General features: G+C 40.4%; 1 protein-coding gene across 1 annotated transcript; it reads right to left on the bottom strand.

The window, feature by feature from the left end:
- Positions 1 to 8,762: 8,762 nt before the first annotated feature.
- SDC2 (syndecan 2) lies at positions 8,763 to 68,557 on the bottom strand. Its single transcript, XM_063299532.1, has 5 exons — positions 67,974 to 68,557; positions 17,603 to 17,714; positions 13,486 to 13,625; positions 10,705 to 10,843; positions 8,763 to 10,004 (listed from the first exon to the last, which is right to left on the bottom strand). Exons 1-5 carry the CDS (start codon positions 68,031 to 68,033, stop codon positions 9,841 to 9,843), a joined length of 615 nt encoding a protein of 204 aa, XP_063155602.1. The 5' UTR covers positions 68,034 to 68,557; the 3' UTR covers positions 8,763 to 9,840.
- Positions 68,558 to 121,896: the final 53,339 nt, after the last annotated feature.

The raw sequence follows: 121,896 nt of genomic DNA, 5'->3' as shown, positions 1-121,896 counted from the left end.
GCCAGACCACTTGGCACTCTGAGCATGATCAACAGTAATAACTGGTATTTCTGTCTATGCCTGGCCAATGGAATCTCTCTAGCACACAACATAAAACCCTACCCCTGCCTAGATATCTTGACCAGAAGTTCTCATGAGCCAACTGGAGACTTTGTATTTCGACAAACAACTATTTGTTCACATTTTTCCTTGATTTTTTTCCTCTCTAATCCAATATAAAACCCCATTCCCTTCTCCAAATATGGCTTGTTTCTCCAACTCTTTTGCTTTCTCCTCAGTTGTTCTCCAACCACCCTTTAATAGGGGGTCCTCTTTCTTTATTGGGCCAATATATATTCCCCAGGGAAGAAAAAGTTTCTTAATGATTGACCCCTATGGATTTGTGGTATCCACGCATTTTCTTTCTCTCCACCAGCACTTACTGTCCTCTCTTCCTGGAATTGTTTACCTGGGCTGTGGAGCACAGTTGGCTTACTTCTTTGCAGGCACTGCCTGGGCTGTATCCCCCTCCCCTCTACACAATCTTTTGGCTCTGCCTCAGGCTCTCTTGCCTGTCAGATGCCTGCTTCAAGACTTGCCATTCCTGTGTTGCCTTGGAAGTGCCAGTGAGGTTGCTTGCCTATGACTTTGACTTGGAGGCTTTTCTTATTTCCTTTGTGGTCCTTCTCCTTCAACTCCTGCATTGGAGATGCAGGCCAGGTTTCCAGTCCATTTTATGGGACATGCTACATGCCCTCCAATTAAGGAGAAGGTGGGGCTATTTTAAATCTTGTTTCAGGCAGCACTGAAAATCAGGAGGGAAGGAGGAAGGAAAGGAAGGAAGAAATCCATTCCAAGTGGTTGGTTAATCATGCCACAGCCATCTTCCATGAATAATTACTATCAAGTCTAGATAACAAGTGCTTTTCCTATGGTTACTCACTTTCATGTAAAAGAATGGATGGCATTTAACAATATTTATTGGGTTGGTTACTTACATTTGAAAAGAATAAATACATTGTTTTCTAAACCCATAAGATCTGTGGCTTCAGAAAAGGTCTGTACCAAAAATACAATTTGGTAAGTATTTTTGACAATATTATATTCCAGATTAACAACTGAATTATATACCACTTTAGCCAAAAAAAGAGGCATCCCCTAAGAAAGCATACTGAATATATAAAAAGTATAACTGTAGTACAGCAACAACTTAACTGTGTATTGCCCAGTATGCTTGCCATGAATATACCGCTTCCCAAAATTGATTTCTTAACTTCTGAATCCTGGCTTACATTTCTTTACTGCAGCCAATAGCTACTGAAAGACATATCTTACCCAAGTGTGTATCCAACATTCTTTTAATACCATTTAAGCTAGTTGACCATCCTTATCTCTTCTGACACTGGTTTCCATAACTGGCAGAGCAATCATGATTGTGTGATAGATGCAGTCCCAACATATCTGGAGGAAAATTGGCTGGAGAAGCCTGATCTAGCAAATTCCATTAATACAAGGGGAATTCTCATTCCTCTTAGACCCTTAGCATAGGATAGTGCCCAGGACCCTCAATATGAGAGGGGAGATTAGATAAATGGCAGCAGAGCAAGTAGCTTACACAATAAGAAGTGCCATTCTGCTTTGGTAGAATGGACTTTTGGATCCAATCTATATCAAGAATTTTTCAACACAGTTACATTAGAAGTATGTAAGCATTGGAGCAACTGAATATTTTGTATCCTCTCAAGCATTTCTAAAGAATGATTATTTAGATGCTTTCCGATCACACAAAGAATGTATCCTTTCTTCCCATGTAGTATATGGTCAATTTTAAGGAATCTATTGTATTGTAAACCATCAGGGAAATGGGCATCAAACAGGACAAAGAAAGACTGTATTTGGACATAATAATTTTTATCAAATTAATGATATACTTCACAACAGTAGTTAAGGGTTTTGTTTTGTTTTGTTTTGTTTCGGGGGCAGTTGCCAGAATATTATTTCTTGCTGCACTTATCTGAACTGTTTTTTCTGAACTCAGCGTTGCCATGTATTGTACAATTAAGGAATACTTGCTGAACACAATTTTAAAATTGCTCAACTTGTGACAGATCAAAAGTGTAGCATTTCATTAATTTTCAAGTGTTATTCAGTAAAGTTGCATAGCAGAAAAATACCCATTTAACCTCTTGTATGTAACCAAGAAATTAGATGTACCAAATACTGAGATTTTAAAAATTATGAATATTATAATAAAGATTGTATTCAGACAGTCACACTTCAACTGGACTGCTGTAATCACATTAATTACAGTGGATCTACTTGAGCATAACTAACTTTGATTCCATGACACATATCCTAAAAAGTCTGGTCAGTTTTTCAGTTTAGTGCATCATGACAACAAAGATATCAATTTAAATCTCACTCCACCAGTTTTTGAATTAAAAAAGGTGCAGTTAGCTAGAAAACAAAATCATTTATTTAATGTGCAGTTGTAAAGAGATAATGCTACTTAAATCTCTCTTGCTCAGATTATCTGGGCTTCCATACTTCTTTTTTCTATTTTTGACAACTACATTATTCTCTATTTTCACTACCTTTTCCTCCCTTTTCATTCATTTTCTAAATCCCTATAACATACAAGGACTTCTAATGATTAACAAGGACAAGAAAAAATGCACAGTTAAAACATCCATGGTACTCAAATTATAACATCTGTGCTAATAGCCAGCAAATTAAAGTTCAATTAAAATCAATTAGCCAAAATAATAATTGGAGCCATCACAGAAAAAAAACATCAAACACAGATAATGTAAACCCAATTAACCATCAGAAGTTTTCTAGATCCATCTCTGCCTGCCTCCAGGAAGCAATCACTGAGACAGCAAGTCTACTTTCTAAGGGATGGCTATTCCATAAGACTGAGCTGTTACAGAGAAGCAACATCTCCTGGCTTCAGCCTCCTCACTCTGTGAAAATGGGAGACCAACGATAGTTTCTCGCAGGATGTGCCTATTAAATGGACATTTTCTGGCTGGAGAAGGTGGTCCTCTAGGTACCTAAGGGCACCACGCCATATAGGACTTTATAGGTTAAAACTTATTTTGAATTGCACTGCAACCATTGTTTCTGGTAACTAGCAGAGGCTAATTAGCAGACTTCTGCATTTTGATTTAAGTGCAGTTTCCAAGTGGTTCTCAAAGGCAGCCCTATGTAGAGCTCCTTGCTGTACTCAAAGCAAGTAGGGATAAATTACCACAGAAGATCCATGCACTTCAGATAGAGCTGCTACTGGCACATCAGCCAAAGCTAGGCAAAAGTCCTTCTGGCCAGAGACCCCATCTGCCCATCCAGCAGTAGTCACAAATCCAGAATGATCTGCTCCAGATAGAATCTGCTCATCCAAGGCATGTCTATAGAGGGTGCTTGTTGAGCATCCCCACCCCTTGTGAGGTGTGACGAGAGGGCACTTGGGGGCAAGTGTTGTCTGCAGGAGCTGTGGAATGCCTTCCTACCACACAGAAGGACTGCACCTTCACTTAGTATTCAAAAGCAAGGTTTTTTAAATGTACATTTGGGGACAGAAGTGAAAACTGGAGATGCACCCAAGTTGGGATGAATCTGGCTTCTTGGAGTTAAATTATGGCCTTTAATTACTTTAATAGTAATTAGGGTAAAGGTAAAGGTTTCCCTTGACGTAAAGTCCAGTCGTGTCCGACTCTAGGGGGCGGTGCTCATCTCCGTTTCTAAGCCTTGGAGCCGGCGTTGTCCCTAAGGACCCGTCCGTGGTCATGTGGCCGGCATGACTCACGGAACGCCGTTACCTTCCCGCCGAAGCGGTACCAATTAATCTACTCACATTTGCATGTTTTCGAACTGCTTGGTGTGCAGGAGCCGGGACGAGCAACGGGAGCTCACCCCGCCGCGCGGTTTCGAACCGCCGACCTTCCGATCGACAGCTCAGCGGTTTAACCCGCAGCGCCACCGCGTCCCTTATAATTATTATAATAATTATTATTATTATTTGATATGTTTGATAATTCTGGTAATTATCATATGTTTTGCTGAAAAATACTTAGAGTTCTATGCTTGAAGTGGAATAGAAGCAAGAGCAGATGTGGGGGAAGCCCTGATCCAGAGTTTTTGCAGTTATCAGCATCTAGATGGGGAGGAACAGGTTCAGACTCAACCCAAGCATGTCAGGGTGGTTGTTCATTCAGAAGCCCCCTGATTCTGGGATTCTATCATCTGTCACTTCCAGTGGGGTGGTGCTCCCCCATGGGAAGCAGGGCTGTGATCTGTGGGAACTCCTGAGTAATGCTTCTTGTTGGAACAGCAGGTGGAGACCGGAGCCAGTCAGGCTTTTGTCCAGCCTTGATTGGTATGCCAATTTTGGGCAGTGAAGATGGTCACGCATGGCCTTGTTATGTCCTTTAAGGATTATGGTAGTTCAAGACCATACAGAAACTTCACCTGGTGCAAAGTGCAGCACAATGTATAATTGGAAAGTTCTTCTGGCTTCCAAATAGTGATGCAAAAAGCAGCACATCAAGCCCTTCAAAATCCCAGACATCAGACTTCAGACATAACTCAAGAGAGAGTGATTCCAGAGGAAAAAAGCCATTTACCCTAACCCTTCCATGAAATTTAAACCTAACACTAATCTTTAATTTTTTTATCCCTAGCCCTGTCATAACATGAACATAAGATTAACACTAATAATAAAAACACCAAGCAATGAACCCTACCATTACATTTAACTATAGACCACAGGGAAGCCTAACCCTGAACCTTATTTCAATCAAATGTTAATACAACTTTTTTTGTATCCTGGCAGGCAGGATATGTTACCATAACTTGAACGTAAATGTACCAGTAATCATAAAAGCTCACCCAAAGCCAGGGTCTGTGTCACTCGGGGCAAACATGGATTCTGTGCCCATTTTGGCGCCCCCCCAGTGCTCATTTTGGCGTCCCCCAGCGCAGCGCCCGGGGCACATGCCCTGCTTGCCCCCCCGCCAGTTGCGGCCCTGCCCAAAGCTAATCCTTCCATTAAATTTTACTACTAACCTCAGGGAAGCCTGTTCCAAACCCTATTTTCACCCTAGCATCAATAGAAATTTCTAAAAATTACCTTTGCACACAATCCCTATCAAAATATAAAACTAAGACCAACATTAATAATAGCAGCTACTCAAAAGTTAAATGTATATTTAATTGTAGATCCTAACCCTAGCCCTACCTTTAACCTTTTGCCAATACAGATTTTCTAATCTCCAAGTTATCCTAGCTGGTAACCATTCCTGAAAAATGTGCTTAAGACTTCCACTAATTATAAAAAAACTCACTCCAAAGCTAACCTTAACTTTATAGTTAGACTTCAAGGAAGCCTAGCCTAACCCTACCTCCACTCACATGCTAACTGAATGTTTTTAAGCTGAAAATTAAACTGGCAAACAATATCTACATAACATAAATCCAGGTCTACCAGCAAATTCATCCTGAAGCCCACTCTTAAACCAAATTGAATCACAGACCTCAAAGAAGCCTAACTTTATTGTGAATAGAAATTTTCTAACCTAAAACTTACTTGGACAGGCAGTCCCTATATTATGAATGTAAGACTACCTCTAATCATAAAATCTGATCCCAAACTAAGCCAACCTTTATATTAAATCTTAGATCCTAACCCTAAACCATGTCATCTTTTATGCCAATAGAAATTGTTTGCACTGACAGCTAAGCTGTTAACCAATGTCTACATAACTTAAGTATAAGACTATCACTAGTTTGCTTCCGTTCTTCTGCTCAGAAAACATCAACTTCCTTTCTCTATGCAGAGTATGTATAGTTTCTTGCACTCAGAACTAATAACTATTTTTATTTGTTAATATAATTTTATGAAACAGCAACACATGTATTTGGATTTATAATATTATAAACATATATTTATAATACATTAGACAGCCCTTACTTCTTATTGGATTAAGAAGTAGCCCAATTAGGACACATTAAAAGCCATATATAAAAGTTAGAAAGATGTCATAAAATTAGAACTTCATGCATGTGTTACAGCTGGCATACGAAAGCACGATTTTTTTGAATGCTGGGTCAGCATTGAGAGGAAAAGTTTTAAAGACTCTGTGAACTGGTAATAGGCAGTTGATACAATGCCTATTACGCAATGTCACAGACATCTTTACATCGTCGCCTTCCTCCACCTGCAGACACCTACATGCACATTTGCTTTGTTGATTATGCTTTCAGATGCATAATCTGAACAGGACTCTATTCCTGACCACTTTTCATACCGAGTTACCAGTTTTAATGGCCTGGCACCTAAAATACATTTTCTCAGCTTCCTGCCTACCTCAAAATATGCAGTGATTGGCAATACAAATTTAGCTTTGTTGCTTGGCTAATCAAAGGAAGCAGAAAGATTAGCTGTAACAGAATTAAAGTCAGCTTCATCCATCCATCCATCCAATTTATATCACCACCCATCTATCCAAGGAATACTGGGTGGCAAACAAAACAAAAACAGATAACTACATTAAAACAAAACAAAACAAACAAACTAAAACTGCGTTAAGGCTCAATAAAAACACAAAACCACTAGACAAATACACTCATGCCTAATACAGTTTTCAATGGTTTTCATATGCACAATTAAGAAAAAGATTTAATATAGATAAAAAGGTGACTGGAATTGAACAATATAAGACAATCTGAAAATGAATTATGTACAAGTGAACATGTAATTGCAAAAATGTTTAAGCCTCTTTTAAGATTCAAAACTGAAGATGAATAAGTTAAGGACTGCATGCTAAAATGGGCTGTAAACTTTGGTTATAATATATAAACGGATAAATGGAAAAGAATGTAGATAAATGGGCTGAAATTCACATTGTGTTATAATTTAAGCGAGAACTTTTATTAAAAAAAGTATGTATATGACACAAGAGAAACTATCAAAGATGTATAAAGATACTTCAAAACAAAGTTGGAAATGTGAAAAGCATGAAGGGATATTTTACCACACATGGTAGACTTGTGAAAAATCTAAAAAAAAAAAAAATTGTATTCAAATATATATAGTGCTACAAAAAAATTTAAAGGCTAATATTGAGAAAAAAACAGAACTATTTTTATTGGGACTTATGGGCAGTCAGTTAGAAAAAAACTCATGGAAGATTGAAGATTCTTACACCTAAGAATGAACTCTACACTTCCTACTAGATTTGTTCATCCATCCCATCAAACACATTTCTCAAAGTGAAGTGAAAAAATGTGGCTCCCCCATCACACCCAAAATAAAATCCTTAGCCTAAAAGGCAAAAGTGGTTAATCACTGATTTAATGCCCCCTAAATGCTTAATGTATACCGTATCTGACTACAGCTCTTTCAAGCATACTGTATGTGTCTTTTCCTGATGCAATTTCCATGTCCCACCTACTCCTACAAACCTTTCTGGAACAGAATCTGAAATCTGCTGTACAAAATTATTATTTTATAATGAATGTACCAAATCATAAGATGTTCACAAGGGCAGGAGTTGTATTAGTCATGTGCTTCACCCGTTTGTTATATGGCACCACTTGTGATACCAGAACGTTTGAACTGAGAACCAAACTAATGGAGTATGAAACATTCGGAGGGATAAACAGCTTGGGTGTATAAGGACTGATTGAGGGGTTTGACTTGGCTGTGTTTGAACTCTAGATGCACAGGAGCTTCTGATTTTTTTCTTGTGTGCAGAGATCTCTGCTTCTAATTTCCTCTGTTCTGTAGTCTATAAGCCACTGGTGTCAGTGTGCTTGAATAACCCTTTTTCTTCTTGTAAATTGTAACCACAGCATGGGAATATGATTTAATGCAGAATAGCTATTTGCTTACATGAATTGATTAAATGTAGTTTGTTGTCATATCTGTTTGGTTGGCAAGAATGAAGTTGACAAGTTCTCAGTCAGCATCTAATATTTGGGGTCTCTGGCCAAAGGCCATAGATTAGAGAAAACTCATAAGGAGCTGCATAAAAATATTCTCTAAGTGGAAGGGGAGATTTTCAGAGAAGCATCAGTGGGCCAAAACTGGGGTTCTTGACTTATCCTTTTCCCTACAAATTAGTTTTCAAATCCATCTTAGCAACAATGGTGGGATTACTCCATTTGTCTCATTCTCATTCTGATTTTTCCCATTACACTTTTCTTCAGAGAAATAATGGCAAAGACTCCCACCACATTCAGTGTCTATCAAAAGAATTGTGATGGCCAAGCTAGAGCTATTTTGAATCCTCACCATTTACTGATACAGAACAGTGTTTCTCAACCTTGGCAATGTTAAGATGTGTGGACTTCAACTCCCAGAATTCCCCAGCCATCATAGCTGGCTGGGGAATTCTGGGAGTTGAAGTCCACACATCTTAAAGTTGCCACAGTTGAGAAACAGTGATATACAATAATCATGCCCCTTCTCCCTAAGCTATACGTTACTAGTTTCAAGAGCCAAGTAAGGGAAAAAAACTATGTGTAAAGCACAGGGAGAATTGGTACTTTATATTCATATAAATATGAGCTGTACCCAAAATTAGTACTTAAAAAGTTTCTCCAGTGTTAGAAACTCCAGATATGTTTAAATGCTGACAAGACAATACTGATTTTCTACTGCAAAATGTTGCTAACAGTCTACTGAGATCCTTATTTTCACACAAATCCCTTTGTCATATAATAGGTGCTGTTTATAATATTATGCAGGATGATGATAAAAAAAAACCCCAAATAATATATTTCAGTATTAGGCCACATGATTTATTCAGTAGTGTTTATGCTTCCAAATTACAATTTATGTCTATCCATGTAAGACTACAAAAGTTACCATTAGAATTGTCTGTGCTTATAAAATACCAACATTTCTTTGTTTTAATGTTATATATTCATTAACACCAGTCTGCAACAAGTTACATAGAATCATAGGCACTTCAAAGGCTTTAAAAGACATTTACTTTAAATGCTTTTTTTAAAAAAAAGAACAATAAATTCAGATTTGTTTTGAATTCCAACTCGTACCTTCAAATTGCAATTAATAAAATGAAAAACAAGTGGCCACAGAAATTTTGCAGCAACCCTTTGCAATACTGTTAAAGAGTCTTTGGGTTTTTGTAGGCTTGTCAGTAGCTTACTGCAAGATCTCCTATAAAGATTTGTTTTGTAAAGGGAAGTAACTATATAGTTTGCAGTAGTAGTCCAATTTTACACATTAATTTGCTGCTTTAAATTTCAATCAAGATACAGAAACCACTGAGAAACAAACAAGGTGTAAAATGTACTTTCTGACAGTAAAATTTATACAAAATGGAAGTTAAGGTTTACATAGCTGAAAAAATACATTTACACTAAGAGTTACCATTATCTGAATTATATGAACACAAATTGCACCATGACAACTACAAAAAGGCATTTCATTTTAATTTTGGAGAACAGATAAATTAATGAAATAAAAACTAACTTGTGAGAGTCATCAGACATGCTGACAAAATTAAACAACTTTCATTGAACCATCAGATAAAACAATCATTTCCACTTATGCATAAAGTTTTGTAAATGATTCAGTGAACATCAACGGCTATATAAAATCATATGTTGCCACTGCTATTCACAGAATACTGCAATATGTTAAGATTTTATTTTACATTTTTTAAAAGGAATACATGAAAAGTTTTAAATATAATGAGATTTTTTTTTCTTATCATAAAGGTGCCATAAAGGCTCTTTAATGAAAAAAAAGTTCTTCATTATTCTAGGCCAAAAAAAGCTTTATTTAAAAAGTTCAGTGGTCTCTTAAATAGAGACACTACGTTTAGAGTTTTATGCATAAAACTCCTTAGTAGGCGCCTTCTGGTAGGCAGCGCTGGAGGGCTTACGTTCCCCGAGGTCGTAACTCCCTTCATCCTTCTTTCTCATGCGGTACACCAAGAGCAAGATAAGGAAGATTGCAAAAAGAAAGCCAATGATTCCACCAGCAATAACCGCTGTAAAAAAAGAGGAAAAAAGTTCCACTGAATGCCATGAAGTTACTCTTAAACACTGCAAAGTCTATTCTTGAGAGAAAATAGGAATTTAACTTTTCAAATTGCCTTATTATAACAAGAACACGATTGACCATAATAACTTAAAATTAGCACGTCCTTGGATTCAGTAGCTCAGATCATAAAATTAGGGGGCAGGGGGGATGGGACCACTGCATTTTCTGGAAAGAAGAATATTCAATGTTTCTTGACAGCTCAGTGCTAATCATCATTACTTTTAAGTCCTTCCAGGTTCAAAATGATTTAATGATTTACTTCTTGGTGGGTGTGTTTAGAATTGCAGCCTTAGGAGCAACACTAAAAGTGTCTTTGAATCTCATTCTTGAGATTCTCCTTCTCTTGGCTGCAGTCCTGCACAGGTGAAGAATATTTAATTTTTCCCCTAGGCTGTCACTCAAGAAGAATGTCTTGGTGTGCTAATATTTAATCAAGATATAAGGGAAGGTAGCTTCACTCTGAAAAGGGGAAATAAAGAAACAGCCTTTTATTGTTGGCATAATTTACTTGGGCACAAAAGGGAAAAGGGGAATATCTATTTAAGCGGGGAAGGCACATCACAAAACCTACAGCAATGGGTTGCAGAAAGAACAGCAGACATTTTCTGCTTCTTCTAAAACTAGATACATTGATATATGGCCCTTACCTGCCAGAACTTCTGTTCTCTGAAACAGATTCTCTGAGTGTTTTCGAGTGAATACATCAGTATCTTCAATTGGCTCATTCTGAGCATTTCTGTTTTCTGCATCAGGCTTGACTATTTTTTTATCAACCTCTTCAGGTGACTGTGAGAAAAACAAGAGCACCAAATCAATACAGACAAACAAAATACAAAAACATCCACAACATTAATATTCTGGCTTTATATTTCTACGGTACTGTTTCGGGGCTTGCTACTTGCTTGGCACAGGAAAATACATTCCTCTCCTAGAAGCCTCAGCTGCTGCCTCAAAACTGCTCTTGCAATTCAGTTTTTATATAGATTATATAAAATGGTTCAAATATATTACCATACAGTTCAATAACATTTCATCTAGAAATTGGAATGTTGAAATTCATTCAACTGCTGTTAAATTGTTCAACTTTAGATAGAGTTCTCAGGATAGTACTGAGTCAAGGACCACTTGGTTCCTCAGGACACCTGCAATCCCAACTAACTGTGGTCTCATACCTCCACAGATTCACTGGTTAACTGAATTTCTGTTTTATCTGCATGAAGCCACAACTTGTTTGCTTCCTATCATCCATCCCAATACTGTCTCCAGATGTGGTGATCCCAGAAAATTGTTGGAGGGAAGAAAAAGTAGAGCTGCAGAAAATCTGCATATTGATCACACTATGGTTGATTTCTCCCCTTGGCTTCAAGCATGAAGAAGAGGGCAAGAGACAGTATAATGGGCAATGGCTATGAGGCAGAGCAAAAGCTCACATCTTTACCTGCTGAAGAGTTTCCTTCAGAAAGGACTGAAGCTGCTGTAATAGTATGTCCTTCAATCCTACCCCTGCTAAATAACCTAGGATATCATATTTGGTATATCTGAAGGCAGCTTAGAAGTATGGGAGGACTAATCAGTGTGCACTGCTTCTGCTCATTCCCTAGCTTAAGTCATCCTCCAGGGGAACCAAGCTGCTTCTTGTCCCTAGATCAGCCCAGCAACCAGATGTGAATGCACCCATTCTGCATAATCTCAAAAATGAGAGCAACCATTTTTCTGGTTTTCTCATTCAAAACTATACTATGAAATAGTTTTTCAGAATTGAAGGATCCATTTTTTTTTGTATATACAAGGATTAACCCTTACCACTTTAAACCTTCTCTCAAATGTTAATCCCTTCAGAAGTCCAGATGAGTGCAATCCTAGCATGTAGTAAGGATAAAGCTAGGAGTGGGCAACCTGTGTTCCCAAAACATGCAGCTTCTGAATTCCATTTCTGTGACCCTCAGAAACCTCTCTAGCCATGACTGTTGAAAACTGACAGTTTCCTATCATTTTCTAGATGGGAAGCAAAAGACGACTATAGTGCTAGCCTTTAAAAAAGGCACATCGTAGTTTAAAAACGAAGTAACATTTCTGAAACACCTCCCTGCCTCAGTCCCATTCACATACATGATGTAGTCTCACCCACTTTGGAGCTGTAAGTCCACCCTCCCCAAATATCAAGGTCTTGGCTTGAGGTTATCCATTCCTTTAACCCATCCTTGCTTAAAGTAAAAAGCAATGAGCAGAGTAAGGATTAAGTGCCTCTGCTTTCCCACTTAATACTTACTTTTGCCAAGTTACAAGGTTGGAAACCCACATTCTATCTTTTTACCCGCAGGTATGTTGAACTGGCCCATACCGGTATTAAAATAGCCAACCTTGGCTGATCTTGAAAACTTAAGGATGGTCAGACCAAGGTTGTGCCTCGTGGGATGAACAGTGAGGAATTCCAGGAGCATAAGTTAGACTGAGAAGTTAAAAAAAAACAAAAACATCCTGGAAGAAGGCAATGGTAAACAAAACAAAACAAAACAAAACAAATATGTTTCTCTAAAGACACCAGAAATTGAGCTTGACAAAGGAGACTTTCTTTCTTTCTTTCTCAAATTTCTATCACCACCCATCTCTCCCGAAAAGGGGACTCTGGGTGACTTTACTTTTATATTGAACTGGACACTAAAGCATTTTGAAGTGTAGAAGTCAAAGATTCTTAACTAGAACAATCTGGCACTAGGGAAGAATCTGTCCAAACTAATGTGGGATCCCTGTTTCTTCATGGGGAAAAATACTTTTTTGAACAATTCCATATGTTCTTCTATTGCTTCCCATTAAGATCTTTTTTCCTTCCAACTGAGTTTTCAGCAGCACAGGTATAAATAACTGGAACCATCATTGTTTGCTTAATACAGTCCCTTATAAAGGTAATAGGGCTATGCAAATTTTTAGAGTAGGTACATTGCACTATCTGGGTATGCATTCCAAAGCAACTCTTTATATATGGTTACAGCAGCCACATCTTTTTCCAGGCTTGTGTGGCTGCTTCGGAAGCTGCTCCCAGTTATTTCCTCATTGCATGTGCATGCAAAGGCATTTCTCTTCACTGTGAAAGGTGAAAGGTCCCCTGTGCAAGCACCGAGTCACGTCTGACCCTTTGGGGGGGACGCTGCTTTTGCAGCGTTTTCTTGGCAGACTATAGTGGGGCGGTTTGCCCTTGCCTTCCCCAGTTGTCACCTTCCCCAGCAAGCTTCTTCACTAGGGTTTAAAAAAAAAACATGCACACAAAGCAGCTTCTGAAATAATATTAAATAGAATAATCTTTACAACAGATCCACAGATCTGCATTAAATCTAGTAAATCTTAAAGCATACCCACGCGGTATCTCTAAAATTTATTACAGTATTTAAAACAACCAAATCAGCATCTCCTTCTCTTCTTTCTGCACACACCTTTGTTTGTGTAGGTACCTTGCTCTTTGTTTTCAGTGTAGTTCTCTCAGTCCTAGGAGCATCGCTCGTTGGTAGCATCTTTGGAAGCATACTAGTGGTCATCATTATTGTGCTTTCTTCCTCCTCCTCTTCTTCAGCTCCTAGAGAGTATGAAGAAAATAAATGCAAATTTATACATTTGTCTTCTTTTTTATTGTTATACCGTGTGCGCTCCCTTTAAGGCCAGTTACAATGAAGTTCTTAAAGACATCATAGTTTTAAACATTTAAATGTCAAATCTTGTTCTTCCATCCAAGACACTCAGAGATGTATTTTTTTCCCCAGAACAATCGTGTGAGGTGACTTAGGCGAAAAGGTTAGATTCAGATCCATGGCAGAATGAAGATTTCAGTCCACATCCCCCAGCCTCAGCTGAATGTAATGGAAACTATCAGCTACATTACTTTCCTGAACAGAAGAGTTTCATGAGCTTTAAAAAAAAAACAGTCACAAGCAAGTGAACTTAGCAAGTTGTTGTAAGCAATAGGTTCCAACCAATGGGCATGGACACTGAAAGGCCCTGCTTCTTATGCTGATTATTTCTACCCATGATTAGCTTGACAGCCAAGCCTGAATTTCATCTGATGACACAAAAAGGTAGAGATGGGAAAAGGCAGATGACATATAGCAGTAATTTAAGGAGTTATGTTGTTACAAATGGGGCTGCCCTGGTTTGTGAAGAATTTTAGCTAGATGTTAATTTTAGAGAATCCTGGATCATGTACATTTCATTATGTGTTGCAGAAATTTTTTTTAAAAGGCCCTTGCAAGATCAATCTAAGCATCATACAGACCAGATGTGGGGAACCTGTGGGCCTCTGGATATGGCCAAAGATGATAGATGATAGAAAATGTTGTTTAGCAACAACTGGAAAAGTACTGATCCTTCATACCTGATTTAAACCAGCAAACAAAATGCCACATGAAAGCCAGAGTTAAAATCATTTGAATTAAACTTTCTTCTTTCATCAGCTCTGAAGATCACAAGTGAAGCTCTTTTTCTTAAAACTGCTTAAAATGTAATCTTTCTTTTGCTTTTAGTGCTTCTTAAAGCACTGACTTCATTTTGTTGCACAGAGCTATTAGACTTGCGCTTGATTTTCATGCATAATTTTAATAAGATGTGCCATGTTGTTGTAACAAAGAGTTTTGCTGTATGTGATTCTTGTGGTGATGGTGGTAATCTGCTTTGAGCTTTATAAAGAAAAGTAGAGCATGCATTTTTTAAATAATAGAAGCAGAAACATAAGGTCTTGGGTTCTTTTCTATAATTTTCAAAAGAATATAAACTCTAACAGCCACCTTCAAAATGTCACTTTCTAGGCAAATACTTTGATTTTATATAAGGCAGATTTGAACTTCAGTTTCTGAAAACAGCCTCTGTCCAATCAGGGGCTCTCAACATCTATTTATGGTAAAGGAAATTAAGATGAACAGACTATTAGTCAGGTTTAAAGAAATCTCATTGGTTGAACCTATTGTAGCCCCTTGAATTTTGAATCTCAGTATTGTTTTTCTTTCCCTTCTCCTTATCACAACAGTCTTTTGATGTTACACTGTTGTTTCCAATTAGCTTAGAAGACTTGAATTTTTCTCCCCAACATGACAGCTTTCAATATAAAAGAATTTATTTTTATATAGTTGGATTGCTTCCAAAGACAATATTTGTTTTGGATGGACTATCAGTTTTGGGCCGCAAAACCCACAAGACTACTAGATGACAGCAAATAGATAGGGAAAATGTCTAGCTACCATCTAGTGGTTTTCTGGATTTTGGAGCCCAGTTCTGATACAGTAAACCCAATTTCAAGAATACTGTGGTATCTTAAAAAGTAACAAATATATTATTATATAAGCTTTTGTGGCTTTTGATTCATTTCAAGATATGCACAGAAGTGAGGTCCAAAGAGGACTTTTGTTTTTTTTTTAATAAAATAATTTGAATATATGACCCACAAATGTATGCATGCAGGATCATCTGAATGAACAATTTAAGTACATTATCTGGAGGTATACAGGTGCTAGCTGAGCAACAAATTATAAATTTCCAAGTTTATTCTGTGAAATTTATCTAGCAAATAGAACAGATATTATCAGATTATATAGTGATGTTAGGTTAAAAGAAAGTGTAGTTAAATGTTCAGATTTATATAACCAATTTAATTCACATCAATTGGCTTAGTGGTTTGTTGTCTCCTAATTTTCTCTGAGAAGAAAAAAAAAAGGAGATCTATGTTAAGTAAATGGCATGATATTTAGATACAAAATTATCCAATTACTATTTAATCCAGCCCTAATTTATTCAATTAATTCCTCCTCCACCTCCAAATATCACCACTGAAAATCACATTATCTTAATTTCTGGAAAAACAAAGAATCCAATTAATAAGAAGTTCTGAAAAAAATTATGATTGAAGTAACGTACATGGAATTTTAATAATCAGGAGGAAGCAGGAACAGAAAGTTCTATAATATCTATCGCATACTCAGTAGGGTTGTGCATTGCTTTGACTGCAGATTCTGTTCCAAAAGAAGCTTCAGGATGCATGGGACTATGAATGCAGCACCTGTCTGCCACTCAAGCAGGTACAACTTCTTGAAGGATCATATGTCAGCAGCAGAGAAGAGCTGCATGGTTCTGGGAAAAAGATACAGCTACTTTAAAGAGTTGTAGACAAGTGGTTTGTTTGTTGTCCTGCATCCTCAAAGCACCTTTTCAGAATCAAATCTGAAGCAGTGTATAACCCTAATATTAGAATGCCTACTCTCACAAATTATCTCTGCCAAAAATTCAGTCCATCACAATTTCCTTGAAATTTTCAGCTGAAAATTCTAATTGAAATATTTAAACTAGGCAACAATCCCCCATTAAGCTTCCTTGAATTTACTTCTCTAATGGAAGAGACTGGCTCCATAGGGTGACCCTAACATTAGATTCTCCCTTCTGCCTCCATCCGTCTTCTATGATTGCCTTTGTTTAATGTGAGAAAACTTTCAAACACTGAAACTTTTGGAAACCTCAAAAAGGAAATATGGTGGGGCTGGACACTGAGAGTGTAGGACAAAGGTTCCTAAATCCTCCCAACTCTTCTCCAGGCCTCTAAAAGGGGGAGAAGAAATTTAGTGTACTACTGCCACTGGTATAAATTATTTTTCTCCCTTGCTGGGGGGACTGCTGGAAAAGAAATGAGCAGCAGGATGGCTGTATTAGCTGCAAAGCTCTTACTCATGATGCATTTATGATGTGGTATTATCTCAACCCATGAATACAGCTTCTTTACCAAAATCCATTTCATGCCTCCATATAGTTTCATCCAATGTGCTACCAAAATCATTCTTATAAAATAGACTGGATGGTGTTTTTTTTAAGTCTGTGCATCTCATGTAAACAGCATCACTGTTAGGGTGCATAGTACTTAGGATATCAGATTAGAAGAGTGGAGTCAAACCTACCCACAGAAGCTTTTTGGGTGACTTTGAGCCAGTCACTATCTCTCAGTTCAACTTACCTCACAGGACTATTGTTGAGGGAAAACAGATGTAGGAGAGAATACAGGCATGCTACTTTATGCTCCTGGAGAACTGGCAGACTGTACTTCTAATTAATACATACATACATATACAATTCAACTATACCATATTTTCTACAGTCCACGAATTAAGTACATTATGTACGTGTTGACCAAATGTTGCCTCACACATTGCAGTCAGTTAGGAAGATATAAATACCAGCCAAGAAGATACTTAGAGGGAACACAGAAAGTTGTAGGTTACTGAGATGGATTACTTGTCTGTCTATCCACTACCTTCTGGTATGACAGCTCATTCTTCACTCCTCCCTTCAGACTCAAAAGAAAGTTTTGGTTCATTTAGCTCTCCAAAAACTGGCTGCCCTTAACAAGGGTGGCAGGTGAGATGACTGAACTTTGAACAAAGGTCTTTCCTATTGCCTATTATTTCACACACACACACACACACACACACACAAACCTAGCAATGCCAAGGATTGAATTTATTCTATCATGGAGCATGTAATCTAATTCAACAATCTTTTTTTTAAAATAGACTATTGACTTACCAGAGCCTGAACCAGAAATATAATCATCATCATCAAATGGGTAGACTCCCGATGCCTCTTCGATAGAGCTGTTGTCAAGGTATAAGTCTTTATCAGAGGTCAGTTCTGCTCTCTAGAAATGAATACAAAACAAATGCATTAAGTTAGTTCACTGCCACATTACAAAAACAAACAATTTCTAATTCAGTGACACCCTGGTAAATCAATATAAGAATGGAGGTAGCAATTACACAAAAACGTAGAGGCAAATCATTTTAAAATACTAAGTACTTTTAAAATCCGTAGAATGCTGCCATGAGACTATAAAACATACTGAAACAGATTTACCCAACAGTTAGACAAGAGAAATGGAGGATCCATCCACTGACATCTGTGAGCTAAAATGAAATTGTTTAAGTGTAAATTTTGTATTTCTTTGGCTCAAGAGGGCATTAAAAATTACATTAAAAATTAGGAAGATCCCAAATGCCTCCATCTCTCTGGATACCTAGCCATCAGAACCTCCAGGAGAATATTCCCAAGGTTACAAATTGTTAGTTACTGACATGTTCCATGCACCAGAAAAAGGACAGGAGAAGAGATCTCTTTTTCTCCTTTTATCATTGGAACAGGATGATTTGAAAGAGGAAATATGGCAGTTCACATGTAGATGGGTGAAAGCAATACGGACACTCAAGAATCTAGGGTTAAGGTTTCAATTTAGGGCTCTGGAATCAGACCCTATCATGCTCCAGCTATATCAGCACGGGGGCAAGAAGACACTGTTTGTTTCAAGTAAGATCAGGATAAACTAAGCTATTTTCCAGCTGTTCAAGGAAACAGGTGTTTGTCGATCCCAGTTACAGATAACCAGGGTGGATTATCTCTGGCTAATATTTCATCTGCCATTCCAATCATGTGACTAACAAAATAAAAAGGTAAGAGTGTGTGCGCGCGCCCACGCACATATATGAAGCCCACCATTCATTACAACTAATGAAGTCATATGTAAGCTTTCCAAAACAGTTACTCAAGCTCCTAATAAGAATTCTCTTTGAACCATTTTAAAGTGGCAGGGCATTTCCAAGATTGCCAGATGGTAGCCATTATTCTGTCTCTTTGGTAAAAGGTATGAAAAGCTGCTGCTCTTGAATGCAAATAACTGTAACACGCACAGCTGACTTAAGTGAAGTTTATTCAAATTACTTTCAAGTTTAATCTGTAAAACTGCAACAAATATGATTTTAAAAAGCGGAAGTCAAGACAAATATGCTCTCTTACTGTACAATACGGTACATACAGTAATTTCGAAGAAAAAACCCAACCAAATTCAGCAGGATTTACCCCCCAAAATATATAGGGTTCATTCTGAAGCATTTAGCATTAGAGTCTTAAAAAAAAAAAGCCACAGAAACTCTGTTTAGCACACTTAATCAGGGATTGCATTCCCATCCGTTATTATCCCACTTACACTGATATTCTTAGAGTATAATGCTGAAAAATCCTCTGACCTAAATTCTTCACATATTATAAGTCAATGATCTTTGGTGCCCAGTTGAATATTGAATAAACAAGAATAAATCTCAATCTAAATGGATATGCAATAGATTAGTGCCTGCTAAGCACTAAATACAGGTTGTTTCCTTAAATATCTGCTGAATGCAGACTCCACAGCTGGGAGTAGTTACCCTATTACAAGACATCAACGAATTTCAAAATGTATTTTTACTGAAAATATGTTGTGCTAGATGCATATTCAGTGATATTTTCTGACCACAGGTTTCAAGGAGAATAAAATCTATATGATGGCTGTTGTTTCCCTTCCCTGTTCAGCTAATGTATTTAAGTATACAAAAGTACTCTGATCTTCATTTCATAATAACTTAGAGAAGAAATAGGGCAAAGCAGGTATAAAAGTGCTTAAATGTGCCATAAGGGTATTCATGCATCTATATAATAGACTCAAAGCTATTTCCTTCTGGAAAATCTAATTCAATAAAAGATCTAGTGATACAAGAATTCTCAGAATCCTTACTGAGATTACAACTCTCAGGATGCTTTTTAAAAGTGATATGAAACCTTAGAAAATATTGAACCTAAAGTACAGTACATCCTGAAATGACTGCATCTTTTTCCATTCCTGTTCACTTTTGCTGCTGCTTCTTACTTGATGTTTGTATATATTTTTAATTCTAAATTTCTTCTTAAATTAGTTACATGGATAATCCCAGACAATCAGGAAACATGTGACAACTGGAATAAAAATCCATTAGATTTCTCTAGATGGCAATTCATTAACAGCAAATAAAGCTAATCAAGATGAAGAGAGAGCAATGGTTTCTGATCACTTATAATGCCAACTACATACGCAGTGCTGTGATGATGTCAACATCAGACTATAAAATGAGATAATCAAGGATAAATAAGTCAGTTCAAGGTGAGAAAAATGCTTTCTTAGTCAATAAATATAAATAATTAAAGGAGAGGATTTTTAAAAGTAAATTCTAAAAATCAATTATTATTTTTGATTCAGCCCCCAAATTAAAATGTGTACATAAAAAATCCCTATTTTTCCCACAGGGCCTACCATGCAACTCTAAGGAACTTTTGCCAAATAAACATTAAGATTAGGCAATATCTAATTATAGCTAAAAATCAACGTATATAAAACAATGTTTTGCTAAAATATAAACAGTTGTGATAAAATTTCATTTCTAAGAAAGATCTATTCAAAGGTCTGTGTAAATGTACAAATAATGGCACCATAAGCCATATACACTTTTCTGTCAGCGAGTACTTTAGGTTCTTCAGATTCAGGGAACTAATGTTTCATAACGGATGGAGTCTTGGAAGAATTAGCCTCTGGACTCAGTAGATCTTATTATGAACTCTTTCTGCAGTGAGGTTTTCAGTGACCTAGAACATCAACCTGAAAAATTCCACCTCTGAGAACGCTGAATGGTGGTCAAAAATCAAATTAAACTTCACTGCTTCCTTTCCCAAACCTTTTTCCTGAAACTGACTGACTGACTGACTGACTGACTGAGAGGTTGTGTCTTGGGACATTGGATATATCTTTACATGTGTTTTATATGATGCTGAACACCACAGAGTTCTTGTTCAGACTTAGAAACACCTGCACCCTAAGGGATTAAGAGTGATGTCCTTTGCTTAACAACTCTTAGCTGATATCATGGCTCTCATAAACCCTTTGCTGTCTTTACAAGGAAACGAAATAGATATAAATGTACTCCAGAGTCTATCCAGCATTCTGTTTTAGCAAAACAGTGGAAATTAAGAGACTGCATGGATACTTCAACACAGTTATTCTGGACATACTCAGCTCCTTTATTTGTGCGGTTCATTAAAACATGTACATTATTCTAGTCTATTAGCCCAGAGATTGGCAATGATGTGCCAATGAGCCCCAAAGCACCCACAATAATTTATCTATGCTCACTATCTTCCCTCACCGTCTGACCTTTAAATATTTTTAAGGAAAACTGGCATTCTGCAAAGTTCCAACCTCCTGGATAATGTTTATTCACAGTCATACAGTGTTCTTAGAAATGAAAATGATGTTTTCTTTGTTTGAAAGTATGGCCACCTACTTATAAAGGCAAAGGTAAGCTGGGGAATCTCAAGAGATAGTGAGTGGAAAACATAAGCTTTTAAAGTTGCCATGCCCATCCTGGTAGTCAGTTTGTGAATATATAAGCACAAGGCAGCCATTCTATAAAAATATCCTCAAAAATCCCAAATGTTCCTTTCTGTACACAAAAAGGTTGCCCACTGATAGACACTATCATTCCCCATGATGGTTCCGTCCAGGTGTTTGATTCCTAGCATTTCCAGCAACTGCTAACTAAGGAAGATGAATAAAATCCCACAAATCTGGGAGTCACCAGTTTGAAGAAATTGAATTTATTCATTGCTTCAGTAAAAGCTAGAAGGAGTGCAGTATTTGTTAGGAATATAGCCCTCTGCAGTGTGTGTACGAGCATCTATTTGTTTTCATCCAGTAAAAAATATTAAGATGAGTTGATTCCTAATGACTACATAGGAGACGTCCATTAATTTTTCTTGGCAACAACAAAGAGTGGTTTGCCACTGGCTTCTTACAAGAACCGTGTTCTCTATGAGACTATCTGAAAGCTCTAAATACAATATCCAATATCCTCTTTTGAGGGAGGATGGTGATGAAATTTGAAATATAAATAAATAAATAAAGTGGGCCTTTCTGCACTTTCTGTTATTATTTGACATAGTTACTGTAGTTTTATTGACTTATGGTCAAAACCAAGAAACAAGCAAAACAACAGAGATTATATACAGTATGAAAGGAATGCATTGAAAATACAGATCTATTAGTTACCACAGCATTAAACAGCTGATTTGGGTCTCTTGGTCATAATAAACATTATGCTACAATAAACAGCAATCACAACTGTAAATAATTTAGCAGGCCTTCTTGAAATTTCAGATAACCCCTCTAAAATGAGAGTATTCTCCTCTGAGCTACTATACCTACAGCTTAATAAAGGCATTATTGGGTAGGTTCACCAAGCCATATAAAAAGGCAGTGTGAAAGCACACGAGAAACTGGTATTTCCTTCAACAGGCAGGGGCAAATTTGCTCTTGCACAGGAATGTTGTTAAATCTTTGTTTTACTTCCCAGCAGCACAGAGGATAAAGCATTAAACTGAACAAGTGCAAGAACTCTCTTGTGAGTTGGTCAAAGAGATTAGCTGGATACTTGGCATGGGAGAAAGTTCTTCCAAACAGGCTTGCCTGGTTCAGTGAGGAATTGTACCAACATCATAGTGAGTAAACTCCGGGAGACATGGAGGACAGGAAGGCCTGGCGTGCTATGGTCCATGGGGTCATGAAGAGTCGGACACGACTTAACAACTGAACAACAACATAGTGAATACTGTTGTCATGGGCCTTTTGCTTCAGCTGTAACAAAGCTCTCAAGGTTAAGCAAGGTCAAGGGTTGAGCTGGTAAGATATAGAATTTTAGATTTAGATCACTATCTGCCTTCCATGATAACATAAAGTTTTCTGGGGAGCTGCCACTGAAACAAATCTGAGCCAAAATTTCAGGCAGCAAAGTTTCATGTGAATCTCTACAGCATGGGTATCTGCAGGAGCTTGCCACTTTTACCAGCAGCATCTTGCTGTAAGCTCTGCCTTTTGTACATGCATGTGACCTCTTGATGCACACAGAAAAAGGGCATGACTTGCTTCACAATGCTATAATGCTACTTTCATCATTCTGCCCACCCCCACCCCTCTGTGGATTCTGCTGCTGCTTTACAGAAATTAGATCAGTTTCCAATCTCAGCAGCAAATCAGATATATACTAGGGAACTCCCAACAGGGTTCTTAAGAATTTGGACTGTGTAGCTTCAACAGAACATAGATCACAAAAATATCAAATCTGCACACCATATAACAGATGTCTTTGCTCTAGATATTTTTGGTGCAGCTGGGCCATAATCGCTGCAACTGAGTTTGGTATAGTTCAGGATTGCTTTGGAGAATTTATGGGCCTGGATAAAGTGACAGCCTTTTGTTCTTTCCAGATGCTTGAAAAGAAACACCCAGGTATTTAAATACACTAACTGCTGATCTTCCAGGAGAGATGACAGGTGACAGGTCTTTTGGAGAAAGCAACTATTTTGGTTTTATCATAGTTAACAACCAGTCTTTCCTCTCTCCAACAGAGGGCAAAGGCACGAAGACTCAATCTCAGCCCAACTTATGAGAAGAATTACAGCTCTGCCAACAGACAAAAGAACCCAAACAGGTCTATTGATCAGCTCTGGGTGATGAAACTCATGTTTTGTCAAGGCTTGCTTCATAGAATTAATTTAAAGTGGAAAAGGAGAAGAGCCAGGATATGTCCTTGCTTCACCTCTCTGAATGGAGAGTAAGCGTATAAGGTACTCTACTGTACCACACTGAGCCTGGACTGGGTTATTTTCATAATCAGCAGTAAAAGACCGAGTAAGTCAATTTCTCCCGAAGTCTCTCTTTGGGGATCGTATCAAAAGCTGCCTTTAAGCCAATGAAGGCAACGTAGACAACACCCTCAAGGCGATTAATATATTATGAAATACAACAAGAGAGGATTGATTATCCTTCCTTTAATCTGGCTTGCTCCCCTGCACAGAACCCTAATATTATTATCTATGTTTTTATCCTACCCACTCTTCTCTAAAAATTTACCTAGTCCTAACTTTGATCTTCACAGAAGCCGTGTATGTGTGTGCATGTGGGTGTATTAGATTTATAAACATTGGCCCAAGGCCATCTTGGCTGAATAGGGATTTAAACCCAGATCTCCTCAATCCACTCTCACCACTAAACATACCGCTTTGTACTATTCTCAGATTATGTTTAAAGGCTCTTAGTGACCTGTTTCACTGGGAGTTCTATCAGTATTCTCAAAATAACAAACAAAAAGTTCAACCCATCTTGTTTTTCTTGACACACTTCTGTCCTGCACTGGATTTTCCCCCCCTCTGTTCAAGATTAATTGCACAAAGCTTGTATTACAGTGCCTGAAAATACTGAAGGATACTTGCAGAGCCTGCCTTATGTAAATGCAAAACAATACTTGCACATCAGTAGTTGTGCACGCATAAGCACTAGTTTGGGAATCTGGTATATAAACACCAGATCTCAAGATCAAAACTCTTCTCTGTACTATCATATTGCTTGGCTTGTTGTCACGGTTACTATATAATTTGGAGAAAGTAACAGAAACATTATTCACATCTTGTGTATCTGATGAAGGACATGCTCCTAGTGTGGCATAGATATAATAGTGATATAACAAGAGGCTGTAAAGTTTCATTCTAGATTTTTTAAAAAGCCACCATATAAAAAAAAAACTCTGAACTGAAATTACATAAAAATAGCTTTACTGCATATTGGGGGTGGGATGGGGAAGGGTTCTTGAAAGGAAGGTTGTCTATCAAACCAGGCCCGCAACTAGGGTCTGTGTCACTGGGGGCAAACATGGATTCCGCACCCATTTTGGCACCCCCCAGCGCTCATTTTGGCGCCCCCCCAGCACGGCGCCCGAGGCACATGCCCCGGTTGCCTCCCCCAGTTGCAGCCCTGTATCAAACTGTATAAATTGGATCTGAACTGTTGAACATATTTTAACACATTTATTAAACATACACACATCACAGAGAGAGAGACGGAGGGGGGGGACAAAGAATAGAAAAGGGAAAGTTTTTGAAAATGCTTAACTGCTTCCAGACATGTAAGACTATCATCCATCATCCCCAGCAGCAAAACAGTTGGGCCAGCAAATATAATGGGACTATAATATCCATCATCAGCATGGCTGATGGTCTTCAATGGCTGGCTGAAGACCAAAAATGTAGTCACCCAGTGTGTGCGCGATACTGCCATTGTCAGCCCTGCAATTTTCTTCCTATCCCATGTCAGCATTCGAACATAATAAATTTGGTTCCCCTGTCCTTAAACTTCTATAAAATTGAGACTTCTACAACATAGCTGAAGCCTCCCTCTTACAAGTTGGTAGTGACATTTTGACTAATAGTACCTTTGTTGGACACATGAGGATGACCGTCAGTTAACATGAATACTTTATATATCTCATTAGATTTGTTATGGCCACCCAGTCCAGTAGACTCTGGGCGGCTTACAAAATCCAATGCAGGTAGTCCTTGCTTACTGACTGCCTTGTTTAGCGACCATTCAAAGTAACAATGGTTGAAAAAAATAGCTTTGCAACCAATCCTCACATTTATGACCATTGCAGTGTCCCATGGTCATGTGATCGCCATTTGGGCGCTTTGCAACTGGCTTCCAATAAGCAGAATTAATGGAGAACACAGAAGTGAAAATGCAAGTCGCAGTCATGTGACACCTCGCTTAATAACCATGGTGCTTAGTGACAGAGTCACTTGTCCAAATTGTGGTTGGTAAGCAAGGACTACCTGTACATAGCTAAAATGGTTAATGTATGTATGTATGTATGTATGTATGTATGTATGTATGTTTTTAACCATTATATACTGTGTGTGTGTGTGTGTGTGTGTGTAATGTTTTTAACCATTGCCTATTTGCCTAATTGCGTATCTTTATATAGTGAAAAGTGTCTCTCAGAATTTAGATCAGCACAATGTAAATGTAATCCTCTCTCCTCATTTTAAGCACAGAGCCTTAACATATCCAGACAGGAAACAAACTGAATTATGTAACACTTTCAAGGAAATGTTTTGTAATGTTCTTAGGTAAGTAAAGTCCATTACTCAATTCATTCTGGCTGTGCATATTCTCTAATTAACATACCAGCATGAATTGCATTGCTTCTCTCTCTTTCTCTGCCCCCTATTAAAACACTTTGTTTCCTTTTTTTTTTTTTAATTCAACTGTCTACTACGTTGTAATTCTGTGTTAATTTTTTAGGGGACGAAAACCTTCTCTTTTTTTTCCTAGCCAGATTTCAAAAGAAATCTGGTTTTATTTAAAAAATAAAACCAATTGCTCTGCTTCTGGATTTATTTAAAGTCTGGTGCCTTTAGCTGCCACCATATTTAAGCTCATAGTTTTCCCTCTGAAATGGCTGGTGTATGAATATCGCTCTGAAGATATCTGAAAAAGGCACTTCTGAGAAAATCATCTACAATTCAAGACTGGTAAGAGACACTCCAAGTTGAAATCACAAAGAGAATTTGTTCTTCAAACTGTAACAGCAGCAAGGCAGCAAGCTGGCTGTACTGCTGTCTCATCAATGGATTTACCTCAATAAGTCTGCATCTTTTAGTCTTCCTTATTAAAAAAAAAGCCTCAAATCTCTGCTCAAAAGAGTCAAAAACAGCAAAATCTCTGCTGTAGCTGAAAACACACATTTTCCAGGTCTTACTAGAGTCAATGCAACAATGCTCACCCATTTGGGAAACTGTTTGTTAATGACCCAGATTTATTGCCTTGCAGAAGTACAGCTTTTGTACAATAGTGAATGCATCTGCTTTCTCTTATTAACGACTAGGAAGCTCAGGGAGTGGTGCGTGCATTTACACACACACACGTTTCCTTTTCTTTCCCTTTGTTTCCCTCTCCTCCTGGAAGACCTTTCCTGGTATGATTTAAGCAGCCAGATGCAGTGTTTCCCAACCTTAGCAAACTTTAAAGTGTGTGGACTTCAACTCCCAGAACTCCCCAGCCAGCTTTGCAGTCCACACACCTTAAGTTGCTAAGGTTGAGAAATACCAACCAGGGTAACCTTGCTGGCATGCATGCTAATAACTCTTCATCCCTTTTCTTTGGCCCTGCATGCCAGCAATTAAGTGCTGAAATGGCAGGTTTCCCCTTGGAAACCTGTTGACGCTTACACTGCTCCCTCCCTTGAGCCTCATCTAAGCAACAGTAAAACAGTGAGTAATGGGATGTACCAAGAAAGATCTGCAACCCACCCCCACCCTGTTCAAGTCTCACTTTGATTGTTGTTCCTGACAGATGGGGTAAAGCAAAACAAAGGTGCATGCTTGGGGAACCAGAAATAACACGCCCACCTGTCCAGTTAAATACCACACTTGAAGTAAAAGCCACATTTCTAAAGCTTGTAATTGGAGCAGTAACTAGTGTCAGCAATGAATGCCTTGTATGGTTATATAATATAGTAATACTGAAGTAGGCAATTAGACAAATATAATTGGAGAATTTTTATTGATTTTGGAAAAAAAACATTACTATGGACATTACAGAAGCTATACAGTATTGCTACTATGATTTCTCATAGCTTATTAGCTATTTTACTCTTGTAAGAAGTACTGCTTTCAGGATAACTGTAGTCTGCTTTGGGAATGGTTTTCCTCAGGAAAACAGCTATAAATCTAAAAAATGGACCAGTTAAACTTATCAAAAGGCTACAGGAATTTTAATTTCTATGTCATGACCAGATCTGTAATTTTCAGGCCCACTGATAAACGTCCCAAATAAAGTAAATCTATCTTTTGCAATTACGAACCAAAATCATCCTGTACGTTTATTAAATGGACTGATACAGACTTTGTATTACCCCAATGAAGTCAAGGAGATTTTAATGGGTTAAAAAGAAAAGTACAGTTATAGAACAAAATGTAGAACCAATATTATATATTTCCCAAATTTGTGAAATAATTTGCATTAATATTTTTGAGGGGTAATGAAGCCTAGACACCTCCTAAATGATAATATATACCACAATTTTTCCAAGAAATGTATAATGTCTAAAAGGGAAAATATGCTCTGTATAAGAACATGCAGAGATCCTTTCTCATCTCTTATGGTGGGCATCCTTTATCTAGGTGGATGGATTCCATCATCTCCCACAGTTCTTGATTTCCCTTCAATAGTAGTAGTAGTAGTAGTAGTAGTAATAATAATAATAATAATACTTGCATGCCATCTGACTCTTAACAACTCTGGGTGGCCCACAACAAGGAAATTATAATTAAATCAATAAAACATAAAAGATAAAGATAAAATGACATCCAGAGCAATGGGATCTCTCTCTGAAAACTCTCGTGACCATGAGCTATTGTAATAGGGACTAGGCAATCCAGTCTGTCACAGTCTGAGGGACTAGGTTTGATTATTCGTCCAATACGGCCAAAATCCATGAAATAAAAGCGGAATATACTATTTAACTCTGAAGGACCAGGAAGACCAAGAGATGATGATGATGATAGAGACTTCGCATACCAGGCGAACATGCTTCCTCCCATTAGCCAGATCTGAACTGAATGGCCTTCAATATAGGATGGAAGAAAACCTTTCTTCACAATTTTTTTAATTAATTTTTCAACTTTCTTCACAATTTTAATTGCCTGCAGTCTCTTCAGAAGCTTCTGGCTGAGAGAAACAAGGACTTCACTTCCTTTTTAAGGAAAAAGAACCTGATAATCATTGGGTTAACTTGACTAAACTGGCATGGTAGGAGTTCAGAGGCCTGCCTACTTTCTGGTAAAAGTAGGGATGTTAGACTTCCTTCCTAGCAATCTGGACTGGAAACAAACTATAAAACACATCTGGATGGAGAACAACAGGCTTCAACTCAACCCAAGTAAGACCGACTGGCTTTGGGTTTTAGAACCCCTTGGTTCTGGGGACCTTCCATCTTGTTCTGGATGGGATTGCACAGCTCCAGAAAGATCCTATGCACAATATGGGGGTCCTCCTGGACTCATGGCTCCTGCTCAAGGTGGCACCCGTGGCTGGGAGGGCCTTTGCACAGCTTCGTATTGTGCACCAATTGCACCAATTCCTGGGCTCTGCTCACAGTCACTCATGCCCTAGTGACCTCCTGATTGGATTACTGCAATGTACTCTACATGGGGCTGCTTGAAGAGTATTTGGAAGCATCAGCTGGTACACAATGCAGTAGCACAGGCAGTTATGGGTGCTGGTTGCTCAGCAGATGTGACATCTCTGCTCTGTGAGCTGCACTGGCTACTGGTATCCTTCCAAGTGCAATTCAAGGTGCTGATGGTAACCTTTAAAGCTCCTCATGGCTTGGGGTCAGGTTACTTATGGGACCATCTCTCCCCAGTGGTGTCTACCTGTCCTGTTAGATCTGGCAGGAGAGACATGCTCCAGGTCCCATCCACTAGAGAGCTCCATCTAGCAGGACCCAGGAAGTGAGCCTTTTCTGCTGTGATGCCCACCTTCTGGAATATCATCCCTGCTGAGAATAGGCTTGCTTTGACTCTGCTGGTCTTTCACAAGGCATTAAAAACCTGGCTTTGCCATATAGCCTGGGGCCCTGGCAGTACATGTGAGCCCATCTTATGGGTGATTTGAATGTGGGATGTTGTGAATGTTCTTGGCAGCTATTCTGTTTTTGATGTTATTTTTTAAATTGTGGTTGTTTTATCCTGTTTTTATTATGCTTTTAATTGTTAGCCACCCAGAGTCATGTATATGGGATGAGTGGCCATATAAATTTATTAAACAAACAAAATCTCTCAGAGCTCTGATTAGTAGTATTTGTTAGAAGGATGGCCAAGAATTCCAGTGAGTACTACACTTTAAATGAAATGTTTATATATAGGCGAACTATGGCAGCAAAACTCTAGTTCATTTTCTCACTCTTTTTTGGTGCAAAGGGCAGGAAGCTTATCTCCTTTAGGAAGGCAGGACAGTCTGCATGTTGACTGTTTTGACAACTGTAGTGAGATTTCTTATCAGTGTGGGAAATTACTCTCAAGAGTAATTGCTCATGTACTATGTAGGAAACCAACTCCTCCTGAAGATTCAAGAGGTCATTTTTTCTTCTAAGGAAGTGACTTTGGACTGCCTTACTGTCTATCGCTACATGGAACAGTGAAAATACTCTGATCAATACAGTCCAATTAAATGTGGGTAGATAACCCAAGGCAATGCCTTCCAGATGTGTTTGGATGTATGTTTCCCAATCTAGTGCCTTGGGCACATGTTGTGGTCTTTGCTGGGTAGAAATTCAAGGAATTTTTGTCCCAGCATATCTGAAGAGAACAAGCTGGGAAGACTGATGTGACCTATGGGTAAAGTGAAGCCAATCAAGGGTGACTCCTGGTGATTTCACAAACGCATCCAGGTTGTTTTTTTGGCAATAGCTTCTTGTTCTAGAGGAGTGGAAGAAGCCACCGATCATTCTGCATTCTACATCTGAATGATTCTAAATTTCCTGGAAACCACTTGGTGAATTCTTAAAATTGATCCTTATGTACAATTTCTCAAATTCTGTTTTCATATATTATTAAATGAGATATATAGATGTTATCTTTTTAGTATTCAGATCACACAACATTCTGATTCAGAGTTTATTTAGCCACTGAGAATAAGAACCACATCACAGATTCCTCCTTGAGTACAGAAGAAAGCTGTATGTCATAGCAAGATGAAGATACAACCCTTACTTCAACTCTTCTGAGTTGAAATGTATTTAGATGCTACACTGCAAACTACTCAGGAAACTCAATATACTGTATTAGCTTTGCCAAATGATCAGTGGTGAGTAACAATGGCACATTTTTATTCAAACCTAGTCTTCATGAAATATATAGCAAGAATCTATTCTGGATTAACAAACAAAATACAGTCCTTCCAAAGCAGAAAGCTATATTCAACCCCAGTGTGAAAAGCTTGAATATTGAAGCATTGCAATTATAATGTTTATCACAAAAATAAAGAAGTTAGAGTCAGTTGCTAATAAATGTCAATCAAATTCTCTATTCATATTGCTGGCTATAATGAAAAACTGTGTTAGTCTTGCTGTGTTTCTGTAATTCAGACCACCTAAACTGTTTGTGTCTTCTCTCTTCCCTTTTAGATCTAGCTCAGAAGAATGCCAGTAACTCAATTTTGTATTAGGACCTAAAAGCAAAGGACTTATGTACTATGTGTTGAATCCAACAGTGCTTTTATGTTCACAGAAAATGTTTCTGCTTATGCAAGGAAGGGTGCTTAATTTTTGCTATTTCCCCCAAATCCTTCCTCCAAAAGCTGTTCCTAAATGTAGAAGAAAGTATGGAGAATGGAAGGAAGGGTTGCAGCAGGGAAGGAACAGAAATGCTTTCCCCTAGTGCAAAGGGACCATGGGATATAATCACATTTGGCTAATTTCAAGAACAAGAAATGTGCAATAAGCAGGCAATAGTAAACAAAAGCAAATAGGAGTTCAAAACTAAGTGCATATTTCTTTTTTCTCCAAGAGATTAAAGGAGTTTCAAAAACTGCTTTTAGCCAATAATGTGGATAATTTACAATCATGGCATGAGAAACATGTCATGTGAATCCAGCTTGTAAGAAAACCAACAGTACAAATATAGATAGAAGTTTGTTTTTTCTAGTTCTGAATATTGACTTTTAAACAAAAATCGAAAATAACACTACCAGAGATGGCTATGGAAGAAACTCAGTATGTTTAGTCTTGGAAAAAAAGATGCCTGAGGGGTCATAATAGCAACACATTTCAGGCTCTGGAAGGGTTATCACACAGAAGAAAGTCAAACCCTGTACTTTATCATCCCAGAGGGCAAAATACTGGAAGATAGGAAGTTTTTATAATGTTCAGCTGGAACCTAACAAGAACAACAATTTGACATAGAACTAATTATCAAAAAGAACGGTAGGTTCCCCTTCGCTGAGTACGTCAGAGAAGTCTTAATATGGATTCCTATTCTGATTAGGGCACCACTGGATTCAATGCTCTCAAAGGCCTCTTCCAAGACATTATCTGTTTTAGACTTTTTAGATGCCTCTGCAAAAATCTCTGTATCGTTCCCAAAACCATGTGAGATATTTTAAGCAGCAGTTACTGTTGAGAAATACAAGCAGCACTTCTCTCTTGGAAAATAACATACACCATTCTGAAGTGGTTTATAAAGAGGTTTATGAATTCATGGGTGCACTTTTTGTTTTGAGGACATGAATTCTGCACACGCACATACACAGTTAAAACACCATATATCATCACAAAACAGAATTACATTTAAACTCTTTGTAGACCATATATTATGAAATAGAATATCATTTGAGAAAGAAATGAGCGATGTATGGCCAAAATCAAATAAAGGGTTTATTTTAAACAGAAAATAGCCATCTTGAGGGCTAACATTTTTTTCCCTCCTGCAATCCACAAGGAAAATCATTGCTGTCTTTTACATATCCAAGGGCAGTAGGGTAAAGGTTAGGAATATCTTGACGTTCTGCTGGAACCATCTGTCTTCCTGACTTTTGAAGTACCAAAATAGTTACTCCATGATGTCATGTTAACTATGTGTATTAAAGGAAACCTTCCTAGCATCTTTGGAATTTGGACCACTGGAAAATAGTTGTGAAGTGCGCTTTGCAGAAAGAACAGGGATTCACAGGAGAAGCATTGGAAGGGAAACAAAGCATCTGAGACATATCTCACCCCCAGAAATATACTCAGCTCTCTTTGTTCCATCTGATTTTTTTTTCTAATTGCACTTTCGGAAAAACTTCAGCTTTTTCTGATTTTATTCATAAAATGGTGTGTTATAACTGTGCTTGACCAATTTTCTCAACCTGATTAAAATAAACACTGACTCTTTTCATATGTTCTTCCCTTCCTACCCAATATCACTGAAGCATTACTTTACATCCTTCAGCCTCATGCAGCTAGCCCTGTAGCCACCAGATCTAAAATCTTTCCAGGGACTGTACCTGCTTGAAGGTAAAATAATAATAATAATAATAATAATAATAATAAAAAATAATAATAATATGAAGTTTGAATTTGCATCTTCAACATGCAAAACTTAAATTTTCAGCTTTTGATGTAATTGCCTATGTAACAAAACATGCTCACCTTTCATAAGACTGTACAGGGCTGGGAAAACTTATTTGTCAGTCTTAAACTGGGATTAAATTGAGTGTGAGATTAAGAATTCAGATCCTATTCAGGCATTGCTGCTACTTGGTCTTGCTCTTTGTTGACTATATTCTCAACTGCGGCTCATCCAGCTCTCTGAGGAACCATTCCGGAAGATCTCATCAATATTTTGGGAGTGGTGTTTAGATTGGAAAGGGGGCCTGTGATGTAGAAAACTTGGAAGCCAGGTAACAAATTCCTTTGGATTCCACACAACATTGTTTTCTATGTTTGAATGATGGCATATTCTTACAATATGCAGCTAGTAGAATATTTTACCTTGTTAAATTTGAGAAACATCCATACAAAAAATATTATTGCTTGAGTCCCAGCATTTTAGGCCTGAACATTGATTCAGAATGTTTAAATATAAATGCATACACCTTTTTGAAAAAAAACCCTTAATCTTTTCAAAGTAGCAATCACTGTGCAACCATGGATGACTGAAGAAAACTGTCCATTTTCACTGCTAACATAAGTAGAATCTAAAAATACAGGCCCATCAGATTATAGATTTGTGCTTTTGTAATTGACAGTTATATGATAACTAACTTGTCTTCATCTTCAGCAAAGGATCGTTACCTTGTCGTGGTGCTGGAGCTTGAGCACCTCAATGATGCCATGAGCTAAACCGTGAAGGGCCACCCAAGACGGGAAGGTCATGACAGAGAGGTCAGACTAAATGCGATCCCTGGGGAAGGTAATGGCAATCCACCCCACTATTCTTGCCGTGAAAACTAAATGGATCAGTACAACCAGAGATATGTCGGTATACCATCGGAAGATGAGACCCCCAGCTCAGAAGATGAGCAAAATGCTACTGGGGAGGAACAGAGGATGAGTTCAACTAGCCCCAGACGTGATGACGCAGCTAGCTCAAAGCCGAAAGGACGGCTAGCGGCCAACGGTGCTGGTGGTGAACGGCGAATCCGATGTTCTAAGGATCAACACACCATTGGAACCTGGAATGTAAGATCTATGAGCCAGGGCAAATTGGATGTGGTTATGGGTGAGATGTCAAGATTAAAGATAGACATTTTGGGCATCAGTGAACTGAATGGGCCACTTCACATCAAATGACCACCAGATCTACTACTGTGGACAAGAGGACCACAGAAGAAATGGAGTAGCCTTCATAATTAATAGTAAAGTGGCTAAAGCAGTGCTTGGATACAATCCAAAAAACGATAGAATGATCTCAATTTGAATTCAGGGCAAGCCATCTAACATCACAGTGATCCAAATATACGCCCCAACCACAGATGCTGAAGAAGCTGAAGTAGAGCAGTTCTATGAGGATCTGCAGCACCTACTGGACAACACGCCTAAAAGATGTTATTTTCATCACGGGAGACTGGAATGCTAAGGTGGGCAGTCAAATGACTCCTGGAATTACAGGTAAGCATGGCCTGGGAAAACAAAACAAAGCAGGACATAGGCTGATAGAATTTTGCCAAGACAACTCACTCTGCATAACAAACACTCTCTTCCAACAGCCTAAGAGACGGCTTTGTACATGGACTTCACCAGATGGACAACACCGAAATCAGATTGACTACATCCTTTGCAGCCAAAGGTGGCAGACATCTATACAGTTGGTAAAAACAAGACCTGGAGCTGACTGTAGTTCAGATCACGAACTTCTTCTTGCACAATTTAGGATCAGACTAAAGAGCTTAGGAAAGACCCACAGATCAGCTAGATATGAGCTCACTAATATTCCTAAGGAATATGCAGTGGAGGTGAAGAATCGATTTAAGGGACTGGACTTAGTAGATAGGGTCCCAGAAGAACTCTGGACAGAAGTTCGCAACATTGTTCAGGAGGCGGCAACAAAATACATCCCAAAGAAAGAGAAAACCAAGAAGGCAAAGTGGCTGTCTGCTGAGACACTAGAAGTAGCCCAAGAAAGAAGGAAAGCAAAAGGCAACACTGATAGGGGGAGATATGCCCAATTAAATGCAAAATTCCAGAGGTTAGCCAGAAGAGATAAGGAATTATTTTTAAACAAGCAATGCATGGAAGTGGAAGAAGACAATAGAATAGGAAGGACAAGAGACCTCTTCCAGAAAATTAGAAACATCAGAGGTAAATTCCAGGCAAAAATGGGTATGATCAAAAACAAAGATGGCAAGGACCTAACAGAAGAAGAAGAGATCAAGAAAAGGTGGCAAGAATACACGGAAGACCTGTATAGGAAGGATAACAATATCGGGGATAGCTTTGACGGTGTAGTCAGTGAGCTAGAGCCAGACATCCTGAAGAGTGAGGTTGAATGGGCCTTAAGAAGCATTGCTAATAACAAGGCAGCAGGAGATGATGGCATCCCAGCTGAACTGTTCAAAATCTTGTGAGATGATGCTGTCAAGGTAATGCATGCTATATGCCAGCAAACTTGGAAAACACAAGAGTGGCCATCAGATTGGAAAAAATCAACTTACATCCCCATACCAAAAAAGGGAAACACTAAAGAATGTTCAAACTATCAAACAGTGGCACTCATTTCACATGCCAGTAAGGTAATGCTCAAGATCCTGCAAGGTAGACTTCAGCAATTCATGGAGCGAGAATTGCCAGATGCACAAGCTGGGTTTAGAAAAGGCAGAGGAACTAGGGACCAAATTGCCAATATCCGCTGGATAATGGAAAAAGCCAGGGAGTTTCAGAAAAACATCTATTTCTGTTTTATTGACTATTCTAAAGCCTTTGACTGTGTGGACCATAACAAATTGTGGCAAGTTCTTAGTGGTATGGGGATACCAAGTCATCTTGTTTGCCTAATGAAGAATCTGTATAACGACCAAGTAGCAACAGTAAGAACAGACCACGGAACGGACTGGTTTCAGATTGGGAAAGGAGTACGGCAGGGCTGTATACTCTCACCCTACCTATTCAACTTGTATGCAGAACACATCATGCAACATGCTGGGCTTGACGAATCCAAAGCTGGAGTTAAAATCACTGGAAGAAACATTAACAATCTCAGATATGCAGATGATACCACTTGGATGGCTGAAAGCGAAGAGGAACTGAGGAGCCTTATGATGAAGGTGAAAGAAGAAAGTACAAAAGCTGGCTTGCAGCTAAACCTCAAAAAAACCAAGATTATGGCAACCAGCTTGACTGATAACTGTGAAATAGAGGGAGAAAATGTAGAAGCAGTGAAAGACTTTGTATTTCTAGGTGTGAAGATTACTGCAGATGCTGACTGCAGTCAGGAAATCAGAAGACGCTTAATCCTTGGGAGAAGAGCAATGACAAATCTCGATAAAATAGTTAAGAGCAGAGACATCACACTGACAACAAAGGTCCGCATAGTTAAAGCAATGGTGTTCCCCGTAGTAACATATAGCTGTGAGAGCTGGACCATAAGGAAGGCTGAGAGCAGGAAGATCGATGCTTTTGAACTGTGGTGTTGGAGGAAAATTCTGAGAGTGCCTTGGACTGCAAGAAGATCAAACCAGTCCATCCTCCAAGAAATAAAGCCAGACTGCTCACTTGAGGGAATGATATTAAAGGCAAAACTGAAATACTTTGGCCACATAATGAGAAGACAGGACACCCTGGAGAAGATGCTGATGCTAGGGAGAGTGGAAGGCAAAAGGAAGAGGGGCCGACCAAGGGCAAGATGGATGGATGATATTCTAGAGGTGACGGACTCGTCCCTGGGGGAGCTGGGGGTGTTGACGACCGACAGGAAGCTCTGGCGTGGGCTGGTCCATGAAGTCACGAAGAGTCGGAAACAACTAAACGAATAAACAACAACTTGTCTCATATGTAATGCTATAGCTGTCAAGCTATGAAGTTCACCGGTAAAATGATGTAGCGGTTCACTTACTTACCAAATATCACCAAGAAGGAGAAAATACTATTCAATGCAGCACCAATATACCTATACAATTGCAAATTATTTGTTCAATGTACACAACTGTTATGACTAATTCATTTATAGAACATAAAGATGTCCAAGAATATTGGAAGGAGAGGGAGAGAGAGACTGTCTTAGTTAACAATTAGTGTTGGATCACAGCATGGGAAAAGCGGATCTCATCATCCACATCTGGAATCACTTCCCAATCCACCTCTTTTTTATGTTTTTTCTATGGACTGTTGCTATGAGCATTCTCCTTAGGAGCTCTGTTCGAAGCAAATATAGTACTTGCATTGTAGCATGAGCTCCAGGCTCATTCATTCAAGTTCTTTTCAGAAAGTTATTCAGCAAGGAGGCTGTCCAAGACAAATAATAATCTACCAGAAGTTGCAAGGCAGCTATTTACAGGAAATAACATACTTAACACAGTTTCTTTTCAAAAAAATGAAATGGAAATTGTACTACTAAGCAATTAATGATGACAATATTTTTGCCATTATCAATAATATCTAGACTATACTTTCCGATTGCTTTTAGAATAATTTATTATACACATTTAAGATTAAAATATTTCTTCAATTTATTTCCTCTCCATTGTTCCATGAGGAATTTATTTAGTGTCCATGATGGCTTTGCTATCAAAATGTGTGTGTGTGTGTATTTACAGAACATATTTGTGTGCCTATCTCATATAATGACTCTAGGTGATTCACAACGATCCATAAAAACACTGCTAAAAACACTCCTTCACCCCAGGCACCAGACCAAACAGCCTCCCAGTTCAACCCCCATCCTAACCCAATGCTTAGGGGAAGAGCCAGGTCTTCACGGCCTTCCAGAAGGCTAAAAGAGTAAGGATGCCTTGGCTCTCAGCTGGGGGGCTATTCCAGAGGGCTGGGGCAGCCACCAAGGTCCCATCAGGTGGTAACATTTGAAGGAAGGGACCTGGAATGCACCAAAATATTGGGGAAATAATCATTATTTTTATTTAACTTGAATTCCGATCACTTATTTCAATGATCTTGTGTAAAATACAACGATATTGTGTAAAAAGAGCCAGTCTGGTCTAGTGGTTAAGGCATCAGGCTAGAAACCGGGTGACACTGAGTTCTATAGGTAAATCTAAATCCCAACAATTGTTTTTAGGAAAAAATTATGAGCATCCTGTTTCCATTATTTTATGTGTTTGCATACTCCTTAACTAATAATTGCAATAGTATGTATCATCATGCACTTTATGTTTAAAGATCCCTGAATTCTCAGGTGAATCTGAACTCTATATTTTTTTTTTTTGGCAGACGAAAAAGGTATTTCTACCATTTCAACCTCTCAGTGAAGCCTATGCAAAGTTTGTAAAGACAGAATATCAAATGTTAGCCAAATGTAGGGAAGATTAAGGGCTCAGTGTTGTAACTCTAAAAAAATCAGATCACAAAGAAAACAAATCCCCTCCTTTTTAAGCCCTTTATTATGAAATAGCTATTCATAGATTCCTGAAATACCAATAATTCTTTTCATTCACTATTAAGAAACTCTTATAAGCTTAATGAAAGGAAGAAATACTATCCTCAGACAAAGACAAGATGCTTCAAGAAACAGAAGGAATGTCCATTCAGTATTAAGAACCTCCACAGAAACAATTAAGGCAAAAAGTATGGAAAAAGGATATAGATAGAAGCAATCTATGCTTAGGAACTTTTAATGATAGTGAATCAGTTTGCTTAACTGATCAAACATGTGATTTTTTTTAATGCCTGCCTTTATAGAGCAAATGTGTTTAACAAAATATTTTCAAGAAATGAAAAATGTGGGTGGATGTTCCCTTGTTTTACACACAGTTCCCTAGAAATGTTTCCATTCTAACCTTTTTCAAAGGACTTGAAGTTTTCTAAGTATTTCAAAATTCTTCTTTTGTTTCCTATAACATACAAACCCTAACATGTTTTAAACTAATTTCCAGACCAAAGCTAATCAACATACGGTAATGTCTTAATTTTGTACTACAGCTCGTGCTTGGCATGCAGAGTTCCTTTTTGCTGAAAAAAAATGTTTGTGAGGCTCAACCTATGAAAAGACTATTGAAGGGAGTTTTATAATTTTAGCAGAAAATTAGAGGAAATAGATCGTGTAGGCAGAAAAGCCTAGCGCCTATGTCCTGCTAGGAGGAGGTTCAAGAGGAGAAAGATCCTGTGTGTGTGCCCTGGGAACAAATTTCATAAACAAAAATCAGGCAGAGTAAGAGATAAAGAGGGAACATGGAGTTTCTAACCATCTATACCACACTGCCCCTTGTTGCAAGGTATGAGGTGCTGGGAGGCAATGCATCTGAAGTCACATCTTCAACACATTTCAGCATCTTCTAGTACAGTGAGAAAACCCTGAAGAGCCACTGCCAATCACTGGACAGCAGATTCAGGTAGTCATCAACTTATGACAATTCGTTTAGCGACCATTCAAAGATACAACAGCACTGAAAAAAGTGACTTATCATTGTTGCAGCATCCCCATGGTCATGTGATCGTGATCTGGGCTCTTGGCAACCGGCTTGCACTTACAACAGTTGCAGCATCCTGCAGTCATGTGATTGCCATTTGTGACTTTCCCAGCCAGCTTCAAACAATAGCGAAGCCAGCAGAAGGTCACAAGTCATGGTCACGTGTCATGTCTTGCTTAATGACTGCTGGTGATTTGCTTAACTGTCGCAAAAAAAGTTGTAAAATTGCGTGCAGTCACATGATGCCTCACTTAACGACCGTACCACTTAATGGTGAATTTTCCAGTCCCTATTGCGATTGTAAGCCAAGGATTACCTGTAATAAAGAAATGCATGGGCCAATGAACTAACAACCAAACAAACAAAAATCTAGATTCCACAGCAAATTCATGAAAGGTGGAGAAAGACTGGTAGACTAGTAATTCAAAGTGAGATTACAGCAAAATACTGCAGGGTAGAATGCTTGTGTTCAGGCTTCCCACCATCCCAATCCATTCCCCTTTGTTTGTAGGTTCTCCCACCTCTGACTAACAAGGTAGCAATAGGACGGAGAACCCGCACACAAAGGGGAATGGATCACTATCAAGATCACTATTAAATTGGAAGGGATAATATATTGCTGCTCTATGAGGAATATAGCTACCTACAGTATATAACAGGAACAAGGATAAGACTAACAATGCTCAAATATTTTCACTCCAACCAATATGCCCTGGAGTTCAAGAAATACAGATAAATATGCAAGTTCCCTATATCCAAAGTTCGTAAGATTTATTGACTGGAATAACAAATGCCACAAAAGGGCAACTCTAGAGAAATCCAATCTGGGGAGTATGGCGGGGGGGGGGCAGCATTCCAGGAGAAGGCAGTTTCTATTAACCTCCTAAACTAAAGCTAAACTAAGCTAAACTACAACTAAAACTATAAACAGCCAGAGATAACTTTAAAAAAAAATCACCTGATACAATTTTGAAGGAGGAAAAGATATACATCAAAAATTCCACATCTATCTAATGAAGCATTATGTGCTACTACTTGTCATTAGGAAAAAGAGTATCTCAAATCTACAGCCTATATGCAAAAATAAAAACAGTGAGTTCAACTCCAAGGATTACTAGATATGTCATTGCAGTTTATTGCCTTGTACCCAAACCAACAGTGTCTTTCAGATGTGCTCAACTCCCATAATCCTATGAAACATATTCAGAGGGTGCCTCAGAAAGCTGGAAAAGGCTGATCTAAATATACAGACAACTATTATTTTAGAAGAAAGAGAAACAGAGTGTTGGCTATCAAGGAAGGTGACCAGGACTTTGTTCCAGACCTGCATATTTTGATGCACTTTAGATGGCTTTAGATGATAGACCAATTCTTAGAGGATAAAGCTATAAATGTCTTACTAGTCATGAAAGCTCAATGCTGTCTCTAAATTCAGAGACGGTAAGCATCCTCCATAGTGTCTGGGGATATTATTTCATAAGAACTAAAACATCTATTTACTTCAGGGAAACCTTAATGGTCTCCAAGAAATCATCAAAAGAGCAGTAAGTGAAACAAGCACAGTGGCAGCAACAATTTCTGCAACAGACTTTTCCAAGTGGATGCACCTAAAGTGTATAGGGATGCAATTCCATGCTGTCTGGAAATCTGGAAGTTCTCAATAGAACTAGAAGGCAATGGGTTGAAGTACCACTGAACATTTCTCATCAGGTCCCCACAGAATCTTCATAAATCACCAGTGCCATTTACAAGAATTTTAGTATAAATATATTTATTATACATTTGTTTTCACTTTCTATCAGTGGTCTATTGACTATTGGGAAGCAGAAATTCAATAGAAATATTTTAAATGACTTATCCTTGCTTTTTTTCTTGCAGGCTTTTCAAGAGGCACTGCAGAATTCTGAATTAGACAGGCCTCTTGTCTGCAGGATTCAATTCATTCTGGTCTACAGTTTTGTGAGAAAGAGAAGTACGGACAATGTAAAAAAGGGACTCGCACAGAACTGTTTTGGTATTCAATAGCTGATTTGTGCCTTTTCTGTCACTGTTTCTGAGAAACATAACCAACAATTATATCTCCATGATAACAAAACAAAAATCAAACCACAATCAAAAAATCACTCTGACAAGAAAATCTTTTGAAGGAACTAAGTAAGTTCCCAAACTAGGTATCTTTGAGTCAGCAATGATTCAATGTAAATTGTTTGCTTTTATACTATGATTTTCATTATTTCTATTTTAAAGATATATATCAGCAGGGTATTTTTACACACACACACACACACACACACACAAAATAAAAATATCTGTTCTTCTGTCATAAAAAATCAGTGCAACAACTGTCCTTTGTACAATGGTCTTCTCAATTTGCAAAATCTTTGTGAATCAGCTTCCAGAATATTCAATGACCACTTATCTGTGTAAGAATTAGCAGCATCCCACTGTTTACATTGCTTATGCACTTTAACAAACTGAACATAACAAGTAGATGCCACAAATTGCATGCAGCTTAATCAAATATGCATTTATTAGGACTGTCAGTCGTACCTGAGTCCAAATCTTGATAGTGGACCTTTCTATGCAACATCAGCATGGAAAATTAGTACAAACTATTGTTTGCCCTGTTGATTTATGTGTATATTTAATTTAAAACTCAGTTTTCCACTCAACTGAGTACTCAAGGCTACTGACATTGATTAAACTACAAAATACAAGAAAGAAATTTAAAACAAAAAATGAAAATTTGCAGTAAAGCCAGTAAAATGCCTTCCTAACAAATGTTTTGAGATGGGGGCTGTAGCCACCTGCAGGATCCCCAGAAAACAAGTGAAGAATGGATTTGGAACACCAAAGTCACATTGCTCCAAGTTATGAATCAAGTAAAATGTTTTGTACAAGGTGAAAATGTTTAAGAAATGGAAGTCAGAAGGTCCACTGTCATTCTTTAATACAAGATTAAAATGTATTCCCCCTTCTTCTAATATCTTTTAAAATAATGGAACTATTCTGCAAAGTACTTTTTGCACAATTCTAGGTGATAAAAATTAGCCATTGCAATTTATGGTAACTTGCTTAATACCAAGTCATTAGTCCATTTAGCTCAGTATTGTGTGCTAATAGCACTTTGCAAACTGCTGGTAGATGTGTCTCCTCATTGTCCCAAAATGGTTCTTAGTATGTTAGGAAGGAGTGTGCTGGTATCAGCCTGAAATGGCCATAAAAAAAGATGTTGCTTGGATATGTTTGTGGTGTGGTCAGATGTAAAGGGGAAGGTTTTCAGTCTAATAGATTATCTGGTAAGCAACAAGAATGCTTCAAAGCTGATCTGCTATACTACTCCCTCAATATCACTTCTAGAATTACTGGGGAAGAGATAAAAATATGTCATGATATGTCTGCTTTTCTTCTTCAGGCTAAACATTCCCAATGCCTCCATCCCATTATTCCCTTGGTTGCTCTCCTCTGGACATGCTCCAGTTTGTCAGCATTCTTCCTAAAGTAGGAAGTCACCCTAGGTACAATCTGATCAATGCAGATTAAAGAGGAACGATGACTCCACTTGATCCTGACACTGTATCTTCTGTTGCTGTAGCCTAAGATGGCACTTGTTTTTTTGCAGCTGCATCACACTGTTGGTCCATGTTCAGTTTGTGATCCAGCAAGACATCTAGATTACTTCATCTAAGTTGTTGTGGGTCCATATGAAAATAGGAATCCATAGGTTGCTGGTAATTACGTCTCACACTGCAGTGAATGGTGATCGTGGAAAATCTGAGGATGACCTCTGGGAGAAAATTGTGCAAAATTCTGAATGAGTAAGATTTGGGGGGAAAATACGTTAGGTGACATGAATGGAGGGTGTAAACTAGATAAGAGAATACAGAAAAGGTGACTGGACCATTTTGAAATCCAAGAAGAAATGAGACAGTTGACTGATGAACATCTGCTTAGAATACATCTTCCATCCATCCATCCGTCCATCCTATCTATCATCTATCTATGTATCTATCAGAGAGAGAGAGAGGGAGAGATAAGGTAACTGGTTTCAGCACAAGTCTATTCACACATGGCAAAGGACTGAATCTAGAAGTATGACAATCTGTATATGATAAAATGTTAAGAGAATTAGTGAAGGATGAAGTTATAATGAGAAGCTATGAATGTGGTGTAGGCAATTTGTAATGTCAAAAGTGGATCTTTGAAAACAAATGGATTGGAAGAAAATAAGAAGAGAGGAGAATGAAAATAAAACAACTGCAGAAAGAAAAAGTACAAGTCCTATATGCAAACATATTAAAAGACAGATTACATTTGCAATAGAATGAATGCAAAATAGATGTAAGGAAAGAGGATGTAGAATCTGCTTCAAATTGAGTGAATGGAACTAAATTATGTTCCACAGAAAGGTGCAAAGTTATGCTAATGGGAAATATGAAAAGGGATGTTTGGAAGAATGGCAAAGTAAAAAGGCTGTGAATATGAGAGAATGACTGTCTGAAAAAAAAGATGAAAGATATTGTGTGTATTAAAAAAAGACAGTTGCAAAGAATGTAGTCAAAGACAGAAATACCAGTGAAGATTCAAGTTATACACAAATAGTACTAGTAGTAAATTTGTATTACCTTGATAGAATGTTTACTAAAGATGGGGAAATAGATGGAAAACATTTAAGACACACTAAGCTGGTAGAAAAGTAGTGGGTAGTATGTGGTCTACTGCAAGGAATGTTTGTCAAAATAAGCAAAATATATAAAAATGTTTTTAGGAATGTGCTTCTGCTCATTTTATTATGGAAGTGACAGCTGCATATATCAAGAGAAAAATGAAAATAAACTAAAAGCAGGAGGAATGGGCACTTACAAAACACTTACTAAAACAAGAAAAAGATACAGTCAAGAATGAATGGGTGTTAAGTGAATGTGGACTGAACACAAAAATGTATGAAGAAATAATATTGAAATAGTTCAGTCAAGAGGAAGGGGAAGGCTGAAAGTTTTGTGATTGGATAGAGCTGGAGACCCTCAAAAAGAGGATGATAAGGTTAAGCAATAAAGACACTCTATGAAACAGTGTTTAGATAGAAGAGAGGCAAGGATAGTTTGCAAGGATGGAAAGGAATGCAGATGTATTGGTATAAACTAGGTTTAGCAATAATTTCTTCTCTTTTTATTAAACTCATGTATTAACTCCCATTTTTACCTTTTGTTTTGCTTTTGTTTGTTAGATTTATATCCTGCCTTTCCTCCAGGAGGTTAAGCCAATGTACAGAACATTCCTTGTCCTATTCTTGTAACAACAGTCTTGTTAGGTTATTGTTGGGCTGAAGGAGAGTGATGCACACCCAAATCATAGCATGATGGATATGTGTGTGATGTATGTTCAATCAAAATCAGACTTGCAGTAATTTAAGTTTATCTCTAGTTTACATATTTTCTTGCTAAGTAACCAAAATATCATAAATGAAGAACAAACATGCTGATGTAATTGGCAAATAGTAACAGTCATGTATTTTATCCAGTTAGAATTACACAAACATATATGTGTCTTTGTATGTACCCTACACTGGAGCACCTACAGCTTTCAACACTGCCTCCCCAAAATTACAGATTGGAACTGCCTATTCAAATAGGAGTACTGTAGAATCATCGAAGCATGGTGTTCCCAACCCCAAACCCTCACAGGTGGTCCAATAAAGTACCATGGCCAATGGTATGAAAAACTGATGAGAGATCTAATAGGAGTAAGAGAACTGTGCTCCTACCTAACAAATACTGAACAATTATTTTAAACAGTTGTTTATTATTAAATTTGTTTATTCTATGTAACATAGCTTGGTCTTGATATAAGCTTTCGAAAGATCAAGTACCTTTTAGAATCCTTCAATTTTATACTCAGCGTTTTTTGTCACTAGCAAGCTTGCTTCCTCCTTAATTCACTGAGAAGTGTTTCGTTATTTTAACATTTGAAATGATCAAGTATCCCTAAATTTTGACATGTTTCAAATATATTCTTATGTATTTGAAAATCGGAAATTCTTGAATGGAAAATGCAGTAACAGAACCTGGGACCACTGCTGCTGAGCTTGGGGAAAGTGACTCTTCAAGCTGGTAAGGGAAGGTTTAAGTGTTTCTCACTTCTGAATGGTGCCTCCCTCAGAATCACAGAACCATTTCGTGATTATAGTCACAAAAAGAATAATAACAAGGGCAGCTGCGTGCTCTGTATCATGTAGAAGTTTAAACTTTAATGCCTGAACAAAGTAAAAACATAAAATGTGAAAAAGTTCTAGTGGATAATTTGTTGGAAAAAATAACCAAAGGGGAATTATTTGGCTTATTGTAATATTTATTTGATGGTAAGGCCATTTTTATTCTTTTCTTAGCTTTTGCAATTCTTTTTGCCCACCTCACCAAAAATGTCTTTTCCCCTAACACAGATTTGTCTTTCAAATTTTACCCATCCTAAGTAAAACAAACAATTTCTTCCCCCACAAGCCTCACTTTAACTTGCTTAAATTCTCATTTTTCAAGCTTTTATGAGGGAAAAGATAGAATGCAAATTCCTCTTTAAGCAGGCACAGGAAAAAGAGGAGACAAATGCTCTATTGTCTACCTGAAAAAAAGATTCAAAATGATTAATTTAAGAACAAGAAATACAACCCAGTTCTCCACGGATACCTGTCCCCCTTTTGCTATGAAATATGCCCCTTGAACTGTTAATCTGCAAAAAACTGTTATTTTTATGGCTTCTTGAACACAAACCATGTAATAGTTTCTGTGTATATATTTTTTTAATTGTTGGTCTCTTTGATTTTGTTGTTTCTTCCTTTCCACTGAGAAGGAGGTTAACTTCTCCCAGAAGAATTGGATTCCCAGTATGCAAGTACAACAAAGCTTTTGAAAGCAGTAACCTATTGTAGGTAAACAGTATTAATAAGGTTTACACGGTCTTTCTTCTACCCAGCTTCAAGAGCTTGAGATAAACCTTTGCAACCATTACAAAGCTCTTGTGCTGTACTCATTGCCTTAAGGCTGATTTACTGGTAATATCTAAAATAACATCTAAAATACATACTGTTGGGTAAGCGCGTCCTAAGGCAACAGAAATCTTACACAGAGCAGAAGCAGCAGTAAAGCTATAGCATGTTTTGTATTGGAGGTTTTTCATTTTCATTGTGTGCAATCTAATAAATAAATGGAAAAATGCAAACTTTCACCAACTCAGCTTTACCTTTGCCCAAATAAAAGCCATACCTGCAAAGGCCATACAAAAAATCTGTAATAAATATTTGAATGTCAAAATAAAAATGAAAAAGCTGTGGCTCTCCTTCTCTCTCTCTGGAGTTCAAGAGCCCAAGTGGGCACTTAGCATTTTATTGAGGACAGGAAGAGAATAAAATATATTTTGAAATATTCTAGAAGTACAGCTAAACAATTACGGATTTCATCAATCCTGGGAGGAAATGAAATTTCCCTTAGCCCCCTGGGGCCAAGAATACATTTTGTCTTAGGTCTGTATTGCAGCAATATGATTCTTTGTCTATGAACATCCTTCTGTATCCTTCCATCAATCATAGCTCCCTGCCTGTGATCTAGTTGCATAGTTTGGAGAAAAAGTAATAATACTTCAGAAGAAATCCACTATATTGTATCTAAGATACAAAAACTACTGAGGAACTTCCAAATTACATGAGGAAATGACATGGAAAGAAATCCAGGTTTAATGTATTATTTATGTTTGGGGTTCTTAAATAGTGGTTTGTCAAAGTAGGCATAATAGCCTGGTTAGCAAATAATGCTAAGCATGGTAGATGGGTCCTTATTAGGCCAAAAATAACAAATGATACTGAACCTTATGGCAGCTTTCTCAACCTGATTACCTTTAGATGAGTTAAGACTCCAAGTCCCAGAATTCCCCAGCCAAATTCATAATTACAGCTGAAGTTAGGGAAGATTAGCTTAGAGTTACGTATGAAGCAAGTCATTGTGTTTCTAGAGCTACAGTGAGCAACTTGATACTCCCCAGATATTTTGGACTGTACCTCTCATAATCTCTTGTCCCCAATTACGATAGCTAGTCCAAATATCTTGAGGGGATCAAGTTGTCTACTCTGTTTTTAGAGGTATGCTTGAAAAAGTCATTAACTCTATTTACTATATTTATAGATAAGTTTTGAGCTGAAATAGTTCACAACATAGTTCACGATCAGCTATTATGCCTCTGATTCTGGATGGAAATGCATTCATGTAGAAAAACAAAAGCAGCTCTCCAGCCACAAAGCTCAGAATAGACTGGATAGACTATTATAATTCAAAGTTGTACAAATAAAGTGGCACAACCACATAGTAGATGAGGCTTTAACAGCAATTCCACAACTCATAAAACAACAGTAACTCTAGTTTGAAAAGATGGGTTCCAGATCTTTAACGGGCAAGTCCCAGTACCTGTTGAAAAATCCCAATCTCTAAACTTCTCTGAGAAAACAAGGACAGACTAACCTACGTAGTATCTATTTATATTAGTAATGTAGGCTGCATCCTTTGGATAACTATCAGAATTCTTTAAATAGTGTGGGAAAACAATTCAGAAAAAGAGAAGCATAAAAATTAAGAGAGATCCAAAACAGAAAATATAATCCTTAGCGCCTGGAAGAATGTCCCAAAGGTCTTAAGAACTTTGCTTCTTAGTTCAGAAGATAACCTTCAAAATAATTTTTAAAGCTAAATGCATGATACAATTTCCCCTCTCTTCCCAGGCCATGTTTTTATCTACTTCCCTACTTTCTTTACCCTTTTTCTATAAAAACTTGCATGCCAGCCACATTATAGGGAGATTTTACACAGATTTCAGCACTGGGAAACTTAGATTTACTTCCTTTGGGGGGAGGGGGAGGGGGCAGCATCCACCAAGTAATATGCATGTAGATCTCTGTTTATATGGAATGGAAGTTTTTGTCGTTTTTGTGCAGAGTTGATGTCCAAGATCTAGCACCTTTGTGTTAATTTGACACATTTTATTTCAGAATTTTGTTTTGCACCATTCTTCTGAACTTTTTAAGAAAACTTAAATATTGGTGAGACAATCTTGTCATGAATACATTCAGCCTGCCTACTGAAAGCTAACAAAAGACAGATTACTTAAAAGTAAATGTCTTCAGTAGAATTTAAGCAACTTCCTTCCCTCAACCTGGCACCCTTCAGATGTGCTACACTGTCCCCTGGCGGCATGCTTTACACTGAAGTCTGATGCATTTGGCAGGTACCAGGTTGGGAGAAAGATGGTCTTCTGAGTTAATGCATTGTTCAAAGTGCAGAATGTTCATAAGCAAGTTCTCAGACAGCAGCTGCTGAACTGGAGATAATCCAGCAAGAGTTGTGTTATGAAGTCTCTGTTCTCTCTTGCTGAGCAAGACAGTTTGGCAGTTGGCCTAAGCTCGTTGGACCGTATGTTCCAGACACATTATATGCTTCTGACTGATGTGCCTCTGACTCAGCGAAAGCTATGAATTTTGAGGCTTGTTCTACTGCAAGTAGCATATACACAGCACCCTTTTATGGTTTACCAAGGGGAGGGGAGGGGTGGGATGGGGAGGGAAGCTCAATATTATTAGTATGATTATTAGTATCAGTATTGTTAGTATGATGTAAATGTGCCCTGACATGAGATATTTAAAAGACACGCACTACACAGAATGTAAAATAATTAGATGGAAAACATGGAAAAGCTTAGCTTATGCCAGCTTCCCTGACCAGGTGCCCTCCAGATGGAGTGGCCAAATATGAATTAATCCAACACATCTGCAGGACACCAGCCCATAGAAGGTTGACTTATGCTATCTGTAGTAATGCCATACTTCGCAGAACCTTAGATGTTCTCTGTTGTATCTTGAAAACTTCAATTTTTTTTAGAACCACCCGTACTGTAGAACACCCTGAAGATTCTTTCAAAGTTTTAGTTGATAGCTTCTGCTGCAATACTTCCTAATGGGATTCAGCATGGAAGAAGGAGTGTATTCTGCAGCAATTGCAATGACTGTGAATAAACTATTAGACACTAAAATATTGGTTTATCATATAAACATTTATTTATTTATAATTTTTATCCCACTTTTATTATTTTATAAATAACTCAAGGCGGCGAACATACCTAATACTCCTTCCTCCTCCTATTTTCCCCACAACCACCACCCTGTGAGGTGGGTTGGGCTAAGAGAGGGAGACTGGCCCAAGGTCACCCAGCTGGCTTTCATGCCTAAGGCTGGATTAGAACTCTCAGACTCCTGGTTCCTAGGCCGTTGCCTTAACCACTAGACCAAACTGGCTTTCACTTATGCAGCTTGAGTCCACACTTACAGGCCCACAAACATGAGCCATTGCTCTGCCCTATGTAATATATGTATAAATGATTATATATGTACACTGATAAAAGTTTAGCTGAAAGGTGAATTGAATGGATTTATTTTTTCCCCTTCATTAATTAGCCATTGCTCTCTTCATAGGTGCTGGTCTACAATCTTCAGCTCCAGTTAAATACAAAAACATCCCCTATTTCTGGCCTTAACGAAGAAGGAAGAGGAATAGAACACAGACACTTTTTTCTTGCAAAATCCATTACTTACTGGATAACAGTAATACCTCCCATTCTTTGGTATCTCTTACTTTATACTCTCCCCATGTCCACTTGATCCAACATTGCATGCCCTAATGGCTAGGAGCAGGGATAGCTCGTTTAAAATATATAATTCTGCAAATAAGGAGCTGAGGAAAAAATATCTTTCAAATAAATACATTTCTAGAAGTAAAGAGAACTTCTCATAATTTACCCTTAAAATAGGTACCTGCAGAATGGCATACAAATTTACATTCTTGTTATTCAGGTATGGAGCAAATGTTTCAGTTCAGCCTCCATTCACAAAAGCTTCAAACAAACAAATCTTTCATAATAAAGGCTAATTGACAACTGCAGAACACCAAATGAGGGACTGCCACAACTTAATTGTAGGTCAGTTCTCTTAAGCTTCATGCTATATTTAACACTAGCCTAGCGAAGGCTGCCGTTTGCACCAAAGGCTCTACAGCAAAGTTTTGTGTGTTCAAGACATGAAAATTTTACCTCAACTTTCCCAACAAATCAGTAGGAAAAAGCCAGTTTGCACACTTTCTCACAAAAATAGGTCACAACTTCTCTAAATGGCTTCTTTTAAAAACGGTGCTAAGAATATAGATAAAATGATGTTTGGTGGATTCAAAATAGCTACCTAAGAAGTAAGTTTATATATAACTATTACCAGAACAATAGGTGGTGACTAATTTCTTAACCTCTGGACAATGTAATCGCCTCTGTTCCACAAAATAAGTAACTGAGAAGGATCCATTGAAATTTATACAAGCAATAGCATTCTGATTGGGCTTTCAAAGAAAGCAAACACAAAGTATTTCAAGTTCCACAACGAGAGATTTGAAGAAGATGGTAAATGTAGCTTTGAAAAAGAAGACTGGGAATCAGGGAATATAGTGTTCTTCTAAGTGCCCCTTTCCAAAGGAAAACCACAGCCTGTACTCTGTTGTTCCACAAGGCTCTTAAGTCATAGATTCCAGTTGAATAGTAGCAAAAATCTCCTAGGGGTAAGAACAATTCAATAGTGAACCGACTAGTGAGCTCTCATTTTCCAGAACTGCTCAAGGAGAGGCAAGACAGCAATCTGTCAAGATACTTTAATCTGGATTCCTGCACCAAGCAGAGATTTGGACTCAAGAGGTCTAAATGCCTTCTTTAAACTCTAAATAAGCAACACTGCTTTTTATCTCTTTCCTGACAAAGCTGAAGGGGAGGCTGCAGAACTGTTATTCTCCTAGCCAACTATTACCTCAGCAAGTGCTTCATAGGGTGGGGTGGGAGAGAAGATAATAATGGGGATGGGGGCCAATATTTATTTCCAAGTTATTGGAAACAAAATTTATTTCAAGAAGACTGAATGGAAGAGTATGTGCTGACATATATTTGTCTTATTTATTTATACTTTCGTTCAGGAGCCCAAGGGGTCATGAAAAGTATTCTCTCCTCCCCAAAATAACACTCAGGGGTAAATTGGGCTGAGAGAGTGTGTCTGGCCCAGAGTCAGCTAGTGAGCTTCCAAGGCTGGGGATAGACTTGAAGCTGTGTCTTCTCCATGCCAGTCCAACATCTTAACTACTACACCATATTAACAGATCTCTTTACCTTTATAAATCAGCCTTCCTCCAATTTATTCCCTTCCAGATTAACTGAGAGCATAACTCCCAGAACTCCAAGCCAGCTTTGGTGTCTCCAGAGGGACATGTGACTAAACCTGAGTCATGACACAAAGTCTGTGACTTACATACTCACATCAAGCATCAAAGAGCAGCTTTCGCATCATGATGTCACTGCATCCATGTCATCATTTTCACATAATCTTGGTTTCCTGAAGATGCCTATACAAACCATTATGGCCACCTGGGAGCTGAAAAACCAACATTTGGAGGGCACCTTGGCAGAGAAAGCTGTCATACATTAATTACAAAAGTGTGTCACAATTCTAACCTTGCCTATTTCTGAGTGCCCTGTCAAATTAATGATATCAAATTCAAACCTTTGCTTCTCTATGTCTTGTTATTATTTTATTCCTGTTTTGTCTTTGGAAGCTGGTGGATTATTATGCTATTCAAAAATATGCACATTATCTATTTTTCCAGAAATATTTTAATCACCACAAATATCCCTCTGCTGATATTTTTATAGACTTAAGCTTTAGACAGGGGATGCATGAAACTTTATGCAGCAATCCAGACCTAGAGTGTATTCTATACCAAGTACAAAGTACTAAAAGAAAACAGTAATACCAAGCAGTACAAAGAACACTGGTCTGGAATTTTTTATTATTATTTTTGTAAGTTAGGAGCTTTGTTTTAGTCACAACTCAGCCTCTTCTAACACAAGAGGCACATTCAACAGTTAAGCTGAATGTCTATAGTTACTACCTGTGAAGACTATAAAGATACTATGGGACAGGACCGTGTTCAAAGAAAGCCCAGAATCCACCTCCTGTATTTTCAGGCAGATAGACAATCTGCTTTTCAAAAAGACACAATTGACTCTTGGTTGTTTTAAGCCTTCTGATTCTACCCACCGCCCCAGCCTTCTACTTCAAACAATGAATTGGGCAGAATCCCTTGAGCAAAGCACAGGAAAATAAACAGTGTTGCTTAAAATGCTAAGGAACAGCCCTTCCCTACCCAAACTTAGAGAAAAAGCAGGCCTGCCCATGATATCACTTCACCCACTTTGCATCTGTGATCTGTGCCTCATGGCCACATTAATATGCTTTTCTCCAGTCCATAAGGCAGCTCAAAACTATGCTGGTGTACTTTGCTCTGCCCTCATTTCCATCCATCTGGGATCTCTCCTGCTTCACTGTGCTACCTGATACATACTGTTGTTGTTGTTGTTAGTTGCCATCAAGTCATTACGACTCATGGCGACCCTATGTATAACAGAACGAAATGCTGTTCGGCCTTGCGCCATATGCCTGACTGTTCCAACGTTTGCATCCATTGTTGCTGTAACTGTTTCATACTGAGCTCCTGTCAAATTGTGTGTATGCATGGGGGGAGGGGCTGGCTGCCTGGTGGCAGGGAATCCACTCTTTAACATAGTGCAATCACAGGTGTGACAGCTAAAAAGTTGTTTCCCTCCCTGCTTCTCTTGCCCCTCAAGCTAGGAGGGATGGCAAGGAAAGTGGGGAGAGATGGCTGTCTTCTGCCAGTTCTCTGATCCTAAGGATCCATCCGGTGGGATCAGAAAATAAGTGGGTACAAAGGGAGAATCTAGATAGAAAGAATCAAATTCTGCCACTGCCAGGAGCAGAATAGCCCTAGGAAAGGATGCCCAGAAGCCAGAAGGGCACAAAGCAACCAAGAGGAGCTGGACTATATGATCCTTGACCATATTTTCACCACCATAATGTAGGTTGCATTTATGACAAAGCTTGTGTTGGAAGAAGAAAAAAACACTACTTTCAATTTGGATCAGGTAAATATGACTTCAACAGTTTGTTGGGAATGAGACATAGGCACTGCTATGAGGGCATTATCTACAAAAATTGTTACTGGGTTATCTTCCTGCCATAGGTTAGAACAATGTACAGATGAGCTGTAGATCTCCAAAAATGTCAAGTGTTGTCACCAAAGACACCTCAGCCACAAAAGACTGCCCACTCATACATACGTATATGCGTATGTATAAAATTTTATTAAAATTTTTAAGAAAGAAGATAAAAACTAATAGAAACAAATATAGAGTAGGAAAAAGAAAAAAGAAATCAAAGAGCTAAAGGTGTAAAAGAAAAGAAAGAAAAAAGATACGAAGAAGTAGCTTCCAATCTTCTTTACAGCAGTTATAAGTACAATTAAAATCTAAAAGAGGTAAATTTATAATCGTACTTATAACTGCTGTAAAGAAGATCGGAAGCTACTTCTTCGTATCTGTTTTCTTTCTTTGCTTTTACACTTTTAGCTCTTTCTAATTTTTAAATTTTTGATTATAAATTTATACTCTACAGTTACAATGTAACTATTTTTTCCTATAATCTATTCTTTCTAATAGTCAAAACCATAAATCATACGTTCATTTTTTTCTGTTTCATGCAAAAAGTCTATAAGTGGTATCCAGTCAACAATAAATGTAAAGAATTGTCTTTTCTCTAATCATAGAGGTCAGTTTGGCAATTTCAGCAAGTTCCATCATCTTCTCCAACCATTCCTCCATTGTGGGTGGTACCGAATGTTTCCATCTTTGTGCATATAATAATCTTGTTGCAGTTATCATGTATAAAAACAAAGTTCCATTATTTTTTTCCAACTGTGTGTCCATCAGCCCCAAAAGAAAAGCTTCTGGTTTCAACTGTATATGAATCTTTAAAATCCTCTGAATTAGTCTAAGTATTTAATCCAACACTTTCTGACTTTTTTACATGTCCACCAAACATGATAAAATGGCCTTTCCTGTAGTTCACATTTTCAACATAAATTTGAGGTACCTTTATACATTCTAGACAATTTCTCTGGTGACACATACCAACAATAATCATTTTATAAAAATTCTCCTTAAGATTATAACATACTGTAAATTTCAAACCTTTTTTCCCATTGTTCCATCTGTACATTATAACCAAATTTTTAGCCCACTTTATCATACATTCTTTCACTTGTTCTTGTTTCAAATTTCAGTAAAAGTTTATACATTTTAGCAATTACATGTTCATCATTTGTACATAGTTCTATTTCAAACTCAGTCTTACAATGTTCAAAACCATGAATTATTTTATCTATCTTAAACCTTTCCAATAATTTTAAATAACAAAACTATTGACAAGTATATCCCTCTGGCACCAGATCTTCTCCTGATTTTATTTTATATTCCCCTTGACAAAATTTTATTATCTCATGATAAGTTAGCCATTTGTGTTTGCTTATTATTTCTTGTCTATCAAATGCTTCTCGTGCTGAAAGCCACAAAGGTCTTTTCAGGCACAACCTGGGTTTGTATCTATTCCATATTCTCAGTATGGAACATCTAACATAACAATTTTTAAAATCTACATTAACCTTAACTGTGTTGTACCACAAATATCCATGTCACCCAAATCTCAGGTCATGTCCTTCTAACTCCAAAAGCCTTCTATTTCTCATCAGCACCCACTCTTTTATTCAAATCAAACAGCAAGCTGCAAACTACAATTTCAAATCAGGTAAACCCAATCCTCCTCTTTTCTTTGCATCTTGTAACACCTTATTTAACTCATGGTTTTTCCCCCAGCACACAAATTAAGATATATCCTTCTGCCATTGTTTAAATAGTGTATCAGTTGTCAAAACAGGTATTTTCTGAAAAAGAAACAACTTTCTAGGCAAGTCAAGTCATTCATATTAATCTCAGAAATTCTCCCCAATGACAACTGTAGTTTGTCCCATCTTAACGTATCTTTTTAAACTTCAATTCATGTCTTAACATAGCTATTTTGAAATAACATAACCTCATATTTGTCAGACTCCCAAATATTTTACCTTCTTCTCAATCTTAAAACCCGTTGTATTCATCAATTATGTTTGATCTTGTATTTTCATATTTTTGTTAACATTTTCGTCTGTTTATTAATCTTAAAACCTGCTAATGCCCCAAATTCTTTTAATTTGCCCATTAATATTTCAATTCCCTTTAAAGAATCTTCTAAAACCAACACCAAGTCATCTGCAAAAGGTCTTAACTTACAGGTCTCTTTTTAAATCTTTACTCCCACAATCTCTCATCTTGTCTTATGTCTCTATTTGGAATTTCAACAACCAAAATGAACAAAAGAGGAGAATTGGGCAACCCTGTCTCGTTCCTTTTTGTATGATACAATATTCTTGACATTCTACAGTGTTCCCTATATTACTATTTGTAATGCCTTCAAGCCAATGTAACATAGACACCCCCAATTTAGCACCATCCAGATTGCAGAAGGCTACCCTATTATTCAGGTATCATTATGATATACATTCTGAACTTTTCCAGAGAATCTGCTTACAAAGCAAATGCAACACTGATTAGGATGCAATGAAACAGTATTAATATTAGTACACAATAGTATTATATCATTCACACTACTGTACTATATTCTGAAAACTATTTAAATAAATGTGGTAACAATTAAATTAGTCTGCACTCATCAATGCAAATTAAATGACTGATGTGAAAAAAAAAACAAGCAATCTAAACAAATATCTCTGCATATGGGAGAACAGAGCTGTGTAACTGTATCTTCCGTGGGAGAGATGTATAGCTCCCTTCTTGCTAAAACAGCTCCAGTGAGCATCTATTTAATAAACTTGGTACTATGACAAGCACTAAAGCAAAAAAACTGCTTCTACGAGAACTAATTACAGCATATTTGTATTTTTCAGCCTCTCACTGCAGAAAATAATATAGGAATAAAGGTAAAGGTTTCCCTTGACATTAAGTTCAGTTGTGTCCGACTCTAGGGGGCGGTGCTCATCTCTGTTTCAAAGCCGAAGAGCCGGCGTTTGTCCATAGACACTTCCGTGGTCATGTGGCCGGCATGACTACATGGAATGCCGTTACCTGCCCACCGAAGCGGTACCTATTAATCTACTCACATTTGCATGTTTTCAAACTGCTAGGTTGGCAGGAGCTGGGACTAGCAACGGGAGCTCACCCCGTCACGTGGATTCGAACCGTCAACCTTCCAATCGGCAAGCTCAGCAGCTCAGCGGTTTAACCCGCGGCGCCACCGCATCCCCAATATAAGAATACTCTGATGTTTTTTGCAGAAAGAACATCTTGGATGAGACTGCTGAATCTTGTAATACTTAATATGACAATAAGGGTGGTCCAGATGAGAGTCTGCAACAATGCCAGGCTCAGAAAAGATTGCCAATCCCTGGCCTCACATTTTAGCTAACCTTCCAATAATCCTGTAAAACAGATCAGTATTACTGCTGATAGCAGCTTGCCTAAAGCCATCTAGGGACTTACTCTGCTGTACAAAGTAAATCTCTAGTTCGAAGTTTCTTCGCAGCTATCCTTTCTCTTATAGAAGATTTTTTTAATAGTGCCAAGAAGTACAGGGAAGACTCTGTTACATCTATACAGCTGAAAAGCTAACCAAGGATTCCCAGTGCAACAGAATTCAGGACATACTACACAAAAGACATTTAAGAAGTGATGCAGATACTACAAGTAGGGTGACTAAGACAAAAGCTCCTACTTAATGTCTTCATTGATTCTGAGGCTCAGGTTTTCAAGTAAACATGCACAGAATTGGGCTGTCACTCAGCCAGAATCCCTGTACTTCCACTTAGCTGGAGGTGGATCCAGTTGCAGATCAGGCTGCAAAATACGCAAGCTAGAATATAAACATAAAGCTAATGCCAAACTCAGTAAATATTTTAAAAAATCACAAGTAAGGGTTCGACATCTCTTTAGTCTCCAGCATGATTCATGCCATTTCTTTATTTTAGACTGGCATTTCAGGCCTATGAGGCTTGAAATGCCAAGCCTCATAGCTAAGAAATAATCAGAGGCTAGGCTAAAGAAATAATGTGCAAACCCATGAAAAACTAAAAGCATGCGGAATATAAAAATTTCACTGAGCTAATAAAAAGAACAGTACTGTTAGTTCAAAGTTCTACCCAGGGGTGGCAATTCTGTCTCCATGAATTGAAACACCATATAACATAGATGCTTTAAAACAAATACAAATATTTTTTTCATATCCCTATTTTTATCCTTTCATTCATTCGGAATAAACCAAATGAATGGTTTATGGGAACCTTCAAATTGGTAGAATATCCTGACAGCATTAAGTGCTTGTCAGCTGTCATGGTTGCTTTTTTATCCAAATGCAATACCTAAGTAGGTTGGGGCCAATATGACAGAAGTAAATAAACGACATCCCAGCCATAACAGGATTATCCGTAGGCCTATGACGCAACTTTTGACCCACCAGACCAACATAGCATCTCAGCTACTTAATGTAATTGGATTGATATTTGACAAACTTCTATTTTAAATGTCAAGCAGGCATCAAAATAGGATGAGGTACACATGTTCATGGCTAGTGGGCTGTGATCAACGAGTATAATTGAGCTTATTGGTGTCAGCTCAGCTGCCATGATCGGAAAACTGCCTGAGGCAACAATGCAAGCTACCTGGAAATAGAAGTGTCACAACTTTAGTTCTGCTCAGTCCACAGATACGTGATGAGAGCTTCATCTCAAAGTGTAATTTTTCTTAATGTTTGCTTTAAATCAGTGGAAATGTTACTAGTTACAAAATAATAAACTTCACTAAGTTATCATAATGTAAAAAAATGTATAGACTTTCATCAAGGTCTAAAGAGGACTTATGAACATAGTTCTTCAGATGAATTTTACACAATATATATTTTGTTTACATAATCAAATCTTGGTTTTGCCCAGGTATCAGCTCAGATACAAAAACAGCTTATTACTACATGAAACTGAGCAGACTCCCCATGTTGTTGTCACACAAAGGATGGAATTGAAGTAGATAGATTCAAGGAGCCTCACCATACCCAAGGCACATTTGTGAAAATGAGCCCTCCATACATTTTATTCTGACAGTAAAAATTATTTAGGATCCTGAGTATGGGTCAAACCCAACATGGCATTAGTCATGTAGTTTGGTCCTGCATAGTTGCTTTTGCTTTATTAAATAGCTAGCAGAGGAGTGAGGACAACGTTGCTTAAAGAGGAACATTAACTCTTGTCTTTCCACTGTGTTCATCAGAATTCCAATCCTGAACAAATTATTTGTAAAAAAAAATGGAGGTATGCAGAAGCAAACCACATGACGAACACAACAGAGAGTTCAACTATTGCTGAAATAACTTTCTACTGAAACTATTACAAGTTAATCAGAACCTCATTTCAATTAAAACAGGTGAGTCCTCACCTATTTTAATGGGAACAAGGTTCTGATTAAGTATGGAATCTTCTATCTGTTTATTCTGGCCAGTCTTACCGAGTTCAGCATTGAGTAGCCTTAATGGTAACTTGGTGAAATTGGGATAATTATCTATGGAAAATTAGAGCCAGTTTGGTCTAGTGGGTCTGTGAGATCTAGTCCCGCCTTAGGCATGAAAGCCGCTGGGTGACCTTGGGCCAGTCACTCTCTTCTCAGCCCAACTCATCTCACAGGGTTGTTGTTCTGGGGAAAATAGGAGGAGGAAGGAGTATTAGGTATGTTTGCCACCTTGAGTTATTTATAAAAATAATAAACACAGGATATCTATCTATCTATCTATCTATTTATAAGCTTTATAAATGTTTTGTTCTTTTTAGGACATTTATGGGTAATACGAATGCATATAGTTTTTTACGCATCTCTTAATAGCTCACACCAAGCATACTAAGAACTGGACAAAAATAATTCTCATTGCTTATTGGAAATAGTTCCCTGAAGGTTTAACTCTCTGCATATGATTTTCCCTTAAGAAAATGCTTGGCAGTTAAAGATTGTTATATTATTTTTATACTGTTCCTCAACTAATAAAGAACTGAAAACAACAAAGCAGCTACTATTATTACATACTAAAAGATAAATCTGTTTTTGCTCAAGAGGACTGCAAATTATGCTTTACTGTGAACAAGAATGATGTTGTCTTTGGAAAACTGTTGATATATGGGAGGTCTTAGAATAAATTATTGGGGTAGCAGATCACCAAGCCCTCACTTGCCTTGTGAGCAGACACTAAGGACAACTAAATAAAATACTGTTCAAAGAACAGCCTGAAGTCACCCTCCAGTCCTAGTTACTTCAGGAAACAAGTCACAGAACTTTATGTGTTGAACTGAACCCAAATTGCTCACTCAGCTGAGAGACAAACATTAAAAATGGGGTCTTTATTACTTTTAGACAAGTAGTGTCTCATGGGGGACTAGATGCAATCTCTCCATCTTCAAAGAACAACACAGTTTAAAAGAAATGGTAACATCCAATAAGATGACAAGAGTGCTTTTCAACAGCAGGACAAGTCCCCTTTTATGTCGGCCCTGGATCACAATAACATAAATATTTGCCATAAGTACAACATTGGAAATGGTGATTGAAAAGTTAACTGAAGGGTAATTTAAGGATTGTTTGAGGATAACTGAATAACTCAAAATTGATTATGCTGTACACAATTATCCAAATAATACCAGCACAGGATTTTTCTTATGGTAAACTCTAATAAAGAAATAGAAAAATGCAAGGAATCCTATTTATCTATGCTATTTATTTATATGTTTATATTCACTCCTTCCTTCTTTTGGAGCAAATAATTATTCAAATTGACTGCCATTAATTTCCTGGTCTTCTCCATGGCTTGCTGCCAGTATACAAATTAACTTACAATCACAGTAATAATCATAATTATTATAGGTGACACGATCTCATTAATCCTTCTAAAGACCACCAAAGTATCTCCTCTTAATTAGGAAGGAGAATCAGAGTTGAAATTGGCCTGATTCAAACCCCTGGTTGAGGTTGGAAATGCAGGAGAGCTAAAGCATTCTTGTAGCATTCTGTTCAAAACAGGAGGCTTGTAAATCTTGCCATACAGAATGGCCCTGTTCAGATATGGTACTCCATATCCCAGAATACCCCATATCTTTACTTACTCATACAATATTTGATACTTCACTTCCCCCTTTAAATGAGTTGCTCAAAGCAGTTAGCAAAACAAAACAGCAAGCACACGATAAAATAGTAATTCTTTTTTTAAATTAGGTCCCCCTCCCTGCAAAATAGCTTGAGAGGACTACTGGAAGAAGCAGAGTTAATGACAAATAGAGTTAGCCTCTCTAGAATCAAACATTCATTTAATTATAAAGTTCTTCAGATGGTGGCAGAACACAGATACCAAAGAAAATATCTGGATGAAAGTTTCCATATGTGGGACAGTTTCACAAGAAGTCCTCTTGTGATTTCTATTTATGTTGCCTGAGAAGGCAAGGGTATGTATTTCTCTCCCAAACACTAGCTCTAATGAGCCATAATAGTTGGCCATCATTTCCTGGTCAATGACCATTGTCGGCCTTCATTAGGCCTCTAACCTCCACATTTTTGTCTCTAAAAATTCTTAATATTTATGCAGATCTCAGGACTGCTCCAAGCCTTCCTAATATCTCAATCATGGGTTTGGCCAGTGCCATTTTGGCCGCATGTAAATGGCATTCTGTGAGTTCACTTATTAGGATATGAAATGAATTTCATCTGGCCTTTTGAAACATTTCAGCCGAACTTAATAGGACTTTTCAAAGCTTCTATCTGTTTGACAAATTTAAGCAAAAATACAGTGAATCTCTCAGATTGATTTTGAGCAAAATGTGCAGCATTAAACAAAATCTATGAATGAAATCCACAAAAGATTTATGCAGCAAGAGTGGAGACAGGGCCAACCCAAACCATCGTGCTGCTCCTCCCCACCAATCCACAAAAACAACCCAGCCAGAGTGATAGCTGAAATTTACTTCAAAAGTGGCTATAGGAGATGCTGATACAGATAACAAGAACACTCATAGCTCAGCCCTCCAGCACCCCAGTATAGGCTACCTAAGGCCCCTGCCTCACTTTGTCTATGGTGCTCTCTGAGCTTGGTTGTTTGCTTGCTGACATTTCATTACCCAACTAGGTAACGTTAGTTGGGTAACATTAACCTAGTTGGGTAATGAAACATCTGCAAGCAAACAACCAAGCTCAGAGAGAACCAAGGATTCCATAGTTCAACCATAAACTATATATATTCTCTTCTATTGGAATCACTTTATCTAGTACTAGGGCCACCCATAGGTAGGGTCAGAGGTTCTCCATGGATCTCTCTCCTTCCTTCCAGAGAGGCAATTATCTGGCCTTAAAAAAAACACCACCACCTATTAATGGGCAATGAAAATTTTTGACAAATCTAACTGCAGTTTAAAATCCAGAGAATTTTCAGAGGATTTACATCTGGGAAGGGAAGGGTCACATTTCTAATCATAAACTGCAATAAATTAAATTTGCACCCATAAAAATTAATTTTACTAGGTTAATAAGCATCCCAATCTTTATTAGATTAACTCCCATAATTCCTTAGCTGTTGACCGATTATGGGTATTGACTTCAACACATGAAAGATTCTGGGTTTGGCAGTCTATCATAGACCATAGGTTAGCATGCTACAGATTAAAAAGCTTACAGAAAAGTAGGATGCATTGCTCACATTTTTAGATGCCTATTAACAACTATCTCAGCCCACCTCCATTTATTGTGGACATCACCTTCAGAGCAGTGTTTCTCAACCTCAGCAACTTTAAGATGTGTGGACTTCAACGCCAAGAATTCCCCAGCCAGCATGCCAGGAAACACTGCTGTGAAGGCACTTGGTTTCCCATGTATAGGAACTGTCAAACCACATTAACAACTGGCCAGACAAGACAGCAGGGAGAACAGGAATCTTATATCAGTCCTTGATTAAATGTCAACATAGCTGGGGATACTGGAAGTAGATGTCCCAGCATAGCTGGTAGGCACCAGGTTGGGAAAGGCTGGGCTCTGTCATCACAGTGTATAGCTGTGGCTGATGAAATCATATCCTCATAATTGCCTGCAGGAACAATTCTGCAGCTGGAGCAAACAATCTGGTGGCAACGTGGATGTTTTCAAGACATCCAAATATAGTTGAAGGAGAGGATGCCAAGTACTGTACCACAGTTCTGCCACCACAATTGATGGCTTTCTGTATTTACTGTAATCCTGATACAATTTTCTTTGCAACACATGCTCCCTCATTTAACACACCACAACGTCTGTAATTCCTCATTTCTCTTGTAACTGCAGCCAAAAAAACAACTCTCCTTCTGTTTCGCTTTGTTAAAAACAACAACTGTGGACTAGAACTTACCTTTCCAAAAAAAAAAAAGGGGGGGACAAAATAAGTCAGAAAGGAATAACTAGATTTGGAAAAGTACAACTTTTTGTTTAATATATCAAAGAATTAAATGTGTTTATACATTTGAAAATAAGAATCGATACCACAGCTATAGCATTACTGAGTCAAGACTATATGCTTCCAGCGATCCACAGAAAATCTATGAAATTGTGCAGCAATTGCGAGTGATAAAGTAAAAATTGTACAGAATTGTGAGGGTTTTTTTCCCTTTAGTTCAGAAAGACCCTGAGAAAGCTGGGCAGAAATGTAGTCAGTAAAACACTCCTACTGGCGTTAATTTGAACCACAGTCCCCAATGACTTCACTGAGACTTCAAAGCAAACATACGTAAATACAGCATGTGATTCAGCATTATCTGTATGGGTGCTGGCCTCGTGTCTTGAGCAGTAACCAGCTTGCTGGTTCAGGGTGATGCAACTTGCAGTTAGGCTCATCTGGAAGGACCAGATGGAGGAATTTCCTTTTGTTTGCCAAGAACAGTGCCCTTAGTTCCCAAAGGGCATTTCCACTCTTTAATTCTTCAGAAGCAGTTTGAATACAACCAGATTTCACCTTGAAACTTTGAGAGCAATGCTGTAGCAGCTGAAATTTGGGGCAAGGGGAGGAGCCAGGAGGTAGAGTTAAATTCCTACCAGTGGGAGAATGGAGTGCCTACATGTTCTTTCTGAGCTAAAATGCCTCAAGCAAAAGGACCATCTTTGTTGCAACTTCAGTTATACCACACCTGAACCCACAGTACACGTCTCATCATTGATATTGTGAGACTGGACTACCTTGAAACTGATTTTGAAACAGCACAAACTTCCAGGCAGAAGGGCCAAAATCCTCAGGAAGTTAAGAGGGTTGCTCCAGTATATTCTAATTTCCCCCTGACTCATATATTCCTTTGCCCTTCTTTCAGTTAAGCTTAGCAAGGACCAGGCTACAGGTCAACTTTCTTGACTCATCCTAAACATTTGAATGAACATCAATTTACGTTTAATGATGACAATATGGGTCAAACCCATAATTTTCAAATGCTTAACTTTTGTGGGTTTTACCATGATGGAGATCTATACAGTCCTAACCCACAATATTGTTCCATTCAAACAAAAATTAGCTCTATCAAGTCAGCCATCTAGAACTTAATGCAATATACACACACCCACACACACCTTTCCCATTTATATGGCTCTCTGATGGACACTGGGTACCAGTTAGCCAAGCTCCTAAAACTTTCCAATTATTGCAGTGTGCTATAAGTCGAGTTACCTTTGAAAATGATTCCTAATTCCAGTTTGATCATCTTAGAGCTACTGACTTTTTTACTGGAATGGATCAAATAATCATAGGCCAGTGCTTTAGCAGATATACTGGCAACCAGTCTGTTTCTGGGACAAATCTGAATTTCACCACATCTTATTGGGGAGGTGGATCTAAAGGTAGTTTTCTACTATGTTTACCTTCCAGACACCAGGTCATTGTCTGAAGAACTTTTGTCAGTATTCCTTGATTTACAATTAATTTCACGAATGAAATTAAATGGGGAGCTATCAGACAAAAGGTTTTCTCAGCTGCATGGCTACTTATGGAGCATGGTCTCCCACAAAACTCACCTGGAACACTGACTACTATTAGTTCAACATCAGGCAATTTCAATCCAATCCAATGTATCTGCTACCTACTCTTCTGTTTCTATCCACATCTATTATTTTAAAAAAGCTTAGTTTTTAATTGTTCCATTCAAACAAAAAGTAGCTCTATCAAGTCAGCCATCTAGAACCTAATGCAATACACACACACACACACACACACCTTTGATCATGCAAAATCATGTTGATCAGTCTTTCTATTACATCAATAAAGACCCAGTTCATAAGCAGAATGCATATCTCTCAGCCCAACTTACCTCACAGGGTTGCTGTTGTGGGGAAAATAGGAGGAGGAAGGAGTATTAGGTATGTTTGCTGCCTTGAGTTATTTATAAAAATAATAAAGGCGGGATAAAAATTAAATAAATAAATAAATAAATATTATCAATCCTACACTGTAAATCTGGGTTGGTTCTGTCTTTCCATCATAAAAGAATAATCTTTTTTTGCTATGCTTCATGTTCAATAGATCCACAATTCTATATATAATGATGATTCCAATTTGGGACATATAATTCAAAATCACATTCACATCTCTAAACTAGATTACTCCGCACAAAATGTATAGATATTAATTCAAAACAGCAGGTATGGATGTATTTTACACTCCCAGCATAATGAAATTGACAACCAACCTTTCTAAGATATTGCAAATGCTCAATTTACCACAATCAAGATGGAAAGCATTCTAATATATTTTACTTATTTATTTATTAAACTGCTTGAACTACCCAGTAGCTGAAGCTCTCTGGGCAGTTTACAATGCAGTAAAACACAGTTTAGTCTAGTGGTTAAGGCACTGGGCTAGAAACCAGGAGACCGAGAGTTCTAATCCCGCCCTAGGCACAAAAGCCGGCTGGGTGACCCTGGCCCAGTCCCTCTTTCTCAGCCCAACCACCTCACAGGGTGTTGTTGTGGGGAAAATAGAAGGAGGAAGGAGTATTTGGTATGTTCGCCACCTTGAGTTATTTATAAAAATACAAACAATAAGGGCGGGATAGAAAAAATAAAGTAAAAAATAAATAAAAATATAATCTGAGTAAAAAAATACAATACAATACAAAATAAAAACACCATATACACTAAGCAGCAGCATGGCAGTCCTTCAAAACCTAAGAATTATAATACAATTAAAAGCAAATTTAAAAGCCTGGAAAGTAGAAAGGTTTTCACTTGGTAATAAAATGATGCTAATGTAGGTGCCAGTTGAGCCTCTCTGGGGAGAGAGTTCCATAAATGGGGCATTACCAAAGAAAAAGTTCTCCCCTTGGAGCGGCCCACCTCACTTCCTTTGATGAAGGGACTTGGAGAGGGCCCAAGCAGCTGATCTTATAGTCCAGATAGGTACACATGGGAGAAGGCGCTCCTTCAGGTAACCTGGTTCTAGGCCAAGAAACATATATGCAGCCCAGTATTAAGTTTACTCAGAAATATATATCTGAGGTAAGCAGATATACATATTACTTCTGTGCAAGCACAATTAATTATCCACACATTTTATCCAACTCCCAGTCACCACAAGACTTGTGTTATATAAAATATTTAAAGATCAGGCTACCAATTATAGAAACTCATTACAACAAACTGAATATCTAAAACCAGGTTGGTGAAATAAAATTGAAGGACATATCTGACTATAAACAAGTAATTTTAACATGTAAAAAAAAAATTGTCTGCAATGTTCAATCAAGATTTTAAGCTATGCAGAGGAATACCCCTACTCATTTCTTTGTATGAGGGGCATACCAGCAATTGAACTACGTAAGAACAGAGAAGGTAAAATTAAGGCCACTTCAAAACACAGAGAAGGAAAAGTCTGAAGTATTCTCAGATTTCAGTAAGGCTTTCACTCTTGCTATTCAGCAGTGATGCCTGCATTACAAATAGGGAATCACAAATGCAAGCATTCTTCTTCAGAGAGTGAAATCCTGTATCTACCACAAATTTCTCAGCCTCAACATAAGGCGAACTACATCTAACCCTGAACAAGGGGAAAAGAAGTGCTAGAAAAATAATGCAACAGTATTTTGATTATTCCACAAATATACTGGAATAAACCACAAGACATATTCAAGATCTGTAGCTGAACAAGGATACAAGCATTTTAACCAGCAGAGATCATCAGGAATTTCATCTATCAAAGAGACTTTCTCCAGCAAATTCAACACAGAAGAATTTGCACTGGGTTCGGATTTTTTAAGCTACAACTTTATCCATCCCTGCCAGGGAATAAACCTCACAAACTCCAGAGAATGTACTTTTGAAGAGACATGCAGAACAGTCGCCCTGTTCCTCTCTGGTGTCTTAACCATCAAAAAGGCCATGCTTTTTTCTAACACACACACTGGGTATGCACAAGATGAAACCTAGTGGTTTTTGGAATGAGCCAACTGCAAATGAAACCCTAATTATTTTAAAAATATTATTTCCTCAATATCAGGCATCATGATCCAGCATTCTCATAAGTCCTACTTTACAGGAAGAGGGGCAGTATGATTATTCATCTTCTTTATTTTTTCTCCCCAGAAAAAAACAACTAAACGCACCTCTCCCCAACATAATCCAAATTTCCATTCGGATCTACCAAACCAATTCAGTGATCCAGGCTGGATTTGCAAACACATCCAAGACCATCACATTCAGGATCTCCATGGTATCATGTTCTCCTAGAGTCCTCCATTGAAATCGACAGACTGAAGCAATGAAAGGGAGGTTTGAATGATAAATGCACTAGAGAGTTTATTGGAGTGCTAAAGGAACTACTCTAACACACTGGCCCCCACTCCCCTTTTCAAAAAATTGTGGTTTTTATGGCGCTCTCTTTCAGAGCTTTTGCATCTCATCATTTTCGGACAGTTTTTTGTTTAAATAAAAACGTACCCCAAGAGTTATAAATTGTCTTTAGAAAGAACTAAGGCCCCTCCACTGGCCCCCAATCCCAAGAGGAAAAGACATATTTTACCCCGTCAAATAAAAATATAATGGCTCTCTCCCGTTCCCCTCCCCCGCTTCACATACCATTAAGCAGAGCCGAAACCCCCCACGCCCCTCCTGTTTAAAAAGTTTTGATCTTTGCAAATGACCTTAGCAAACTTCTGCGCAGCAGATGTGGGAACAGCGGGGGCGTCTCATCCTTCCTCCCGCTCCGGATTGATCCCAGCCCCTCCGCCCCTCTTTTTCCAATCCGAGGCCAAAGCTAGTTTCCGAACCACGAAACGGGATTTCAGGGCTTTTTAAAAAAATGTATTCCCTCCCCCTCCTTCTCCCAATGCGCCCAAGGATCGAGCTAACTTGCCCGTAAGGGCAGAACCGCGAAGGCAGGAAAAGTTCCCCAGGAGTTAGGGCAGGAAAGGGAGGCTGATGTCTGCAACCGCTGGCCGACTGCGGAGGGGCATCGTCGGGATTCAGACGAGCACACCCCGCAACTGCCTCCTGCCCTCCTCCCCAAACCAGATTAAAGCAACCTCTTACTGTCTCGCCCGAGACGCAGGCCGATAAGGCGAAGGCAAGCACCATCCACACGTTCCACATTATTCCTGTGTTGCAGCTCTCGCTGCGGCCCGCAACGAAAGGAGAGGTGAGAGAGGCGCCCGCAGATCCCCAAAGGAGCGACCTGCCACCCGGGCAGCTCTGACTACGATCCGGCCGGAGCGACGGCCTCGCTGGCTCCCCCCGCTCTCCTGCCTCCTCCCGGCTCCTTCGCCCGCCGCTCCTCACTCGTCGGCGCGCTTCAGGGCGGAGTTGGCCGGCTGGCGGGGAACGAGGGGGTGGATGGGTGGGTGGGCTGCCGTGAGCGCGGCTGCCGCCCGCCGGTCCGCGGGCTCGCGAGCTCGCCTGCCTCGCTCGCCTCTCGAACCTGCCGCTCCGCTGCGGAGCTCCCGCGCTGGTCTGGGCGCTGCGGGCGCGAAAACAAAGTTTGGAGTCGGGGCAGCGGCGGAGCAGCGCGCGCGCGCCCGCCCGCCGGGGTGTTTTCCTCTCTCTCGCACGAGGATGGGGAGGAAAAGCCGAGCCGCTCCTCAGCCGCTTTCACTTCGCCTGGCCTCGGTTTTCTTTCGCCGCCCGCGGGAAGCGACTCCTAGTTAAAGCCTGGCGAAATTCCTGCAGGATTACAACACAGATTGGCAGGTCCTTCAGCCACTGGGAAGCAGGGCGGGCGCTCGCCGCGGCAGCCCGGGCTCCGTTCGGCCTCTTGCGAAGCCCGGCTAATCCCTCCCCGGGACCGCTGCCCACCTCTCCGCCTCTCCTTCGCCTCCTGTCTGGTCGCCCGGCCTCCCTCCTGCTCCCTCCCGCGCGTGCTCCGCGGCCACCTTGGACGCCCCGGGAAAGCTCTCCGCCGGCTCCTCGGAGCGAGCGGGATCGCGCTGCCCGCTTGGCTACAGCGACGCTCTCCCTACAGCAGCACCGGCGCAGGCGGAAAGGGCAGAGTTAGGGAAAGAGAGGCAGAAGCAGCGCCAGATACTTGCAGAGATCCAAGTTAAGGTTGCCGTTTGCTGGTGGTTGCTAATGAAGGGGCATCTACTGAAGAAGCATGCTTGTTTGCTTGGACTAGTTAGATGCCCCGTGCAGCGGCACCTACATGATCGAGGCTGCCCTAGGGGCCATACATTTCCTGGAAAGAACACTTCCTCCTGTTTCCAGAGTCCATGTAGTCTGAGTGTCCACGAATCGTCTCCTCTGTGTGCGTGTGCGCGCGCACGCATCTTTGAATCAGTGTTGACTCCTGGCGACTTCCTGGACAAGTCCCTGCAGTTTCCTTGGCAAGATTTCCAAAGTGGTTTGCCATTGCCTCCTTCCTAGGGCTGAGAGAGAATGACTGGTCCAAAGTCACCCAGCTGGCTTCGTGCCTCAGGCAAGACTAGAGCTCATGGTCTCCCGGTTTCTGGCCTGGTGTTCTAACCACTACACCAAATAGTAATGACCCCATTCTCTGACCAAAGGCTTTCTCCTCTGGGTATCCAAGGACCACTCCTTCTGGTGGCTAAGGAACTGCTCGACCACCACCGCAAATGTTATTCTGAGCGTACTCTCTTTGTTCTTGTGGTATTTCCACCCTTGGCTACCAACCAAGGTGATGCTGTGACATCCTCTCTCGGTGCCTGGGGGCTGTAGGGGTCTGGATGGGGAGCAACAGGCTTCAGCTGAACCCTGGTAAGATGAAGTGGCTGTGGGTTAATGGCCCTTCCGTATCGCGGATTTTGTCATCTTTGGACTTGGATGGGGTTGCACTGCCCCAGACAGACCCGGTGCGTAACTAGGGGGTCCTCCTGGACTCACGGCTCCTGCTTGAAGAGCAGGTAGCAGCTGTGGCCAGAAAGGCCTTAGCACAGCTTCGTGTTGTGCACCAGTTATGCCCTTTCCTGGATCGTGAAGCCCTTCAAACGGTCACTCACGCCCTTGTTATCTCCCATATTGACTACTGCAACGCGCTCTATATGGGGCTACCCTTGAAGAGTATCCGGAAGCTTCAGCTGGTCCAGAATACAGCTGCACGGGCTATTTGTGGCACCCCCAGAAGGGCACATATAACACCTTTTGTGCACAAGCTGCATTGGGTACCCATTTGCTTCCAGGTCCAATTCAAGGTGTTGGTTATCACCTTTAAAGCCCTACATGACATGGGCCCAGGTTACCTGAGGGACCGCCTCTTCCCCGTTACATCAACCCGTCCCACCTGATCATGCAGAGAGGGCATGCTGCAGATTCCGTTGGTAAGAGAATTCCATCTGGCAGGGTCCAGGAGGCAGGCCTTCTCTGCAGTAGCTCCCACCCTCTGGAACATCTTGCCCCTGGAGGGGAGGTTAGCCCCATCGCTCCTGGCCTTCCAGAGGAACTTGAAGACCTGGCTCTGCCACCTGGCCTGGGGTGGGGAGGGGAATAGTTATGCCGGGGTTTGGCTAGTGCCCTAAAGTGCCCCTCCCATGCAAGAATCGAATTAGATCACAACCATCTGGTCTTTATTTATATTTATCTGTTATTAGTAATTGTTTTTATATGGTGCACTTTTATATATTGTAATTTTATTGTATATTTATTGTTTTATTGATTATCTTGTTGTAAACTGCACAGAGTCTCTCTGGTGAGAGGAGATGGGCGGTGACAAATTTGATAAATAAATAAATAAACAAACAAACCATGATGGGTTAAGTGTCTAAGGCAGAATACCTCTCAGTATCAGGTGCTGGGGCAAAAAATGAGCTGGCCATGCTATTGTCCTCATTTCCTATTGAGTACATTGGATCCACAATGCCTATTGTGTACCCAATGTACTCAGTATTATGCCCATTGTGTACATTAAACTGGGGCATCTTTTTCACTTGTTACAACAGGCACTTATATTCTTAATAATTTCCCCAGAAAGTTGGTCAGATACCAGAGGAAGTCATTATTGTGCAATCGCCCTATTTATTGATCTAATTTCACAGAAGGGACATGGAATCCAGGACAAAGCCTTTCACTGGAAACCTCTTATTTTGTCTTTTTTTCTACAAGAAAACCAAGTATTGCCATACTCTACTGTTTTATCATTACGTGAATGGCATTTTTTTCTGGGCTGAGCTCTTCCTTCCTTCCTTTCTTTTCTGAGTGAAAAGTGAGACATCAGCTACAGTATATTAAATTAAACACTGACGGAGAGAGCAAACATTACGGACACCCTGAATCTAAGCACAACAAATTGATCAGAAATATTTATCTAGAACAATAAATCAGAGTTTCTGCCTATTAGGTCCCCGTGGTATTGTACTGTAAAAAAAATCCAAAAATGTATGATGATTTTAAATAAATGTTGTCATTACACAACCCAAGGAAGAAGCCCTACACCATTTAAATTTAGAAAGTGATGACAGTACAGAAGTAACAGCCCAACTGTACACAAATGTCTTTACCTACTGAATGTGGAACTAGGAAGGAACCAATCTTGCAAGGGTAGGAGTTCCATAAATGGGAAATATATTTAAGGTTATTATCACAAGATCTGTAATAGCAAAAAAAAAAAAGGGAAATTGTTAATTAATTAATTAAATGTATTTTCTATCCCACCTTTATTATTTTTATAAATAACTCAAGGCGGCGAACATACCTAATACTCCTTCCTCCTCCTATTTTCCCCACAACAACAACCCTGTGAGGTGAGTTGGGCTGAGAGAGAGGAACTGGCCATGGTCACCCAGCCGGCTTTCGTGCCTAAGGAGGGACTAGAACTCACGGTCTCACAGTTTCTAGCCCGTTGCTTTAAGGGCTAGACCAAACTAGCGCTGATAGTTAATGATGGTTAATGGTTAATGGTCAGACTGGTTAATGACATTGGAACAAAGAAAGGGCTGAAATTGCAACATTACAAGTAAAGTTTCAGCATAGTTAAAGCTGTATATCAAAAAGTTATTCTAATTATTCCCTTCTTAATGGAATAGTTTGGTGCGTTTAGCCACTACCATTTTTCACTTCCCAAATTTTGTCACTGCCACCTCTTGTGCCCTTTTAGTCAGAATCCTACGAAATACTTTCTCAAATACATTTGGCTAACTAATTCCCTTGTAGTTTTTGCATATATTCTTACTACCTTTCCCTTTGTGTTGAGGAACAATAACAATCTTCCAGTCATCAAGTACAGGTAGTTTTCACACAGACATTAAAGAAATCACAGAGTCACTCATTAAGTAAACCATATTATTTTAACATTTCGCTAGTTAACCACTTGCACTTGCAGCCTCATCGCTTCTCACAGCATTTATGACTTCCTTTTCTTTTTCTTTTGGTTGCACTAACAATTGTAACATTCATTTTAAGTCCAGTCTCTGGCACAACAATATTATTCCCATACAAATCTATATATATTGCTTCTAGCATTTTCCCACTTTGTTTCATCCCAAAACAATTATTTTTATTTCTAATTTCGCTCACCTGAACCTCCTTATTTAGCCATCTTTATCCAATTAGGTTCAAAAACAGTTTTGCATTTCCATTAACATTACTCTGCATTTTCTCTGGCTCTTTTAATTTTACCCATTCCTTGTTGTCTTTGACTTCATTCTTTGCAACTGTCTTTTTCTCTACATACACATGATTCAATATCTTTATCTCATCCTCATTTGCAACAACAGCCATTCTCTTACATGCATTTTTTCATCACCCACAGACTTTTCCACTTCATCATTCCTCCAAGTATCCTTTTTGCATGCTTCCTAGTAGTGTAATTTCACAACACTTCTATGGCATTCTTTATCAAAATACTTCTCAATATGTATGAAACAGCTTCCACATCCTGTTTTCTTAAGTCTACTTTCCACTCATCCTCTTGAGAGATCTTCTGATACATTTAATATAGGACTCATACCTTCTCTTCCTGCAACTGCTTTACTTTCATTCTTGTTTGTTTCACTTCTTTCCTATTCTTTCATGCCCATTTTGCCAAGATCCACTATTTACACTACCAGAAGATTATCTGATCCACATTCAGAACTTCTCATCACTATTGTATCTTTCACAGAATCAATATTTCATTCTTTCATCATAAGCCATCAAATCAACCATATTTTCAGATTCGTTATTTTGCCATACCGACACAATTGGGAAAAACATTCCAAATAATATGCATGTTCTACTAGTCCATCTATTATTTAATGGTCCTAGACCATTTCTCTTATAATAGAGTAGTTCACTTATTTTTTAGCTGTTTCCTACCTATTTTGGTACTAATGCTTTGAAGATCGCTCAAGATCTATTTGGTTTGGCAGTGTTTTATTGTTTCTTTCAAGATAGTTGTTATAGTGTTTACATTGCCTATTCATGTAATGATTGCCCTAGCCCAAATACTCAGACTCACAAGAGGCTGCTATATGAAATCTGATTTATTAAGGAACTAAAGGCAAATACAGAGAAAGCTGAGAATGAGCAAAAGCGCGCCAAATACAAACTTAAACCCTTGGTGCAAACGTATCCCGCCTCCCTCGTAACAGCCCCGCCCGGCACAGGTGCTAGCAATCGTCAGAGTTGCTAGCCTGGGAAAGTAACCTTGAGCGCAGTAGATAATGGAAATACATTCCAGAGCAAAGCCAAAAGATAAGTACTCCCATCCTCCCGAGAAAGATGAAACACGCATCCTGCTAATGACATGCGAAACGTTACGATGTATCAAAGACATTGAAACGGCGAACATGACAATTCAGCTCTTGTGGCAAGGATGAGTAGCCCGTGGGCTTCCAGGTGTTGTTGAAGTACAATTCATTACAGCTACCACCAGCATGGTCACCTCTGCTTATGACTTCTGCTAGTCATCTTGACAAGGCAAGTTATATGTGTGTCCTTATCTATGTCCCACTGAATTATTTATGGTTGACTTCCAGCAATAATGATAGAGTTTTTGTCTTCTCTTGGAGGTACAGGTTAAGTATATTTTTAAATAGTAGAATTATTAATATGTTACAGATTTAAAAATAGCTGAAATTCAGACTGCTGATTTTGATAATCCCTATACTTGCCATGGGTCCACTCATATTTGCTTGAGAGAAAGACTCACTGAACTCAGCAGATTTCTGTCCATGGGAATATATTTAAAACTGATCAGAAAAGCAACCAAGGAGATTTTGTTTTCAACCCATGTACAAGCTTTGAGGTTTCTTGGTCAGCAGCATCTAGAGAACCATAAAGAGCAGATCTCAATGCCTTGCAACAGCAGTAACACCCACAGTACAGAAATATTTGGCACTAGTCAACATTTGTTGTTAGAAACCATCAATGGTTATCTTTTCTCTGGAAATGGAAGAGAGATAGAACTGGAACCACATGAAAAGCATTAAGAAGTTATTAGTCCTCCTTCATAACTTCTGCAAAAAATCTCAACAAAAAGCAAAGAACAAAGTAGAGGATTAATCGATTGATTGATTTTTAGCATTTGGGGAAATCATTATCTGAAAGCCAGAAATTCAATTTCCTGATGTGTATGTATGTATGTACATGCACACATGCATGTATTAGTAAAATGGAATTACAAACACGCATTTCAAAAAATGATTAAACAGCTCAAAATTATTGGGACAGATACTTGTAACTAATTGATTGATTACATGCCATCAAGTTGTTTTCAACTCCTAGCAACAGTTTTTAAATTGCAATAGTTATTGCTTATAAAAACTCCCTTAAAAAATATTTATTCAGTTTATATAGGTGCCCACCCAACATGCTCCATAACTCCTCTCCTCTCCTCTTCTCTTGTTTCCTCTCCTCTCCGTAAGCATTTAAAATTGAATTAGTAGTTGTAGAAAGGAAATATTAACTTCACAGGACAAACATATCATGACATTTTTTGAATAGTAGCTCCCTAGATTTATTTTGCTCCGGGCAAGTTGGAATTAGAATACAATTAACTAATTGGTGATCCTGGAAAATGAAAGAAGTATGGTTTTAAGTGAATATCTATATTACAGATTGGCTCAGAAAGTATTTGTGGTGTTGGGGTGCTTTGATTCTTTTTCTGTATTGAGCAGATTTACATGTGGTGCTGCATCATGGATCTTGTGCCAAGGCATTGACGCTCTAGGAATGCATCTCTTTCTAGAGATGAGGTGCAACTGGAGTGCAAAGAAAGGATGTAACAGATCCAACAAGCCAGGCAACCCACATGCTCTTCATGTTGAATAGGACAAGTTCATGTGTTGTACAATAGCAAAATCTGCCCTGGTAGAATTTATTTATATCCAGTGATTGACTCTGAGAAAAACAAACATGTTTATACCCTACTTCATCCAAAATGCTGTCAGGACAGCTTACAATTTAAACAATACAAGTACAGAAAAACAACAAAATACCAATAAAGTAACAGATATAGGACTCTTCAACAAGGTTGTTGCAAGGCATTGAGATCTGCTCTTTATGGTTCTCTAGATGCTGCTGACCAAGAAACCTCAAAGCTTGTACATGGGTTGAAAACAAAATCTCCAAGGTTAAAAGGCATTGATGAACGAGTGATGGCCCTACAGCTAAAAAACCTGTATATTGTACAATAACTCTTAACAAAACTGGTCAGCCCTGCACTTTCCACACTTAAATGATACATTCATAGTAAAGCTTTTGTAGCTGTACACTTCAGACTTCTTGGGCACACAACTATGAAACAGTGTGGTATGTTTACTTAACCTTGGGCTGTGGTAATAAGCCTCATGCGGCGCAGAGTGGTAGGTGGCAGTATTACAACTGAAACTCTCCCCACGACCCAAGTTTGATCCTAGCAGAGGCTGGATTCTTGGTTAGCTGGCTCAGGCCGACTCAGCCTTCCATCCTCCCGAGGTCGGTAAAATGAGCACCCAGCTTGCTGGGGAAGGTGACGATTGGGGAAGGCAATGGCAAACCATCTCACTATAGTCTGCCAAGAAAACGTCACGAAATCGGCGTCCCCCCAAAGGATCAGACATGACTCGGTGCTTGCACTAGGGACCTTTCACTTTCACAGGGCTGTGCTAAGCACTCTGGTGCCCTCTGATGATACACTTTCAAATACCCACTACTGTCAAGGTCCCTGTTCCAATGTTCCTGGAAAACATCGTAACATGTTCCCATGCCATGCCGGTGCTGACACGGGTTGCTGTTCAGGAGGGGGCTGCTCCTGCTCCTTGTACCAGGCTGTGATGCGAGGAAGGAAGAATGCATGTTTGGGTTATCTTGACTGGTCAAGGACATTTCCCACAGACCGGCAGGAACCGTTAGGGGCACCTGCAGAGAATGGAATTGTACTGACTCTGGGGGGAGGGACTGGACACTGCTTGGGTTTTTACTGAGAGAAATCCCATGCTTTTACTATTCTCAGCTTTGCTTGTGATCCTGCATACTATTCATTATTAAATCTGATATCCATGAAAGCCTTGTGTGAGTCTGATAGTGATTTTGAATAGGCAATCATTACACTGCTAAGGATCCTTATCTGATTCCTACAGCTGTTCTGAAACCATCAGAACTTTCTTCCAATGAAACTATAATAGGCCCAGCTTCCCTTGTCTTCCATTTCTAACAGGGCTACAGTAATTGTCAGGAAGATACTGGTAGCTATACAACCTGAGCAGACCATAGTGTAGACAACATTTTTGGTCACAGCTGCTAGCTTGGCTGATCTCAAAAAAATTAAGGAGGGTCAGACCTGATTAGTACTTAGATGGAAAATGGCCAGGAAAGGCTGTAGATTGCATTAGTGTGTGTGTGTTTGTGTTTTAGCATCCTGAAAGACAGCAATGGCAAACCATTTCCGTGTTGTTGCCAAGAAGACTACAGGGATGTATCCATGTAATCAGCAGGAGTCAAGCATAACTCAAACAAGGCTTTCCCTTTTTTCAGGCAATATTTTTGGTGCCAAGGCTTGGATTGCTTGATAGAGATGGGAATGTTCTTACATATGTAAATACATCACTTCATCCCCTTCCTTTCCAATGATCTTGAGCACAGCTATTGGGAGGGAGAAGCAATAAGATTTCATTCGTCCTTCCAGCAGCCTTGCTTGAAGGTTGCTTATTCTGTACTGTGGATAATCAGTAATTTTGAGTAGGTTCACTGAGAGACAGGGAGAAGCCTAGGTCTGCTTCCAGTACAGTGATTTTGAAAGGGTAATTGAGAAAGAATTCTTTCCTACTAGCTAATTGATCTGCTTGAGAAGCTATACACTTGATAATTGGAAAAAAAGAGGAGGGGTTCCCTACAGGTTAATGTTCACAACCAAAATGCAGCCTTGAGACCATAGATTGCCCATGTGTACTTCAAAGACCCTCATAGGTTGAAACCCATGCTCTGCCCTTTGCAAAATGGAGGCACTCTAATACTTTTCCCCAAGGGAACAGATTGATACTTAATTCTGGCTTAGGATAGACGGAGTCCACCACTGTCTTAACTCCATAGCATGCCCAATGCCATTATCTGTAGAATATTACTGGTCAGCTTCAACAAACCTTCCATTATAGCTGAAGCACGCAACCAAGTCCCCACAGCTCCTCCCAGATGCTATCAAATTGTAATTTTTAATACGACTGACAAGGAATAAACTTAATACTCGAAATTAAGGTAATTGTACTATTTAGTTTTCATTCTGGACCTGTATTCTTTTCGGAGTGCAGCCCCAGGCACAATCAGCTGTGGCCTTTGACTCAAAATGCCTACCTAGAAAAATCTCACCCAACATACTGTATGTTGACGGCGTACTTTTTACGCTTCCCCTTTTTTCTTTTCCTTTTTCCTTTTCCATACTCCAATCTATATAAGCTTCATTTGTATCTCAATAAAAATGTTAGATTTACTGAGTGAGTGGGCATCCTTTTTCCATATTTTAGCCCAATACCATTTTTAGTAGAATCCATCCATTCAGAACATGACCTCTGTCAACTAGAGACCACTAGTCTCTTTCAAGCTTTTTGGCTTTTTATTTTTGTATCCCTGTGCACTGTATCTGTCTCCTCAGTATGCATATCTGTATAAATAAACACGTCAGCAAGGGCGCTTTATGCATTTTTATTATTCTCAGATTGTGTTTTCTGTAAGTAATCAAAAATGTGGAGGCATGGCTCAGAGCTCACACTGTCTTCACTGGTTTGAAATGTAGCATTGTCTCTTATTGTTCAGTTCAGTTCATTTCCTTTCTTTTTTTTTACATGTACGCATGCAGTAAATTTGCCTACTGTTACAGGATGAAACTCATATGCTGAAGAAGGGGTCTCAGATGACACTTTTTTGAGATAAGAGGCAGCTGCTGCTCCCATCTAGTTATTAAAAAGAGTAGAACTATCAATGGGATGATAGATGGTGGTGGTAGTGATGATGATGATGATGATGAAGATAGGTAAATTAGACAGATTGGTATTAAAGTGGTGTGTTCTGCAGAGGAAACTATTCTGTACTTAGGAAGTCAGAGGAAATGAAAGTGGTGGCCACAGTGACTGAAGTCCCATCCCTTTTTAACATACAGGTAGTCCTTGACTAATGACCATTAGTTTAGCGGCCGTTCGTTACAATGGCACTGAAAAAAGTGACTTATGACTGGTCCACACCCTTACAACCATCACAGCATCCCTGCGGTCACTTGATCAAAATACAGGCACTTGGCAACTGGCTCGCCCTTAGAATGGTTGCAGCGTTCTGAGCTCATGTGATCGCCATTTGTAACCTTTCCAGCCAGCTTCTGACAAGCAAAGTTTAATGGGGGAAGCCAGATTTGCTTAATGACTGTGGTGATTTGCTTATCGACCGCAGTGATTCACTTAATGACCATGGCAAAAAAGGTCGTAAAATCAGGCGTGACTCACTTAAGAACTGCCTTGCTTAGCAATGGAAGTTTGAGTCCCAATTGTGGTTGTAAGTGGAGGACTACCTGTATGTTGCAGATATCACCTGGATGTAAAACACTGCAGAGTTGGCTGGGTTCTCAGGCTGCACCCGCCATTTCAACACTGTTCGCCCTCCCCCTGCTGACACCCATGCTGATTTTCATATTTGTTTTGGAAGTCAGATAAAACGATAGTCCACTATTCTTTGCTGTGTGAATTTTTTGTAATGCTCATTGGACTGTTCCCTTGTATGATGAGCAAAACTGGAAGAATCCTTATTAAAGTGACTTTGTGGGGCAATAAATAACTTAGGAAGGTACATTCAATTTAAAAAAATATTGTGAAATGATGGAGGATCTTAGTGATTTTATGATGGTGACTGGCTTCAGTGAAGCAATGATTGGTGTGTCAGCAATGATAGAGATAAGTATGCAAATATATCCATGGAGATGACTTGTGTCAGCTTCCTGTCTTAAGTTAAGAATGGAATGGAAGATATTTGGACCTAATAAAATTTGAAGGGGCTATATATAAAATGAAAAGAAGAGATGAATTGGAAAATGAAGGACATCCATGCCAATGGTTTTTGTATTTTCAATTAAAGGAACAATTTAAAATTGATGTCCAAAGTTACAAATTCACAAAAGATTTAACCTGGTGGGATAATTTAGTTTATGCCAACAATGACCACATGATTTCCAAGATATATAAAATGTTATTACAAATAAGAATGGCAAATGTACAAATTAAACAATGTATGATTAAATGGGAGAGAAATCTTGGACATCACATTGACTATGATGTTTGGGAAAGAATGTGGACCAAAGGGCTCAAAATTTACTTTAAATTATAATTTAAAAGAATTTTTTTACAAAATGATGTACATGTGGTACATTACTCCAGACAAAATATCCAAAATGTTTCAGAATACTTCAAATGTCTGCTGGAAGTGTAAAAAAGAAACAGGAACATTTTATCATATGTGGTGGACTTGTAAGAAGGGAAAAAAATTTTGGACATCTATACACAATATAATTTGTAAAATGTTGACTAAAGAAATTAATAGAACACCGGAACTCTACTTATTGGGCATCATGGACAAGGATTTGGAACATGAACATGGAAAACTTTTTACGATATTTGATCACCGCAGCTAGAATTACATATGCATCAAAGTGGAAGGAAGAACTGACCACCTCAGTGGAAGAATGGACATTTAAATCCCTGGATCTGGCGCAGATGGCAAAACTTATGGACCAGCTAAATGATAAAAATGTGGAAGATTTTCAAAATGACTGGATCCCCCTCTTCAACTATGTAGAATCGACCCAAAAATTAACGTAAATGTGTAAAACGTATGAATATAATACAAGATGTAAATATTATGTATTTGACTTATATAATCTCAATAGAACTGTAGAATTATTGTAACCAAATTAGTGAATTGTGAAAAGGAATTATTTAGTTAGGGTACAATATTGTATTACTTAGGGAGTTGGAAATCCATTTCCTTTCTTTTAAACCTCTTCTTCTCTTTCTTCTTTCTCCTTTCCTTTTTTCTTTCTCTTGTTTTTGCATTTTATGTTTATTGTTGATTTGTCATTTTATGTTTGTATTATTTGTGTAAATAATTTAATAAAGACTATTTTAAATAAATAAATAAATAAATAGAAAAAAGAATGGAACTTTTTGTTTGGATTGCGCAATTGGTGACAGTCCATGTTGTTTTCCTGGGAAAAACAGCACAGAAGTGGTTGCTGTTGCCTTCTTCCAGGAGATTTTTTCAGCTTCCTAGACTGGATAAGTACTAACCTGCTTAGCAATTCCAGGATAAGCCAAGGTCATCTAGGTGCTACCCTTTGGTATGAACTTAAGACAGGACAGTGTAAATGCATGAAGATTTCTGCTATTGTAAGGATAACCAGCATGTTTGGGTTTTTTCCTTTTTGGGGCCTTCAAATCAGTCTGGACTCCTGGCAACTGCCTCAACTAGTCCCTGAGTTTTCTTGGCAAGATTTTTCAGAAGTGGATGCCATTGCCTTCTTTCTAGGGCTGAGAGAGAGTGACTGGCCCCAAATCACCCAGCTGGCTTTGTGCCTAAGGCAAGAGTAGAGCTCACAGTCTCTTGATTTTTTTGTCCTAGGGCCTTTAACCACTACACCACACAGGCTGTCAGTGTAGGCCAGTATTGTCATCTCCATATCAAACATGCTTGCAGAGTGAAAGGGGAACTCTGTATTGAACTGCAACTTGCATAATGCCAGACAATACCCCCAAAGTTAAAAATGAATTACTGACTGCTTTGTGTTAACACTAGTATTAATGCCATATATATTGTACACTTGGTGATGATTGATACATATGTCTATAGTCACTTATTTAAGTCCAAGAGCCATAATAACCTTCCATTTTACTCAAACAGGACTCAAAAGGAAATAAAGCGGGGACGGGGATCTCTGGCTCTTGATCTGGATGTGGCCTGCAAAACATCTGGCACATCAAGGCTCAATGTTTTCCCCAATCTTCTAAAGGCAAGCCCTCCTCATAGGTACAGAAAAGGTGTTCTTTCCCCATGCGGGAGAAGCCTCATGTTCAGAATGCAGTGGATATAGATTTCTCCCCATCATTCTCCTGCATGAAATGACTTTCTCAATTTCTCCTTCTGTACAGAGGAATGTGTGTGAAAAATGGGGATTCTTCCCCCAAATCTGAACTTCCTTATTTCATCCAGCCCCTGGAGATAGACTTGGGACAATTTGGCCCATGGCCAAGATTCAGCTTCCTACATCTGATGTAAAGAAACAGTAACCTGAATACCTCCCTCAAAATGACTTTGAAATCAATTTTAGAATAATAAATTATCACATGGCATAGTTTAAGTTATTTGACAACTTACTTAGCCTGTACGTGACTCTAATAGGAGCAAACCACATCAACAAAGACCTACTGATGTGGTGACACAAAAGACAGCCGTCTGTATACCAGATTTGATGCCTGAGTTGGAAGCTGCCTAACTTTGGGTGCATCCAATATGGATTAATGCAAGGATGAAAGCTTTTTAAAATTACGTTCTTGATACGACTTACGATTTAACTGCCCAGAATTTCTGGCAGTTGGGTGGTGTACACATCAAACAAACAAACAAACAAACAAACAAATAAATAAATAGTATACCTAATCTTTTCTTTTCTATAGGCAGATAACTGTTGTGGCTAACACGGTTTTTTAAAAAATCTAAAAAGTTTAAAAGACAAAATAAATAGTAAAATTATTTAACAATTAAAAGCCTGGAAAAAGACTAAGAGAATAGGTCCAAACACAACTCGTTGGGAGCCATGTGTCAGGCTCTGCCTGCTGCCCAGTAAAAACACAGACGCTAGTGTAGGCTTAGGTTCTGGATTTATTTGAGTAACAGTATGTGTGCCCTTTAAGAAAGCTGAGAGTGAGTGGAGCGCGCTGGAACGGGATTTAAATAGCCTGCGCCGGTCAGCGCTCCACCCCTCCTTACTCCGGGTGTGCCCTCGAGCCCCGCCGGTTCCGTCGTCGGTAGGTGAGGGGTCGTGGAGCCCCTCCTGTGCTCCAGGCGTTTCCTCAATTGCTTCCCTGGCCAGTGATGGTTCATTGCCGGACGATCAGGTTCGTAATCTCTTTGACAGCTCGGGCATGCCTCTTGGTCTGGTCTTGTCAATTGCTTTCTTTGCAACATTGTATCTTTCTCTTCCGTGCCACCGGCTAGAGTTGATACTTTGTTGCCAGCACCTGTTGCTCTCTTTTGTTACCTAGTTGCCTTTTCCCTTAATCTGCCAGGGACCCATTTCCCTGCATTGTCATGCGAGCCATTGCGATGTCACAAGCATCGCAACGGTGATCATGACATGCTGCCCCCCTTTGAGAAGGTTAAGCCGCGGGTTTGGAGGGATAGGCGGTATGGAAGGTGCGGATCAGGTCTGGAGCCTGGATGTCGCGGGCAGCGACCCACTCAGGGTGTGGGAAGTGTTTCCATTTGATTAAGTATTGGAGGGAGCCCCGTAGCTTGCGGGAGTCAAGTACCTCCTTTACTTCGAAGTGTTGCTGCCCGTCTATCATCACTGGTGGGGGGGGGCATGCGTGGGTGCCACCGGGAGGGGTCACTTGCCGGCTTGAGTAAGCTGCAGTGGAACACCGGGTGCAGTCTCTTTAAATTATGGGGCAGGTCCAAGCGCACCGTGACTGGGTTCACGATCTGTGTCACCTGGAATGGCCCAATAAACTTGGGGGCCAGTTTTTTGGACAGTTGCGGTGATTTTATGAATCTGGTGGATAGGTAGACCATGTCCCCCACCCGAAACATTGGTTGTTGGCGCTGGTGTTTGTCCGCTTGTATTTTGTAGGCGGTTTGTGCCTCTTTAAGCGTGTCTTTGATGATCGGCCAGGAATCTGCAAGTTTTGTACCCCACTCACAGGCGGCTACTGCTGGGGACAGGGGTTGGGGTAACTCAGGGATGGGAATGAACTCCCGACCCGGCACCACCCCAAAGGGGGTTTGTCCCATGCTTTGATATATCGCATTATTGTATGCGACCTCTGCAAATGGGAGTAAGTCCACCCAATCGTCCTGGTGGTAATTGATATAGGAGCGGAGGAATTGTTCCAGTGTGGCATTAAGGATCTCCGTAGATCCGTCCGTCTGGGGATGCCAGGAGGTTGACAGGGCTTGCTGGGTACCTATCAGTTTTTAAAAAAGCCCGCCAGAACCTCGAGGTAAATTGTGTGCCCCTATCGGTCACCAAGCGGGAGGGGCAGCCATGTAGGCGGTACACGTGGACTAGGAACAGTTTTGCCAGCTGTTGTGCTGATGGGATCGAGGCGCAGGGGATGAAGTGGGCTTGTTTTGAGAAGTAGTCTTTTACTACCCATATGACCGTTTTCTTTTGGCTAGGCGGTAAGTCCACAATGAAATCCATTGAGATTTCATCCCACGGGTGGGAGGGTTCAGCCATGGGTTGCAGCAGCCCCTGGGGTTTGCCAGCCGGCCGCTTGGCCATTGCGCACACTGGGCAGGACGCCACATACTGCTTGATGTCCTTCCTCAGCGAGGGCCACCAAAACTGCCTCCGAGTTAGATGTAGGGTTTTCAAGAACCCAAAGTGACCAGCCTGTTTGCTGTCGTGCGATCTGTTGAGGATCGCCTGTCGTTGAGAGTCAGGTACGTATAACCTTCCCTCTGCCCATGCGAGGTCCTGGTCCATGGCGACCTTGTTGGGGTTGGCGAGGAGCCAGGGGTCTGATTTTAACGCCGTTGCAAAATCGGACCGTAACCCACCTGGCATTTGCAGTTGCCTGCGTCTAGGGGTGGGTTGCGCCGGGGTTGCTCATGAGGGGGGGCCAGGCTGTCCCCGAGCGCACCCCCAGGTGACCGCCGCCAGACCCAGCTGGGAATCAGAGAGCACCATCCCCACGATGTCGGAAATAGGCTCCGCATCCTGTGGCCGTCGGGAGAGTGCATCTGCCAGGAAATTCTTTTTCCCTGGGATGAACTTCAACTGGAAGTTGAACCGGCTGAAGAACTGAGCCCGGCAGATTTGTTTGGGGCTGAGGCGTCGGGGCGTGCGGAGTGCCTCGAGGTTGCGGTGGTCTGTCCAGACCTCAAACGGGCAGGTTGCCCCTTCCAACAGGTGGCGCCAAGCTTCCAGTGCTGCTTTAACTGCAAAGGCTTCCTTTTCCCACACGTGCCAGCGCCTCTCTGTCTCTGAAAATTTTCTGGAGAGATAGGCGCATGGCTTCAGGATTCCAGCGGAATCCTTTTGCAGCAGGATGGCCCCTATGGAGAAGTCGGAAGCGTCCACCTGCACTACAAAAGGCCGTTCGGGGTCCGGGTGGGATAGAATTGGCTCCGCTGTAAAAAGCGCTTTTAACCTGTCAAATGCGGTTTGACAGGCAGGAGTCCAATTAAGCGCGGCCCCTGGGTTTTCGACCTTGCGCGTCTCCCCGATGCCTTTGGTTTTCAGTAAATCGGTTAAGGGCAGGGCAATTTCCGCGAACCCCCTCGCGAAGGACCTATAGAAGTTTGCGAACCCAAGGAAGCTTTGAAGCTGGCGCCTGGTGTGTGGGCACTCCCAGCTCAAAACTGCCTGAAACTTCGCTGGGTCAATCTCTATGCCCTTGTCAGAGATTCTGTAGCCTAAGTAGTCCAAGCGCGACTTGTGGAACTCGCACTTGGACAGCTTGGCGTAAAGTTTAGCTTTCCGGAGTTTAGTGAGGACTTGCCTCACTAACCTCTCGTGTTCCCTCTGCCTCCTCGTGTAGATGAGGACATCATCCAGGTATACTAGTACGCCCTTGAACAGATGTTCACGCAGTACCTCATTGATGAGTTGCATGAAGACCCCCGGGGCCCCCGCCAGACCGAAAGGCAGTACCTTGTATTGGAAGGAGCCCAAGGGGCAGTTGAACACCGTTTTCCACTCGTCCCCCTCCCTGATGCGGATTCTGTAATACGCCTCGCGGAGGTCGAGTTTGGAAAACACCCTTCCCTTTGACAAGTGTGCCAGCATGTCCTTTACGAGGGGTAGGGGGTATTTGTTGGATAGGGAAGCGGAATTTAATCCGCGGTAATCAGTGCATAGTCTCAGGGTGCCGTCCTTCTTTTCACGAAATAGGATGGGTGCTCCAACCGACGAGTTCGCTGGTTCTATAAAGCCCCTGGAGAGGTTTTTGTCCAAGAATTCCCGCAGCGCCGCTAATTCTCTCTGGGTCATGGGGTAGATCTTGGGCTTGGGTAATGGGACGTCTGGGAGCAGTTCAATTGTGCAGTCCGTCTTGCGGTGGGGGGGTAATTGGTCCGCCTCCTCTTCTCTGAAGAGATCTGCAAAGTCCACGTATTGCTCCGGCAGTCCTTCTGGGGGGGGGGGTCGTGGGTTTGGTCGACGGCCTCTGCCCTCCCCACCGTCAGAGCAGATGATTTGTCCGGCGTCAGTGCCTGGTAGACCCCATCTTTGAACGTGATGGAGCGTGTCCTCCAATCTATGTGTGGATTGTGGTGTGCTAGCCAGGGGATCCCCAGCACTACTATGGGTTTCCCTACCTGGATTACCACAAAGTCTATGGATTCCTTGTGGGTGCCCATTGTCACATGTGAGAGAACGTCATCTCCTAGATGCCAAATAGATGAGTCTCAGACCGTAGTCTTCTGCAGATCTTATGGATGAGGGGAGTAATAGGAGAGACAGTCAACTGTTTGGGGCTTTAAAAGTAAATACCACACTTCAACTTTGATTAGTAAGTATTTGTTTAGTAAATTTGACAAATAAATAAGTAGTTGGTAATCAGCTCAGATCTTTCACTATAAGCATCCTGTATATTCTGTATTTTAGCAGCCTAACTATTTTTGCACTAACTCTGTACTCTGGACACTTTTCCAAATAGCCCCATATATAGCAGATTACAATAGAGAAGACTGGATATAATGAAAACATGGATATTTGCCATTAACCTTGATGAGCTCAGGAAGGGTTTCAGCTGACCTACTAGGTATAATTGTGTGAAGTTGTGTGAAATTTCTCCTCACTACAACTGATCAAGGAACATTCCAAGACTACAAACCCTCTCTTTCAGGAGAAATGCAACCCTGCTCAAAACAGATTGAGCTTTAAACCTCTAGTCCCTCTTCCAGGCCATTATTGAACTTAGGCAATGGTTCATTGGAAGTGGATGGATGATAAGGAGTAATAGATCTGGATTTCATCTGCATACCAGTGACACTCTATCCAAAACCCCATATAACCCACTTCTGCAGTTTCATGAAGATGATGAACAGCATGGGGAATAAATGAAACTATAAGAGGTACCATAGGTCTTTGGCTCAGGTGTCAAGACAATAATCCCCCAGCACCACCTTCTGGATGTAATCAACAGGAAAGACTCAAATTGTAATGGTATGTGGCAAAGACCTTGGGAGATGGGGTGAAGAGATGCTCCCTAGGGAACAGTCATATAAGAGAGGGCATAGCCTGCAGCAGGAAGGTGGGTGGAGCAAGAGGCTCAGAAGTGACCCTCCCTAGCTTCTTGGACTGTAAAGGAGACAGTGGAAGATTCGTATTTTCAGACTTGCAAGATTCTGTTAATATAGCCTTAAAATAAAGTAGAATTAGCATGTCTAGTGGTGTTTCCTGTCTGGTCTACCTGGGAAGGCTGACACAAGCCTTTGTAAAAAGAGTGCCCCTAAGCCCCAATTGTGCTAGATAGTCTAGGAGGATACTAGACTATCCTATGGTTAATATGAAAGCTATTAAGTAGTCCAGAAAAGCCAGCAAGGCACACGCCCTTCCAAACCAGTTTCCAGCACAGGACATCTACCAAGGAAACTAAAATAATGTCTGTACCATAGAGAATCCTGGTTGATTGAACTGGGTACAGGTCATCAATATCCAGATACATCTGGAACTGAGACCATTTTTGTCTTTGTACAAATGCCAAATTTAGCACTCTGATTCCACATGCTAAAGCTGCTGCATAAGCTGGTCTACAACGCTCTGAAGTTTATTCAGTTTAGTGTTGTTTGTAATAAATTGTGCTAACAATTCCACTTGCAGTTGTGCAAGCTCTAGCAAAACAATGCCAACTCTTAATTTCTTCTAAAAGTTAAATCAATATAATTCCTAGCTGTTATTTGCCAAATAATAATGAAGGAATTGTATATGCAGTCTATTTTATCTGCATATATTTTAAGAGATCCATTTCATGATGATCATGAGACAGGAATAACAGTATTTTGAGATTCAAAGTTTCTAAGTGAACAAGGTAGAGTACCTGAAATCATATTTAGTTCCATCATTTAATCATTCTTATTCCATTCACTCTGCTGTAGGCCCCTTGTTTAACTCTCTTCACCAAATTCCAATAATTATTTATTTTCATCACATGCACTTTGTCTGTTTTAATCTTAATCATGCCTTGCTCTTTTTGGCTACATTTTTTGCAAATACTTCGTTTTCTCTGTGGACAATATATTTTCGGGGGAGATGGGCGGTGATGGAAATTTGAAATATAAAATAGATATTTATTTCATTCCTGAGTGTGTATTATCAGGAATACATCAGTATATTGCACATAGGTCCTGGTTGGTGGAACGTGGGTTACAGTAGGCTGGCTTGCAAGATAGTTTCTAGATTAAAGAGCCTAACCTGCATAAAATAGTGTTCGCATGTTTGGGGTAAAATGGGACTGCGACTGTGTTTGTGGCATGCTGGTACGAATGCCAAAAATGACCTGTACCAGCTTTACCATGAATATTAAATCCAAGGCAATGAAAAACAGTAATAAAAATTCACTTAAAAGATAGCTACAAATGCTTATGAAATTTGGCATTAGCTGTAATTGAACAGGGAGGGAAGTTCACAGCCAAGGCACCTGTATTGAGAGTGTCCTCTTTCAGCTTGTCAGAAGATACTTTCTTCATAAATTTGACACCATCAGGAGAACATCCCCATCACACTTCACTGAAGAGGCTGGTACCTAAAGGAGAAAGCCATCTATCATGTGTCTAGGTCCTAAATTACATAGGGCTGGATATGAATGTAAGCACCTTGTATTGGCTTGGTACAAAATGGAAGTCTGTATGATTCAACAAGTAGTGGGACGAACTGCTTTCTTCACCAAGTTAGCCAAAATGTGACTTTTGGTAGTGAAGTACTAATAAATTGAGAGAATCCTCAAAGTGTTCCAGGTCTGGCTTGATTACTTCTGCAACCTTGAAAATATACTAAGAGAAGGAAGAAAAGTAAAACAACTGCCAAGAAAATGATGAATCAGCTTGAGCAAAATTCCATCACGGGGTCTCAGCCAATCAGCATTAGGTTTATTCTGGTATTCTATTAACATTCTGAATCTGCAGCAGTAATGAAGCATGTTCCTGTTACGTGTTTCTTAATATGCGCCAGCTGGTCATCATCCAGTGGCAAAACAGAAAGGCTGTGCAAACTCACAGGGTCACAAGGACTTTGATCATAGCAGGACTTTGCAGTTGTGGAAGGAAATGGAAATATCGATGCGGGGGGGGGGGGAAGCAGGACGTGGGGGTGGGTGGGAAAGGAAAATAATCCTCTCTGGAAGTAGAAAAGAAGTACCTTATTAAAACAAGTACCTTATTAAAACACGAGAGAAGACATGGATATACTTCTCCCTGTTTTGTTTTTTATTATGATAAGCATGTCCTAAACTAGGAGTTGCCAGGCTGGGTGACGAGGAAAGCCAATGTGTCTCAGTGAACGAAAAAACTTGTACTGATGAACAAGAAAACTTGACTACTTCATCTATTCATGCTAGTAAGGAAAATCAGAATAGAAGGGAAGAGCTGAAGCCCTTAAAATAAAGACAAGGGCGAGGACTTCAACATCCTGTCATGCTATCAGGTCATGTTAAAGTAGCAGGACTAATCCAATAAAAGTCACAACAGAAAAAGTTAAAAAGGACAAAGGACTCCACACTATTCAGAGCACTGAACTGGCAGTTAAAGGCCCCAAATGAGTTGACAATTAAAAAATAGGTCTAGCAGTTCCTAAGGGGAAAGATAATGATACACCAGTTAGGTCCTCTGGATCACTGATAATCCAGTTAAAAATTCTAGAACTTCTGCCCTATGCAGATATGTATCCAGTGATGTTTGCATTGATTCAGAGAAACATTTAACACCTATAATGTATGGTTCATAGACTATTGTGAGCTCTATTTAGCTTCAACTCAAATCTAATTTGCAATGGTGTTTGTAGTGACTGGGCATATATGAAAAACTTATTAGTAAGAAATGACTCACCATACTGAAAACTGGGAAAGCTATGCCTTCTGAAAAGAGGGGAATAAAAAAAAAGTTGCATTTCAGTTTGGAGAGACATATCCATTTAGAGAGGAGCTGAACCTGGTGTAGCACCCATGTTGTTAATTCCTCTTTTTTGATATACCAATAACAACAAAAGCATCACAGACATGTAATTAGAAGGGCAGGGTTTTGTCTGTCTGGTTTTGATTTTCTGCAATCAGAGGCTCGACTTTATTTTAAAAAATCAGTGGCCAAGGATTCCAGAGGGCATAGAAGTGACATGGTGATATAATCAGAGCAGGAAGTTGTGAAATATGGGGGTTCATTTTCTATCAAGTCAGATATAGTTTCAGCATTTAGGGAAAGTTTTGAGAGATGGTAGAGCCTCACTTGATTTGTTTTCCTCCATAAAAGCAGCAGAAAATTGCCATTTGCTTCTGAATTTTGTCAGTGCACACTTGGTAAGCACAGCAGGTTGCAAAAACAGGGATCAGGAGCTGTATGCCTAATTTCAAAAGTTCTATGTAAGTAACTAGTTCGGACCTTGGTGGCCAGAACAACCTCAGTATACCACTAGGCAGAGAAGAAGGGGGCAGGGGAGAGAGAGAGAATGAGAAGAATTGATTCCACCCATGGACCGAGCACTAGCTTTGGCTTCATAGACAGATAACTGTGTTGGTGGTCAGTTCCACCAGCCTTCCCAACCTTGGCCTTTTCCAGATATATTGGATTATATCCCACTTTATCACAAGCCAGTGTGACCAGATATAACTCTGTAGTGCACTGGATGGGAGAAAAATGGGTTACCTTGGGAGTACCTATTTGTGTATTCAAGATCCAAGTGCCATTTCAGGCGTGCTTTAACTATTGAATAGCCAGTTCTCTCGAAGTGCCATTTAAAGTCAGGACCAGAATGACCATTCACTCTTTGCTGCTCAAAGGCCAGATTTCAGATCAGCCATCTACAATTGCCACAGCTAACTGTGGCAAGATCTAAGATGCAAGGATCTTTCTGCCCTGAAACACTGACATTTCCAAGCTCATGTGAAGAAATACAAATGTTAAAGCTATTGATTTTGGCTCAGGGGATGGAAAACATAGCAGGACAGAAGCTTCGGGATGACTCGGAGAGCACTGGCAGCTGTGCTTTCTGATTCAAGAGTGTTACCCTCAGAAAACAGCTTTCTGGAAAGTAGTGGAAATATTGCTTTTGTTTGTTTGTTTGTTTGCTTGCTTGCTTTAAATCCAAGCCTCAGTTCTGCTGAAAAGGGAAATGTCTGAATGAGAGCAACAGCTCTAAAAATCTGAGAAGCAAACAGAAACGCTTCATCATAAGAGTGCCTTCTTCAGCAGATGCTGCCTGGTCCTTTATTTAAGCAAGATAAAAGGCAGGAGAAGAGGATAGAGTAGATTCTAGGGAGAAGACTATTTCTTATTTATTTAATTTATGTACTTAATGTATTTCTGTATCGCATTCAAACCAGTGCACAGAAGAAACGATAAGGAAAAAAAAATCTATCATTAAAAAAATTAACATTGCAATATAATCAATTAAAACCATTCAATAAAATCTCCTCCCATTCATGCATTATGCTCCTGGGTGAAAAGGTGAATTTAACATCTAAAATAACACTTCCTCTATCGGTTATTTTATTTAATTTATTTATGCAGTTTAACCAAAATCAGACTTAAAATCAGCTTCATAAAATACAGTGGGCACAAAACCATACAAACATGGATTGCAATAAGAATACAGCCCAATTTTTCCTTATGAATCATGGATGGAGAACAGAAGGCAGCTGCATCTTCTGGCCAGTTCCCAGATATTTGGGCAGAGAGTGCATACGTTGGCAAATGAATGTCTGCATACATGAGCAGCAGACTATGAACCAGTGCTCTATGCAATCAGAATATATCCCTCCATATCCACCATCCGTTTCCCTTCCAGTGCAAGTAATGATATGCAAAGTGGAGAAAAGAATTAAGAAATAGTAGGAGAAATTAAAGGCATGATATATGGAAAGGAAAAATACAGCTATATCTGGTTTACACCAACACCATTCACTGTAACAGTGCATATGTTTTCATTCTTGTAAACTCTCCTTGCTTCCCCCACATCCATACCCCTCTTCGTACATTGCCTTTTCGTTAAACTTGCCTCTTTCTTTTTGAGGGTTTCATCAACTTCATCCAGCCATGACTTGCTCAGACTTCCCCTTCCTCTCAACTCATTCACTCTGCTTTCATATTTTTGTTTTGCATTTGTCCTCTTTTAGGAGTGAAACACCTTAATGTATTTCTTCCATACTAGTCCCTTACCAATAAGACATTATGGTAAGTGCATAATGGTAAGTGCATAAGTGCAACCAATGCCTAATTTTATCCCAATCATGCTCACACACTTATATGCTAGAATCTCTAATATACAGACTATGCTGGAAACCAACATATTGCTACCTGCATTTCACCAGCTCAGAGATACATGCAGTATACTGACACAGGCAATGCATGCCATAGGATACTTGAGCAATTTGAGATCTCAGGCTCATAGAGCACAATGTTGAATTTAGGGCCAGGATATGTTGTTCCACTTTGCCTTCCATGAGTTTGATCCCCACCTGAAAAACACTTGTGAATAAGGTTGATATTTTACTTGCACCCAGGAATACAGGTAAGGCATATTAAGTTCTCAGATAACATTTTTTCTGGAAAGATTTATGTTTGAGACTTGAAGATCTACTACCAGATAAAACAGATGTTACTGAGCTAAATGAATCAACAGTTTGATGTAGTTTAAATCAAGTTCTTAACCCTCCAAATTTGAAAGCAAATTTGTAGATGGCTGATTCAGTCATAGTTATGAATATGAGCTGTAATTCACTGTTAAAAACAAACCAGGATCAAAAAAGCGATAATGGCCAATGTGTCAGAGCCAACAACCACACAAATGGAAGGAAGGTCTTGTTCTCCAGCAAGATCTGAATGCAAACAGGAAGCCTTTTATAGTCCTTCTTCTCTTGCAAATCTGAGGGTGCTGCTGGAATTTATCTCAAGCTGTGATGCAGCTGCACAGAGAATCAAAGGGTTAACACTAATTCTGGTAGTGCTTCCTATATACTGTTCTTGATTTGCTTTACAAAGATATACATCTTCCTTCAGTGTAGAAAAATATCAGGGCAATTCACAAGACAAAAACAGCAAAATCATAAAAATACAATATAGCATATTATTTTGTGAAGGGGCCTAATAAAATATTATCTCAGTAACTTTGGAACATCCAGTTCAGTAAAACACAACATAATAAAAGCAGTGATAAAACATTAAGACATTCTACATTTACTTTATTTATGATTTAATAATATTCCTTAGAGAAATTCCTTCTATTGCTTTGATTCATGATTGACTATGGGGTAGATAAATTTAAGGCAAATCTTTTAATCCCTTGGAGTCACAAAAGATCAATTCCTGAAGTCCTAGAGATGGCACAGAAGAAAAGAAGACTCATAAAAACCATCAAATCATATGCTCAGACCCAACTCTGTATAGAGGACCCTGCTATGAGGAACAGTACAGAGGGTTGGGGGGAAACAGGGGACAAGAAGAAGACACTTGGAGTAGCAATATGCATAACTGGACTGACCTAAATTATGAAGAATTTGCAGAAGTGGCACAGAGGTGGGCCCAATGGAGATTCATGGTTGTCAACCTCCTGGAAGGAGAAGACACTTGAACTGAATGGAGACAAATCCAATGAAAATTTCTCCTCTCCCATAACTCTGGTTACAAATAGGGTGGAAATTTTGAGAAGTCATTTGTACATCATTCGATGCACTTTACAGTACCTCCTATTCAAATTTATATGGTTCTTGGCCTTTCCAGTTCACTGAAGTTGCCTTTATTTCTGTTACTACTGTATGGTGGTCCTATGTATCACTTCATTATTTCTAAAATGCTGAGTCCTGTTGTATACTTGTAGCTTATTCATTCATGGTTGATATTTGGCTGTAGAACTACTAAATCAATGCTATCTTGACTGTCTGTAGCACTAAGCAGCATACCCTCTTTTGCTTCTGAACAACAGGAACCAGAAGGCTGTAAGAAATAATACATGTCTTCTACCATCTGTTGCTACAACAAAAGAGTTACCTGCTGTAAATGTGGATTCAGGAAACAACTTCCTACCATACATTCACTGATTAATTTTGTATATTTTGCATTAAAAAGCAGAGGGAGTAGTAGGAAAAAGGCCACTCAAGGATAAGGAGGTAGATTATTTTCTTTTTAACTAAACGCAATATAAATCATACTTGACTTGGTCACATAGCATTTAAGGTTTCTAAGGATAGTTCAGCTGACATTGGAAGAAGAGACTTGCTCATGCCAGATGATCATTATTAGATAGCAAATGACAATATATTTTCCATGAAAATTTGGATGTCCAGCTTGTGTGATATTTGTACTTTGCTGGAATGTTATTTTCATTCACACAAATGACAAAGGATAGTTTTGGAGAGATTCCTAGTTGAGCCAAAACCTGTGATGCGTACATGTATTTTCCTGGCATTCTCCCAACCCTTTTCAAATATAAAGTACACGATGAACATCTGGTTCATACTATTAAAACCTTAATTAAAACTGAATTTCTTTTCCAGAATAACACCATCTGTCACAGCTCAATCTCGTGCTTTCTAAACAGAACTGTTTCTTCCCTCATCCCCCTATCCCACACAACAATTTTCTAATGGTTACTATCTGCAGAATATCTTTTCTTGAAGAGCAAAACAACAAGATCAGCTCTTGCTGATTTACTTTTTGCTTGTTTCAAGGGGTTATTTGTTTTGATTTAGGAAAACTTAACTTTAGTAATAATTATTGAATTCTGTTAGCAAATCCTTAGGCTATTATGAATAGATTTTCATTTTTCATTATGACTGGGGATTAAGAGTTAAGATACATTGGTGCTTATCCTTTTAAAGACCAATGTTTGCATGTGTCTCTGTGTGTATAGTCTGCAGGCTTTTAAAAAGAGATATAAGGGATTTTATAAGTCTGCGTGCCTTGAAAAAGAGATCCATGAGCTTACTCAAAACAACTTACTAAAATGAAAAGATTTCCATCTCCAATAGTAACAAGTCAACTAAGAGCATCTTTTCTTGATTAAGTTATACAAAGGCAAAATATTGCTCAATCGGTCAGCTTTTCTTTTGTGATTGTGTTGTCACCAAAGCAGTGAAAACATAGTTGGGATTTGGAGCAAATACTCCTAAGTAACAACTTGCAGCTCTGGATAAAGCTGTGTACCTTTGTTGTTTTGTTGGTTTGTCCTTTAATTGATCCATCCAGCCTGAGAGAGTTAAGATGAGCATTGCAGGGTAGATGAGGTATATGATAACCTGGACTTCTCTTTATGTGCCACATATTTTTAGTTATTTTTTGCTTCTTCCCAATTTCACTTTTTATATTGTTAAGAGTTACTTATATTATAGTTTCACCCACTAAAAATTCTCAAATGTTCTCCCACAGTGAACCGTAACCTTGACCATTCCTAAGCTCCTGCATAAAGCCTGGTGGAGCCTTTGAGCCAACAGAAGTTGCACATTCCTGCTACAAAGTGACAGGGCATCAAACACCAGATGATGTTAAGATCAGCTTGGAGGTAAGATCAGCTAAGATCAGCTAAGATCAGCTTGGAGGTGCCTTGCTAGCCATTCATTAAGATCAGCTTGGAGGTGCTAAGGTGCTAAGATCAGCTTGGAGGTGCCTTGCTAGCCATTTATTAAGGACACAAATGCCCTGCCTGAGGCGTTCTTCCTCTCACTGCTAAGAACAGCTAACTTCTGAGTTATCTGGACTGAAGTGGAAAGTGTTTTCCACCTTCCCCCCAAACTGGAGCAGCTATTGCATGATGTATGATCCTTTGGCAGGGGCTGGGATCTGCCCTCTGCCCACTGGTCCCTTTCTCCATCACTGTACCTGCTTTCCTTCCCACTGGACCCTGGACAGAGCAGCCCCAGGAAGGAAGGAGGAGCAGAAAAATCACCACAAGATCATCCCCCTATCATTTTGTGTAGCACTGCAATGTGTGGGGGAAAAGAGGAGAGGAGTCAGATGGAACCCTCCCTCCCTCCCTCCCTCTCTCTCTCTCTCTCTCTCTCTCTCTCTCGCACACACACACACACACACACCACTAGGAGAAAGGGAATGCAGGAAAGAGGAGGAAGAGAAAGAGGGAAGGAGGCATCGTCAGCAGCAACCTTGGCACTTCCATCCTTTCCACGGTGTCTGCTCACAGCTGCCATTGCTGCCAACCCATTATGTTAGTTATCTACCTACTTCTCTTTTGCTACCTATCAGCAGGTGGTCAGGTGATCAGGGAGGCGAGAGTCTCCCTTCCAGACTTCCTGCATGCCACATTGGCAGGTTGTGGGGAGGCAATACAGGGCATCAGGTGAGACAGGGGATCTGGGAGGGAAAACTAACCCTTCCTAGATCACCTGCACAGCATGCTAGCAGGTGAGTTGGTAGTTACACAGGACAGAGTGTCCCAGTAGGACAGGAGGATCTTCTGCATTACTGGGGTACACACAGACGCACACACACCCAGCACTTTGCCCATAGGACAGGTTGGTAGAGGCCGCAGCACTGCAGGCAGTGATCATGGGTCAATAGGTGCTTCCTAGTAAAGCAAGAGTAGGAAGCTTTCTCCCCACCCCACCCCACTTCATCCCATGCAGGTGCAGATCAGGTTCTGCATAAGGCTAAGCCTACTGCTCCAGCCCTGTTGAAACTCACCTCCTTCAGCTTCCCACTTTAGGGCCATTCACTGGCCTTGCCATCAAGGCAGAGCAGAGACTGTCTGTGCAGAGAGAGCAGATATGGGCTGGCCCACTTTGTGCTGCTTCCCAGACCGGAGGACAGACCCTTAAACTGGCTGCCTCAGTATGGCCAAGAGGTAACTTCCTGTGCGGCTAGATAAGGCAAGGCAACACAAAGAACCCATGATGAAAAGTCATTTAGTATGTTGTATTTTGGTGTCAATAACTTTCCTTTTCATCTGAAGCAAGGGAAAGTGTTAGAGTTTAAGATCAGCGGCTAAATGCTGGTGCTGGACAGGATAAGAGCAAACAAATTAAAGGTTAATCCAGACGAGAGAGATGCTCTCAGTCCTGGAAAAGGGCATCAGCCTGTGCTTGATTAGATGATTATCCTTTGTTTAAATATTCAGGACTGTAACTTGAATTTGAATGTGAAGAACCATGTTTTTGGTTGCCCAACATTGCATTGGCAAAGCTGGAGCTGAAGCACAAACTGCACACTTCCTAAAGATGTCAAACCTGACACAGCAGCACATGCTTAGTTATATACTATTTGCCCTACTTTAACATGTTTGATGTTGCACTATTTATTTATTTATTCATTCATTCATTCATCATCATAGTTAGGAACAGATGCCTATATCTCAACTGATATAGCCCCCCATCTCAACAAGTGACTCTGAATATTTCTGAGAAAGAGTTCTCTGAAACATAAGCTGGTCCAAAAGGTTGTGTCCAGATTAGTGCCTAACTCACAGGCATCTGTTCCTAACTATGATGATGCCAAAGTGACAAGACTTACATTATGATGTCTCATGCGAGTACATAAGGGACAGTTTGAGTTGCAATATTATGATGTCTATTTGTCACTCTCCCCTTCCCTTCTCCTTTCCTACAGATGTCTATAATCTGATTCCCTTGTTAAAATAGCTGTGTCTGGACACAAATCAAAATGGTGATTATGAAAGCCTACATCAGGAGGAGAGAAATTACTACCCCCCAGATGTTCAACTACAAGTCTAAGCAATCCTGATGACCCCGGATAACATGGTCAATGGGGGATGATGGAAGTTACAGTTCAGTTACATTTGGTAGGCTACAGTTCCCCATCCCTATCTTATATGATCCAAAGATTGGAAAGACACATTCTCCCAGGCAACCTGCCCAGATTTTAAGATGATGGGAGCATGTGAGATGGAGTTATTGGTGACTGCTTCCAGGCCTTGCTGAAAGTAAGCTATTGGCATTTGACCATTCAGAAAGTGTTACAATATCTCTGCTGATTTGCTGCTAAATACATTGGATGCTGTTTCCCACCCACCCCAACACCCTCTTATTGATTTTGAGTTTTTGAGATTTACTATTTTAAGTATAACTTGATTTCATTGTGAGCCACCTTGAGTGCTATGTTTTCTAGTAAGTCAAGGTAAAGGCTTCCATCATAACTGCAAGAAAGTCTGAATAGGAGGGCATCTTCAAATAGAAGAAGATACAAAACCTATACATATGCAGGTCCTGACCCTTAAGGGTTGTCTTCTAGTGGGACCTAGGAAGCGTGCCGTTTCTGTAGGATATTAATAGTAGCCTTTTTGTATATAACATCTGACACCCAAACCATTTGTACAAGTTCATGTACTGAACAATTCCTAGTACAGCCAAATGTTATTTTCCCCATTTTAGCAATGAAAGGAAGTGAAGAGCAAAGGAACCATGGGACTTATGCCAATGCCAGGCAGTAATGCCACTAGTTAATTTTAAACCCTGAGATTAACATACTTTTCTTTTTGTTATGTTAAAAAAAGTGGGGGGGAGTTAATGGGTGGCAGTTAAACATCATATGTCTTACTTAGTGATAAGCACAATTTTATTTCTGAAAATAGAAGAAAAATAGTATCAGCATTTGTAACTAAGTTTATAAAAAATCCCCCAAAACCTTACGTTCATATCTGGCCAGCTGCTCTTTGTCTATAAAATCTATATTTTTTAAATAAAACAGATACTACTGGGAACAGTAATAGCTTCAGTGGGTCCCAATCAGCATGTCCCAGTCAGTTCATTATGGACCACAGGAAGAATTTTCTGCTACCCCAATCATCTAACATTCTTGGGGTAATCATTTTTGGTTGTTTATTCGTTTAGTCACTTCCGACTCTTCGTGACTTCATGGACCAGCCCACGCCAGAGCTTCCTGTCGGTCGTCAACACCCCCAGCTCCCCCAGGGACGAGTCCGTCACCTCTAGAATATCATCCATCCACCTTGCCCTTGGTCGGCCCCTCTTCCTTTTGCCTTCCACTCTCCCTAGCATCAGCATCTTCTCCAGGGTGTCCTGTCTTCTCATTATGTGGCCGAAGTATTTCAGTTTTGCCTTTGATATCATTCCCTCAAGTGAGCAGTCTGGCTTTATTTCCTGGAGGATGGACTGGTTTGATCTTCTTGCAGTCCAAGGCACTCTCAGAATTTTCCTCCAACACCACAGTTCAAAAGCATCGATCTTCCTTCTCTCAGCCTTCCTTATGGTCCAGCTCTCGCAGCCATATGTTACTATGGGGAACACCATTGCTTTAACTATGCGGACCTTTGTTGTCAGTGTGATGTCTCTGCTCTTAACTATTTGATCGAGATTTGTCATTGCTCTTCTCCCAAGGATTAAGCGTCTTCTGATTTCCTGACTGCAGTCAGCATCTGCAGTAATCTTCGCACCTAGAAATACAAAGTCTTTCACGGCTTCTACATTTTCTTCCTCTATTTGCCAGTTATCAATCAAGCTGGTTGCCATAATCTTGGTTTTTTTGAGGTTTAGCTGCAAGCCAGCTTTTGCACTTTCTTCTTTCACCTTCATCATAAGGCTCCTCAGTTCCTCTTTGCTTTCAGCCATCAAAGTGGTATCATCTGCATATCTGAGATTGTTAATGTTTCCTCCAGTGATTTTAACTCCAGCCTTGGATTCCTCAAGCCCAGCATGTCGCATGATGTGTTCTGCGTACAAGTTGAATGGGTAGGGTGCGAGTATACAGCCCTGCCGTACTCCTTTCCCAATCTGAAACCAGTCCGTTGTTCCGTGGTCTGTTCTTACTGTTGCTACTTGGTTGTTATACAGATTCTTCAGGAGGCAGACAAGATGACTTGGTATCCCCATACCGCTAAGAACTTGCCACAATTTGTTATGGTCCACACAGTCAAAGGCTTTAGAATAGTCAATAAAACAGAAATAGATGTTTTTCTGAAACTCCCTGGCTTTTTCCATTATCCAGCGGATATTGGCAATTTGGTCCCTAGTTCCTCTGCCTTTTCTAAACCCAGCTTGTACATCTGGCAATTCTTGCTCCATGAATTGCTGAAGTCTACCTTGCAGGATCTTGAGCATTACCTTACTGGCATGTGAAATGAGTGCCACTGTTCGATAGTTTGAACATTCTTTAGTGTTTCCCTTTTTTGGTATGGGGATATAAGTTGATTTTTTCCAATCTGATGGCCACTCTTGTGTTTTCCAAATTTGCTGGCATATAGCACGCATTACCTTGCCAGCATCATCTCGCAAGATTTTGAACAGTTCAGCTGGGATGCCGTCGTCTCCTGCTGCCTTGTTATTAGCAATGCTTCTTAAGGCCCATTCAACCTCACTCTTCAGGGTGTCTGGCTCTAGCTCACTGACCACACCGTCAAAGCTATCCCCGATATTGTTATCCTTCCTATACAGGTCTTCTGTATATTCTTGCCACTTTTTCTTGATCTCTTCTTCTTCTCTTAGGTCCTTGCCATCTTTGTTTTTGATTATACCCATTTTGGCCTGGAATTTAGCTCCAATGTTTCTAATTTTCTGGAAGAGGTCTCTTGTCCTTCCTATTCTATTCTCTTCTTCCACTTCCATGCATTGCTTGTTTAAAAATAATTCCTTATCTCTTCTGGCTAACCTCTGGAATTTTGCATTTAATTGGGCATATCTCCCCCTATCACTGTTGCCTTTTGCTTTCCTTCTTTCTTGGGCTACTTCTAGTGTCTCAGCAGACAGCCATTTTGCCTTCTTGGTTTTCTCTTTCTTTGGGATGTATTTTGTTGCTGCCTCCTGAACAATGTTGCGAACTTCTGTCCATAGTTCTTCCGGGACCCTATCTACTAAGTCCAGTCCCTTAAATCTATTCTTCACCTCCAGTGCATATTCCTTAGGAATATTAGTGAGCTCATATCTAGCTGATCTGTGGGTCTTCCCTAAGCTCTTTAGTCTGATCCTAAATTGTGCAAGAAGAAGTTTGTGATCTGAACTACAGTCAGCTCCAGGTCTTGTTTTTACTGACTGTATAGATGTCCGCCACCTTTGGCTGCAAAGGATGTCAATCTGGTTTCGGTGTTGTCCATCTGGGGAAGTCCATGTATAAAGCTGTCTCTTAGGTTGCTGGAAGAGAGTGTTTGTTATGCAGAGTGAGCTGTCTTGGCAAAATTCTATCAGCCTATGTCCTGCTTCGTTTTGTTCTCCCAGGCCATGCTTGCCTGTAATTCCAGGTGTCATTTGACTGCCCACCTTAGCATTCCAGTCTCCCGTGATGAAAATAACATCTTTTAGGCATGTTGTCCAGTAGGTGCTGCAGATCCTCATAGGACTGCTCTACTTCAGCTTCTTCAGCATTTGTGGTTGGGGCGTATATTTGGATCACTGAGATGTTAGATGGCTTGCCCTGAATTCGAATTGAGATCATTCTATCGTTTTTTGGATTGTATCCAAGCACTGCTTTAGCCACTTTACTATTAATTATGAAGCCTACTCCATTTCTTCTGTGCTCCTCTTGTCCACAGTAGTAGATCTGGTGGTCATTTGATGTGAAGTGGCCCATTCCAGTCCATTTCAGTTCACTGACGCCCAAAATGTCTATCTTTAATCTTGACATCTCACCCATAACCACATCCAATTTGCCCTGGCTCATAGATCTTACATTCCAGGTTCCAATGGTGTGTTGATCCTTAGAACATCGGATTTGCCATTCACCACCAGCACCGTCGGCCGCTAGCCGTCCTTTTGGCTTTGAGCTAGCTGCGTCATCACATCTGGGGCTAGTTGAACTCATCCTCTGTTCCTCCCCAGTAGCATTTTGACCATCTTCCGACCTGGGAGTCTCATCTTCCGATGGTATACTGACATATCTCTGGTTGTACTGATCCATTTAGTTTTTACAGCAAGAATACTGGGGTGGGTTGCCATTACCTTCCCCAGGGATCGCATTTAGTCTGACCTCTCTGTCATGACCCTCCCGTCTTGGGTGGCCCTTCACAGTTTAGCTCATGTCATCACTGAGGTGCTCAAGCTCCAGCACCACAACAAGGTAACGATCCTTTGCTGAAGGGGGTTATCATTTGGATACTTTTAATTTCAGGATCCAGGACATTTGATCCCAAATCCAGCTGTTGTTGAAACACTGATGGCAAAGCTCTGCATGAGTTAAGCCCAGTTATGGAACAGAGAAAAGGAATAACTGCATAATTCCTTGCACTGGCAATAAACTGGGGCTTGCCATTGGATTTTTGCATAGATAGGGCAGAGGAAATATCTTTTAAAAATCAAGCCTTGCTCAGTCAACTTAAAGAAGTCATAAACAAACAAAGGAAACCTTATGACATTTTCGGCTTGTATTTATTTAGTCCATTAGTAATGTCCCTCATTCTCTCCTGGCAAAACAAGTCAACGACAATAAAGGAATCAGGCCAGAATAAGAGAGTTTGTAGAGTTTTATGTGCCATTTGCCCCTTGGTCATGTGATAGTTGATGAGTCAGTAATGGCTATATTAGTATTCCTTCAGATATAAAAGTTTATTTTCAGATAGTAGGTCAGCAGCTCAACCCCCTGATGAAATTTCATAGCAGACCAAAGTGCTCCTTCCAATACTCTAAGTTGCTTCCACCAATATACCCAATTTTGCACAGTGGTATCAGGCAACAGAACTCAGTGAAACCTCCAGATCCAGACAGGCCACAAATGTTTTTTTTTTCCAAAGGAGAAATTACAGCCCAGGGAACTAGAGTGTGGGACACGTGAAGCTTTCCTTGCTTTATTTCCAGGTTGTGGACTTTTTCAAAACATACATTTGCTTACTCGCTTAGACTGCACCATTAAAATTCAGTGGAAATCACTGTATAAGAGGGGCTTAATTTTCCACTGATTTCCAGCAAGAAGCCAAATAAAACAGTTGTGTTAAACCGCAGATAGATTTAACATACTTAGGTTGAAAAATGCCCAAATTTCCTAGGTCCAAATTGCTTAACAGTGTCATCTTATGGGACTTCAGAGCTATGCCTTCTCTGTCACTGGCCCTCTCTTCTGCAACAGCATTCCCTCTGAGTCTGCACAGCCCTGCTGTCTTTTAGGAAAGCTTGAAAAAAATTGGTTCTTCTGGCAGGTCATGGATCAGGGCATTCTGTGAAGCTGCTTAGCAATATGATATTTTAATCTGGGGGGTAAGCTTGGTATTTCCTAGCATGGGGTTTTGGTTTTATTCGTTCCCATCTGGTTGGGTTTTGTTTTTTTTAAAGATGTATTTAATGATGCATTTTTAATTTTCTGTATATCCTCTTGATTCCTCAAGTCCTCCTCCACGTATAGGTGCTTATTAATTGAACAAAATAAACAGACCGAGAAACACAGGATGCAAATCACACCCCCATCCTCTTCAATGATGTTAGTGACGGTCCTTCCTATTGCAGCTTTAGGCTGTGGCTTTTCCTCCTGTCTCCCAGGATTATTCTCACACTCCATTACATAGGGGAAAATGGCAAGTATAAATATAAAATATGTACACACACCCCTTTGCATCCAATTTCTCTTTTTGAAAATCACTGGTGGATTTTGACCACCAGGATACTTTCCATCCCATACTTAATTTATGAAAGCTCTCAGGTTAGGGAAATGAACACAATGGTTTTCCCCACACTTGTAAAGAAGACAAGAAAGTTTGTTACTGGCAAAAGCCAGAACAGAATCCATGTAGAAATCATGATGGTTTGGATGCTCTTTTGAGGAAAAACTGGTGGAACTTGTGAACATCAAATAATTAAGACTGTAAGAAGGGTACCTTATCCAGTAGCTTTCTCTTTCCACTGGCTAAACAGAGGCCTATGAAAAGCCCAGGAGCAGGATATCAGTGTGTGATCTTTTCCTCTCCAATAACTGGGAAAGGTATAGAGCCACTGATAGCAAAATTAATCAATATCCATCATGGCTAATATTATTCTCCACAAAGTTGTCAAGTCTCCTTTGGAACATCCAAACTGACAGCCATTACTGACCCCTACCATAGTGAATTCCATAATTCAGCTACATACTTTATGAGGAAATACTTCACATTGATTGTTTTGTCATAGTTCTTTTACAGATTGTTTAACAAAAAATCTCTCTAGACTGTATATGGAGTTTTATTCATGTAACAGTTCTCTTATCTCCATCTCTTTCTCAAGTCTGTTTTTGGTTCTCTCCTTTCTGACTTCCTTTATCCCTTAGAGAGAATGCTGTGAGGTATTGTACTGCAGAAATATCAACAGAGAGAATCCATCATTCATCATTTAGTTTTGTTGGATGACAAGGATTTTGCCTAGGAGAAAGAAAATTCTCCCTATCCACTCTTCCAAATCATGTAAATCTCTCTTTCTCTCTCCTCTTCCCCCTTCCCTTCCTCCTTATAATCTTTCCTCCATGGTGATGAGGCTCAACTGCAATTACTCAGTGGTGTAATCATCTTTTATCCCCTTTTCTGCACCTTTTCTTGGTGCTTGTAAAATCTCAAATGCTTAGAAACCCACCAAGCAGTATTTTTCCCTTAGAAACCCACCAAGCAGTAGCGATAGAATGAAAATGGGTTATGTTTTATTTTTTGTCACTTAGGTACAATAAACTGCATTTGGGGTATTCTTACTGTGATCATGTAATCAATATTATGACAGCTCACAGAGTATTCATATCCTTGATGATATGGAAAAACATTTCAATCTGGCTTTGTGCCATTCCATTCCTTGGTCTTTTGTTATCAGATGCTTGGCACAGATTAAATTACTTGCAGAGGTCTCTGGTGCAGGTATCACCTTTAATACTCACATTAAATTAACCAAAAATAAAAAATATAATTGAAAAGGGTATTATGAAAGAAGAAAATGATGCAACTGTCTTGATGAAAGGAGCTGAAAATTATTTTATGCAAACTATACTTGAACTGTCCTACATTTCTTAACTTAATAACTTTCCTTTGAAGAATATTGTTAAAAGCCTGATAGGCTTCTGTAAGTTTTGGTGAGATTCTAAGATTAATCCCAGGTAAGTCAGAACCACCATATATGTGAAAAGAAAATATTGTGGGATTTAATCAAAATGGTTAAGTTCTAGCCAGCAAGCCAACAGAAATCTAACTTTAACTGTCCTAATCAAACCATAGCAATTTCAACATATCAGTTTGGAAGCTCTGATAAACTGGAAGCACCTATCTTGTTTTCCACAGAGTTGCTGATTCCTGGAAGTCTCCCCCCCCCCCATTTTTTTTTGATAGCTCAAACTAGGATTTATTGTGGATTTTTTCCCCAGTTTCTTGATCTTGCCTTTCTGTCTGTCAACCTTGTTCCCTCAACCTTTATCACTCCATGTAGTAGGTCTGGGGAAAAAAATGTTCTGGTCATGTTGCTACATTTTAAGTGCCTCTACTCATCAGGGATACGTTTGTAGTTGTCAGGTACAAACATGGGAAACATCTAATGAAGAAGCATTCTCTTGATCTCACTGTATTGGATAATCTCTGACTCATCTCCAATTTGTAATTTTGGGGCAAGGGTGACAGACTATGCAGACCTATTTAATCTGGATTCAGGCTTGGGTTTGGAACTGAGGCAGCTTTGGCTGCCATGAAAAAGAACTGTGCTGGAGCTAGAGGGTGGTAGTATGTCCTTGTTGGTTCAATAGCATTTGATTCTGGTGAACAGGATATCCTTCTGAAGTACCTGGCAGGAACAGGTTAGAGGGTACCATTTTAGGATGGCCCCAGTCTTTACTCTGAGGTTGGTTTCACAACCAACTGTGGTGTCCTTGGTGCTCTCTGAGCTTGGTTGTTCGATTGCAGACATTTCATTACCTGACTAGGTAACACCATCAGTGCTAGTGAATGTGGAGTTTGCTCCCTGTTTATATACAGCAGCTTGCCCTACCAGTGTTGGTGGGGGTGTGGTTTTCTCCTAGGTAGTTCCTTGATCAAGGTATTGTTTTCTGCTTGATTGTTTGTCTGCTTGATTGTTTGTCTCTTTAGTAGTTCCTTGATTAGAGCATTGTTTTCTGCTTGATTATTTGTCTGGTGTTAATCCCTGCTTATATGGGTGTTGGCTGCTGGAGAGGATGTGTTCTGGTCTTTTGTTTCCTTCTTAGCTTTCTTATTGTCTCTTTTGAATCGTGTGTAAATGTGGTTTAATCTCTATGGGTCTGTTGATGTCTGATGTGTCTGAGTGCCAAGCTTCCAGGAATTCCCTTAGCATTCTTATAGTTTCAAAATCAGCAGAGTTGTTTCGAATCACTGTTTGGTAAGTAATATTTTGGTTTTGATTATATTCCCATTAAGTTCTGTGCTCCAGCACTTGTCAAGAAATTAAAAAATTTAATAATTTTTAAAAATTAAAATGGATTATAGCTGCCCAATTCCAATGGACTCTGGGTGTATAACTCCCCCCCTCCCAAATCCATGAAAACAGATACAACATAAAAGCACACAGACAGCCTAGACTAAAACAACCTAAAAACCACACAAATCAAATAAAACAGAGCAGGGCCCTGCAAAATCCAGCAATATATTAACCCCAGGCCTTAGACCAAAGGCAGGTATGTTTTTTCATTCTTTACTTGCCTGCAGCCATCTGCAATATAGACCAGTCCACCACCTTTGTCAGCAGGTACAATGATAGAGATGTTTAATATATGTGCCAGTTTTCATAGGAGCTCTTTATTTTTATTTAGTTATTTTGTGGGGAGAAACTTCCTTACCTGAGCAATTTAAATTTCTGCTTTTCTTTTTTTTTCTTGCTTCACAACAAACATAAGCATCATCAGGCTTCATCTTCTTCTCCTCAAAGACCTTAGTGAGAATCTATCTGCGTAGCCTACAGTACTCATATTACTTGATTTAGATTTGGTAAGCACTTTCAAGGAAAAACTGTTAGCCTAATCAGAAAAGTAAATAATGTGCTTCTATTTTGAACCACAACTTCTCCTCCCACGTGGAAAATGCTGAAATTATTTTTAAAAATCTTTCTTGTTTAAACAGACCTAGAATACTTATTTTAGCTGAGTTTGCAAAAGGAAATAACATTGCTGTGCTCCCATATCATTGGGGAAAGTGGAATATATATTATGTATAGATGCATCATTTAATCTCCTGAAGGCAGTGAAGGTCACAGCCATGTTATTTGTTCGGTGAAACCAGGCATGCTTCCTTCCTTCTCTATTATTAGGTCTTTAATTCATCTGATGAATTAGATTTCGTGCCTATATGAACTGACGCTAAGGGCAGCTACTGTTGCCTGTGCATTCAGCTCAATGTGTGAAAGGTGCCCTATTCATGTATATTCCATTGCTGGGTGGACAGGATTCAGAAAGGCACTGTTTTGGTCAACAGCCCTCAATTCACTGCAGAAAACGAAGGGATAATAGTTATAGGCATCAGTTTAGAGCAGTGTTTGCCAACCTTGGCCACTTTCAGATGCGTGGACTTCAACTCCCAGAATTCTGAGAGTTGAAGTCCACACATCTGAAAGTGGCCAAGGTTGACAAACAATGGTTTAGAGGCTGGAGGCTGCAGGTAACACTGTGGGATAATGTTGTGGGTAGGAGAGTGAAAGAAACCAATAAGGTCAATAGCAAGTATCTGGATGGAGCTCATATTTTCATTTTTGTCTTTACCGTGGATTTCTGGAGGGATTTGGGGATTTTCTTTCTTTTTTTTAAGCAGTAAATGATGCTTTATTTTGTTTTCTTTTAATTAATAGCACATTGTTTATCTACCCACCTATTCCTATTAATAATCTGACCTCTGTGTTCTGAATTTATTTTTAGTCTTCAAGTTAAATGTGTGCATTCATCAAGTTCAAACTGGGTCATTCTAGGCACACTAGTCTAAACTGGTGTAAAGTGCTTAATACTACAGGGCATCTAAAGTATGACAGATTTAATACTATCTCCAAGCTCTGAAGCTGGGCTTAAAGAGAGAGCAAGATTTCATCCAGTAGCAACAGTACTACTACTATTACAAGTAGCAGTAGAATATTGAGGACCATAGTAGACATTATATATGCGTATAATTATGTACATTAGCTATCCAGAAAATCCTGAAGGTTAAATTATTTAATATGTGATGTAGCAATGACAACACACCATTCTTTCTGTGCTGACGAAATTGTCTATTTCTAGACATATTTCTTCTCCTGCCAACAAGTAGTTAGCAAAACTACTGGAAGGTAGGACTGTCCAACTTTATCATGCAATGTCTTGTCTTAAGACAAAGATCTAGTAATTTAATACGGGGCCGTCTTGGAAGAAAGTATTCAAAGAAGAGACAGAATTCAGATATTGCACTCACTCGTTGTGTTTTGTACCTGAAGAAACAACAGTACAACATACTAAATCATAAATTATAATTTTCATTCCAAAATTATCATTTACACCAGTTGGGTTCATATGACATGCTAAGCAATAACCAAACATACCATTTGGATGAACGATGCTGAAGAAACTTAATTATCAAAACCCAGAAGAGAGCAGTTTGTATGAAAAGATAAAATGTTTGAAGTAGTATGTTTTCAAAATAAAAAGCAATTAAAGAAAGGAAAATGAACATCACTAACATTTCTATGTAATACTTTACAGAGTAGCTCAGTTACTGTCCATAATTACTAGAAGAAAATGGGATGAGGTATTGTGAGCTGTTTTGAAACAAAAGAAGCAATGGGATGCTCTTGAATTTATTTAGATGACTGAAGTAAAAAAACTGAGTCCTACAAATATTAATAATACAACACTTCGTGAAAATCTGTATCTTTTAGTTCAATATTTCCAAATTACTTTGGCAGTACGGAAAAATTCTTAGTAATATAGCTAAAATTATAGACTTAATATTATGACATTCTGTCAAAGAGAGAGAGGGGGACTTCTGTCAAACAGAAATCAGCAAGAAAAGGGATCATTTGAACTATAATATAACTATCTATCTATCTATCTATCTATCTATATTTCCACAAGAAATATTTCACAGCAATTAATCACAGAGAAAATCCTTTCAATAATTTACAGACTTCCATAACAGAGGAAAAAAAACAGTTTGGTGTAGTGGTTCAGGCAACAGGCTAGAAACCAGGAGACTGTGAGTTCTAGTCCAGCCTTAGGCATGAAAGCTGGCTGGGTGACTTTGGGCCAGTCATTCTCTCTCAGCCCAACTCACCTCACAGGGTGGTTCTCATGGGGAAAATAGGAGGAGGAAGGAGTATTAGGTATGTTTGCCGCCTTGAGTTATTTATAAAATAATAAAGGCAGAATATTAAATAGATAGATAGATAGATAGATAGATAGATAGATAGATAGATAGATAGATAGACAGACAGACAGACAGACAGACAGACAGACAGATAGATAGATAGATAAATATTGAGAAAAGTGCATCTCACACCAAATGGCACTCGAGGCTGATGCTTATCATACTTGATTGGCCTTCCCTATAGCTTTGTGTGGTAAAATACAATTGTTATCTTTCAGTCATAGGCTAGAATCAAGATGAGGAAGTGTGGCACTCCAATCTTGCTATATTTTTGTGTACTTTATATATCTATAAGTGGACCGTTATTCATCCTTCCTCTTTTGTTAAACAATTGAATTAATGGCTTGCAGAGGAGCAGTGCATAAAATTTTTGAAGACAGCATGAGGCTCCAAAGCAAAGGTTATATACCTCTACAGCAGGAAGTGTTTAAACATTTTATTCTGTTGTGTTGTAATTTTAGTATTCCACACTTTCATTTAGCTAGTTATCTTCTCATTGATAGACACTTCCCTGGTTTACTTGTTTTTCTACAAGATACAGTGCTTTGTGGCATGCTGATATAAGCTAAGGCATTTAAAGTGGCTTCTGTCCCTTTGGAGCCTAGGGGCCTTTACCCCACTGCTCTAGGCTGAAGTTCTAGCTTTGCTTTGCTTTCTTGCTTAATGTTAGTTAGTTAGTTAGTTAGTTAGTTAGTCCCTTTGAGTCTGTTTTGACTCCTGGAAACTGCCTGGACAAATCTCTGCAGTTTTCTTGGCAAGGTTTTTCAGAAGTGGCTTGCCATTGCCTGCTTGCTAGGGCTGAGAGGGTATGACTGGCCCAAGGTCACCCAGCTGGCTTCATGCCTAATGCAGGACTGGAATTCACAGTCTCCTGGTTTCTAGCCTGGTGCCTTAACCACTACACCAAACTGGCTCTCTTCTTTGATTTATAAGGCCACCTAATTCAAAATGACTATCATGAGTTGATACTACAGGCTACTAGACTTACAAAACAGAAACAAACAAATAAAACTCTGCTGCTTTTAGCTATATCTTTACAAGCTGATCCCACATCATCTGATGCTTCTAGCTCTCTTTCCCTTCCACTATTTGACTGCTGGCCTATTTTCAATCACATCAACTGCCTATGGACCTTTAGATCATCATTCATTGTATACAGAACCACTAGACAAATGCCCTATTAGCTGATGCAGTTAGCTGTAGCTGACATCTGTTCCAAAGAAACACATAAAACCAATGGAGAGATACTTTAGATAAAACAGACAAATCATAAGCAGTTGTCTGAACATCTGCAAGACCTTAGATCACAGTCAATGGAATCCCATTCTTTTACTTAGAATATAGTCTTGGTTTACTATTTAATCAGCTGGGTGTGAATGTAGGAAATTAGGTTTAATAGATTTCCACATTTAGGGAGGAAAATATTAAATGTACACAAATACTACATTTGGACTCCGGTTGTTTTTTCAATATTTTTCTGTTACAAAAGGGGAATTTTTCATTTGGATGCTAACTGAAAAATGGTTGGCATTAGCTCCAACAGTCTTTGTGAAATAGCCATTGATTTAATACAGTCAGCCAACACCAGTTGAAGAGCTGCTCTCTGGTTTTTACAAACAGCCAAGTAATATTTAGCCTCCACTACAGGATCTAATTAGACCTTCTACTTTAATTCATGACTCTATGATGCCCTTGAGAGCTTGCATAATAAGTGGGAGAAATATATGATCAGGTTTAAAGCAGAATATTACCATAAACATAATGTGCTGAAAGGAAATGAGAAATATTTATTCATTTTATATGTCCGCTCTGAATGGTAACTCTCAGGACAATTGGATTATCGGAATGCACACTGCCAAAATGAAACATGCTTTTTGTCTGAGTGGAACCCTGGGAACTTCCCTCCTAACCAATGCCAAATATTTCTACTAATATACTACGATCGTTTCAAGGGAATATACAGTATATCCATGGGCAGTATTTTTTTTTCCCATCACACTCTTTTTATGGATTCAGCTTTCACTAAACATGCCAGTTTGCAACTGGGCTGTTAACTGTGACCCAGAAGTAAAATCGTACTTTATTGGATTCCCAATACCCTGCCATTATTTTAAATGAAGTTTAAGACAACCTTCTTTAAATTGATGTCCATGAGATATGCTAGGACCACAAGTACCAGATTTCCCAGCTAGCAATTAGCCAAGCTGGCTGGATTTCATGGATTTGTAGTTCCAGCTGGAGGATATCCATTGGTATCAGGTTGAGCAAAGTAGTTTTAATTCAGTCTGGTGCGCTTTAGATGTGTTAAGCTTCAACTTCCATAATCTGGCCATGTGGTAAGGAATTATATATTGACCGATGCTGGCTGGATCCAAGGACTGCTGTCTAGCACATCTGGAAGACACCAGGTCAAAACCACTTGGTACACACAATACTTTCTTGGAAACCATTGATCAATTTTTGTATCAGTTCCCTTTTAATGCCTATATTAAACATTGCAAAGAAGGTTAACAATTTGCCACACACACTTTATCCTAGAATCAGTGTTTTTCTTTAAAAACAAAAACAAATAAATCCCTACCTAACAAGTCCCATTAGACCTTATTAAGCTATAAAGATTTAAATGAGTGGAGGGAGACAAGAGAGATTAATGGTTTGCAGCAAAGCCAGCTTCAAAATATCTTGAAAAAAATTATATGCACTACAGAAAATCTCAGTACAGTGTAATGAAGCTGAAGCCCTTAATTATTACCTGCTCCACTTTTGTTTTGGCATACTGCAGCTATTTATACTGGATCAGAAAGGGAATTAGTTTAATCACCATTAGAGTCAATGCTGTAGTTTCACAGTATTTGCTGCCAACAGATACTTACTTTTTCAAGCCAAGCAGGTAACTAATTCTGGGACTGATGTAGGTTAAAAACATTTAATTTATATTGTTATTGCTAATTATGTTGTTATTAGCATCACAGGATTCACATGATGTGTTGAACTATGGTTTGTTGAACAAAGTATAGTAGCCTGGCTTATACATAATGCTAAGCTGTTTAAGAGAACGGTGATCTCCTGGGGTGGCTCCACTGTTCATAATATCTAATGCTCTTGTTTAGCCTTTTAAAATAATAATGTCAATGTTTTAAAAAAAAAAATTAATCGTATGGCATAGCAGTTCGGTGTTCATGCTGCTTTTTTTCTTGCTGGGAAATCCTTGTGAGGTCCAGCAGCCAGATGTGTAGACTATTTAGCCGTGACAAGTCACGTTCCCCAGGGTGCACCACGAGGAGGCTAGTCTACATTGCACTGAGTTGGGCTGAGAGAAAATGACTGGCTGAAGGTTACCCAGCTGGCTTTCATGCGTAAGGCGGGACTAGAACTCACAGACTCCTGGTTTCTAGCCTGGTGCCTTAGCCACTAGACCAAACTGGCTTAATGTTTTTAATGACAATCTGTTTTAATATTGTTATTTTATAGTTTTATTGTACACCACCCAGAGTCACGTTCTGTGAGATGGGCAGCCATATAAATATGATTTATAAATATGTACATACATACATACCAGAATGCCTTGATCCACATACAACACTAAGACAAAACCAAACAATCCATGTTTGAGTTAAGTGCAATAAGAGGAATAAATAGGTTTGCCTTCAGGTTAAAATATGAGCTATGCTGTTCATCCTTCAGCAAAGGATCATTACCTTGTCGTGGTGCTGGAGCTTGAGCACCTCAATGATGCCATGAGCTAAACCGTGAAGGGCCACCCAAGACGGGAAGGTCATGACAGAGAGGTCAGACTAAATGCGATCCCTGGGGAAGGTAATGGCAACCCACCCCAGTATTCTTGCCGTGAAAACTAAATGGATCAGTACAACCAGAGATATGTTGGTATACCATTGGAAGATGAGACTCCCAGGTCGGAAGATGGTCAAAATGCTACTGGGGAAGAACAGAGGATGAGTTCAACTAGCCCCAGATGTGATGATGCAGCTAGCTCAAAGCCAAAAGGACGGCTAGTGGCCGACGGTGCTGGTGGTGAACGGCAAATCCGATGTTCTAAGGATCAACACACCATTGGAACCTGGAATGTAAGATCTATGAGCCAGGGCAAATTGGATGTGGTTATGGGTGAGATGTCAAGATTAAAGATAGACATTTTGGGCATCAGTGAACTGAAATGGACTGGAATGGGCCACTTCACATCAGATGACCACCAGATCCACTACTGTGGACAAGAGGACCACAGAAGAAATGGAGTAGCCTTCATAATTAATAGTAAAGTGGCTAAAGCAGTGCTCGGATACAATCCAAAAAATGATAGAATGATCTCAATTCGAATTCAGGGCAAGCCATCTAACATCTCAGTGATCCAAATATACGGCCCAACCACAGATGCTGAAGAAGCTGAAGTAGAGCAGTTCTATGAGGAACTGCAGCACCTACTGGACAACACACCTAAAAGAGATGTTATTTTCATCACAGGAGACTGGAATGCTAAGGTGGGCAGTCAAATGACACCTGGAATTACAGGTAAGCATGGCCTGGGTGAACAAAACGAAACAGGACATAGGCTGATAGAATTTTGCCAAGACAACTCACTCTGCATAACAAACACTCTCTTCCAGCAACCTAAGAGACGGCTTTATACATGGACTTCCCCAGATGGACAACACCGAAACCAGATTGACTACATCCTTTGCAGCCAAAGGTGGCGGACATCTATAAAAACAAGTAAAACAAGTAAAAACAAGACCTGGAGCTGACCGTAGTTCAGATCACGAATTTCTTCTTGCACAATTTAGGATCAGACTAAAGAGCTTAGGGAAGACCCACAGATCAGCTAGATATGAGCTCACTAATATTCCTAAGGAATATGCACTGGAGGTGAAGAATAGATTTAAGGGACTGGACTTAGTAGATAGGGTCCCGGAAGAACTATGGACAGAAGTCAGCAGCATTGTTCAGGAGGCGGCAACAAAATACATCCCAAAGAAAGAGAAAACCAAGAAGGCAAAATGGCTGTCTGCTGAGACACTAGAAGTAGCCCAAGAAAGAAGGAAAGCAAAAGGCAACAGTGATAGGGGGAGATATGCCCAATTAAATGCAAAATTCCAGAGGTTAGCCAGAAGAGATAAGGAATTATTTTTAAACAAGCAATGTGCGGAAGTGGAAGAAGAGAATAGAATAGGAAGGACAAGAGACCTCTTCCAGAAAATTAGAAACATCGGAGGTAAATTCCAGGCCAAAATGGGTATGATCAAAAACAAAGATGGCAAGGACCTAAGAGAAGAAGAAGAGATCAAGAAAAGGTGGCAAGAATATACGGAAGACCTGTATAGGAAGGATAACAATATCGGGGATAGCTTTGATGGTGTGGTCAGTGAGCTAGAGCCAGACATCCTGAAGAGTGAGGTTGAATGGGCCTTAAGAAGCATTGCTAATAACAAGGCAGTAGGAGACGACGGCATCCCAGCTGAACTGTTCAAAATCTTGCAAGATGATGCTGTCAAGGTAATGCATGCTATATGCCAGCAAATTTGGAAAACACAAGAATGGCCATCAGATTGGAAAAAATCAACTTATATCCCCATACCAAAAAAGGGAAACACTAAAGAATGTTCAAACTATCGAACAGTGGCACTCATTTCACATGCCAGTAAGGTAATGCTCAAGATCCTGCAAGGTAGACTTCAGCAATTCATGGAGCAAGAATTGCCAGATGTACAAGCTGGGTTTAGAAAAGGCAGAGGAACTAGGGACCAAATTGCCAATATCCGCTGGATAATGGAAAAAGCCAGGGAGTTTCAGAAAAACATCTATTTCTGTTTTATCGACTATTCTAAAGCCTTTGACTGTGTGGACCATAACAAATTATGGCAAGTTCTTAGCAGTATGGGGATACCAAGTCATCTTGTTTGCCTCATGAAGAATCTGTATAACAACCAAGTAGCAACAGTAAGAACAGACCACGGAACAACGGTGTCAGGGTCAGCCTCACTTCGCAATAAGACACAGACTCACTTAATGGGTATTAAGGATTTCTGGTTTATTGGAATGATAGCTGACAGAACGAAAAACGGGAACGGGGTTGGTGGTGCGGAGGTGCCCCTTTTATACCCTCTTGTATTGCCCCGGGCTCCCCCACCCTGTATTGTCCCGATCCCTCTTGATGGAACCCTTGATGGCTGCCTGGGCGTTTTCCCGGTGTCTTCCTTTGTCTCCCAGCGTCGGTTGGGTCCTCCAGGGCACCAGGTGCGGCTTATCTCTGTTCCTCCGACGCCCTTCTTTTCAGCTGCCTATGGGTCCATGGGTGTGGGTGCTTTTGGGTGCTTGTGTTAATCCCTAGTTTGATTATCTCCTTCCTCTATTTCTTAATGATCATGATCTACGTTGTGAGGCTCTTTGTGCCTTGCAACGAGGTCATGACATGCTGCCCCCCAAAGATGTTCTTATGGTGCTGGTTTCTCTGGGTATGCCTCATGGAACTGTCTTGCTAGTTGTCTTGCGATGACGTGTCGTGCCTGGACCCACTCTGGGTGTGAGAAATGTTTCCATTTCACGAGGTATTGTAGCGTACCTCTTTGCTTTCTTGAGTCCAGTATTTCTTTTACTTCAAAATGTTGTTGGTTGTCTATCATTATGGGTGGGGGCAGAGGTTCTTCCGTATGCCATTTGGATGTGCTTGTTGGCTTCAGTAGTGCACAGTGAAACACTGGGTGGACCCGTCTCAAGTTGTAGGGCAGTTCCAGTTTGAAAGTAACTGGGTTGATTACCTGTGTGATTTTAAAAGGTCCAATGAATTTCGGTGCCAATTTCTTCGAGGGTTGTGAGGCCTTTATGGACTTAGTGGAGAGGTAGACCCTATCTCCCACTTTGTAGTTCGGTGCCTCCGCCCTGTGGTTGTCCGCATATTTTTTGTACGTGGTTTGTGCGTCTGCTAGGGCCGTTTGGATGATTGGCCAGGTTGTTGCCAGCTGTGCCGCCCAGTCGTCTGGTGAGCAGGGCGGGGTTTCAGGTTGCGGCAATTCTGGTATCAGTACAAAGTCCCTTCCATAGACCACCTTAAATGGGGTGTGGCCAGTGCTCTGGTGTACCGCGTTATTATAGGCCACCTCTGCAAATGGTAGTAGGTCTACCCAGTTGTCCTGTTGGTAGTTTATGAATGCCCTCAGGAACTGTTCAAGTGTTGAGTTTAGGATCTCTGTAGATCCGTCCGTGTGTGGATGCCACGCAGTGGACAGTGCTTGCTTGGTTCCGATTAGTTTTAAAAATTCCCGCCAAAACTTTGACGTGAACTGTGTGCCTCTGTCGGTCACCAACCTGTAGGGGGCGCCGTGGATCCTGTATATGTGTGTTAGGAACAAACATGCCAGTTGTTGTGCGGAGGGGATAGTTGCGCACGGGATGAAGTGTGCCTGTTTTGAGAAATAGTCTTTTACCACCCATATCACTGTTTTTCTTTGGCTGGGTGGGAGGTCCACAATGAAATCCATGGAAATTTCTTCCCATGGGCGGGAGGGGCTGGCTACTGGCTGCAGCAGCCCTTGGGGTTTCCCCGCTTTCCGTCTGGTGGTGGCACATGTGGGGCAGTTGGCCACGTAGTCTTTTACATCTTTTCTGAGGTTTGGCCACCAAAATTGCCTCCTCATTAGGTGAAGGGTTTTTACGAACCCAAAATGCCCCGCAGATTTGTCATCGTGCGATCTATGTAAGATTTCCCCCCGCAGTGATTCGGGCACGTACAAGGCTTTCTCTTTCCAGGCGATACTGTCTTTAAAAGATACATGGTGTCGGTTGTTTTGCAACCATGTATCTGTTTGTAGTGCTTGTGTGAGTCTTTGTTGCCAGTTCGGTGAAATTGAACGCCGGCTCCGATCGCTCCCTGTCATTCGTGCTGGCGTGCGCTGATTCCTTGTCTGGCTGCGCGTGACAGCTGGGCAGCCCAGCTGTTTCTCGGTCCATACTGTCCCCACGATGTCGGAGGCTTGCGTGTCGTCCTGTGGCCGTCGGGAGAGGGCATCTGCCAGGAAGTTCTTCTTGCCTGGTATGAATTTCAGCGTGAAATTGAACCGGCTGAAGAACTGAGCCCAGCGCACCTGCTTCGGGCTGAGCCGTTTTGGCGTGCTGAGTGCCTCCAGGTTCTTGTGGTCTGTCCAGACCTCGAAGGGGCAAGTGGCCCCTTCCAGCAGGTGCCTCCATGTTTCCAGAGCTGTCTTTACTGCAAACGCCTCCTTTTCCCATACATGCCATCTCCGCTCTGTTTCGGAGAATTTGCGGGAAAGGTAGGCGCAGGGTTTTAGCTGGTTGTCGGAGTCCTTTTGAAGCAGGATGGCTCCGATGGAAAAATCGGAGGCATCTGCCTGCACCACAAAAGGCTTGGTGGGGTCGAGGTGTTGTAGCACTGGCTCAGCTGTGAAGAGGCTTTTTAGTCTCTCGAATGCCGTTTGACAATCAGCTGTCCAGTTTAGTAGCGCCCCCGGGTTTCTTGATTTGCGCGTGTCCCCCAAGCCCTTAGTCTTAAGCAGGTTAGTTAGGGGCAAAATAGTCTCTGCCAGCCTTGGCGTGAACCCCCTGTAAAAGTTAGTGAATCTGAGGAGGCTTTGCAGTTGTCTCCTCGTGCGTGGGCACTCCCACGCCAATATGGCTTGGACCTTGCCTGGGTCCATTTCTATTCCCTTAGCTGAAATCCTATACCCTAGATAGTCAATTTGGTTCTTATGAAACTCGCACTTGGAGAGCTTAACAAACAGCTCTGCTTTGCGGAGTTTCCTGAGCACTTATTTTACCAAGCGTTCGTGCTCACGTTCCGTTTCCGTGTAGATCAATACATCGTCGAGGTAAACCAAAACCCCCTTAAAAAGGTGGTCACGCAGGACCTCGTTAATTAACTGCATAAATACCCCTGGTGCTCCTGCCAGTCCGAATGGGAGCACCTTATATTGAAACGCCCCCAATGGGCACTTGAAAGCAGTTTTCCACTCATCCCCCTCCCGTATCCGTATGCGGTAATAGGCTTCCCTTATGTCCAGTTTAGAGAATACCCTACCCTTCGCCAGGTGGGACAAGATGTCCTTTATTAAGGGTAGGGGGTATTTATTTGAAATGCTTGCTGCATTTAATCCGCGGTAGTCTGTACAGAGCCGCAGTGACCCGTCCTTTTTCTCCCGAAAGAGGACTGGCGCTCCTACTGGAGAGTTTGCAGGCTCGATAAAACCTCTCGCCAAGTTTTTGTCCACAAAGTCCCGTAATGCTGCCAGCTCCCGCTGGGTCATGGCATATATTTTGGGTTTGGGTAAGGGTACCCCCGGGACCAGTTCAACGGTACAGTCCATTTTCCTGTGGGGGGGGGCGAGTTTGTCCGCCTCTTTCTTGCCGAAAACTTCGGCGAAATCTGCGTATTTGATTGGCAGTCCCTCTAGCATTGCCGTTTCTCTGTGCTCCGCCGTCGTTGTTGCCCCCCCCCATGGCCGCTCGAGGGACCCTGTTCCCAGAAGGTGCTTGGTAACGCCCGTCAGCAAACTTAATCTCTCTGGTTCTCCAGTTGATGACTGGGTTTTGCTGCACGAGCCATGGGATCCCCAGTATGAGTAGAGGTTGCCCCACTGGTGCCACGATGAAAGCCAATTTTTCCTCGTGGCTGCCGAGCCTCAGCGCGGTTTCTCCGGTGTATTGGGTGACCAGGCGCCCTCCCGCTGCAGATCCATCGAGCTGTGAGAACACCAATTGGTGCTGAAGTGGATAGCAGCGGAGGTTAAGCGTGGCTGCCAGGTCTGGGTGCATTAGGCTTTTGGAGCAGCCCGAGTCAATTAGTGCCCAGACCTTTTCAGTTTTATCCCCATGGGTGAGGGTGACACGGACGTAGAGGGTGGGGCATTCCTCACTCACCCCTGTGTCGTTGCGCCTGTCGCTGTCCTCCACCTGTCCTTCGGCGCCCCTTAGGCCAGGTGGTTGTCGTTTCCCGTCGGCTCGTCGGGGTTGCTTCCCTCCTCCTCTGAGCTGTAGGGGAAGTGTCTGCGTCGATACTCCCCCTTCGCTGCTGGTCGCTTTCTTGGCGCTGGGGTTGGTGCGGTTTGTGCCCTCCTTGGGCTCTCTCTGGGTGTCGATTTGGGGCATGCTGCTGCTCTGTGATCTTCTTTGCCGCACGTGAAGCACTGCCCTTTAGCGAAGCGTCTGTCCCGTTCCTCCTTCCATGGTTGGGGTCTAACCTTCCCCTGCCTTGCGCTGTTGCGTGGGGGTCTCGCTGCCTCTGTCTGCTGCGTTTCCCCCTTTGCGTGGAGGAACGTGTCGTGAGCGTTCTCCGCTTCCCCTGCCAGCTGGATCCATCCCGTCAGGGAGTTGGGGTTGTCGCGGCCGAGTGCCCAAGTTGAGTCCGTGTTTGAATTTCTCAATCAGAGTCGATTGAGACCAGGTGTCCACTTTTCCGGCCAGGGCTTGGAACTCCATGGCATACTCTGCCATGGAGCGTGGGCTTTGTCTAAGTGTTTCCAGCGCCCTTTTTGCCTTTTCTTGCTCCAGGGGGTCCCTGAAGTGTAGCTCCAGCGCCTGCAGGAATTCTGTGCTGTCCTGCAGCGCCTGGGCACCTGATTGGCACAACTGGACGTACCAATCGGCGGCCCGACCTTTTAGCTTAATGGCTAGGGCATTGACTTTGCCCCTTTCCGTTCTGAAACAGGGACCCCATTCGTCGAGGTAGTACCTCGCGTTAGTCAAGAAAAAGGAGAGTTTGGAGGGGTCCCCGTCAAACTTTATGCCAAAGTCCTTGGCAGCTGTCCTGGTTTGGCTCCCGATGCCCTCTGTGCCATGTCTCGGGCTCTGCGGGGGCTGATGCGGATTGTCTCCAGTCTTCTTGCGGTGTTTGTGCCTCTCTCTGGGTCTCCTCGCAAGTTCGTCGACCCGTCGCCCGGGGGGGAGGGCGGGGCGTTCTCCCTCGGTCGGGCTCCTGGATCCAGGCTCCGCTGTTGCCGCCGCCGTACGCCGGGTTGTCCCTCCGCCTCTCATCCTGGTGCGTCTCCAGTCGTCGGGTGGGTTCCTGGGACCGAGCTCCGCCGCCGCCGCCGCCGAGGTTGTCCCACCGTCTCACGTCCGGGTGTGCCTCCGATCGGTGGGTGGGCTCGTGGGGTCGGGCTTCGCCGTGGTCGCCCCCGTCCTCTGGGTATCCGCTCCGTCTCTCGTCCCGGTGCGCCTCCGGTCGTCGGGTGGGCTCCTTGGGCCGGGTTCCGCCGTCGCCGCCGCCCCGCTCACCCCACCGCCGCTCGTCCAGGGGTGCCTCTGCGCTGCTTCCGCTGCGGGGTCCCTGCGCTGCCGTCAGTTGTTGCAGCATCAGCCGCATCGCCTGCATCCCTTCCTCCAGCGCGTCGAGCCTTGCCGCCGTCCACGGCCTCCCGCTGGGGTGCTCGCCGCTCCGCTCGCCCTCACCGTAGGCTGTTGTGGAGGATGGATCTTCCCTTGGTCCCTCCGCGGTGCCAGGCGCGCCCTCGCCTCCGTGCGCCCAGGGTGGTGGTTCGTCTCGCGCTTCCTCCGGGGTTGCCTGCGAGCCTGGAGAGGGTCCCCTCGTCTCGCCCCCGGTGCCCTGCGGGCTCCAGGGGGCCGGGGTGGGTCCCTCCCCCACCGCTTCCCCCCAGCTGGGTCCCATACTTACCGGGGCATTACATCGCCTGGACCTCAGCTGCATCCTGCTCTGCGGGAGCGGGGCTTCGTCGCCGGGCGCCGAAGGGTTGTGCCGCCTCGTTTCCTGGGTTTCCATACCTAGCTGGGTCCCTCACAAGCTTGTTGGATGGGTGCTAGATGAAAAATTTTTTGTGGTTCCCGTTTTTATGTCAGGGTCAGCCTCGCTTCGCAATAAGACACAGACTCACTTAATGGGTATTAAGGATTTCTGGTTTATTGGAATGATAGCTGACAGAACGAAAAACGGGAACGGGGGTGGTGGTGCGGAGGTGCCCCTTTTATACCCTCTTGTATTGCCCCGGGCTCCCCCACCCTGTATTGTCCCGATCCCTCTTGATGGAACCCTTGATGGCTGCCTGGGCGTTTTCCCGGTGTCTTCCTTTGTCTCCCGGCGTTGGTTGGGTCCTCCAGGGCACCAGGTGCGGCTTATCTCCGTTCCTCCGACGCCCTTCTTTTCAGCTGCCTATGGGTTCATGGGTGTGGGTGCTTTTGGGTGCTTGTGTTAATCCCTAGTTTGATTATCTCCTTCCTCTATTTCTTAATGATCATGATCTACGTTGTGAGGCTCTTTGTGCCTTGCAACGAGGTCATGACAAACGGACTGGTTTAAGATTGGGAAAGGAGTACGGCAGGGCTGTATACTCTCACCCTACCTATTCAACTTGTATGCAGAACACATCGTGCGACATGCTGGGCTTGAGGAATCCAAGGCTGGAGTTAAAATCGCTGGAAGAAACATTAACAATCTCAGATATGCAGATGATACCACTTTGATGGCTGAAAGCAAAGAGGAACTGAGGAGCCTCATGATGAAGATGAAAGAAGGAAGTGCAAAAGCTGGCTTGCAGCTAAACCTCAAAAAAAACCAAGATTACGGCAACCAGCTTGATTGATAACTGGCAAATAGAGGGAGAAAATGTAGAAGCCATGAAAGACTTTGTATTTCTAGGTGCGAAGATTACTGCAGATGCTGACTGCAGTCAGGAAATCAGAAGACGCTTAATCCTTGGGAGAAGAGCAATGACAAATCTCGATCAAATAGTTAAGAGCAGAGACATCACACTGACAACAAAGGTCCGCATAGTTAAAGCAATGGTGTTCCCCATAGTAACATATGGCTGCGAGAGCCGGACCATAAGGAAGGCTGAGAGAAGGAAGATCGATGCTTTGGAACTGTGGTGTTGGAGGAAAATTCTGAGAGTGCCTTGGACTACAAGAAGATCAAACCAATCCATCCTCCAGGAAATAAAGCCAGACTGCTCACTTGAGGGAATGATATTAAAGGCAAAACTGAAATAC

The sequence above is a fragment of the Candoia aspera genome, chromosome 3, assembly GCF_035149785.1.
Source record: "Candoia aspera isolate rCanAsp1 chromosome 3, rCanAsp1.hap2, whole genome shotgun sequence".
Classification (NCBI taxonomy): Eukaryota; Metazoa; Chordata; class Lepidosauria; order Squamata; family Boidae; genus Candoia; species Candoia aspera.
Note: the sequence above shows the minus strand (reverse complement) of the source record. Positions and strands in the feature narration are given on the sequence as shown.

Excerpts from the sequence above, each read along its gene's own strand:
- SDC2 (XM_063299532.1), bottom strand. The coding sequence starts at position 68,033 with ATGTGGAACGTGTGGATGGTGCTTGCCTTCGCCTTATCGGCCTGCGTC. Across the intron at positions 13,626-17,602 it reads TATTTCTGGTTCAGGCTCTG|GAGCTGAAGAAGAGGAGGAG; the intron begins GTAAGTCAATAG and ends CATACTCTCTAG. Across the intron at positions 10,844-13,485 it reads AGGTACCTACACAAACAAAG|TCACCTGAAGAGGTTGATAA; the intron begins GTGTGTGCAGAA and ends TTTTTCTCACAG.